Source organism: Papaver somniferum, unplaced genomic scaffold (assembly GCF_003573695.1).
Source record: "Papaver somniferum cultivar HN1 unplaced genomic scaffold, ASM357369v1 unplaced-scaffold_31, whole genome shotgun sequence".
Lineage (NCBI taxonomy): Eukaryota > Viridiplantae > Streptophyta > Magnoliopsida > Ranunculales > Papaveraceae > Papaver > Papaver somniferum.
In genome coordinates this window covers 325,164-469,342 of record NW_020642151.1, presented here as the reverse complement: position 1 = coordinate 469,342, position 144,179 = coordinate 325,164, and the positions used below count along the sequence as shown (strand labels likewise).

The 144,179-nt window shown below is 37.0% G+C and overlaps 7 protein-coding genes, 2 long non-coding RNA genes and 2 pseudogenes across 18 annotated transcripts in view; 5 read left to right on the top strand and 6 right to left on the bottom strand.

Annotated features, from left to right (window-relative positions):
• The window catches only part of LOC113341782, a 3,190-nt gene extending 1,807 nt beyond the window's left edge, over positions 1 to 1,383 (top strand). For 4 of the 7 annotated variants that reach the window (XR_003356133.1, XR_003356132.1, XR_003356137.1 and 1 more), the window contains 4 exons: positions 1 to 116; positions 236 to 803; positions 947 to 1,012; positions 1,134 to 1,383. The exon at positions 1 to 116 is cut by the window's left edge and continues 49 nt beyond it. This is a non-coding gene — a long non-coding RNA (uncharacterized LOC113341782). The remainder of the gene's footprint in view (positions 117 to 235; positions 804 to 946; positions 1,013 to 1,133) is intronic. The other 3 variants (XR_003356136.1, XR_003356134.1, XR_003356135.1) reach the window with 3 other exon arrangements.
• Positions 1,384 to 7,348: 5,965 nt separating this feature from the next.
• LOC113341720 (dormancy-associated protein homolog 4-like) lies at positions 7,349 to 8,516 on the top strand. The gene is made up of 2 exons (XM_026586475.1): positions 7,349 to 7,706; positions 7,807 to 8,516. The coding sequence occupies exons 1-2, from the start codon at positions 7,463 to 7,465 to the stop codon at positions 7,929 to 7,931; spliced, it is 369 nt and encodes a 122-aa protein (XP_026442260.1). The 5' UTR covers positions 7,349 to 7,462; the 3' UTR covers positions 7,932 to 8,516.
• Positions 8,517 to 30,265: 21,749 nt separating this feature from the next.
• On the top strand, positions 30,266 to 34,374 carry LOC113341801 (adrenodoxin-like protein 1, mitochondrial). 2 transcript variants are annotated; one of them, XM_026586550.1, is made up of 8 exons: positions 30,266 to 30,291; positions 30,431 to 30,497; positions 32,606 to 32,670; positions 33,096 to 33,163; positions 33,326 to 33,432; positions 33,663 to 33,712; positions 33,798 to 33,880; positions 33,995 to 34,374. In XM_026586550.1, exons 2-8 carry the CDS (start codon positions 30,440 to 30,442, stop codon positions 34,107 to 34,109), a joined length of 546 nt encoding a protein of 181 aa, XP_026442335.1. In that variant the 5' UTR covers positions 30,266 to 30,291; positions 30,431 to 30,439; the 3' UTR covers positions 34,110 to 34,374. The 2 variants fall into 2 exon arrangements, with proteins under 2 accessions (XP_026442335.1, XP_026442334.1); XM_026586549.1 differs by lacking the exon at positions 30,266 to 30,291 and having other exon boundaries at positions 30,321 to 30,497.
• A 9,967-nt stretch (positions 34,375 to 44,341) lies between these two features.
• Positions 44,342 to 45,857, bottom strand: LOC113341750 (putative nuclease HARBI1). The gene is made up of 5 exons (XM_026586508.1): positions 45,759 to 45,857; positions 45,374 to 45,619; positions 45,062 to 45,287; positions 44,499 to 44,963; positions 44,342 to 44,394 (listed from the first exon to the last, which is right to left on the bottom strand). The coding sequence occupies exons 1-5, from the start codon at positions 45,855 to 45,857 to the stop codon at positions 44,342 to 44,344; spliced, it is 1,089 nt and encodes a 362-aa protein (XP_026442293.1).
• A 276-nt stretch (positions 45,858 to 46,133) lies between these two features.
• Positions 46,134 to 47,131, bottom strand: LOC113341749 (uncharacterized protein At2g29880-like). Its single transcript, XM_026586507.1, has 2 exons — positions 46,802 to 47,131; positions 46,134 to 46,712 (listed from the first exon to the last, which is right to left on the bottom strand). The coding sequence occupies exons 1-2, from the start codon at positions 47,129 to 47,131 to the stop codon at positions 46,134 to 46,136; spliced, it is 909 nt and encodes a 302-aa protein (XP_026442292.1).
• Positions 47,132 to 63,441: 16,310 nt separating this feature from the next.
• On the bottom strand, positions 63,442 to 66,683 carry LOC113341804. 2 transcript variants are annotated; one of them, XR_003356144.1, is made up of 5 exons: positions 66,076 to 66,683; positions 65,865 to 65,977; positions 65,267 to 65,318; positions 64,986 to 65,115; positions 63,442 to 63,793 (listed from the first exon to the last, which is right to left on the bottom strand). It is a non-coding gene; the product is annotated as an uncharacterized LOC113341804 (long non-coding RNA). The 2 variants fall into 2 exon arrangements; XR_003356143.1 differs by lacking the exon at positions 65,267 to 65,318.
• Positions 66,684 to 75,107: 8,424 nt separating this feature from the next.
• Positions 75,108 to 77,946, bottom strand: LOC113341748. Its single transcript, XM_026586506.1, has 6 exons — positions 77,838 to 77,946; positions 77,069 to 77,697; positions 76,803 to 76,967; positions 76,434 to 76,644; positions 75,812 to 75,958; positions 75,108 to 75,751 (listed from the first exon to the last, which is right to left on the bottom strand). Exons 1-6 carry the CDS (start codon positions 77,944 to 77,946, stop codon positions 75,108 to 75,110), a joined length of 1,905 nt encoding a protein of 634 aa, XP_026442291.1.
• Positions 77,947 to 88,246: 10,300 nt separating this feature from the next.
• Positions 88,247 to 94,821, top strand: LOC113341776 (respiratory burst oxidase homolog protein E-like). Of its 2 annotated transcripts, none has more exons than XM_026586528.1 (14): positions 88,247 to 89,289; positions 89,406 to 89,565; positions 89,726 to 89,774; positions 89,895 to 90,008; positions 90,463 to 90,939; positions 91,898 to 92,281; positions 92,456 to 92,551; positions 92,696 to 92,811; positions 92,901 to 93,071; positions 93,244 to 93,379; positions 93,512 to 93,724; positions 93,795 to 93,923; positions 94,194 to 94,272; positions 94,398 to 94,821. In XM_026586528.1, exons 1-14 carry the CDS (start codon positions 88,665 to 88,667, stop codon positions 94,505 to 94,507), a joined length of 2,859 nt encoding a protein of 952 aa, XP_026442313.1. In that variant the 5' UTR covers positions 88,247 to 88,664; the 3' UTR covers positions 94,508 to 94,821. The 2 variants fall into 2 exon arrangements, with proteins under 2 accessions (XP_026442313.1, XP_026442312.1); XM_026586527.1 differs by having other exon boundaries at positions 88,248 to 89,289; positions 93,244 to 93,403.
• A 32,158-nt stretch (positions 94,822 to 126,979) lies between these two features.
• Positions 126,980 to 129,272, top strand: LOC113341747 (annotated as a pseudogene).
• Positions 129,273 to 129,559: 287 nt separating this feature from the next.
• On the bottom strand, positions 129,560 to 136,743 carry LOC113341746 (annotated as a pseudogene).
• Positions 136,744 to 142,789: 6,046 nt separating this feature from the next.
• LOC113341718 overlaps positions 142,790 to 144,179 on the bottom strand; it is a 2,202-nt gene continuing 812 nt past the window's right edge. The window contains exon 2 of the mRNA XM_026586474.1: positions 142,790 to 143,738. Within this exon, the coding sequence (XP_026442259.1) occupies positions 143,032 to 143,738 (707 nt within the window). The 3' untranslated portion in view covers positions 142,790 to 143,031. The remainder of the gene's footprint in view (positions 143,739 to 144,179) is intronic.

Genomic DNA, 144,179 nt, shown 5'->3' with positions numbered 1-144,179 from the left:
AAGTAGAAAAAGAGGTGGTTACATTCATCCCAATGATTTGTAGAGAGGTGCTAGAAAATAGCATGGGATCAACTAAGAACTGCGCTAACATCTCAAAGCATGCCATATAAATCCCGGTCACATACCTTTATTTGCCTTAAAAGTCATGCAGTCTAACTCATTAATTTTAGAGGGAGTTACCATTTTTCGGGCCACCGGATATGTAAAATTCTTCTTGATATTGCTTTATTTTCAGTGTGGCGCAACATCTCCCAGGTTTGGAGCTTATCGAAGGGGACAGTTGTAGTGAAATTTAATGCCTATGAGAATGTAAATTTGGTATGTGTGGTCTGATAAGCTGCTATCATGTCTACAACACTTGGCCAGAGTAGTACCCACTGAATTTCTTTGTTACTATTTGCGTTGTAGTACTAACCTAGATTTGGTTAGTATGTTGCAGAACAAACTATTAGTGTCAATGACGATAACAAAGTTGGAAATGTCAGAAAGCCATTAATCTGTCTTAATCAGCTCTTCTTATTGCTTGTTATGATTGCTGCATCTTCGTATGGTTTTTTGTTGGTTATTTGCTTAAGTTCTAAAGACTCGAACACTATTCAGTAGAGACACATTTATGAGAGCTAAAAATATTGTTTGCCTATTTTACTAATTGTTTTCTACTATGGATTACAGGCTATGAAGATTGCAGGTATCTTATTCATCGGGGTTCCTTGACATGTTCAAGTATGCCATTTCAACCAAGATGAAAGTGCTGAATTTGAGTCTAGGAGGCCCTAATTACTCAGCTCTTCTTTTTGTTAAAGGTAGACATTCCATGGATAGTTTTCTTGGATGCTTAAAAATGTAGAATTATCGTCTCAGAAAGATCTTTATTTTGTTTTCTTTGTATTCTTGTTGGTGTTGTTAAATTGTTATGTGAACTAATCTCTCCAACTGTTTTGTGTAGGATTCATAAAGAAAATAATATCTCAAGAACATGGAGCTTATAATCTTGTTGAGCTTTTATGTAAAGGTATACTTGTTCACTTCTCGCTTCAGACTAGTTTTCTGTCAGTGGTTTGTGTTTGAGGCTTAACTATGTCCTGCAATAGTTTTCTTGCTTCTGATTTATAGTTTTCTTTTTGCTGTTTCAGATGGACATGGGAGATATCCCTAACATTGAAGCTGCAGTGGTTCTTCCAAATGAAGTCAAATAATTCTTTCGTTTTTCTTTTTTGTTTTCACTGAATTGTATTGTAGATTGTATAATTATGTTTTAGGTATAAACTTAATTGTATTGCAGGCCTGTAAACTGAGTACAGATCCATGATGATGAACATGCCTGTAAACTGGGAGCCCAGGTCCATAATAATGACCTAGGCTACCCATTTTTTTTTAGTTGTATTTGAAGTATTGTAACGGATATAACTGTAACAACAAATGTAAGTAAAAGCAACACGTGTCGTCATCTCAAAGTTGTTGCAAATAAGAGTGACAATTTAACTGTTACAATAGTCGTGACTTAAGGACTGAACATGTCGTAATTTGAGGACTGCACGTGTCACCTGCTTATTTGTTGCAAATATTTAGTAACGATTATAATTATTATAGCAACTGTTGCAATATTGACACGTGTCTGAATCATAAAATTAGTTCGATTGTGACTGTTTTTTCTTGTAACGATTTATAGATGTGACTATAGCTGGACATTATTACAGATAAAACTGTTACAAAGGAGATCACAATTATTAATAACGGGCTATTTACCACAGGTTATACCCGTTACAAATATTATCAGTAACAGATAAAGCCTGTGACAAAGTCCTGGAAATGGTGTAGTGATGCCAAGGTAATAAGTGAGTTTTCCGAGGTCTGACATCTCAAACTTTGATGACATTTCTCTCTTGAACTCATTGATCACCTTAAGGGAGTTTCCATTCAAAAATAGATCATCCACATAGACTGCAATCACAAGAAGCGTTCCCTTTTCTTCTCTTCTGTATACTGATGTTTCTTTAGAGCACTTAACAAATCTGATTTCTCTTAAGATTTGATCTAACTTTGTATTCCAGGCTCGAGGAGATTGTCTTAGACCATATAGAGCTTTTGATAACTTATAAACCTTATGCTCTTGTCCTTTTACTTCAAAACCTTTTGGTTGTTCAACATACACATCTTCTCGCAATTCACCATGTAAGAATGTCCTCTTAACGTCTAAGTGGTGAATTTCCCATGAGTTTGATGCAGCTTCTGCTATTAAGAGACGAATTGTCTCTAGTCTAGCAACTGGTGCGAAAACTTCATCAAAGTCTATGCCTGATTCTTGAACGTATCCCTTAGCTACAAGTCTTACCTTATATTTGTTAATAGTTCCATCAGCATTTCTTTTAACCTTGAAGATCCACTGAAGACCAATCACTTTTACCCCACCTGGCTTATCAACTAGAAACCAAGTCTTGTTTCTGTTGATTGAAATAATTTCTTCTCTACATGCTTGTATCCATTTATGCGAAAGCTTTGCTTCCTTAAAGTTTCTTGGTTCGTCATTAATGGACAACAATAATGTCTCACATTCCTCTGCTGCTTGAAGAACATAATCCTCCAGATACTGTGGTTTTTGAGTCTGTCTTGTTGATTTTCGCAGTGGTGGGATAGCTTGAGCTTCTTGGTTTTCTTCTTCTTCTTCTACGTTATTCTCAGTGTTTTCAATATTCTCTTCTTCTTCTTGATTAACATCATTGTTTCCATTGGTATTGATGATTATGGGTCCTTCGCCTTCATCAATTACTTGACCCCATCTCATGTGAAACATTCCTGGATCCCTACTTAGTCCATCAGTAGTTTCTTTCCAGTTCCAATGTGCTGTCTCATCAAACACCACGTCGCGACTTACTACCACTCTGAATGTTGTTGCTTTTGGAAAACCTTGACGCGTTTGTTTCCCAACTAAACATGATTCACAGATCCTTGATTCATCGTTTATCTGTGGTAGCCCTCGAACCATCTTGTTCTGAGACATAGTTTTTAAGGTTATGAAACTTATGTGTCCTAACCTTGCGTGCCACTTCCATGTCTGATCTTCCAGTCTCATATTCATACACAATGGCCTTCCAATCATGAGACTTATCTTGTAGAGTCTATTCTGTGAGCGTGAGACTCTAACTAAAAGTCTTCCACTTGGGTCATGAACTGTTAGATAATCTTGTCGCATTCTAACATCACATACAACTTCTGTAGCTTGTCCTAAACTTAGAATGTTGCTTTGTAAGTTTGGGATGAAGTAGATTTTTGTGACAAGCTTCTGTTCTCCGGTCTTGCTCTGAAATAGAATTGATACTTTCCCTTCAATTTCTACAGAAGATCCATCCCCAAACTTCACTTGTCCTTTGATTTTCTCATTGAGTTCAGAAAAGTAGTGTCTCTTACCAGTCATGTGATTGCTGGCTCCATTATCTAAATACCAGATTCCTTCTTCTCCATCCTTTGATTCGTAGTTCTTTGGTATTAGTTTCCCTTCGTTTAAGAATACAACTTCGTGCATGAAAAGAGCTGTATCTGCTTCCCTTGTTTCATTCTTGTTTGCTTCTTCCATCTTTTGTATTCTTTCAGGGCATACAGAGGAGAAGTGTCCTGGTTTATCACATCTCTAACAAATAATGTTTGATCTATCCTTCTTTTCTTTCCCTTGGTTTTGATCATTCTGACTTGTTGTTCTATCTTGTGAGTTAAACCTTCCTCCCCTTCCTCGGCCTCTGTTTACTCTACCACCTCTTCCACGACCTCTTCCTCTTGTTGCAGAGTTTTGTTGGTAAGAGTTTGTGTACAAGAGTTTTCCTTGAGTTTCTCCATTGTTTTCTTCATCAAGGATTCTCTCTTCATGTGCTTTCAATCTTCCAATTATATCTTCATAGCTAGTCTTCTTTAAATCTAAGACTTGTTCGAGAGAAGCTATGATATGAATATACTTGGATCTTGGTAAACTATTGAGAAACTTCTTTACCAGTTTATCTTCATCAATGGATTGTCCAAGTGACGCAACTTTTGAGGCTATTTCTGATAGCTTTCCTGCAAAGCTATCAATAGTATCAGTGTCTTTCATCTTCATTCTTTCAGACATTAAGGTTTGCAGACGGGCTTCTTTAACTCGATCAGCTCCGAGATTACGTGCCTTTATTGCATCCCAAATTTTCTTTGAAGTTTCATGTTCACCAACTTGTAGAACAAGACATTCTGGTATTGCTTGAAAGAGTAATCCAATGGCAACATTGTTTTTGTCTGGGTCCAATGTACCAGGATCAATTGTTTCCCACACCTTTTAGATTTTCATCAGTACCTTCATTCTCATGGCCCATACTGTGTAGTTTGTGGCGTTGAGGATTGGAAGTTGTATTGATGGTGGCGTGCACTGTTTTGCACCCACAATGGTGGTTTCGTTTTTCATGGATCAGAAACACGCTCTGATACCAATTAATGGCAACTGCAAGATGAAACTTAGCTTATATAAAGATAACTCTCTTTATTGATGTTTAGAAAATCTCTCAAAACTAAACACAAGCTCTAATCTTGCTCATATGATCAAGCACAACTTTGGTGATCATATATATATAGAACTATGACTTCCTTTTCCTATTCCTATTACCTTATTACATGTCTTTCCTTTTCTTAGAACTAGATGACTTCTAATTCCCTTAGGATTACATCAATTTCCTAATCTTGTCCTAACCAGCTTGTTAGTGACTTCTATGTTGAAGTTTAACCAACAGCTTATTCATTTCATTTTATGTTAAACTCAGTGTACTCATCCAAAGACTGTGAAAGAATTACTTTCAACTACGGAAAGCACCCAGGTTCAAATTCGTTTCGTGTTCCTCACCTGAATTATGGTGGTAGCTGAATTAACTTTATCCGGGCCCTGTTTCATTGATGCATAAGGATTTTTCTTTTATGTTTAGATTCTATGTTGTGAGAAATGCTGCTTGTCCATCTAGAAGTTTGGTTCATTAAGCATACCATGCTGATTTTCTATTCAGATGTTTCGATCTGCCTTTCCATTTTAGTTATAACTTCTCCAGAAAAACATATTGGATTTCATAACTATTGAATGTTCCGTTTCCTAGATTAGATTTCAACAATACTCTAATAAAGACCGTAAACCATGATTTATCGTATTTGACTCTGCATTCTTCTAATGTCTATGAGTTTACTTTTGGTCTTAGGCTGCTTGTGATAAACAAGAGTTATGAATGGGTAGAGAGGTTCAACAAGGAAAACTGTGATCTTATTATTGTAGAAGTGGTTGCCACCAGCAAGAAGCTTCTCTATTTGAAGAAATATGTCAGCTGGCTGAATCAACGGTAATTTATGCTTGTTTTTATTGTCCTGTCTGGTTTTCATCGTCTAATAAAATGATAATTTGTAGCACTGTGTTAAATATTCCAAAAAAACAGATCTTGTTATCTTCAAAATAATTTGTAACTCTGTGTTAAATACTTAAATATTCCAAAAACCAGATCTTGTTATCTTCGTTATGGATAGTAGTATTGGTCAAGTTGCTTTCAGTTAAGCTCAAGCCTTGAGCCGAAGTGTTTCAGTTATCTCTGTTATTGTTAGAAAAACTGAGTGCAGCAAGGGAAGGTGGTGCAGTTTGTTTGCAAGTGCCACTATAAAACATGTTTTGCTCCATTTAGGATGATATTAGAACTACTTCAGGGAATTGATGCAATTCGCAATTATTTTTAGCTTGTGTCTGAAATGCTTTGGTAATGATTTAGCTTGAAAAACGTTGATAGAACGTAGGCTGCTGATACAATATATTGGAATTCTTTGACGAGCAGGTACGTGAAATGTGGAACAATTGAACTTGGTCAGACATTCTTTGATGAAATGCCTGAGTAGGATTTTTTTTTCTTGGACTGTTCTGATTATTGGGTACTCAAAATGTGGAAACGTTGAGATTGCTCATGAGGATTTTGATAATGTGCCGAATAGTGGGAGTATCTATGACATTTCTTGTCGAGTGAGTTATTTCGCTGATTTCTCTTTTTGCAAAGCATAGTTACAACTAGTAAGCTTAAGGTGATCTTTCATAGGAAGTTACTAGAGACCTGCTAAGATGCAATGTCGACTGGGAAGTATGTTGAGTGGACAATTAGCTAGTAATCAATCTACACTTACTGCGTCAGCTAGGAATTTTTATTGTTGATCGTATTTGTTTCAAAAATAATTTAATTACTGTTTGAAAATGTTGATGTGGAACAGTGTGGTAACATATTAATCCAAGCCTCTTGTGGCATACAGCAGTTTAGTTGTTTGAGTTTTTCTGATGCTATTATTGCAGTATGGCTTACTTGTTGCTAATTGGATCTGGATTTTGGTTCAGCTCTACATCACTCGGAGATTGGTCACTTTTCATGTCTTGGTATGTGTCTACTCTCTAACAAAGTTCCCTTTCTTATATAAAGAACATAGAAACTTGCGTTTGAAGTAACTACATCTTTGGAACATCCTGACATGAAATATTTTCACTGTGTCTCTTTAAATTTCAGTCTCAGCGTACCTTTACTTACGGTTGCTGCTACTTGAAAAGCTAGTTCAAAGTAAGCTTGTTTCGGAACCAGCAAGTAATAACAAGTTTATTTCATTTTGAATTTTATGCTCTTTAGATGCATGCACAGCTATCTATGACTGTCTGCTTTCACTGGATGTGTTTTTAAGCCCCCCTTGGCAAATTATAGTTCTTGTGCTGACATGTAGGTGAATACACTTCAATTTTGTCAGCATATAGGACTTTGGTTGTGAGTCTTTATTTTAGTTATGAATGCCTACACCGTAGTCAAAAGGACCCATTTTTGAAAAAGATCGAAAAACTGGGTAACTGTTAGGATCTCCCCTGAATTAGTCGCTCAATAAAATGCAAATATCAGCTCTTAAGGTCCGAAGACTCCGAACAAATAAAAAATAAGTTGAATGGATGGTTATTGTTGATTAGATAGATTCTTTCCTTAACTTCCTAATTAAAATCCCATAAGATATAGATGCGGAAGATGATACATATCTTGTTTTCCAGGGAGAGAATGAAGGGTTGTTTCTACTCTGGATATCTGATGCTCCCAAAATATCTTTACACATCAATTATTCATTTAATTAAAATATCTACTGACAAGTCTTGGACAACATATAAGTCGACCACCATATATCCACATGTTTGATAATTATCTCCAACAATTATCCACATATTTATGTTGGTTATGCATTTCCTTTGTAAACAATTGACATATTATCCAAATAAACCAAATCTTATCTTATCCACTCAAACTTTAAATTCTATCTTTTACTGTTTATGCTCTATAAAAACCCTTCCAAGTACCTGAACCTTTGAACACTCTTTCTCTACTGACTCAAATCTTCTATTATTATCGTTATCACAGCAATTTGTTTCCCAGAGTCCGGTACATCGTCTTTCGTATCATTTTGTCGTGGTATTATGGGTCTTCTCGAAAACTTTTGGGACGATACACTAGCTGGTCCTAGGCCTGAAAATGGTCTGAAAAAGTTGCGCCGGTACGATTCTGGTCCTATGCCATCATCTGAACATGTCCCAGTGGTCTCTCGTTCCATCACCATACTCAAAAGCAATTGCTCCAATATCCGCGTCTCTCTGGATGATTCGTCTTCCTCTGGTCCTTCTTCTCCGGCCGGGTCTAGCACCCCCGGATCCCCTCTCTCATGTACGTATATTTGGAGTGCATTTTGTTTTTGTTGTTGCTTTTTAATGTACACGTTTGCCTATTGTACGTGGTGTAACACTTTTTCTGCGTGTGTTTGTAGCATGGACGTCGAGGGACACGAAGCAATTGATGAGGATGAAATCAACCTCGGCGGTGTTAGAACGAGCAGAACCTAGAATCCCTACGGTTTATGATTGGATGGTGATAAGCGCTATCGATCGATAAACAACAACGAAACCGGAAGCTATGGCCTCTCATACCAGCAGCCATTGGCTGGACAATTTGGAAGTCCTGGAATGCAATAGTTCTCGAAAACATCAATTCCAATGTGAGTGAGGCGATAAAAGAAGGTGAAAATTCAAGTTTATTACCGGTGTCACTGTAGTACAGTGTTAAAGTCGTTGTGTGATGATTCTAGTAACCCGGGTTTGAAACTCGTTGACACCAAATTCTTTACCTCAAGCTTATTAATGGGCTTAATGATGAGGTTACTAAGATTCATGCTTAGTGTCGCGCTCTCAATGATGAGGTTATGAACAGTCTTTATCTTGATTCAATCATCACCAATTGGAGTATTTATTTTAGTTCGTAATGTAACTGTTGTGCTCGTCATTCTTTTTCTTTTTTGGGTGGGTGTGTGTTTGAGATCTATCGATAATTTGTTCCTCTTGCTTTTGTTTGGTTGTGAGTTTGTAGCCCTTGAGCTTGTTTTCCTACTCTTTATTGGTTTTATTCTATTCTTTAAGAATTGGAAATATATACTGTAAATAAAAATAATATGCAAATATTTTCTAATTTTCAATATGGTAATTAACCTGTCCGTGCCTCTATTTTTCTATCATTAGCTGAATTTTGTAGCTTCTGAACGATGCAGATGCTTATTATCTTTTGCTTATTATACATGGTATCGTTGCTTATTATCTTTGTACAAGTGAATTGTAGGTACTTTTGACGGTGTATCATCGTGTATATATTTGTTAATTTAATCTGCCTCGTTTAGTTGGCCCCCAAGAACTAATTAGGGCTCACAAGAGGACAAAAAAATTCATGAAAACCTAATTTAAGGCATCCTTATCCCAATATTTTTTTGTAAATGGCTAAACTATCCCTGTATGATTAGTGTTAATAATTAATTAAGTTTAGTTAATTATTAGATTAAAATCAGATTTTAGAATTGAAATTGGAAGAAAAGAAATGGGTTTTTGAAGAGATGAAGAGATGTCGTTATCTCAAAATGAGGAAGCTCAAATGTGGGTGCTAATGAAGATCCTATTGATCAAAACAGAAGAAACCAATCCTCAAAATGAAGAACACGAAATTCAAAATACTCAAGTAAACTTTTTATACTCTTCAAATTGTCTAGATGTGCTTTAAGTGGTGGATCCGTAGACACTATGCCACAACTCAAAGAAAAAATCGTCAATGTCGAGGGGTGTATACCCCAACGACTCTGGTAAATCGTCAATTAATTAACACCACCATTGACGACTCAAACCTATGACTTTTTTCATTTTATGAAAAATTGCCATTGTAATATGATAAACCCTGATGACTCTAACAAGGGTCGTCACCCAAAATTTTTACAAACAGACGACCGACCCTCAAATTCCAAATGACGACTCTATGATAATTGGTAACGACCCTCAAATTTCAAATGGCGACTCTATAAGACTTAAGTTGACGATACTTTCAATTTTTGGGACAGATAGAGGCTTTTTGTTTTTCACATAGAGTCGTTAACTTTTAAAAATGGGTCGTCATATATATGTTTCTATATTACGGTAACGATTCTAATCTAGAACAAAAAAACTGAAAAACCAAAATTAGGGTCGTTATCTCCCTCATCATACACCCTAACGACTTATCATAGTCTCTACATGCATGCTTCAAAAAAAAAAAGACAGTTGAATATGATGAGAGAGAAAGTAAATTTGAATATGATTTCTTCTCTCTTGATAATTGAATATATATGGGCCCAAAAGGGTATTTATGTCCCTGCAAAACGATAATTACATCATGCATGACGTCACCCTAGGACCAAACTATAATTTCTAGCACCAAATAGTAATATATGTTTTAAAAATGGACCAAACAGACAGTTGAGTCAGTCAACTGTACTAAATTCTCTCTAATATATTATTTATAGGACCATATGGTATTTCCTACTTTTTCTTTTATAGTCCAATTGCAACAGTGTTTCCTTTTTTCTACGGTCGGCCCTCCCCACCGTGGTAGTGGTGTTCTACTTTTGAAATCATGTAAGGTACGAAGATGAGTCTAATAATTTATACTCAATAATATATTTATTTCGTATTATTGATCCATGGAAGTTTTAAATTTACGCATTCTTAATATAGAGGCGAAAAGGATTTAGTTAGCATGTACGAATGTTTATCTAAGAATGATTTAGGATGTTATAAATAATTTAGACTATGTTTTTATTTATTATTGCTTTCATCTTACTTATAAAGAAATTTTAATACAAATACACGTATCCACTCGCATCCAACGCATCCACCCGCCTACCCACGGATGTCAAGACCGGGAGTAATGGACTAGAGACATATAAAATCTAACACCTCCATGTACATGGATCAGACATGGGTGTTATCGATCCAAATCCACAGATTTTACCCGTTGCTCACCCCTACTTAAAGTAACATTTACACGTTTTAACAAATCCGAACTTTAAGGTCATACTTTTTAGTCTTCCAAAGAGGCCCGTACATCTTGAATTACCTTCTTGTTTCTTTCAAATACTCAGAAGTTTCGCTCTTTCCGGATAAATTTGATCTAAATGTCTTGTACACATAGTGGGACTGCCAAACCAAGAAAATTGATTGGAAAACGCTTAAATGTGGGTGTTTACCCATCCCGTCTCAAGACTCTCAATAAGAGGTGAGCCGTTCAAACTGGGGCGGTCTTCCTGGTCTAGGCCGAGTCTCGGCTCAAGTTGAGATGTTGTTGTTCTCATACTAAGCCGACCGGTCCTTTTTCAACCGATAAATTAACGCAAGCTTTATCCAACGGTTATACTCTCATTCACTTTAAGCTCCAAAACCACACCTTCATCCGACGGATGGTTCAACCATATATTAGTCCTCCAGCGGTTATCGTAGATGAAGTTTTATCTTTACGCTAAAATTTTATAGTATGTTATTTGGCTTAAGGTGCGGAAGGACAACAAAATGGTTTAGTGAGTATGAGGCATTGGAGCATAATTTAAGAAAACTTATGTATTGACACCCGTAGTCCGACTAACCGTAATATCACTGGGTTGTTTTGTCGATATCAAACTAAAAAAAGACCAAGTGGCAGAATATATAGCTTTAGTTCAAATTATGAATTGATATCGAATTATAGGTGAAAATAATGCTGAAGTTGTATTGCAAACTCAAAATGACTGCTGTAAATGACAAAAAACAACAAGTTTAGCTAACGAAGCTCATTACATAATCCTTAAGGAGAGCAAGGTGTTGATGGAGTTTCTTTAAATTTTAATTAAATATACAATTAAATGTAGTATTTTACTTTATGAATAGATTATTACTAATTGACTGTAACAATTTACATAAATAGATTAGTTCTAATTTTAGTTAAAAGTTTTACATAAGCATAACTATTAATTTATATTCTATCTCTTGTCACACGTGCCCCCAGCATCATACTCCCAACTCTTTATATGATCTCGCACCTTAAAATCACTCTCATTGAGTTCCTATACATAAAGATCCTTCACCTTGAGGTCCAACAAATCTTAGATTTATTCCTTGAGTTGGAGAACCTTAGAAGTTTAATGATTTTCAATAATCTTCATACCCATTAGGATTTTGTTGAGGGGCTTGACGATATGGAGAATGCATGGCATCCTTCTCGCATATTGTTTACTAGTGAGTTTGCCAATAATGGAAATGCCACTGATAAGTTCAAACAACAAAAGGGGTTAAGTCAATGAGATGCTTTGTCTCCATTCTTATCCATCCTTGTAGTTAAAGTCCTAACGAAGTTAATGAAGAAAGTTGAAACTCTCTTTATGTTCTCTGGCCACAACATCAACTCTCAACTAAATGTGTCTCATTTGCAGTTTGCAGATGATTGGCTGATCTTTTTAGATGCCAAAGAAGAAACCGTGGAAAACATTTTGATGGTTTTACAAGTATATTATTCTATCACCGGTTTGAGATTCAATCTAGAAAAAAGTATAGCTATTAGTCTTTGTTAAATCACTGCTCGGTCGAAGTCGCAAGCGTTGCTAACACAAGCTTGTTGTCAAGTTTATTTGTCAAAACTATAAGTCTTGATTTCTAGTCTACTTATAGATAAGTCTCGGATTAGGATAGAAAGTGTAGTTGAGCTTTAGACTTCACGGCGTTCATCTATGAAAGACGAAGAACTACTAAGGGGAACCTGTGGAACTTCATCAACAAAAGGTATGTGGAGACTTGAACTCATCTATCACTTAGAAGTCTATCTACTCTATCCCCTATTTGAGATAAAAGTCGTATAGATATATAGACTTCAGTTATACACATTTGATATTTCGATATAAGTTTAACTCGCTTAGATATTTCTTGAAATATATGTTGGTAAGTTTTCGCTTTAACCAAGTTCATCTTAAATTCTTGACGAAAATCAAAAGATTATCATGTGAAAATTTCCTTGTAACATCTTACATTATTTGTGTGAGACAGTCATTTGATATAGACTTGGAATGTTTCGTATTGATCATTCGATCACTTAAAAATTCCTTTGAAGATAATAGTTTGTGTGAGACAGCTATTGTCGTCTTCTAAAAATGTTTCAATGATTGAAATGGGAGTTTAAAACACTTAACCGTAATTGGATTTAAGCACAGTATGCGTACTTGCATATGTGATTGATCAAAGACCGGAATGTAGTATGCATACCCGTACGCGTACTGGCGAGGTCAGGTAAAGTCTGGGAGCTAGAGTATGCATACCTGTACGCGTACTGGCGAAGTCAATTGAGTCCGGGTACTATAGTATGCGTACCTGTACGCGTACTGGACTTAACTAAAGTTTGGAAGTGTACGACAGTATGTGTACCCATTTGCATACTGGCGAACACAGTCCAAGTCCGGCTGCTTAGGTATGCATACCCGTTTGCATACTTGAGTGGATTATGTTCTGAAATCGGTTTATTCATTAACTAATACATTTATATAATAAGGAATATAGTACAAATAAACCTATTATTGAAAGATTTTATAAACCCTCTGAACATAGGGTAGATGGCCTTCCTAGGTTCTTTGAAAATTATGAATGGGGAATTATTCACCGTCCTGCGGGAACAACCTATTTTGAGTTGATAACCCAATTTTATGCGAACCTGCATGAGCCTGATACTGTCAACCGCACCTTCAAAACCATTGTTAAAGGAAGAATTTTTCTTGTGAATCGACAAGTTATTGCTGAACTTTTGAACTTGTCTCGTGATGGTGATTTTCTATTACCACCCCTGAGCATTTGAGACCTTCTCCAAATGTTCTCTCAAACTTCCTTCTTGCAAAGGATGTTTCCTGGTATGATGGTAAGATTGATTTTCATGATGCTGCATTGTTTCTCAAAGTTGGTGGAAAACTACTGGTGGAGAACTTGATGCCCAACACAATTGACTGACAACTATGGACCAGACCTCTTGCGGAACTGGTTTATTATATTGTTGAAGGGAGGAACATTGACTTCGGCGGCCTTATTATTCGTCAGATGATAAGTGTTAAGAAGATTTCGAAGAAGACTCCTGGCTTTCCTTGTCTCTTCTCAAGGATTTGTAGTTATTTTGGCATTGTTGCTGTTGGAACCAGTCTTGGAGGACCAAAAGTCTTGTCCATGAAAAGCATTGGAAAAATGTCCAGAACTCCAACTAGAACTCCTGCAACGTCTAATTCTCATCCGTCTTCAGCAAGAAGTTGAGTGTTTGACTGAGTATGTGGATTATGCCAAGACATCTTATCCTGAGCTGGGTGAGAAGTTTTATGAGATTGCTAGGGACTATTATGAGTTGAGTGATTAATCTCTGTATTTGCAATTTTTGTTTCTTGATTTGTCTGTTAAACTTGTAAGTTGAACCTTATTTGACTGTTATCTTTTAATAGTTGTAATAACTTTAATAGTACTTTATCCTTGAATGATTTTATCTTTCAATTAAATTGCTAAATGTGTTAAAGCCATAAGAAGTACAGATGAATATGTCAAAAGTTAAGCCTATCATGTCATTATGCAAATATTGATGAAGATATGTTGAACTTTTGATTGTAAAGATTAAGTCTATTATATGTCTTTATGAAAATATTGATGAAAAATAGAATTAATCTTTGTATATTCTGTAGGTCTTTCCCTGATTCACTTTTATGTGAAAGGAATGTGTGGCTACGTAAGTTCTCTTATATTGAGCATTTCCCATTAAATTAATCATGGGTTCTCTTGGGGTTAATTTAATTAAGTATTTTGGATACAAATTCATGTTTTATGTGAATTGTTTATGTACAAATAAATCCTTCTTTTCTTGTGAAAGTAAAGTCGCTCTTGTTGTTCTTTCGGGAATGACATTTAATGGGGGAGAGTTCTTAATTGAACTTGTGCTTAATTTCCAAATCTTTGTGGGGAGTGCGACTGTGGAATATTGTAGGAGTTTTCTTGTATCTTTATAAACTCCTTGATGAACATACTAAGTTTCGACTATGTGAAATCATCGAAACAAAATTGATATGTTCTTGTTTGTACCCAGAAATATTTCCAGGCACTAAACACGATGATTTTGGTGATGATGAGGAAAATAGGGTTAAAAACATGAAATAAGCATAAAGACGAGAAACACGAATTTTACGTGGTTCAGCATTGTTTGCCTACATCCACTGGTGAATCCCCTTGGGGAGTGATATTTTTATTGATATCAGAATTACAATGATTTTTATCTCCCCCTTCCTCTCAGGGTCACAATTTCCCTTATATATACAGTTATGAATTCTCTCCTCTCTTAATTGCTGAATAACATAAATTGAATAAAATTTCCATGCATGCCTGCTGGCCATGCCCTGCATGCCTGCTGGCCATAAACTGTCTTGCATCAATTCTGCATGAAACTGCATAAAATTGCCCTCATGTTTTAATTCTGCACTTGCTGGCATTTGCATGCCTCCTGGCATTAATCCGCATGAAACTGCCCTTGCATGCCTCCTGGCATTAATCCGCATGAAAATGTCCTTGCATGCCTCTTGGCATTAATTCGCTTTGCTGGCGGACTGGATTGACTGGATGACATGCATAGTGGATGGAAGTATGGATGGATGATCCCGCCTGTGGACATGCCCGGGGGACATGGACGGGGGAATGGACGGGGGACATGGACGGGGGACGTGCCCGGGAACTGGTTGGCAGCGTCGCTGGCAATATGGATGAAAACTGGCTAGAAGTGCGACTGGTAATTTGACTTCGATAGTTGATCGACGGTTGACTTTTACCATTGACTTTAACCGTAGTTAACTTTGACCATTGATCGGTCGCTGACTTTGACCATTGACCAGCCGTTGACTTTGACCATTGACCGGTCATTGAATTTATGTAATACTAGGAAGGCTGGTGGGCTGCGTCGGTTGACTGGTTATCATGCTTGGATGACAGCTGAACAGTGGACCAGGTAACATTCTGGCCCAATATGCGGAAATTTTACTCATGGTACAAACATCGCCCCCTCTTAACCTCCAACTTGTTGGGGGTTAAGAATATTTATTTTTTCTTAGTTAATGATGAAACTCGCCCCCAAGTGTGGATTATTGATGCTGAGGTGATTGGAAAACTTCCCTTGTTGCTTGCGGAAATCACAATCAAGACGCCCCCAAGTGAGGCTATTGTGACTGGGAGATCGGCGGGCAACAGTTGAGCATGAACAGTTGTTGTATGCAAAAACTGGACTGAAGACTGAACTAGTCTACAACGAAAGCGTGATACTGGAGCGGAGTGGTGTTGAAAGTGAGCTGTAACTGTTGATGTAAAACCGAACTGTGGCAGTTGCGTGCGAAAGAGTGTGATCCTTCAATAGTTGAGATGGTAACAGACTTTGTGTGTTGTTGGACCTCCAATGGTCTTGGTTGTGCTACTGGATAGGATATCAATCTTTATAGGTCGCCAATAGTAATATGAATCAGGATAGCAGCATCGATGTAGACTAGATCGTTGTAGTTGTTATGGAACTGGGATACAATGATTGCGATAAACTGGACTGCGACGGCCACAAAAAACTGTCCTCTGCAGTAATGAGAAAAACTGGACTGTAGCAGCTTCGATCAGCTGAAATGCAGCAGCGGCGAGAAAAGTTTCACTCCAGCAGTTGTGATCAGCTGGACTGCAGGAGTTGCGAACATAACTGGAATGTAGCATCTTCGATCAGCTGAAATGCAGCAGCGGCGAGCAAAGCTGCACTGCAGCAGCTGCGATCAGCTGGACTGCAGGAGCTATGAAAATAGCTGGACTACAGTAGCTTCGATCAGCTGAACTGCATCAGCAGCGAGCAAAGTTGCAATGCAGCAGCTGCGATCAGCTGGACTGCAGGAGCTGTGAACATAGCTGTACTGCAGTAGCTTTGATCAACTGAACTGCAGCAGCGATGAGAAAAGTTTCACTGCAGCATCTGCGATTAGCTGGACTGCAGGAGCTGCGAACATAGCTGGACTGCAGTAGATTCGATCAGCTGAACTGCAGCAGCGACGAGTAAAGTTGCACTGCAGCAGCTGCGATCAGCTGTACTGAAGGAGCTGCGAACATAGCTGGACTGCAGTAGATTCAATCATCTGAATTGCAGCAGCGGCGAGCAAAGTTGCACTGCAGCAGCTGCGATCAACTGGACTGCAGGAGCTGCGAACATAGCTGAACTGCAGCAGCTTCGATCAGCTGGAATGCAACATCAACGAGCAAAGCTGCACTTCAGAAGCTGTGATCAGCTGGACTACAGGAGTTGCAAACAGAGCTGGAATGCAGCAGCTTCGATCAGCTGGATTGCAAAAACTGTTGAGGGACTAGACTTAAACAGTTCGTTAAACCTGAGTGTAACAGTTATATAAAACCAGACTGCATCAGTTGCGTCGAACTGAGTGCAGAATTGATGAACAAAACTGGACTGCATCAGTTGCGTCCAACTGAGTGTCGCAGTTGCTTAGAAACTGGACGACAGTAGTTCGATCAACTTAACAGTAGTAGTTTAATTTCACTGATTGCAATGATTGCGTAGAAATATTAGGGTGTATGATCTCCCCCTCTTAATCCTGTAACTCGTTGGAGGATTAAGAAGTTTGGGTTACCTTTTGCTTATGGAGTGTTACGCAGCTCTCTCCAAAAGAGTTACTTTATACCATGGTATGTTACATATCTCGCCCCCAAATGAGGGTCATCAAAGTTGAAGTGATATGCAACTCGTCCCCAAAAGATAGTGATTATCATGTTGCCCAATGCTTGCACAAGGGTGCACTTCCTTGATACATCTTGCTCGCGCATGGAATAGGGTCGGTTTTTCTGCTATCTGGAATTCGCGCAGGGGGCCAATCCCACTATTCCAAATTCGCACAAAATTGAGATGTGTGCATCTCCTCATGCCTTGGCATGTGAAAATGCTCTCCACACTGTAGGTGTCCCAGTGAACAAAAGTATGCATGATCATATGAAATGATGCAAAAATATTTAATTGTATACATACCATATTAAAAATGTTATTGTGTGAGACTTTATGCCATGTTGTGAGTGAGAGGTGGCATCATTCTGTTGCTATTCTGGTGAATCAGGGTAGCTTCACGAAGACGTCACGATGAAGAAGATTGCTCGAACTCCCTTGCTATGTAGTAGCGGATATGTTTGGTGCAGTTGGCTTAGCATCTCGACTTGGATCGACTTAGCCACTTGATTTTATGTTTGACTGGATTACAGCTGTTACTGCAGAACTGGACTAGAGCAATTGTGACGCAAACTGGACTGCAGTAGTTACGATCAACTGGACTGCTGCATTGTTGAGGATAACTGGACTACAGTAGTTCGATCAACTGGACTGTAGCAGTTTTAACTAGCACCAAAAATGTGCGTGTTGAGGTTTATGAATCGAACCAGCACTCACGAACTTTGCACACGGGCATGTTGTGGGAAGAAACTCGATAGTGGTGGATGTGCCGCCCGGAACCTCAAAAATATTTTTTTTTTCAAACTCATGATTTTTCACCTCCACGTTGTATGGAATTGAAAAATGACTCCAACGAGCCAAAAATCACTCAATTTGGACATAAAACGAAGAAGTTATTGACGAAACAATATTCTACAAAACACGCGTATCGTGGCACTGATGACCGGGCATGTCAATCGCTGACCGACACACGGCGCTGTCGTGGCAATGCTGCTGACATGGCGCCGCCACGTTGCTAAAATGATGACGTGGCATCGTCCGAGATGATGACATGGAAGCCCACATGGGATAGGGGTGACGTGGCAGCCAACGTGTAAGCTGACATGGCAAGTGACGTGTTAATCCCAATGCTGACACAGTGGATGACGTGGCACAAGTGGTGATGACGTGGCAGCCAGTTGGATGACTACTGCTTATGTGGCAAACATCTGTGCTGACGTGTCAAACTTTTGCTGAGGTGGCACCCAAAAGTTGCTGACGTGGTACAATATCTGCTGACGTGCTGACTGGGACGTGGTATGCTGACATGGAAGTCGCTGACTGGACCCACTTGTCGACGTGGCAAGTGCTGACTAGATATGTGTGATGACGTGACGCTGCTGACGTGGCATCCTTGATGATGTGGCGTTGTTGACTAAGGCACCTTGCTGGCGCGGAACTGTTGATGTGACGCTGCTGATAAGCTACCGAGATGACGTGGCGCTGTTGACTGGACCGTCTTGTTGATGTGGCACCGGTATACTGACGTGACATCGAATCCGACAATTAACTGGTGACATGGCAGAAACGGATGGATGACGTGGTAGTCCATGTGGCAGCGGGTGTGCTGACGTGGTAGGTCCAACTCCTTGACATGGCTGCAAACTGGCTAACGTGGAAGATGACGCGGGTGAACTAGAGCTTGATCTGACGTGGGTGTCTAGCACCCTTTGACTTGGGTGAAAAGAACTGCTAATGTGGGTGATGAGCACACTTGACGTGGGTGTGCATAAGCATTAACGTGGGTGAACGAAACCTTCCTTGGGTGAACAAAGTACGACCGCCGGACTTGGCTTCCAAACATGGCCGCCGGACTTGGCTTCCAAACATGGCCGCCGGCTTTTTCCTGATTCTTTTTTTGTGTTTGAAACTTTTCGCGACGGTTGTCACGAATTGTGATCTTTCCTCTCGAACATTTTGTGATAGTTTTGGAGAACTGTTGTCTTTTCTATCAAGCCTTCTTGCAACAATTTCCTGCTTTATTTTTTAGTAATAATTTTCTTCAACTGTTACTGTCTCTCATGAATCTTCTTTGGTCTTTTAGCAACAGTTCTGGACACTGTTGCCGTTTCTCATGGACTCTTTCGCCATTGTTTTTGCTATACTTCTGTGACCTTTTCCGGAACTTTTTGAGGTGCTTTTCTGGGGATCTTTCTTAGGGTTTCCGCATCATGTCTTTGTCGTATGTGCAGCTGGTGCAGGTAGCTACGGACTTGGAACTCGGACATGGTGGTGGTGATTTCGACAAGCTACGAACTCGAATATGCTGTTGTTATGTTATCGAGGAACTGATTTTTTCGAACTTCTGACTGTAACATGCTGCATATCAAACATCTTACAATAATTTTGATGGTGTTTTCACTCAATCTTTTGTTGCGGACCGAACGTCCTGGCAACAGTTTCATAAGACTTTGTAGTGATGCAGTTTCAGTGGTTTCAGAAGGTAATGGCTTCAACAAATCTCGAACTGTGAATCTGGACAGTAGCAGTTGCGATCAACTGGACTGCAGTAACCGCGATTAACTGGACAGCAGCAGCTGCGATCAGCTGGACTGCAAGAATTGCGATCAAACTGGACTGCAGCAGTTATGATCAACTGGACTATAACAATGATTTTTGACGACGTTCAAACTGTTTTTTCACGGACATGATTTAGAAGCTTTCTATACTACTTTTCTCAACGGGATAACACGATTCCTTTTCTCGTAGTCCCCTTAGTCGGCGCCAATGTTTGTACCCAGAAATATTTCCAGGCACTAAACACGATGATTTTGGTGATGATGAGGAAAACAGGGTTAAAAACATGAAATAAGCGTAAAGACGAGAGACACGAATTTTACGTGGTTCAGCATGGTTTGCCTACATCCACGGGTGAATCTCCTTGGGGAGTGATATTTTTATTGATATCAGAATTACAATGATTTTTTCTTCCCCCCTTCCTCTCAAGGTTACAATTTCCCTTATATATACAGTTACAAATTCTCTCCTCTCTTAATTGTGGAATAACATAAATTGAATAAAATTTCCCTTCATGCCTGCTAGTCATGTCCTGCATGCCTCCTGGCCATAAACTGCTTGCATCAATTCTGCATGAAACTGCCCTCCTGTTTTAATTGTGCACTTGCTGGCATTTGCATGCCTGCTGGCATTAATCCGCATGGAACTTCCCTTTCATGCCTCCTGGCATTAATCCGCATGAAATTGTCCTTGCATGCCTCCTTGCATTAATTCGATCTGCTGGCAGACTGGATTGACTGGGCGACATGCATAGTGGGCTGACAGTATGGATGGAGGATTCAACCTGTGGACATGGCTGGGGGACGTGCCCGGGAACTAGTTGGCAGCGTCGCTGGAAATATGGATGAAAACTGGCTAGAAGTGCGACTGGTAATTTTACTTTGATAGTTGACCGACAGTTGACTTTTACCATTGATTTTTACCGTCGTTAACTTTGACCATTGATCGGCCGTTGACTTTGACCACTGACCGGTCATTGAATTTATGTAATAATGGGCAGGCTGGTGGGCTACGTCTGTTGACTGGTTAGCATGCTTGGATGACAGCTGAACAGTGACCCAGGTAACATTCTGGCCCAATATGCGGCAATTTTACTCATGGTACAAACAGTTCTCGTTTAGTCATGAAGTATCTCTATGAGAATTTCATTCTGATCCCATTAGTTTTCGTACCTTTGCCAATTTATATTGAAAAAAAGAGGGAGAATTAATGTGTACTTCACACTACAAATACATATGGTTTATGGATCATTATGTAAGGGGGAGTGGTTTTCATGTGAGATGAAGTATTGCCTAAGGGGGAGTGATACATATCACCATAGTATTGTTGTCAAAGTTGTGATACAATTGGACTTTGATGCTGTGTAATAATACTGTGATACTGTATAACAATGATTGAGAGATACTGTTTTCTCATTGTTATAGCTACGGATCTTCAAAAACTATGATGCTGATTTGAACACATTCAGAATCACTGGAGTACTTGGAAGTGACGAAGATTTCGAGTAATGTTGAAGAACCAAGGAAATCAAGCATTTGGATTGAGAGCTACAAAGTTTATTCATTTTGTATTCCATATGTGTTGATAGTTTTTCACTAAAATTGACAAAGGGGGAGATTGTTAGATCACTGCTCGGTCGAACTCGCAAGTGTTGCTATCTTAAGCTTGTAATACCCAGTATTTTTCTGTCCGGGTTTAGGGTTCTAGTTATGGCTCAGTTGGTATATGATGAATATAGAAGCCCAATATACACAAATTTATAATCAAATAGTTAGCCCATAAAATCTTTATTGTGACATTTAAAAATAATGTTAGTCTTTTTATGTTTTTTTAATAGAATAAAAATGTATTAAATAGTTAGAATATATTTATCATTGGAATAATAATATATTTGTGGGACATGAAAAGGTAGAAGTGAAAGAATTGTGGTGGAATTCTTAATAATTTGATTTGATATTTAAATAGGCACATGATGACTAATTATAGTATGGAATGAATTTAATGTGAAATTGATAAATGAAAGGATTTGGATTTGTGTTAGGAAATAAGAAGAAGGAAAATAGAACGTTTCGTTTGTAATATTAATTAAAAAACTTTAAGGAAGACATTTAAAATAGTTATTATTAGTGCATGCACTTGTAGTCTAGTGGAAGTAGATATTCGTCGTGAAAATGCATGGAGTCAAATTAATATAGATAATGCTTGGAAAATTAATGAATACTAATTATTATTGTTTAGTAATGTGTTGCTTAATTTACATGGACTGAAAATTTAAAAGTCTTTCGAACTTAGAAGCTTTATCTTATGAGTATTGAATTAAGCATATAATAAAGAGTATGAAATGTGAGATTTATAATAGTAGCATTTTGGAAGAGATTGAAACATTAATTTTGATATAATTAATCATGAAAAAATAAATAATATTAATGAAATGAAGATATTAAATTATAGATTAAATATTTTTGTGTGCATATATATATACTTGGCTAGAGAGAGGACAAGTAAAAACCCAACCTTCTTTCATCTGTTTTCTCTCCTTCTTTTCTTGGTTTACCTATATACCTTAGAGCAATAAACTCCCTCATATATAGTTTATATTATCTCTTCTTATATGTGAATAATTGGAGAATAATATTTGGAGTGTTTTATGGAATGGAAGAAACATATTGTTCTATGGATTGATTTATCGGTTTCATTGGAGTATGTTGAAATGAAAAATTACAATCAAGGTAGGTTTACTAACTCATCTTATAATCATATTTATTTGTGATTTTAAGGATTGGAAATAATGTCTTCCTCTTTTATCTTATTTGGAATTCTATATGAATAAGTATGAATGTTGTTTTGCTAATGTATGCATGACCATGAAATTATATAAATTAAATTATAAAAATAATTACTAAAAGGAAGAGTTCATGTTTTTCCGTTAGATGAAACTTCGTTTCATGTTAATGGCGGATAATGATCCCCGTGATTTAAATGGGTAATGATCCCCAGTAGGAAATTGTGTTTCCTGACCATCAATGGTGGTTGTTCGTGCCGGATAACGAAAATGAAACGGGTGATGATCCCCGAGAGCAATGGTATGATCCCCATAGGAACTTTTGTTCCTGACCATTGATGGCGGCTGTCCGTGCCGAGAAACGATAGGTGGATGTACGAACCAAGAACATTCGTACCGTGAACTCGTAAACTGAAACGAACTCAAAAGCTAAAATGAATAGAATAAACTAAAATGAATTGATTAAAAATTAACTCGGGTGTTGTGAAATTATAAAAAAGACGGTTGAATGCATTTTTTTTGTTTAATTCATTGTGATGTTTGTATAATTTTAGAGGATGGAAAAGTATGCCTATTGAGCCATCAATTCACCCCAATTGACATTTTTTTGCAGATATTATGGAATGTGGAAGTGGAATTTAAGAAGTTAGCTACCATGTTGATTGTGTTGTATTTCTTTTATTTGTTTGAAGTGTAATTTGATTTTAATATTTTTTTGAGAAGGTTGTTAGTGGATTTATATAATTAATTGAATTCATGTATAAAATAATTCTCCAAGCTTAGTGAAATAATTATAGAAAATAAAAACTTTTTGCCTCTTTCCGACCCGTAACGCTTCGAGTTCGAATCTCTATATGGGTTTGACCCTGGTCCAGAACTCGGGGTGTTACAAAGCTTGTTGTCAAGTTTAGTTGCCAAAACTATAAGTCTTGATTTTCTAGTCTACTTATAGCTAAGTCTAGGATTAGGATAGAAAGTATAGTTGAGCTTTAGACTTCATGACGTCCATCGATCAAAGACAAAGAACTACTAAGGGGAGCTTGTGGAACTTCATCAACAAAAGGTATGTGGAGACTTGAACTCATCTATCACTCAAAAGTCTATCTACTCTATGTCCTATTTGAGACAAAAGTCGTATAGCTATATAGACATCAATTATACACATTTGATATTTCGATCCGAGTTTAACTCGCTTAGATATTTCTCGAAATATGTGTGGGTAAGATTTCACTTTAACCAAGTTCATCTTATATTCTTGACGAAAGTCAAAAGATGATCATGTGAAAATTTCCTTGTAACATCTTACATGATTTGTGTGAGATAGTCATTTGATGTAGACTCGGAACGTTTCGTATTGATCATTCAATCACTTGAAAATTGCTTTGAAGCTAATAGTTTGTGTGAGACAGCTATTGTCGTCTTCTGTGTGAGACAACGTACCCATTTGCATACTGGTGAGAACAATCCAAGTCCGGCTACTTAGGTATGCGCACCCATTTGCATACTTGAGTGGGTTATGTTCTAAAATCGGTTTGTTCATGATCTAATACATTTATATAATAAGGAATGCAATCGTTTGTAAACCGTGGTTATAATGTTCATGAATTGATTCGAGTGAATCAAAATTGACTTTGCTTCAATTGTGTCATGTATACTTCTATGAGAATATAAACAATTGAACAACTCTAGAACTAGTTTCATTTGAGTCATTTGAACTAGTTATGGTTAAGATGAATAAGGTTGATATGAAAGTGTTCATATGGCTAACTTCGGTTATGTCTAAGTTCGGTTAACTATTGTTGAGCCAACAAAGGTGCACACGTTTATGTACGGTTACTCGTATCTAAATGAAGTCACTTTTTCATTTGTGTGTAACAAGATAAGTTCGATCTAACGGTTGAAAGATATTAGCTTGAGTCTGATCAGGTTTTCATATAACGGTGAATATTGAATGCTTTATTACCAAGGTAACATTGATTGCAAACCCTGATTTGAAGACTATATAAAGGAGAACTCTAGAAACTGGGAAACGTAATCCCCACACCTCCTGTGTGATAATAGTTGCGATTAGAGTCGATTATCGTTTAACCTTAGGTTTATTTAAAACCATGTAGGTTAACGACTTGAAGACTTCATTGAGATTGTGAAGCCAGACCAAGCTATTTTCTCTGTAGTTGCATGTTCTGATCTTGCTGTTTTCTATCGTGATTGAGTACTATCTTCTCTAAGATTTGCTCGAGATTTAATTTTCGATAGGCAAGATAAAAAGTAGGTACAAACATCTTCGTCTCATCGTTTGTGATTCCACAATATCTTGTTTTTCTACCATACAATTAAGATTATTATGAGGTGATTTATATCTCTAGGTTGTTCTTCGGGAATATAAGTCTGGTATGTCAATTGGTTCCTTTTCACCCTGATTTATCAAAAGAAGGAATAAAACTCATAGGTATATCTGTGGGAGACAGATTTATCTATTAAATAGACTTTTCTATGTGAGAAAAATTGGTTTATCAAGTCTTCGACTTTGGGTCGTAGAAACTCTTAGTTGTGGGTGAGATCAGCTAAGGGAATCAAGTGTGCAGAATCCGGCGTGGTTCTAGAGGCGTAAGGAACGCGACTGTACCTTGATCAGGGTGAGATTGGTTAAGGATCAACTACATTCCAGTCCAAAGTTAACTTGGAGTGGGCTAGTGTCTGTAGAGGCTTAATACAGTGTGGTGTTCAAATCTGGACTAGGTCCCGCGAGGTTTTTCTGCATTTGCGGTTTCCTCGTTAACAAAATTTCTGGTGTCTGTGTTATTTCTTTTCCGCATTATATTTTCTATATAATTGAAATATCACAGGTTGTGCGTAAGTTCAATCAATTGTGAATCCAACCTTTGGTTGTTGATTAAATTGATTGACACTTGGATATTGATTTTTGATACTGTCCAAGTTATTTCTTATATTCAATCGGGCTCGCAAATTCTTATTTGTTTGATTGCAGATTGAATTGAGAAATTGAGGTATAACTCTTTGATATACTTTTCTTGAGATTGAGTCTGACTATCTAGTTTATTCTCTTGAAAGTATATTGTTATTAGTCTATACAGATTGCTAAGCGAAATATTGGGTGCGGTTGTTAGACCCCCGTTTTTTCAGTCTTGGTGCAGATCATAAAATAAATGATATTGCCAAGATATTCAACTACAAGATTGAAAAATTACCATTTAAGTATCTTGATATGCCATTGGGTGCCAATAAGAGCAAACAAGCATATGGGATTGTATCATAGAAAAATTCCAGAAAAAGTTAGTAGTATGGAAGCGAAAATTTATCTCAAGAGCAAGAAAGATCATACTCATTAATAGTGCACTTGGGAGTCAGCTAGTGTACTTTATGTCCTTAATACAAATGCCGACAAGCATAGAAAAGAGAATAAACGAGATTATGATAGAATTTCTCTGGGGGGACAACAAGAGAAAAAATGAAATTCAGTTGGGTTGCTTGGGATAAATGCATTACACCAAAGGAATTGGGAGGTCTGTGAATTAGGAACTTAAGAGAAACCAACAAAGCATTGCTAGAAAAATGGGGCTGGAGATATACTCGAGAAAAATAGGCCTTATGGAGAAAAGTCGTACACCAGAAGACAAAATCTGACAAACAAGATATTTGGCCTCTAGTCTCTAAAGACACACATGGCAAGGAATTCTGGAAGGGTATACAAAATGAGGAATGCTTGTTGCAATGGAATATAACTTTCAAGATTGGCAATGGAAGAGATGTCGAATTTTGTGTAGATGCTTGGAAGATTAACGTCCCCTTGTGTGAGACACACATACATGCATTCAAAGTTGCAGTTAATAAGAAGGAAAAAATAGTTGATATGGTGCATGAGAGAGATAGAAAATTGATATCGAGGCCAATCCAAGTGCATTAACGATAACTAAATTAAATAACATACTCTTTATAATTGGGAATCCTCCAGTTTTCACAGATAGAGAAGACTCAATCAGTTGCAGGTTAGGTAAAGACTACACACCCAGAGAAGGCTATAGCTGGCAAATACAAAACATGCACAACAGTTTCTCTTCATGTCTAAAACATGTATGGAGAAAACATGTTCCCCCAAAATCCCAAGTGTTTGTCTGGTGTTCCATTCAGAATGAAATCCCTTCAATTGAAAACCTACTCAAAAGAGGAAGTCAGATCAATGATACTTTGTGCAACACTTGTAATGGAGAGAATGAAATAGTGAACCACCTACTGATTAACTGTCCTTTCACTAGAAAAGTGTGGCTCTACTTCATCTCCATAATGGATACCTCGTGGGTACACAGAGATAATAGCGGCACAAAGTTTGAGGATTGGAAAGCAAACTAGAACAAGATGATTGTGAAAAGAGTATGGCTTATACTATGATTTGCAGTGGTGTATATGGGTAATCTGGCAAGAACGATATCATAGAGTTATGGCCAATCAAAGAGGAAGGACTACTGAGATGATTATCATTGAAGTTAAGAGACTTATATTTCAATGGGTTTCTATACACAATTATTTCTGAGAATAATAGCGTAACTGGGCTACAATTCTGTGTAACTTTATTTCTTTTCTTTTTTTAAATAAAGTTTTTACCCCTTTTCTCTCTCTCTCTCTCAAAAAACGAAAAGAAAGAGTCTGCCACTCTTTCATAGGATGTTGGAGTTTCAGCGTTGGTTAAAAATTTTGGACTGAAGCTCAACGTGCAAACACGTAATTTACATATCTCTTAACTCCATTTGATTCGATTGTTCGTGACTGACCGATGTTCTTGTACACTCTAGCTCTCACCTCAATTCTGGCAAATCAAACCCATTTGGTGAAGATGAAGCTTCTTCTAATGGATACCCAGTGAAAGGTGGAATCACTGGCGTGGATGTGTTGTACGATCAATTTTCAATAATGCTTTATCCATTGCAACAAAATCCAACACATAGAAGTGTAAAACATCTAAAACAATTATATTCTCTACAACCATTTTGAACCACTCATCGTATTGGTTTTCGTCACAAGGAGTGAATAATGTCTCATACATTTTCAATCCTATACTCTTCAACCTATTATATTCCATAGGCGGTAGATATAAATCAAGATTTTTATTTTTGCACTCCAATTTGACCAACTAACTGTCCAGCGTATCTTTCTCCATAAAATTAAAAAGAAACATGAACAACAATAAAAGTAAAATAAAAAAAGAATGGAAAATAAAGCGGACTTCGACTTCGAAGCATTCAAAGATCGTTCAACCGATTGAACTTGGGATATCTATGGGATGATGGTCATCACACTGAGTACCCGCTTCCTATGTCGAGGAAAATGAGGTGTTGTTACATTAAAATATCGTCTACGACACTACAAGGGGAAAATCGCCTATAATGCGAATTACAACTATTTTAGGTCTTCGAAGTTTACAGTTTCAATCTTCTGTACAGACATAAAGCTTTGGAATAATTCAAAATTGACTCCCATAATTTAGTTGGTGAGTGCCCCCTCACCCCAAAAACTATCTGAGGGAGTCTACTAAATGTATCTATCGGTTTTAATAATGTCCAAAAGTCCGAGTTTACAAAGCATTTTGGTTGCAGTTTATTGGCATAGGTAACGCAAAGTACTAGTTAATAAAAGACCTAAATAACGAGCATGAACAGCAGGGGATGTAGCTCACATGGTATAGCGCTCGCTTTACATGTTAGAGGTACGGGGTTCGATACCCCGCATCCCCAATTTTTTGTCTCTCCAAAACTCAGCTTTTTAGGCACAAATAGTAAAACACTACTCCAAACTTTTCCTATAAACCCCTTCCTCCTTTTTTTTCTTATTCTTCAGGATATCATCATGTTGAGATCAAAACTCTCACAGTTCTCGTTTCTACTCAGACACAAACTTTCAATAGGTATGTACAGTAATCTAAAAAGATTTCACCTTTTTATTTTCATTTTTATGTAATTTCTTTCTCAACGCATAATATTGTGGAAAATTAGAATCTGCGTTGTTCAATTTCCTTGTTAGTAGTGTTGTTTGAATCCATTTTGAGATTGGGTTTTGATATTTTGATGGAATTTTCGAGGGTTGTTCACAATTAGGTCTTTAATTAAATGGGATTTACCTAACTATCAATGTTCTGTTTGTTTGGGATGAATTAGGTTAAATGTTTGATGAAATTTGTCTTTGTTTGTTTATTTTTAGCTGAAGAACCCCATTTTGATCATGGGTTTTAATTGTTACCTTGAATTATCATATAGGCACTATAAATTAGGTTGTTAGAAAACCCCCCATTTTGATCTGAATGGTAGTTTTGAACTCATATATGAACTTCTTTTTATTTGATTTTAAGTAGAAGGAAATCCACTAATAAATTCACTGGATCCCCAAGAACATTATAGAAATCACAAAGTTTCTTCGTCTCAGACTTTGTGATTCCACAAGTTTCGACTTGTGAGGTGAATAATAATTTAGGATGCTCTTCGAAGTCATAAAAATGGATTTTGAGGTTTTCTAGACTTTGTTTATTGCAATCGATTTCCAACCTCACCTTGATCTTTGATCAGAACAGAAATAACACATATATGCTTATATGTGGGAGGCATATTGGCTTAAAGTGTTCAATTGAGTTGAAGAAACTCTTAAGCTGTAAAGGACGTCAGCTAAGGGAATCATTTACGCAGAGTTCTGCTTGAATTCAAGAGGTGTAAGGAGCGCAACTGTAACGGAATTGCTGTGACGGTTTAATTTGGTCTCAACTACATTCCAGTCCAAAGTTTGGATAGTAGGCTAGTTTCTGTAGCGGTTTAATACAGTTTGGTGTTCAAGTCTGAACTAGGTCCCGGGATTTTCTGCAGTTGCGGTTTCCTCGTTAACAAAATTTCTGGTGTCTGTGTTATTTCTTTTTCCCCATTATATTGTTTATATCTTTATAATAGAAATATCACAGGTTGTACGTAAATCAATCAAAGTAGATATATCCATCCTTGTTTGTTGGATACGACTAGTTTGATTCTTGGATATTGATTTTTGAGTTCGTCCAAATACTCTCACACGTAATCAGGTTCACAGATTCGGTTCTGTAAACTTTCTGATTGTAAGAGAAAGAGATACAAGATCTTAGTATAGTTCTTTGATTGAGATTCATTAAGTGGAACTCTCGGAATTGTGTTCGAGTTTAGGCCATACAAGTTGCCTTTGAAAAAGTTGGTGGTGTATTTTGGTACCCCAGTGTTTTCAGATGTGTTGGACGATTAATTTCCGGTAATGCTACCCATTGCAAAAAAAAATCCAACACATACATGTGTAAAACATCTAAACCAATTATCCCCTCTATAACCATTTGAACCATTCATGGTATTGGTCTTCGTCACAGGAGTGAATAATGTCTCATATACATTTTCGACCCTCAACTCTTCAATCTAGTGTCTTCTATTCCAAAGACGGTGGATATAAATCGAGTTTTTTTCTTTTTTCCTTTTTTTGTTGCACTCCAATTTGACCAACTAAACTGTCCAGCACATCTTTCTCCATAAAAAAAACAACATAAACAACAAAACAAATAAAATAAAAAAACTTGGTTGTTTATGAGATGCTGGTCATCGCACTGAATACCGCTTCCTATGTCGAGGAACCGCCGGTGTTGCTATATTGAAATATCGTCTACAAGACTACTAGGAAAAAATCGCCAATAATGCCAATTACAGTTATTTTAGTTCTTCGAGGTTGACAGTTTCAATCCTTTTATACATACAGTATATAAAGTTTTGGACCAAGCCAGAATTGAATCCTCGAAACATAACTATAAAGTGTCCAAAATAACGAGCATGAACATCCGGGAATGTAACTATAAAGTGTCCATTTTTTTTTTAATTATTTACCAATTTAACTCGCTTAAAAAACTCAGCTTTTTAGGCACAAATAGTAAAACACTACTCCAAACTCTTCCTCTAAACCCTTCCTCCTATTTCTTCTTCTTCAGGAAATCATCATGTTGAGATCAAAACTCTCACAGTTGTCGTCTCTACTCAGACAAAGACTTTCAATAGGTATGTACAGTAATCTAAAAAGATTTCACTTTTTTCTTTTCTTTTTTATGTAATTTCTTTCTCAACGCATAATATTGTGGAAAATTAGAACCTGGGTTGTTAGTAGTGTTGTTTGAATCCATTTTGAGATTGGGTTTTGATATTTTGATGGAATTTTTGAGGGTTGTTCACAATTAGGTCTTTAAATGGGGTTTACCTAACTATCAATGTTCTGTTTGTTTGGAATGAATTAGGTTATTTTTGATGAAATTTGTGTTCGTGTGTTTATTTTTAGTTGAAGAACCCCATTTTGATCTTGGGTTTTGATTGTTACTTTGAATTATCATATGCGCACAATAAATTAGGTTGTTAGAAAACCCCCCAATTTGATCTGAATGGTAGTTTTGAACTCATATATGAACTTCTTTTTGTTTGATTTGAAGCCGAAGGAAATCCACTAATGAATTCACTGGATCCCCCAAAGCATTACCCCTATATGTTTGTTACTACCTCTTTACTTCTTTAAGATGTTATTTCTCTGGGTTTGAAAGCCTACTCATCCTTCCCAGACAGTCAAATGTGCCAGCTAACTGCAGATTTTAAGTGCTCTCTTGTTTTTCTTTCACCTAGCTTTTTTCTGTATGGCTGTATCTCCTTGAGATAATTGATATTTGAATGGTGGGAGTGGACCCAGATAACTTTAGAGGCATTGAGGAAATATATTCATCACCTTGCATATTCGCTGTGAAGCATAATATGGTCGGGTGTTTCACAAGGCCTGTTAAGGAGATGCCATCTGTTTATGATGACGAGGCTTCCTCGCCATAGCAAAAATGGAAATTGACACAAATATATGAATTCAGTGTTTCAAGATCCTGATTTGCTCTCGTATCTGCTCATCTAACACAAGTAGGCTGCAATTCTTTTAGGTGGCAGACTACACTCTAATGTTTTTTCACGTATATTCAACTTTATGTCACTCTTAAAGAAGAAGAAACGCCAATAAGATGGGAAATCTCGATTAGAAATGGTTGTTTCGTATATTTATTCGTAGGATTCCATGGTGGGAGTATATTGTCTGTAGCATCTCCTGAGCTCCACATGGGTCCGTATTTCATAAGCCTGTCCAGATATTATAAGTCGATGGATGGAAGCCACGGAAGACTAAAATCCTCTTCCTCCTAATCTCAATGGTTTTCCTCTGAGGCATGATTTTATTTTCAAAATAATTGGTTTTCTGGTTAGATCCGATTTTTCTCTCGCATGAAGCTAATAGAATCCCTTAATTTACTTCTATATTCATCTAAAAATAAAACTTTCAGTTCTTTTTTTCTTTCTGGATGTTGTGTCAGTGAGGTTAATGAGCATGTGGATGTTTGCTATCCATTGTATCTGCTTATCTTTGAAAAGCATTTTTAGGTCATAATTTGTACTCATCCATAGCCTTTGGCTACTGTATCTGTGTGATTTGATGGATGTTGTTCTCTGGGTTTGTTGAGAAGTTGAATTTTTCTATAGGTAGTCCAGGCTTCAAACAAGGAGGCGACCGTTTGCAGATATTGTTTAGATAGATTTTTGAGGATGCGGTAACAGTTACGATAGTTGAGGTTGAATATGTTTTGGGATTGTTCACTAGTATGGTGTGTTATTCAACCTGTGGCCAAACAGAGAAATTACTAGTTCACAACTGTTGAGGTTAGAAGAAGATCAATTTCGACCTACTTCATGTTTACACAGGATAAGGCCTTTTGTATTTACGATATAGAAATGTGTGTATGACTGTTTCAGCGGTAAAGCACAGTTACACTTTTTAAGTAGGGAGCTGCTGTCAAAATGAACGAAAGTTGCGTTATGGGGGCTTGCCAGTTGTAGAAAAATGATATGGAGCATACCCCTGCTATTACTATATGTGTGTGAATATCTAGCCTGGTTTTTGAATTCAAACGGCCACCTGTACAAGATTATTCTAGCTACTTATTTTAGATAATGGTGTGTGCAAAGGATATGCATGTCGATGTCATTTAGGGATTATAAGATTGGGATAATTAGTGAAGTTGCTTAAATGTTTTCCAGTTGATTTGAATGACATCAGAAACTAATTTTAACACAATTAATTTCTCTTTTGGCAGGTCGGGCTACTATAAGTAAAAGGGGTTACTTGCAAGGACCTGGCCGTGCCTATTTTAAAACCTTGGTCAGTATTACCTCTCTCTAATATTAAAGGTATCTGTTTCTTTTTGTCTAAACACTATGTTATTTCCAAATACATCTAATTAAGATCTTACTTCAGCATTACTGTGTCTCCAAGTTGGGAGTATTTCCCCATTATATGAAGGTTAACAATTTAGTTGATGAAACAAAGTAGTCTTAAGACAGGCCTGCCTTCTTTTTTATAAGGCAGATTCAGATAAAATCATCTTTTGGTGGATTAACATTATTATTATAAGTTGAGTGGGCTATCTCTGATCTGATGAACTAGCATCCCGACTGATTAGCTTCTTATTCAAGTTGTTAGTCTGGCCAAGTGTTGTTGACATCCTTGTTTTATTAGCTGGACTGGTGAATTATCAATCTGAGCCTCCGTAAGTAAATCTAGTATTGTGAATATATAATTTTCAGAAACCTCGTCCTCTTTCAACTTCAGCTGCGGATACTGCTCAAGGGGAAGGAGATAAACAAGTAAAAAAGTAAGTTCTTGCTAACTTTACCATAATTGTGTCAAAGTTAAATGAGAAAACTGAAACTAGGTTAGCCTACGAAAAGAAATTGTCAATTGGTCCTTAGTTCACTAGTTGGATTCAACTTCTTCCTTTCTCTGTTTCCTCATTTTGCTCTGTGTTATCATGCAGAATATCTGTAATATTCATCGACAAGGATGGGGAAGAGACGAAAATCATGGTTCCTATTGGCATGTCCATGTTAGAAGCTGCCCATGAAAATGATATAGAACTTGAAGGTAATTAGTAGCTATATTTTATCCGAACCTTCAATTAACCATATCTCAGCTATCTATTTCTCTACTGGGTATAATATTCTCGTACGAAACACAAAACAATGATCTCAGATTCTTTTTCCTTTCTTTTTTATTGGTTACTTAGAAGTTCTCCTTCGAATATTATAGCACTTAGTGAAACAAGGTTATTCATCGGAATAGGAACTGATAAGTGTTTTCTGATTTGATAATAGGAGCTTGTGAAGGATCACTCGCGTGTTCCACGTGTCATGTGATTGTGATGGTATGCACGTAATCGCACATAGATTTCTTTCATGGCGTTTTTGCTCTAAAGATGATTCCAAGCTAACAACCATCTCTCATTTCAGGATACGCACATGTACAATAAGTTAGACGATCCTACAGATGAGGAGAATGACATGTTGGATCTTGCCTTTGGGTTAACCGAAACGTGAGTCTTCCTATGATGCTTTGCTTACCAAAACAAAATAATCACCTCCCGGTTACAAAACCAGTTTTGCGCCCATTGATAAGGAGTTATTTATTGCTGGGTGTATTCTTGCAGGTCACGTCTTGGATGTCAAGTGATTGCACGGCCTGAACTTGACGGTACATGCTTAGCATTACCGTCTGCAACCCGGAATTTTGCCGTTGACGGGCATGTACCAAAACCACACTAAACATTTTCTAAAGGTGAGCTTCCAGATTTATCGACATTATAATGATCGTTGAAACCCTGGTGAATACAGAACTCAGAGTATTATCTTCATGAGTGTAAAGAAGTACGTATCTCATTTTTGTAGTATCTTTCTCGATCTTAGTAGATTAGAGAGCCAATGTCTTCCTCAAACCCGCATATGTATAAGTACAATTCTTTATTTATAATTTGTTGAATTTTATGTATCTGCATCTTCTCTCAATAAAACACTCATTCTGGGACAGAGCTCATATCTGCTTTTGAAAGTCCACCTGACACAAAAATTTTGGTTGCTGCTACCCTTATTTTCCTATTCTGCATTCAATTATTAATCTAGGCTTCAACTGTGAGCACCTCTGTGATATTCTTGGTATAGCTTTTGAACCATCATTTGGGGCATACAAGATAATTTTGGGGCATACACACTTATTATGCCATCCAATGCAAGATGCTAAGGGGTGTCCTAGTGATGCTTAGGTTAGTATAATACCCTTACATAGTTTAAATTACATTACTACTCTTCCATTTAATTAAATTTTAATCCTAAAACTCTCCCACTAATTAACCCATCCCCTAATTAACTACCCTCCCACTAATTAATCCTAAAACCGTTACTTAGGAATTTTTTTTTTTTTTTAAAGTTTTAAAAACCGAAAACCCTTCTCTCTCCCTCTTCTTCTCATTTTCTTCTCCAAAATTTCAAATTTTCTGAAAATTTCTTTGTTCGATTAAGTTCCGATTAAACACATACATGTCACCTCGTGTTAAGCGATGTGATTTAAGATTTTTTCGTGGTTGTAATAATGAGGTTCAAACTCTCGGACTTGTGAAGATTAAATTTAAAGATTTAATAAAATTATATACAAAATTATTAACAATGGGTGCGAGAGGTAACAAAGACACTAGATTCCACTATTATGCAAAATTGGATGATAAATATTTCAAAACTCTATTCAATTCTTAAGTCCTTTTTTATCTCTAATTCACTATCAATCATACAGATTCTCAAACATTATTTGCAAACCTTAAGCATAGATTATCAAGAGATTAAACCAAGCATAACCTATCAAACTGAATAACAAATAATTAAGACAATCATTCAAACAATTTAAAACTCTGCAAAAGCAGCGATTAGGTGAATTATATAATTAAATGAAATAGTTACCCATTTATGTTGCATGAATAGCTTCCTCCATAGCCTTGGTTACGAGGGAATCAGCTCATCATAGTATAAATGCTCTCAAAATAATTTATTATGGCTCAAAAATGGTTTACAAATGATGAGAAGAAGAGAAAAAGGTGTAAACTGTAATCTGCGACGCACAAAAAGCGTCACAGAATGAACGATAAATGACAAGTGCTGCTGCTGTTTAGAATGTGCTGCGACCCACGGTTGTGCGTCTTAGACGTTGTTCATAAACGACTGTCCTTGCGAGTTCGTTCTTCGTGTTCTTGGTGTTCTTCATCAGGAGCAGCAGCAGCAACAGAGTTTCATCAACTCTTGATTTCTTCTTCTCTGGCCCTCCTATCGACTCCCCAAACTCTCGACAACCTCTCTTTAGCACATTAGGAACATATTTATACGTAATTGAACCATTGAATCTCCTCCATTAACTCCAAATAATCTTCATTTACTCGGCCATTGAAGAAAAATATTTCGGAATATTTTCTTCCCTGAATTATCTCTATACACGTCTGGAGCTGTAAATGGTGAGTAGATTTTCTTTGTTTATCTCAAACACACTTCATAATATAGCCAAGCCCCATCCAAACACGAGCAGCACACTTCCAACTCATCAAAACCCCGTGAAATATTTTCCATGCACGCGTCTGCTCTGATTTCATCTGATGGATTTTCCAGCCAAATTTGATCGCATCCAACACCTATATCCTTCCTGTCTAGCCCAGCAGAAGATACCCAATGAGTTTCAGCCATTGAATCGGCCTGAAACTCCTTCAAAAATCGATTGGCAAATATGCCAGTAAATAACCAAATTTTCCCGCCAATTTTGGAATTTGAATTTGGGAAGAAAACTGGCCTCCCCCTAATCCAGTTCTGGTGTCCCTTTAGCAATTGGGGCTGAAATAGTAATTTTGGGTGGAAATAGTAATTTTTCTTGGTTCCTCCGGGACATTTCTGTGACGTTTCCAGTGCATTTCTGGGGTTCCTTTAATACTTTATCTTTGGGGTGTAAAACACCACTTTTTGAGCCCATTTCGCCGCAAGGGCTTATTTCTCTAAAATTTCCTACAAGAACACAAAATAACACAATAAGTACTTAATCGAGTCTAACAATACAGAATATTGAGAACAAAATAGACACATAAATGCGTCTATCAAATACCCCCAAACTTATTATTTGCTAGTCCTCGAGCAAAACTAAAAAATAAAACCGAGTTAATCTCGGGTGGGTTTAACAGAGGTGTACCCACAAAAACCATGACTTCTAATTGGTCACAAGTATCCAAAGAGCTATGAGGACATACATATTCTCAACCTATCTCCAAGTAACTAGAATGCCAGAGAAATTAAAGGTGTCAGCTCTAAAGCTGACTGAAGAAAAGGGGAGACACATCCGCACGACTGCTAGATAAAGAGATATCCGCTACACAGCTAGATAAACATTGTAAGATGCGTCCGCTGCTTTACAGCTGGATAAGATTAGGAGAGAGATAAAGATGAGAGGGACATCTGCTACACAGCTGGACTAATTACGTGTGATGAGTTAAACCAGTGCTAGAAAGATCTTGTGCCAGATTGAAAGCAGACTAACAAAGCAACCAAAATGCATCTTTCTTCGACTCTCTCACAGTGCTCAGTAGAAATAACGTCTTCTTCGGTCTTCAACTGTTGATGATAAACTCTCGAACCTCATAGAACCTTGACAATTAACTCTTCTCTTCGATTTCTTGCTTGACTTATAAATTTCTTCTTCCCTATGGCCTTATTGAACAAAAGAACGTAATGATTTTTTTTTTTTTTTTTCATTTTTTCATTTTTTTTTTTGTTTTTGTTTTTACAAGACAAAAATTTACATGGCCATGAGAGAAGGACTTTAGAACTTGGATCTTCACAACTTGTGATGTCTTGGTATCATGAACTTCAACAACTTATATCATTTCTCTTGTAACTTCTTGTAACTAAGTCTTCAACTTTGATTTTTGAATTATTCTTTTCTATTGTTGCTTCTAAACCTTAAACGTCTTCAACTTTTTCATAAATTTTGATGTCACTCCGCTTGTTGATGATGATGTTTCTACTGAGAGAGATCGTAATCCAGTAACTAAGACTACATTGTGAGGTTGCTCTGTCTTTCTGGCATTTCCTTCTGACCTACTTGCCTTTCCATCATGGATGTTAGGTCCATCACGGTTACCCTCTAAAAGGAACAAGTTCTCTCCTGAATTTCAAGGATCTCAATGTCTTTTTCTCTAATGTCTCAATAGGTTGTTATCTCTAGCATTCCAATTTCTATCTTTTCGGTGAGAAACAGTATGTAAACTTAGCTAACCGGGTACTATGTGACGCTAGAATTTTCAAAAATGCGACTAAAATGTTTCTCCCATACCCCCAAACTTAAATCTAACATTGTCCTCGATGTTCTAAAGATAAAATTAAAAGCATGAACAAGGAGAAACTGTTACCAATGAAGCAAAAGAGATAAGGAAAGATATTACCATGTCGCATGAATATGGGTTACCTCCCAAGAAGTGCTAAGTTTAAAGTCTTCAGCCAGATAAGCAAGGATTAGTCACCACGTAGAATCATATAGTAGTAGCCGGAATAACTGTGGGTCATCTGGATCAAAAAGTGTTACCCACAAGAAGAGGAAACTGCAACAGACCAAGAAGATACCGAACATACCCTTGCTTAAGACAACTACATCTAGTTGTGGTTCAGGTTCAGGCTCTATAAAAGGGTCTAAATAAAAGGTTTTCATCGGTTGGATTTCCTCAAAGCTAAGATCCGGTTCAGGTATTAGAGTCTGGAAAAACTCAACTAAGAACTTATAAGCACATAACAACAACCTGAATAACTGGGGATCCTCTAAGTCAATCAGATTTGACTCACACAGCTGACCACAATGAAAGAGGTGGTCTTCCTTAAGAAAATGTGTCGACCCTAATATCCTAAAGTGATTAGGTTTAGTCTCAAAACTTAATAACCGACACATCTTAAAATCAAAAGTTCCCACAATTGGTAGAAACGTTTTTGGTGGGAAAACAAAGTCAATCTTGGGATTATTGCCTGAGCTAACCTCATCAACCAGAGGATGCGTTTCTAACAGTTGAGACTCGTGTTGAATATTATTAAGTTCGGGAAAACGAGTACGAAGATAGTCTCGTAAGATGGGTGAGGCATTGATGTCAAGTCCCAAGTGAGGGATATTTTTAAGAGTTAAAGAACATGGAGAATGATAATCACCCCCAAACTTAGAGTTTTCGGCGTCTCTAGGTAGACTGGTCATAATCTCCCTAATTTCTAGGTTATCAGATTCCTGAAAGTGGGCGATTGATTTTTCTAAGTCAGGTTCATCCCCGCTAATCTCTACGAGTTCTTCTAAGACTATTGTTTCTAAATCGTTTGACTCGAAAACAGTACTATCAAGATAAACTGGTTCCTCTAAACCATCATCGGTTTCGTAATCATCGTCTAAAACGGGGGTATTTCTAGTCAAATCCTCGTCCTTTTGAATAGGTAAATAATTATTAAAATTATTTGGATTTGAACTAGAACTATCATTATAATCATCATCACCATCCTCCTCCTCATCATCATCACAATATAATTTTTGATATTCACGAATTCTCAAGCTTTGTTCCCAACTACATGGTATATGTTTATAATATTTCTCATAGATCGTTAGAGGTGATTCCTCAATAAAAGTTGGAGTATCCATATATCGCTGCCCACGCATATATTTACCAAGAGTCATTTCCGAAGACGTCTCTTGATAACGAGAATTTCTAGACATATATTCTCGCAACGTCATCGCAGGTGGCGTCTCCTCAAAAGGATTCATCACCTAAGAAATATAAACTACAGAGGGATTCTATACAATCACAAACAAGACCGACTCGACTCCACCAAAGCAAACCTAAATATTTCTAGCAAACAAAAAGCATGATGGCTCCACTTAGATTGTTTCTAGACCAGCTTCTATCTCTCGAAGGGGAATTCGTTACAGTTTGAGCAACACCTCTGGATCAATCCGAGCTAATGTGAGATGAAACTGAGGAGAGGGAAGCTCAATGGAGCTTTGATACCCAAGGCCTCACCGGCGTTACAAGGCGGCTTGTTTCAACTCCCAGAAGTCACCATGAACTTTGAAGTTGCTTAAAAGGTAACTAATATCCTTCGAAAAATTTTCCTAACAAGCTCGATACCCTATAGGTCTCTTTCTAATCAGATTTTAAAGCTTGGGTTCGCGTTAGGTTTTGTTTTCCTAAAACGGGCAAGAAGGGAACGGTGATGAAATCCGAACCCTTATCTTGTTTAGGCCAGGCTTTGCCCTTTACTAGGAAAATAAAGACAGTACGGTTCGTCCTCAAACAATTATCACCTTAAGGCATAAAGTAACTCGCTTGCAGGGGATTCGTGAGTGTTTCGATTGGACTTACCTCCCGTACCAGACGGGGGATGAACCGTTGTCGTCGACTCGGGCCATGACTCCTATGCCGTGTACGAACCCGAGGGGCCGAGACGATATAGTAATCGTCGTCCTTCCCTGCACACAGTTTATATAATTTTTTTTTTTAATAATACCCTTCCGTAGGGTTAAAAAAAGAATAAAGTCTGATTGTCCAGAATAAAGTCCAAAAATTACAAAAATTATGAAAAATAAAGCCTATTTACAAATCCTAAAAAAAAAATTATGTCTTTTTTTTCTTCTCTTTTAGCTTTTAGCTTTAAGATTTTTGTTCCCAAGTCCTTAGTATTCCACTTCGAACCTGTAAATCAAAGACAGAAAAAGAAACGTAAAAAGGAACAAATAATAGTAAAAAAATAAATAATAAAAACCTAAAAATTCTACCTAAGCACAAATCCGCGTCGGCGACGCCAAAATGATTTAATATTTTTTCGTGGTTGTAATAATGAGGTTCAAACTCTCGGACTTGTGAAGATTAAATTTAAAGATTTAATAAAATTATATACAACATTATTAACAATGGATGCGAGAGGTAACAAAGACACTAGATTCCACTATTATGCAAAATTGAATGATAAATATTTCAAAACTCTATTCAATTCTTAAGTCCTTTTTTATCTTTAATTCACTATCAATCATACAGATTCTCAAACATTATTTGCAAACCTTAAACATAGATTATCAAGAGATTAAACCAAGCATAACATATCAAACTGAATAACAAATAATTAAGACAATCATTCAAACAATTTAAAACTCTGCAAAAGCAGCGATTAGGTGAATTATATAATTAAATGAAATAGTTACCCATTTATGTTGCATGAATAGCTTCCTCCATAGCCTTGGTTACGAGGGAATTAGCTCATCATAGTATAAATGCTCTCAAAATAATTTATTATGGCTTAAAAATGGTTTACAAATGATGAGAAGAAGAGAAAAAGGTGTAAACTGTAATCTGCGACGCACAAAAAGTGTCACAGAATGAACGATAAATGACAAGTGCTGCTGCTGTTTAGAATGTGCTGCGACCCACGGTTGTGCGTCTTAGACGTTGTTCATAAACGACTGTCCTTGCGAGTCCGTTCTTCGTGTTCTTGGTGTTCTTCATCAGGAGCAGCAGCAGCAACAGAGTTTCATCAACTCTTGATTTCTTCTTCTCTGGCCCTCCTATCGACTCCCCAAACTCTCGACAACCTCTCTTTAGCACATTAGGAACATATTTATACGTAATTGAACCATTGAATCTCCTCCATTAACTCCAAATAATCTTCATTTACTCGGCCATTGAAGAAACATATTTCGGAATATTTTCTTCCCTGAATTATCTCTATACACGTCTGGAGATGTAAATGGTGAGTAGATTTTCTTTGTTTATCTCAAACACACTTCATAATATAGCCAAGCCCCATCCAAACACGATCAACACACTTCCAACTCATCAAAACTCCGTGAAATATTTTCCATGCACGCGTCTTCTCTGATTTCATCTGATGGATTTTCCAGCCAAATTTGATCGCATCCAACACCCATATCCTTCCTGTCTAGCCCAACATAAGATGCCCAATGAGTTTCAGCCATTGAATCGGCCTGAAACTCCTTCAAAAATCGATTGGCAAATATGCCAATAAATAACCAAATTTTCCCGCCAATTTTGGAATTTGAATTTGGGAAGAAAACTGGCCTCCCCCTAATCCAGTTCTGGTGTCCCTTTAGCAATTGGGGCTGAAATAGTAATTTTTCTTGGTTCCTCCGGGACATTTCTGTGACGTTTCCAGTGCATTTCTGGGGTTCCTTTAATACTTTATCTTGGGGGTATAAAACACCACTTTTTGAGCCCATTTTGCCGCAAGGGCTTATTTCTCAAAAATTTCCTATAAGAACAAAAAATAACACAATAAGTACTTAATCGAGTCTAACATTACAGAATATTGAGAACAAAATAGACAGATAAATGCGTCTATCACGATGCCCAAGAAATACGGTGCCGAATCCTGGTGTTGCTTCTATAGCATCTCAATCTAGGGTTATTGGAAAAGATGGAGATGAAGAGGATAGTGGATTGATTGGTGTTGGAGAGCGAGAAATAGACCTTGATTCTATAAAATTGCACATAGAAAGGTATTTCCCACAAACCCATTGCTTGGTTTTCGTATTTTGTTGATTTATGACATGTAATCGAAGATTCCTCTAGGTTTTGGTAGTTCCAGAGTAGTGTTCGGCTTAAATTCAGCGGCCGAACTTAATTTTTTTTCTACAGACGAAGAACAGTTCGGCTGAAAAACATGTTGTGTTTTGAATATCGAATCAGCCGAACCTATATGTTCGGCTTATAAATATTTTATGATAATCAGTCGAACTTGAATAATCTATCTTACAGTGTTTGCCTCATTTTGATAAATATCAAATGTGTCGAACTTGACTCTGTGTATGGCTAATATCTTCCTATAAACTTGTCCATTTATAGGTGACTTATCACATTGTTTAGTAGAATCATACTCCCTCCGTTCCACTTTAGATGATGTTTTTGGAGTTTTCACGTAGATTAAGAAATGGAGAGAGATATAAAAAAATTCTACTCATGCCCTTGAGAAAAGTCTTCAAACATTAATTGTTATTTGTGTGTTTAAAAATAAACTTATGGTTCCAAGAAAAAATGTGAGGATATTCATGGTAGTTTTGTGGGAGAAATATGCAAACTATCAAGTAATGTGGAACAAAAAAATAACCCTAAACACTCATCTAAAATGGAACGGAGGGAGTATTTGTTTATTTTGGAAAATTTATTAAGGTTTATCATTTGTTTTAGCACCCATCCGGGAAAATTCAAAGGCAAGCTTAAAAGGAGAACAATGGAAGTGACTCCTTCTAATTCAAAAACTCCCAAACCTCGAGGTGGTCGCACTAAGAACTTGCATGCAGGGAAAAGGGGAATTGACACGACTTTCTCTTTACGTGTACAACAAGAGGGTGACAGTGATGAAGATAAGGATGATGGTGATGAAGGGGAAGAACCACAAGAAGAACTACAACAAGAAACCCAACAAAAACAAGAGAAATGGAAGAAGAAAGCTGATACATAGCAATCACATTTCTAGTGATGATTATGTTATACGTGAACGAGAGGATGGTTTGCCCCATGGTCTTCCGGAAGATGGTGGAAGAGTGTTGATTGTCTACAAGGAGTCATGGGCGAAGAGAATTTATGAGACTCCGGATCACAGAGGTGCAGTATGCCGCATATTGGGATATTTTCAAATAGGCTCCTGGGGTGGTGGCTTTAGTACAGGGTTCTGGTTTATGGCCTGCTATTTTCTATGCATAAGAGGAATTTTATGCAGTCACAAACTCAGCATTTTGTGAGAGATTTTTTCCGTAGACTTACACATTTCATCTCCCCTTTGGTGAGATGTCAATTACTCTCGATGATGCACAGAAGATTAGTGGTTGTTAGAATGAAGGGGAAAAATGTGAACTCAGTGGTTTATGAAATGACTTGGGATGAGTTGTATTTACTTTCTGAGGAAACTCTAGGTTGGCCAAAAGACAAGACAGAACCGGAGTTTCCTGCACTGCTAAAGAGGTGAAGTTTGTGGATTCTAGCACAAAGAAGTGGAAGAAAATCAAGTTCATCGCTTTGAAAAAGTATTTTGAAGACAAAAAGGAGAAAATTTCAAAGGGAGAGATGGTTATGGACGAGGTCACAGCTAGGCGCACTGCTACCACGTATTTGTTGTATACTTTAGGAAGTGTTATATTTCCCGATAACAGTGAGAACAAGGTTAATGCTCAATACCTTCGATTGTTAAGGGATTTGAAAAGCTTCTACAAGTACGCTTGGGGAACCACGGCTCTTTCTTTCCTATTGGAGCAACTTGGAACTGCCTCTAGGTTAACAAGTACAAATATTGGAGGTTATTTCACCATGCTTCAGGTAAGTTTACACACTTTAGTTCTATTTTCATGACTAAACTCGGCTCAATATTAGGTTTTAGTTTTACGCCGAACTTAATTTTATTAGGATTCGGCTTTTACGAATTTAATTGTTTACACCGAATCTAAGCAACATAACGCTATATTTGATAAACTTAGCTGGTTCAGCATGTTATTGTGTTTTCCATATAAGCCGAACTTTCTTCTGTTTCCCAAAGTTGGCATCCTCAATGATCCGATTCTACTGATTCTAATAAAAGAATTTTGGTTTTTTTCCTTCATATTGTTGATGTAGGTATGGATATACTCGGAATTGAAATTTGCTAAGGAAGATTACAAGTGGGTGGATACATTCCCTACCTCGGGTAAATGGATTTTCAAGGAAAATAATAAGAGGAATAAAATGGAAATCTTGATAGCTTTGAGAGAAAAGTTAGACTTTTTGGGTCTGTTTGGTAGCTTGGAAATGGGATACCATATGCTGGATTAGGTTATCATAATTTAATTTATGATAATCTGGAAAATGATTAGTTTTAGCGATGTTTGTCTTAAATTTTATCCTATCCTGGGTTAACTTAAATAGTGTTTGTTTGACATGATGTATAGCAGTAGGTTAATATAAATAATGTTTGTTTCAAACACCCAAATCCATATAAATTAATGTTGGACATTTTAAAATAAAAATATCTAAATTATAAATATTAAAATAAGAACTCGATAAAAAAATAAAAATATCCAAAAAATAAAAAATAAAAATTGATAAAAATTAATAATAAAAAAATAAATAGTACAACGACGTCGTCGATAATTATTCCATATTGCATCAGCAATTGAATTACGAAGTTCTGACGCTAAATCTCGGTCTCTATTTCTCCCGAGTCTGGCACCTTCGTCATTGTCTTCTGGTATCCCAGGATCAGTTTCTGGTATAGTGGTAACATCTTCACCATCAAGAAACAAATCATTTATACACTCCCTGCGAATATGGTTATGGATGATGCAACAAGCTAGCACAATTTTCACTTGTGATTCATACGGATATTGAGGTTGTGCTTGCAAAATAATGAATCGCCTTTTAAGTATTCCAATAATACGTTCAACTGCATTTCGTAATGATGAGTGTCGAAGATTAAATAATTCTTTGGCATCTTTTGGGCGATTTCTCCCATACTCTTTCAAGTGATAACGAACTCCTCGATACGGAGTAATAAAACTTGGCGTAAGAGCAAAACCTGCATCTCCAAGGTAAAATTTTCCTACACAAGTAAAAATTTAAGATTATATTACCCCAATAGTAAAGGAAAGAAATATTTACCCCAATAGTAAAATAAAAAAATAATGATATATATCATACCTTCTGGTACTATTAATTTATCGGATCTTGTTAAGGCTGAATCTAGTACACGCGCGTCATAAGCTGAACCTTCCCAACCCGCAAGAACATAATGAAATTGCAAATCGAATGAGCATGCTACTAAAACGTTTTGAGAAATAAATCCTTTTCTGTTCCGATAAAGAGGTTTTTCTTCCTCACTAACCATTGCCGGTATGTGAGTTCCGTCTATTGCTCCAACACAGTTCTATGTCGAATACATACAGTTTTTAATTAATAAAAATAACACAAATATTAATTTTAATTAATGAAATAACGATAAAATTTGTGTACCTTAAAGTATGGATAAAACCTCGGATTGTCTCTTATCTCATCAGGAGTACAAGGCCCTGCTGGTTGCAAGAAATCATCTGCAAGTTGAACAATAGCATCCAAAACAGCATTAAAGTGTCGACTGATTGTCTCACCAGAATGTTGAAAGCGTTCTTGGAGTACTCTATTGCGTTCATTGTGACCAACGGCAAGCATAAATATCGCCACCTTCTCCTCAACTCTAACTCCCTTGCTATGGCGAAGCAACTGTTTTTCTTGTAACAATTCACATAATAGCAAAAAAAACATGTTTTTCCATTCAAAAATTGTTTTGACATCGCGCATCATGTCCATTTAGAACTTCATCTACGTGAGCTGAGCCACTAAGAATTGAATCATAACATACGGTCTTCTCCACAAAGTATTGATAATAACATGCTATCAATGACGTTGTCGCTGCTGTGACAACTACTATGGCATCCTCGTCATCTTCAGAATTAGCCATAAATAAATTATATTATGTACCTAATCATGAAAAAGAAATACAAACAATCAAAACCAAATAAATAATAAATTTGAATTTATTGTAAAATTTAAATAAGTAATCATAACAAAGTTTCATAATCCATAAATAATTAAAAATCCGATACCGTGTTGTCGACTTAAATTTGAACCTAAACATAACCAGACAAAAACTCAAAATATCCACCTAATTAATTGGAAACCAAACCATATAAACGCAAACTAAACTCAAATCATCAACCTAATCACTTATGCCACTTTAATAGTAATCGGAATAGTTAAGCTTTGACAATAACCAACGTCGTCTCCTATCCCCACTCAACACTATGAAAATCTTTGTTTTTTTCTCATCTTCCAATAACTCTAAACCTTGCATGAATAAAAAATCATCCAGTTCTGGTACTATTTCCTCAAGTGCAGCAACTACACTTTTCTCCAGATAAGAGTTTCTATTTTCCTCTTTTTTGGTCGCTATATTGTTAACAACACTTGCCATCAAACTAATTGCTTCCACCATACCTTCACCAATACTCTTTTTTGTCTTTTTAAATGAACGAGAACTAGATCCTATTGATGTTCTCAGCTTTTTTTGCGGTTCAGATGTATTATCATCGCTGACGCTACCGTTTCCATACGTATTCTCGTTATGGTCTTCAGGATTCTCATTCTGGTCTTCAGTATTATCATCACGATCCTCATCGACCTCATTATTATCCCGATTATTATCATCCCTAAACCTGCTATACTTTCCAGTGGCCCTACTGTCACCAAATATCATAGCTAGTTCATTATATTGTGGAAGAGACCTTGTCCTCCACTGTTTGCATTCCGGATGTTTCTACAAGTTCAAATTTATAATTTAGTTACTTAGAAATATGATGATTATATAATAAAGCTTGATAAAAGAAATTAAATAAAATCATAAACCTCGATATGATTACTCCATACAGCATCAGGTGCAGTCACAATTTCTTTTCCATCATTCCAACCAAAACCACTTTGACCTCTAAGACTACTTACAACATTAAAAATTTTCTTCAAAGTTTTCATGCGATTTTTCGGCACTTCCTTATTAAAACAAGGTCCAAAGCTTTCTTTGAATTTGGTGACAATGCTCACCCAGGCAATTTTGCTAAATTGACCATCAAGTAATTGTTTACCAACGACTTGTTCCACCATAAGTTCTATAAACAGTTGATCCATTGGAGGAGTCCAAGTGGTTCTCCCATTTGCAACACTCGATGATTCACTCTCCATAAGTTCTATAAAGAAAAGCTAACACGTGAAAAATAAAAACAAGAGTCTAATCATATTACCCCTCAATTTCTCCAACAATTCAACAACCATCATCGTAAGACAAAGAAAAGATTGCGGAAAATTAACGAAGAAATCAGTAACATGGGGAAAAACTTAGGAACCTACTGCATTATAAACATGGTTCAAAATGATGCTAAAGTGCCAGAGCCAAGAGGAACTTAAAATATATTAAAGTCGTGTCATAAAGTTACCACCAAACCTAATTGAGCACTAAGCAATCAACTGAAAATAGATACATTCGGATAGACTAACTTATGAAGTCTAATTGATTAAAATAGTATACTAGAACATGATAGACTAACTTATGAACTACTACCACAATGAAAACTAATTGATAAAAATAGACTAACATGATCTAAACACAATGAAGCCAAAAGTTATTGTCTCATAAGACAGACCATCAGCTGAACCTTATATATGCCTTAGACTAATATTTACCATTTTCATTATCTATATCGGCAGATGTTAATCTAAAAGATACAAACAATTATGTGCCATTTAACATTCTTCAGTTAAGTATACCTTATTGACATACGAATGAACTCATCTTCCCTATTAACAACCTTCATTTATGTTAGCATCGTTCATAACTCATCCGAACATTACTAAAAGAACACACAACAAAAATTTTCCTTTGAGGAATTTTATCGAACAATTACGGTTCTGAACATAATTTCTAATTTTAAACAATTTCTGGCGTCCTAACACGAACAACTATACCATTCTTAACATATAAATCAAATATAGCAACAAACACATAGCAATTTTCAGAAAATAATCAAAAAAATCAATAATTAAAATTGAATAGACAATGGTTCCGAACAGAGGGAGAGAGATAGAATACCTGTGAGATAGAGGAAGATGAAGAACCTCTGCAAACAGGAAAAAAAAAACTTAATCAATTCTGTGATGAAAAGCTTATAATCATAGCAAATCTTATTTTTGGTACCTGAGATTTCTCTATGAATGTGAAAAAAAATTGAAGCAGTATAGAAGAGAGGAACGTATTTATAAACCCTTCGTGGGTTTAGTGGGTTTAGGAGTGGAGTCTGTTGCATTATCCGTGGACGGGAAATGGGGAGAACGAGTTTATGGGAGAATACCAAAATCCTGCTTTTTTGGTGTTCGAAAATCACGGGAGGTTATGCTATCCGTATCCACGATTAGAATATGCCTGAAACAAACACAAAATAACCGTATTTATTGGGATAACCCAACCTAGGTTGGGATATCTGGGTTCCCAAACACGCTCTTTGACTGTTGAACAGGTCGTATTTCAACCATACAAAAAGGATGAAGAAGATGATGAAGTTTTGGAGGATGAAGATATGTCATTGGGGATGTACTACGGGCTGTTGTTTTATCCCGAAGGATTTATAGTGTTTGATCCCCATCGAGTCCCCGTGAATATGGATTTATCCAAACGATTCCGGTGCTAGAGGAATCAAAGTTCAAGTTTTTTCCCAAGGGTTCTAAGGGAACAATATGGAAAGTTCATGGAATGTCGAATATGATCCCGATCCTACCACTGATTATTGGGATAAATTGGAAGAGAAAAAATTAAGTTGGGATAACTTAGAAGAGTTGCGTGACGACCCGTGTGAAGTTGACACGACTTATATAGATTGGTATAACCAAATTTTACATCCCTTAATCATTAATTGGGAAAGTCAAGCTTTGGTAGATGCTATGAGGGGAAAGCAAAAACAAAAGAAAGTGGAGCCGAAGACGAGGAAGAAATCAAAGAGACTTGTTGAAGATGTGGCAAAGGCTTACCGACCTATGTTATATTGAGTGCATTATTTTAAAGTTGTTTTCAATATTTTTGTATATTGTTACTTATTTGTTGTAACTAAATTTGATTAGGTGTTCGGTGGTAAAGACGTGTTGAAGAGGATGAAGAAGAAAATTGATTACAATGCAGAGATGGCGGTGGAAGAGCAAGAATATCTTTACAACCGTTGGGATGGAGTAATCAACAAAGGTGAAGGTGCGAGTGGAAGTGGTGGTAAATGTTTTTCAAAATAAAAAAAACTAGTCGTTGGAGTTGGTACGTTTAGTCAGGTGCGGATTCTAATTTGAACGCCATATAAGCCGAACCTTATAGATTTAAAAAATATTTGAAAAAAATAGCCGTTACAAATAGTAAAATCCATCAAACATATATATACCCACATATGGTATCTCATTAACAAAGCACAAAATGACAATCTCTATGTCATAGTCCTTTGTTTTCCCATAGTACTACTTGGGTGCCCTTATAATTATTAGTGATAGGGTAGTTTCTTAACCGGTCAGATAGTGACGCGTGTCCATTATCTGTTCGTTGTTGTTAGGTCTGTTAGAGCATTGCTCGGTCGAACTCGCATGCGTTGCTATCTCAAGCATGTTTGTCAATGTTAGTGATCAAAAGTATAAGTCTTGATTTCTAGTCTATTATAGATAAGTATCGGACTAGGATAGAAAGTGCAGTTGAGCTCAAGGACTTCATGGCGATTCATCATACAAGTAGAAGAACTACTCAAGGAACCGGTGGAACTTCTCGACAAAACGATATGTGGAGACTTGAACTTATCTATCACTCAAAAGTCTATCTACTCTATCTCCTACTCTTTGAAATAAGAAGTCGTGTGCTATATATATATAGACTTTTATTATACACATTTGGTATTTCGAGTCGAGTATACCTCACCTATCTATATCTCGAAATATGAGTTGGTAAGCTTTTCGCTTTAACCAAGTTTATCTTTACTATGTGACGAAAGTCATGATATGTTTCAATCATCTTGAAAATTGCTTTGACGAGAAATGGTGTAACAACTATATAACGTCCTCTAAGAATGTCTCAATGATTGAAATGAGAGTTTAGATTACATAACCAATGATGGACATAAGCATTTTTTTGGAAACACATTTATGTATAAGTCATATTCCTTGAACCAAAGTTTGCGAACTTTGTTGATAAAGAGAACCGGAAGAATGGCGTGAGCCATGTCCGTGAACTGCCGAAGTTCTCAAACCCGAGAATTTCTGCTGGAGTTGACAAACTATTTGCATGAAACTAAGTCCGCGAACTCAGTCCGCAAACCCAGTCTGCGAACCCGCGAAGTTCTCATACACGAGAATTTCTGCTGGAGTTTGTAAACTCTGCCCGGTAACTTAAGTCCGCGAACTTAGTCTCGATGATTATATATCTGAAGATGATTTCTGAACTTAAACTTAAAAAGACTAAGGAATATAGTTTGCAAACCGTGGGATAAAAGTTCATGAAGGGATTCAAGTGAACCAAATCATCTTTGCTTCAACTGTGTCTTGTTTAGTACATGAGATTTCCTTGCAATTGAACAACTCTCTAACTAGTTCATTTGAAATCATTTGAACTAGTTATGGTGAAGAAGAACATGGTTGATATGTAATGCTCATATGGCTAACCATTTGGTTAACTATTGTTGAACCAACAAGTGCATACGTTTGGGTACGGTTAACAAACCTAGAAGCGTGCATTGTCAAGTGTGTGTAACAATATAAGTTTTCGATCTAACGGTTGAGAAATATAGCTTGAATCTAAATCAGGTTTTCATCTAACGGTGGATATTGATTGATTTGTTAGCAAAGTAACTTAATTTCAAACCCTGATTTGAAAGACTATATAAGGGGAACTCTAGTATCTGTGCAAAACGAATCCCAACACCTCACGTGTGATACTAGTTTGCATACTAGAGTCGTTTCTCTTTTAACCTTAGGTTTTCTTCTTCTAAAACAAGGTTAACGACTTAAAGACTTCATTGGGATTGTGAAGCCAGACCGATACTACTTTTATCGTAGTTGTATGATCTGATCTTGCATCTTCTATCGTACGAGTACAATCAGATTGATTGGCTTGAGATTGATATCTTCGATAGGCAAGATATAAAAAGCAATCACAAACATCTCCGTCTCATTGTTTGTGATTCCGCAACATCTTGTTTCGCTACCATACGATTAAGATTGTTGTGAGGTGATTGATAACTCTAGGTTGTTCTTCGGGAATATAAGACCGGATTATCAATTGGTTCCTGTGCACCTTGATTATTATCAAAAGATGGAACTAAACCTTTTAGGGTTTATCTGTGGGAGACAGATTGATCCTTTGATAGACTTGTCTATGTGAGACAGATTTGTTTATTGTCAAGTCTTCGACTTTGGGTCATACAAACTCTTAGTTTTGGTTGAGATCATCTAAGGGAACCAAGTGTGCAGTATCCTGCTGGGATCAGAGGCGTGGGGAGTACAACTGTACCTTGGATCAGTGGGAGACTGATTTGGGTTCAACTACAGTCCAGTCCGAAGTTAGCTTGGAGTAGGCTAGTGTCTGTAGCGACTTAATATAGTGTGTGTTCAATCTGGACTAGGTTTCGGGGTTTTTCTGCATTTACGGTTTCCTCGTTAACAAAATTTCTGGTGTATGTGTTATTTCTATTTCCGCATTATATTGTTTATCTTTATAATTGAATTAATACAGGTTGTGCGTTGTAGATCATCAATTAGAATATCCGACCTTTGGTTGTTGATTTAAATTGATTTATCCTTGTATATTGGTCTTTGGTACCATCCAATTTATTCCTTGTATTTGATTAAAGACTCGCTGATTCTATTAGCTCGAGTAAATCATATCAGGAGAGAGATATTAACTCCTTGAGATACTTTTATCTAGATTGAGTCTGACTGTCTAGTTGATTCTCTAGAAAGTATATCGAAGTTAGTCCATACAGATTTCTATGAGAAATATTGGGTGGTGTTGTTAGACCCCCGATTTTTCAAGGTCAATCATTTACTTTAAATGTGTAAGAACAACTTTCTTATCTCTTTAATGAAAAATGCCTGAAGTTTATAGTAGAGGCTGAGTTCATTAGGAACCAAGATTTACTTTTATCTATCTTGATCATCAATTTATGTACTGAGAACAGTACATTTGGCATCAGAGCCACTCAAAAAAAAATTCGATGGGAGCTTCCGATCCAAAAATCGTTAAATATGTTGTAGAACTGATTCAGTGACAGCAACAAAGCTCTGAGGATCGTTTTGCTTCTATTAAAGACAAGCTTATTATACAACAACAAAAAACTGATTCAAATCAAGCATCGATTAATCAACGATTTGATGAACTGCTCTCCCATTTTCCTTCTACATCTAAATCAAATCAACAAAATGATTCCGGTGGACAAATCCGTGGTACTCAACTCGAGAATCCTCCAATCTTTGGTTCCATTTCTCCAGGAGGGACTCGAAATCACTTCAATAGAGTACCAAAGATTGATTTTCCCCGATTTGACGACGACAATCCTCGTGGATGGATCCAAAAATGTGAACGGTACTTCTAGCTTCACAACATCGATGAGAGTCGTCGAGTGGATATTGAAGCTATTTATCTTGATGGCAAGGACGATAAATGGTTTCTCAATTTTCAGGTTGGTCGCAATCGTATAACTTGGTTTTAATTTGCTCATGGTATTTCTATCATATTTGAAAACCCTGTTGAAGAGAATTTTATTGGGAGATTTAATAAACTGGTACAGCTTAACTCTGTAGAAGAGTATTTTGAAGAATTTGAATATCTGAAAGCTCTTATGCTTGCTAACAATCCATCTTTAAGTGAGCATTATTTGTCATGAGTTTCATTAGTGGGTTAAAGGAGGAATTGTGCAATTCTGTAGCTATGTTTTACCCAAAATCACTAGCAACAACTTTCTCTTTAGCAAGAATGGAGGAACAAAAGTCTCACTCTGCATCTTCCAAATGTGTTATACCCAACTCTAGATTTTTCATTAACTCTAGAGCTTCCTCTACCACCACCTTTCCGCCTAAACCAATTTCCACCTCATACACTACTTCCAAGTCTACTCCTACAACTCCAAAATCTTATTCACCAACACCACTCAAACCTGCTTCATCCAATCCCATTATTAAACGATTAACAAAAGAGCAAATGTGTATTCGCAGAGATAAGGGTCTTTGTTATAATTGTGATGAAGTTTATTTACTGGGCTATAAGTGCAAGGGTAGACAACAATTGTTTATGGTACAAACTGAAAGTTCTGATACACAGGACACAGAGGTTGAGGAAGAGGTTTTTGAAGAAGCTGTGGAATCCCCAATGGAATCTGACATGGAGATTTATCTTCATGCTCTCACTGGTACTGTCACAGGTGATACTATAAGAATTCCTGGTTTTCTTAAGAAACAATCTATCTCCATTCTTATTGATACTGGTAGCACAACTAGTTTCTTAGATTGTTCTCTAGCTGCTAAGCTCAAATGCAAAGTAGACCACACTGCTCATATGCAAGTTACTGTTGTCAATGGGGAGAAAACAGTAAGTACTGGTATTTGTTCTAAACTTCCTTGGATTATGCAGGGTTATCAATTCACTGAGGACTTGAGATTACTTCCACTTGGAGGTTGTGACATGGTGCTAGGTGCTGATTATCTTAAGAAGCTAGGTGATGTTGTGTTTAATTTCTCTAAACTCAGTATTTATTTTCTTCATCATGGTCAACATATTACATTACAAGGAACAAAAACTTCACGTTCACTACTTATGATGAGTGGTTCAACTGTTAAGAAGATTATAGAAAAAACAACTTATGGCCTTATTGGTCATCTCTTTTCAGTTACAACTACTCATATACCCCCTCCAATCCCTGCACCTTTATTGCCTCTTATATCTGAATATAATGATATTTTTGCTGAGCCTACTTCATTACCTCCTCACAGAACCTTGGACCACTCAATTCCATTAAAACCAGACTCTCAACCTCCAAACCAAAGGCCATATAGGTGCCCATACATTCAAAAAGGAGTTGTGGAACAACTGGTGAAATAAATGCTCTCTTCTGGGATCATCCAACACAGCCACAACCCATTTGCTTCACCAATTATTCTTGTCAAAAAGAAAGATAATACATGGATATTTTGTGTAGATTATAGAAAGCTAAATAATATCACTATTAAAGAAAAGTTTCCCATTCCAATTGTGGATGAGTTGTTGGATGACCCTAAAGGATTTTTGTTTCTTTCCAAACTTGATTTAAGGGAAGGTTATCATCAAATCTTATTGAATCCTATGGATGTTCACAAGACTGCTTTTAGGAAACATCATGGGCATTATGAATTCAAAGTCATGCCATTTGGGCTGACAAATGCACCTGCCACTTTTCAAGCCCTTATGAATGAGGTTTTTGCTCCTTACTTGAGGAAGTTTGTTCTTGTATTTTTTGATGATATTTTAATTTACCGTTCATCCATGTCTGACATCTTGAGCATCTAAGGATAGTTTTTTCATTGCTCAGACAGCACCAGTTATATGCTAAATTGTCCAAGTGTTGTCTTGGTCAGCCACAATTAGAGTATTTATCCCACATTATCACTCCTGAAGGTGTTTGTGATGATCCCAACAAAATTGCATCCATGCATAGTTGGCCACTTCCTACTTCTCTCAAGGAGTTGAGAGGATTTCTTGGTCTTACAAGATACTATAGGAAGTTTGTCAAAAACTATGGTGCTATCTGCAAGCCTCTCACTGATCTATTACGAAAAAAATCCTTCAATTGGACTTCAGCTTCCACTTCTGCATTTGAGCAACTCAAGTTTGCCATGACCACCACTCCAGTTCTTTCCCTTTCTGACTTTTCAAAGCAATTCACTGTAGAGAGTGATGCCAGTGATTCATGTCTTGGAGCTGTCTTAACTCAAGAAGGAAAGCCAATTACATTATTCATCTCACTTTTGGGGCCTAGATCTAGAGTTTTGTCAACTTATGAAAAATAATTTTTGGAAATTGTCAAGTCTGTGTATAAATGGAAGCATTATTTACAATGGAGCAAATTTTTTATTCAAACTGATCATCACAGTCTTAAGTACTTCTTGGAACAAAGGCTCACCACAGTTTTAAAGCAAAGATGGCTAATGAAATTGCTTGGTTTTGAGTATGAAATTAAATACTAAAGAGGTAAAAAAAATGTAGATGCTGATGCTTTATCTAGAATACCAATTGCACAGGATGCTTGCTCTGCCTTATCTGTCTCTCAACCAAATTGGATGCATGAAATTCTTCAAAGCTATGTTGGGGACACTAAAGTTCAACAACTCATTACTAAGCTGCTGGTATCTGCTCATTCTATTCAGCATTATTCTTACATTGATGACATATTGAAGTACAAATATATGTGGGAGCTAGCAATGGGGTAAGAAATACCATCTTGAATACTGTTCATGCTTCTAATGTTGGTGTTCATTCAGGAATGCAGGACACTTATAATAGGGCAAAGTCCCATTTCTTATGGACTCAAATGAATAAAGACAAACTTCTATTTATAGTTGAATGTGATATCTTCCAGAGAAATAAGGGTGAGAGTACCTTTCCTTTTGGACTTTTTCAACCACTTCCAATTCTTGAACATGCATGGCAGCACATTACAATGGACTTCATTGTAGGCTTACCCTTAAGTGACAGAAAAAGTGTCATATTGGTGGTTGTAGATAGACTCACCAAGTACAACCACTTCATTGCTCTGCACCATCCTTATGCAGCTGCTTCAGTGGCAAAGGCGTTCTTGGACCAGGTATTCAAACTTCATGGCCTTCCTGCTTCTATTGTTTCTGATAGAAATAGAGTGTTTACTAGTCACTTTTAGAAAGATCTTTTTAAGGCATTGGGCACTAGTTTTAATCTCAGCACTGCTTAGCATCCTCAAACGATGGCCAATCAGAAAGAGTCAATTCATGTCTAGAAACTTACTTAAGATGTATTACTAGTCACAAATATAGTAAATGGTGTTAGTGGTTACCCCTTGCTGAGTGGTGGTATAACACTAGTTATCATACTAGTTTTAAAATGTCTCCATTTCAAGCTCTCTATGGCTATCTTCCGCCACATATGGCTTTCCCATCTACTAGCACCACTTCTGTAGCTGCTGTGGAGACATACTTGAAGGAAAGGGAAGCAATGATTGATATTCTTAAGGAAGCACTTCAGAAATCTCAAGAGAGAATGAAGTTTTTGCAGATAAAACAAGGAAGGGAAGAACTTTTGAAGTTGGAGACTTGATATACCTTAAACTCCAACCTTATACACAAGCTTCAGTTTCTCTTAGGAAGAACTTTCAACTATCTGCAAAGTTCGATGGGCCTTTTCCTATTCTACAAAAAATTGGTGCAGTAGCTTACAAGTTGCAGCTTCTAGATCAGGCTAGGATGCATCCTGTCTTTCACGTATCTCAACTCAAGCAACACATTGGTAAGAAGCCCATTCCCTCTACCACTCTGCCTATTGTTGATTATGCAGGGGAAGTTATCAAGGTACATTCTAAAGATCTCAAATCTAGAACCATTCTTATTGGCAAAAGACTCGTAAGACAAGTGCTCATCCAATGGAAGAATTCATTACCTGAGGATGTTAGAGCATTGCTCTGTCGAACTCGCATGCGATGCTATCTCAAGCATGTTTTTCAATGTTAGTGATCAAAACTATAAGTCTTGATTTCTAGCCTACTATAGCTAAGGTCTCGGACTTGGATAGAAAGTGTAGTTGAGCTCAAGAACTCCATGACAATCATCATACAAGACGAAGGACTACCCAAGGAACTGGTGGATCTTCATCGACTAAAAGGTATGTGGAGACTTGAACTTATCTATCACTCAAAAGTCTATTTATCTCCTATCTTGAGACAAAAGTCGTTTTTCTATATAGACTTAGATTATACACATTTGGTATTTCGAGCCGAGTTGACCTCTCCTATCTATTTCTCGAAATATATGTTGGTAAAGCATTCGCTTTAGCCAAGTTCATATTTACCTAGTGACGAAAGTCATGTTATGTTTCAATCACTTTGAAAATTGCTCTGACGAAAAATGGTTTGTGAATAAAAATTATATAATGTTCTCTGAGAATGTTTCAATGATTGAATGAGATTTTAGACTATATAACCATTTGTAGGATATAAGCATTGTTGTGGAAACTCATATATGTATAAGTCCTTAGAGTTTGAACCGAAGTTCGCGAACTTTGTTGATCAAGTGAACCGGAGTAGTGCATGAGCTAAGTCCGCGAACCCAGTCAGCGAACAGGCGAAGTTCTCAAACCCGAGAATTTCTGCTGGAGTTTGTGAACTCCATCCGGGAACTTAAGTCCGCGAACCCAGTCCACGAACTTGAGTAGGTTATGTCTAAAAACGATGTTTAGTGAACTTGTCTTTATAAACTAAGGAATGCAAGTGAAAACCGTGGCTATAGATTTCATGAACCGATTCATGTGAATCAAATCGTTTTTGCTTCAATTGTGTCTTGTGTAGTACATAAGATTTCCTTGCAATTGAACAACTCTCTAACTAGTTCATTTCAGTCATTTGAACTAGTTATGGTGAAGAAGAATATGGTATATATGAAAGTGATCATATGGCTAACCATTTAGTTAATTACTGTTAAACCAACTAATGGACAAGTTTGGGTACGGTTACACAAGCCCAGGAACGTGAATTTCATTTGTGTATAACAAGCTATGTTTTCGATCTAACGGTTGATAAATATTAGCTTGAATCTAATCAGGTTTTGATCTAACGGTAAATATTGAATGCTTTGTTACTAAGTTAATATTGATTGCAAACCCTGATTTGAAAGACTATATAAGGGAGAACTCTAGCAACTGGGAAACCTAATCCCCACACATTATGTGTGATACTAGTTGTGCTAAGCTAGAGTCGATTCTCTTTTAACCTCTGGGTTTTTTTTCTCAAACCGGGTTAACGACTTAAAACTTCATTGGGATCATGAAGCCATACCGATACTACTTTTACTGTAATTGTATGATCTGATCTTGTTGTTTATATCGCACGAGTACAATTGTAATAATTGGCTTGAGATTTCTATCTCAGATAGGCAAGATAAAAAGTAATCACAAAAATCTTCGTCCCATCGTTTGTGATTCCACAATATCTTTTTTAGCTGAGTCGATTAAGACTATTGTGAGGTTATTGATAATACTAGGTTGTTCTTCGGGAATATAAGTCCGGATTATCAATTGGTTTCTGTTCACCTTGATTTATCAAAAGACGGAACAAAACTCATAGGTATATTCGTGGGAGACGGATTTCTCTATTATCATAGACTTTTCTGTGTGATACAGAATTGTTTATTAAAGTCTTCGACTTTGGGTCGTAGCAACTCTTAGTTGTGGGTGAGATCAGCTAAGGGAATCAAGTACATAGCATCCTACTGGGATCAGAGACGTAGGAGCAAAACTGTACATTGGATCAGTGTGAGATTGGTTGGGGTTCAACTACAGTCCATACCGAAGTTAGTTTGGAGTAGGCTAGTGTCTGTAGCGGCTTAATACAGTGTGTGTTCAATCTGGACTAGGTCCCGGGGTTTTTCTGCATTTTCGGTTTCCTCGTTAACAAAATTTCTGGTGTCTGTGTTATTTCTTTTCCACATTATATTTTTTTATATAGTTGAAATAATACAGGTTGTGCGTTGTTCAATCAATTAGAATATCCGACATTTTGGTTGTTGATTTAAATTGATTGACACTTGGATATTGGTCTTTGGTACCATCCAAGTTTATATCTCTTGTATTTAAATTGAGACTCGTAGTTTGCTTGAGTAAGATTTAAATCGAGAGATAGAGATAAAAACTCTTTGATATACTTTTTGTCTAGATTGAGTCTGACTGTCTAGTTGATTCTCTAGAAAGTATATTGGAGTTTGTCCATACAGATTGCTAAGCGAAATATTGGGTGTGGTTGTTAGACCCCCGCTTTTTCAGAGGTTGCTACTCTGGAGGACTTGGCTATCATCAAATCACACTTTTGCAATTTTATCCTTGAGGACAAGGATCTTCTCCAGCAGTAGGCAATGTCATAGTCATGTGTCTGCCCATAGTACTACTTGGGTGACCTTATGATTATTAGTGATAGGGTAGTTGCTTAACCGGTCAGATAGTGACGCGTGTCCATTATTTGTTCGTTGTTGTTAGGTCAATCATTTATTTTAAATGTGTAAGAACAGCTTCCTTATCTCTTTAATGAAAAATACCTGAAGTTTATAGCAGAGGATGAGTTCATTAGGAACCCAGATTTACTTTTATCTATCTTGATCATAAATTTATGCACTGAGAACAGTACACTCTAGTCCTAATTATACTCTAGAAGAATATTTGTCTCTTTGCAAACATTACGTAACGTACTATCCAGAGAAGGGTGTCGAGCGACAGGTAAAGGGTCTAATGAGTATGTACTACTTGGTTAGAATTCATGAATCCTTCACCAAGGAAACATGTAATCCTAACAACCGGGATAGGGCATCATTGTTTTGTCGAATCGAAACAATTAAAAAAAAAAGTTAGGGACTTCATAGCTATGTTTCCAATTGTCAATCGATATCGGCTTAAAGGTGAAACAAATGATGAGATTGTTGTTCGAGCTCTACAGAAATGGCGAAAATGGAAAGGAAAAAATTTCAAATACCAAGCTCACTACAAAATCCTTAGGAAGTTTCTCATAACTCGTTTTGGTTATTAGAATCTTGTAATGGTTACTTTGTAATGGTTAGTGATTTTGTAATGGTTAATTTGTAATTGTGATTTTATGATTTCAAAAGAATTAGTCATATGAATCTCAATTTACGGTTCGGCTATTAACAGAAATACATTAAATAAGCCGAACCCGCATACTTCTGAAATCTACTCAGGATTAGGTTATTAGAGAATATTACTAATCATCTGAACATTACTCTGTATGTTGCGAAAATGTGCATCATGAAAGTTCGCCGCACAAAGATAATCATTTTTAAGCCGAACCAAAACACTTGGGAAACCAATCCAGGATCGGCTTATTAGTTATATTCTCTGATAAGCCGAACATTACTCTGTATGTTGCGAAAATGTGTATCATGCCAGTTCGGCACACAACTATCATCATCGTTAAGCCGAACCATGACACTTGGGAAATATTATGTCTATACTTGGAAGGATCGGCTGAAATATATTTTTACGGGTTAGACGAACCATACACTCGTAGTTCACTTTCTTTAAATCTTTGCACCAACAAAAAATTTAAAAAACCACAAAATATATTCAATTCATAAGATGCGCGTTATGAAACATTATATAACATTCATAATCTCATATCATCCTAGGCATCCAATGAAAAAAAATGCAAAACAAGAATATATATCCACCCAATGTATTAGATTAAGTATTAGGGTGATCCTAACCTTACAACATCTTCTTCATCATCTTCAAAAACATCTTCTTCATCATCTTCATCCTCATCATCCGTTAGACTTATTAGTCCGCATTGAAGCGGTGGATGCAAACTTCTCCAAATCTCCATCTCATTAGCGTAATTTTCACACCAATCCATCGAGTAATTTTATTGAAGAAGAGGACAAAAGTCTAAAGGACACAATGGAGGTATTGGGAAACCGGGTATAAGCTTGAGACCAATATAATGGCAGCCTTGAACAAATGCAATAACAAGTCTTTTATCTTTGACATCCTCATGGAAAGGTTTTGTGCAGCGCGTAGGTGAAACAACTTCCATCCCTCGCAAAAGAATGAACAACGCAATTGAAGGTCTCCACAATTAAAAACCCACATATCGGCATTTGCATCCAATGGTCATTTGTGATGAAGATATCCCCATGTAAACACCGTTCAAAACTAATGAACACTTGTGCGACCCCATGGTCTCTGCCACCTCTCATCATTGACTTGTAGAAGTCTTTGTTTCGGCGTAGTGTTTGTAACAATCTTTTCCTTATATAATTCACTTCGTCCCCTTGCTCAACCGGATGGTTTCCATCTTTAAAAGGTCCATAGATATGATATAATTCACATGGAAACCAAAATTTCCATCCCCTTCGAGATTGTCCATAGATATGATATACTCGTGAATGGCTTCGGGTAGGTTGAGCAAGTAGTTTTTGTAAATCATATTAGTAGGTCGCAAATACTTTCCCAAACTATCTCTTTTAGGACCTTTCATTTTACCATCCGCATATATGGTTTTCTTCTCCTTTTGCTTGGGCACCGGAGCTCTCTTTGTTGTTTTCATTTGTTGAGATGGAAACATCTTACCCTTAAGCTTGACGTCTCCTTGCAATGGGGAGGACATAAAGGACCACTATCCTTAACTTCTCTATTTCCTTCTTTTCTTCTTCGTACTCTGCATCATGGTACTCTACCCCGGATGGATCCCTTGTGGTAGGACCCCTTGTTTTGGAAAGAGCATACGCTTTTTCTCTTTGCACTTTTCGGGTTTCTTTCGAGGGTGGCCTACCTTTTTTTGGCCCCTTTTCCGGTTCTTTTATACCTTGTTGGGTGTGAGGACAGAGGATTGGCATCATGTTGTTCCATAAGATTTGTTTCTGAGCTCGGAACATACCACGATACATTTCGGCCAACCTTTTCCCATAAGGTGTGTCCCAAATATCTACATTATCGTCCTCGTCGGGGATGCGATCACAACTCAATTGTTTCCAATGAGAATCAATATCCTCAAAAGGTACCATACAATCCTTGTACCGAAGTAGATCATGCCGACATGGAAGTCTCATGCTTTCCCTCATTTTACAAACACACTCTTCTTGGGAGTTAGCATCCATTTTTTCCATCAAATCCACTTCCTTCATTATAAGTTCAAGGCACAAATGAGAGACCGTATGGGTTAGTCCCCGGAGCCACTTATCATCCGGGTAATCATCATGCTTCATCATTAGACTTTTTTCGAATAACGTTTTAATTCTTATAACATCACTCATAAAATAGTCTTCCATTGCGTCAAACACCGTGACGAACGTGTCCACGCACCCAAATAGATTCCTCTTCAAACGATAGTGAGCCGACTCTACCATACTTGTATCTTGGTTGTCGAAGTGCTTGTGGTGGTTTTTAAATGCACTAACAAATCTATGTTTTTTGGTATCCAAGAATTGCTTGTGTAAATATATAATGATTTCCTGGTATTTGACGCCCCAATTCGCAATGATTTTTTCAACATTTTCTTCGTACACTTCTTCGGCGATTGACCATCGCAAAGCATCCCAATCGTTCGAGAAACATGCCCACATCCTTTCATTAGCTTCATATGCTTTCTTGAATTTTTTATTCTTCACTTCTCGTTCTTCATCCGGTAATTTAACAATCACCTCTAGCTCTTTCAACTTGAGCGGTTGAATTATCGGTTGGCATTTTCTCCTAACATTATTCCATACATGAAAGGTACAAAGAAAGTTTTGCGCATTCGGGAATACCTTCCTTATAGCAAACATCAATTCCGCCTCTTGGTCGGTTACCATGACCTTTGGAAGAGCATCCTTCCGGAAGATTAACTTCACTTGTTCCAATGCCCAAACATAGCTTTCTTTCAACTCATCATGCAATAAAAAAAAAAGCAACGGTGAAAGGTGACTTGGTTGACGTATGACCAACCACATTCATCAACGGAATCTCATACTTATTGGTCTTGTAAGTGCAATCCAATATGAAAACTTCTGGGAAGCAAAACGCCAACTTTACGCATTCCGGATGTGCAATAAAAAGGTGCGTCACATGGCCGAATTCATCCAATTTGTTTTTGCAAGCATAGTTCTTCATTTGCGCCAACCACAATAATTGTTGCATCACCAACCTACCTTGCAAATCCTTTCTTCTCAAAGTACTTCTCGCGTTATAGATTTGTTGCAACATAGTCTTGTTGTTCTTATCATCCGCCCTTCAACTTGCTAAGAATTTTTCTAGGTGGCATACGTGCTCGTGTAATTTTATCTACCTCCGCACACTACAAAACAGAGGACCTTTAGTCACGGTCTCTAAATCGTCATAAATAGAAGAAAACCGTCACAACTACCAGAAAGACTGTCAGAAAAACACATTTGTGACGGGCGAAATTCCGTCGTTACTACTGGGGCCATAAATGTTTTTTGTGACGATTTTCCTCTTTTGTGGCTGTTTGGTCAACCGTCACCAATAAATTTTTTAATTGTGGTGCTTCTTGGCCGTCACCAATTGTACTACCATCGTCGGCTAAATTTTGCTCCAACTGCCTATCGGATTTTTGTATTTGTGACGATTTCATAAACCCTCACTAATATTTTTCTTCCAATATTGGTCACCGGTAAACGGTAACCGGCGCCAGATTTTAGATTCTAAGAATCCTCAAAAACCTTAGGTTTTTCAGAACATAAACTTACACCATTTCATATATAAAAAAAGAAACTAAACTTAATAATAGAAACTTGCATTCATAACAAAGTTTTACATTGAAACTTGCATATATGCAAGTAAGATTACTGTTTTTGAATCAGAAATCTGGGAAATAGAACAACAGTCAGAGAGTTCAAAAAGGTAATAACTAAGCCTAAAAACATCTAAAGTGTCTGTGTAAAGTTTGGGACAAACTTTAAACACACCTGATGGCATGAAAACGAAAAAATGCATCATCCCATTCCCTTGTATTAAAAAAAACAAGCACATGTATATCAGTCACCCATTCATACATACCAACATCTTCCATTCATGGACTGTTCCTGATCTCCGTGTCAGTCGATGAAGTAACAGTCTTGTATATCCTGTAACATATAAACCATTTCAAGCATTATCAGCTGCTATGAGTCTTCAGTTCAGAAGAGAAAGGAACTAAAAAACGTAATATGTCCATCTATTGAATTCAGCTGGGCTAGCAAGTCTACCACCATATTTTCATATTTGTGCATATCAAACCGCATATGAATTGAACTAGCCATGGCATTACAAAAACTACCAGCGATGTAAAATCGTGGATCTAAATGTATGCCTTACAACAATATACTTAATTTCAAATCTACCCAAACACCATAATAAGGAGCAGTATAGCACATGCCAAAAATCAAAGTAAGGTATGAGGACTAGAGTAAAAAAAATATTTGATACCAAAACACACAGGCCAAAATGACCAAATTGCATAACAAAGGGTTTGGTTATGTGCCAAGTAATTAGACATAACCATGTTTTCTTGAATAGAGACCATTTGTAACACCAAAAGCAAAACACATAACAAATTTATAAATTGAGATCACTCGAATGCAACTTTAATACACAATTATACACAAATATATAAATCCTGGTCAGCTGTTTTATCTTGTTCTATGTAATGGTTGCAGATCAAATGTACACCTTGGTCCTTGAATAACATGAAAGCTCTATTATACGTGGCTAAAAAACAAAATGGTTTATGTACATATGAACGAAAAGATCACCACTAGAGAAAAAAAACTACAAGCAAGTGATGGGAACTCTGTTGCAGTGGTGATGGCATGAGTTCTGTTGTTTCAGCAGGTAAACAACATGAAACGTTGCGATTACAGTTTCAATAATGATTAAGGGTCGGACCACATAAAAATTAAATAGATGGACTGAGTAATAGACACCATATTAGGATTAAGCATAAATTTGATGGGAATCATAATTTTGACCCCTGATGTCAGACTACTACTAACATAATAGCGCGAAATGAGACCCTTAATGTGCAGCACTTATTTAACTAAATCTTTCCTCTCCAAAATATTTGCTAGTAGGAGATATCCTCCGCGACTAAGTTTTCAATCACCTTACTGTAAGACCAATTAAAGTGACATGGAAGTAGTCCCAACAGGTACAAAACTACACAATATTAAGATAAGTTGTCATTGCTTATCATTAACATCAGACAATGAACAATGTTAACTGCTACAGCACGCATGGCGAACACTTCAAATAAAGAAAATGGTGAATTAAGTAAGTTACCTGGACTAGGATGCCCATTTGACAGGCTTGCGGATGGGGGACGCCGTACTGGTAATGGTATCTGAAGCGTCTTGAGAGCAAACATTTGGAGATCTGTTACCAACCCATTCATCCTATTAACATCTGCAACCTAATAAAGTCACAACCAACGGATTTTAACGCAAGTCTGAAGCAACACAGTCACCACAAAATACAATTTGGATTTGCAAGACATGTCCATGAGGGACCAAGAATTCTGCTTATGCCAAGTTGCACAACCATATGAAGTTAAAGAGGCTTACATTCTATATGCGTGTACGTGAAGTTATCCAGCATTACAGCCTTTTTCCCATTCTTTCATTGCCCATGATCAATAAATAATTATATGTAAGCATTAAGAGTTTGCACAGTACCAAAGTTTATTTAGATTCCCTCCTATTAACACTGTCAGCCAAATAAAAAATAGAATATATTGTCCTGTAAACAGACTATGTTTTCCTAAGGCAAATTAATCATTTTCTCAACCTATAACAAAAAAGCTAATTTTGTAGCTGTGTAGAGTGACTTGACTCTAGTTACTACCATTATCTTTCCTAACTGTATATTATGACATCGACTCCATGTTGGGAGAGGGCTCACCAGTTTATTCACTACCTTTCCTGAACAAATGCGTTGACTGGTATGTCTGTATAACAGACTCAATACGTGCACCAACTAATGGTGTGTCAGGTCATCCAACGTAGATGTTCTCACAGCCTAATTTTGCTAGATCAAACAAGGTCCCAGTAACCTCAAACATGCAATTCAAATAAACATCTTGTATGAGCCAATTCAAATAACCACAGAGTGCTCTAACAGCAGTACGGTAATGGTTAAAATACATGAACATAAACTGTTTACCTCTTTACTTTTTCAGCGTCAACCAGAGGTTCTGAACTGATTAGAAATAAACATTCTCTTCCTCTTCAGAACTTTTTGTTGGCTTGACTGAGGAGACTGCACCTTGGTCTTTACTGCAACATTAGGAAATACGATATGAAGTTTACATTACATGTTTTCTTAATTTTGTAGCGTAGTGTTGCAACAAAAATGGTCAGGGTCATACTGATACCTGCAAAAACTTAGGGTCTGCAGCATTTCAATTTGTATCTTCACCACTCTATGCTATTCCAAAAAAATTAAATTCGACTCCATTAAAATTATTAACCTGAACCGGAGATGATAGAAACATTCATCATTAACCCCATCATTCAAATTTTTCTTCCTAAATCAATTCTAACTTCGAATTGAGCTTTATCCATCTTCAATTTCATCTTTTCCCCCATTATTTCGCTGCACAAATCCTATTTCTATGTCACTCAGAAAACCTAATTTCTAGTTCTTCTCCCTATTTCGCGACATGGTTGTTGAGAAGATCCTCCGTCTTCTACAACCCTTTAATTCTTTTCGTGAACTCAACAACAGTTCAATCTTCTCCATGTTCTTAACCAAAATCGAAAATCGAAAGAAGGAATTTTCTGGTTTTATGAACCAAAATCGAAAGAAGAATTGAAAAAAAAAACTTTTGTTCAGAGAACAGATCCATCAATGGAACAACAGATCGAGAAGACACGGACAAGATGGTAGCACAGAAGAGAAGACAAGAGAGCAAACCTAGCTATCAGTTCTTCACTTCTTCTTTTGAGAAGATAAAGCAAAAAAATAACGGAATGACGACTGAGAAACCGCAGCCATTACTCTTCCGGGAAATTATTTCTTATGTCGGAAGCACTAAACCGATCACATAAAACTCTTCCATTGACTGATCCTACCGTTTCCTACGGTTGGTCAAAATACCCTCACAAATATTTACCATTTTTTTAATTTTTTTTTTTTTGCTGAATCACATTTTTTATTGATTGAAATGCAAAAGCAAAAACAGGACTAAGAACCGACCCAACAACAAAGAGCAAAAATAAAAGACAAAACCAGGCCCAAACAAACTGAGCCCAGAAACTAAAACAAACCTAAAAGCAAGAAATTAGAAAAACACTTCAGTCAACCCTTACATTCTGAAGAAGGACTTCACCTGAGAATCATATTGATGATTCCAGCTAACTTCATTGATTTTATGTCTACCATCATGAACCAGCTGCAGAATTCAACCTTTGAGACCAGCCAAGTTTGGCCTTTTCTCCTCAAACAACTTAGTATTCTTCTGAAACCACAATTCCATCATTGTAGCACAAGCTGCAATCATCCAGACCTGCTTTACAAATGAACTCTTTTGTTTAGCTGCCAAGCAAACATCTTCAAAATACTTTGGTTTAGTAAAACCAAAGACACTGTTCAATGATTATGAATTTTTTCGTGGTTGTAGTAATGAGGTTTAAACTCTCGGACCCGTGAAGATTAAATTTAAAGGTTTAATAAAATTATATACAAAATTAGTAACAATGGGTGCGAGAGGTAACCAAGACACTAGATTCCACTATTATGCAAAATTGAATGATAAATATTTCAAAACTCTATTCAATTCTTAAGTCCTCTTTTATCTTTAATTCACTATCAATCATACAGATTCTCAAACATTATTTGTAAACCTTAAGCATAGATTATCAAGAGATTAAACCAAGCATAACCTATCAAACTGAATAACAAATAATTAAGGCAATCATTCAAATAATTTAAAACTCTGCAAAAGCAGCGATTAGGTGAATTATATAATTAAATGAAATAGTTACCCATTTATGTTGCGTGAATAGCTTCCTCCATTGCATTGGTTACGAGGGAATTAGCTCATCATAGTAAAAATGCTCTCAAAATAATTTATTATGGCTCAAAAATGGTTTACAAATGATGAGAAGAAGAGAAAATGGTGTAAACAGCTAATGTGCGACCACAGGAAGCGTCACATAAGAACGATACATATGAATTGCTGTAATAAATTACGACCCACACTCCGCTGTCGCTGTCACTGTTGAAGAACGACTGCTCTGGCAGGTCCGTTCTTCGTGTTCTTCATCATCATCAGCAGCAGCAGCAGAGTTTTGTTAAACTCTGATTTCGTCTTCTCTAGCTCTCTCTAGCTCCCAAAACTCTCGACACCCTTTTCCAAACTGTTTTGCCTTGTATTTATAATGAATTGGATCCAAAAATCCGACCATTGATTGCATATATTCTCCATTTAATCCAAATATTCTCGGCTGCCAATAATAACGAAAATTTCCAAAATTAACTCTGTCACACGTTAGAATTGGTTCTGCACACTCCAATTCAGCTCTCCCACGCCTAGTAAGTCGTCGAACGTCCCTTAATCACTTCCATGCATAGCCAAAACACACACAACAGCGTGTACAGGGTGTGTTCAGTCCGTCTAGCTCTGTTTTGAGCTCGAGAATCAAATTGATATTTCCAGCCAATTCCGATCAAATTCGACACCCAAACTATCTTCCTTAGGATAAATCATAACTTCCTACCAAGTTTGAGCGATTTGAATCGCACTCTAACCCATTCATTTTGACGATCACAATTCTGCCAGTTGAAAACTTCATTTCCCGCCAAAACACAAATTCAAATTGTTGAAGAAGGTGCCCCTTATCCAGAGTGCTGGGGTGCGAATAGTAATTGGGGTGGAAATAGTAATTTTTCTGGATTCCTCTGGGACGCTTCCGGTGCATTTCTGGGGTGCCTACGGTACATTTCTTCGGGGTGTAAAACACTGCTTTTTGAGCCCATTTCGCCGCAAGGGGTTATTTCTCTAAAAATTCCTACAAAGACATAAAAGAACACAATAAATACAAAATTCAGCACTAAAAATACATACAATAGAGACATATTAGACACATAAATGCGTCTATCAACACCCCCAAACTTATTATTTGCTAGTCCTCGAGCAAATTTATTCTAGAAAGGAAAAACATTTGAACCCATAGGTGGCCCTAGTGGCGGAGTGTTGTCTCCGGAGGGTTTACCAGAGGTGTACCCACAAAACCTTGATTCCATACCCTAGTTATCTACGCAAAACCTTGGAAAGCACTAAAGAACCTCCTTGGTTGGCATACAATTATTGACTCTAAGAGGAAGAACCCTGATGCGAAATTCCAATTGTTGTACACGAGTTTGCACTCAAGCATACTAAAATTCATATAAGTGACAGAGCTCTACTAAGATAGTTTCACGATGGACATCATACTCGGAGTCAGACTAATCACATGAAAAGATTAAGAAGATGGAAAAAGAAAAATGTAGATGGTTGAAAAGCGAACGGTGTTTCCCATATCTGTCTGAAGGCCTCTGCCAAGATGAACCTAACCTAAATGACTGAGATACCGGTCTGACTAATATTAACACACTGGCATATACAAGGGAACCAGTGGTTAATAATCCTAACTCTAGGTCAACACAACTGGCATATACAAGGGTACCAGTGGTCGACTTTATTAAACACACATTTATTTAAGAACTAACAACATGATTGGACCTTGTGGACCGAAGCACATGTTTCTTGTCAGCAGATTACATGGTGATTCCCGTGGATCCTGCATTCCACGCTTGTTTAGGCGACAGAGACAGGGAGAACACACACATATTGCTATCCAAGTGTTAGTATTTATTCCGATTGGTCTACTGGTCTGGTCTAAATATATATATATATATATATATATATATATATATATATATATATATATTTTTTATTATTTTTTTTTTGAAAAGGTAACTCAGACACTCTATTTCACCCTAGCAAAGGTAACAACTTTAATCGTGTGCCCCACCAAATCACTTGAAATAAAAGAAAACTAAAAATAGAAAGTGAAAAGGACTCGACGAGATATGGCGAAACTATCATGTTAATTATAACACCTGAGCTCTGTGCTTTTATGAATAGACTCTATAGATGTTTCCATCTAGTCAGATTGGTTCCTCAACTCCTAAAACAAAAATGTTTCCATCCACTTAGATTGGTTAGTGCTATCCTGAATAGGCGTAAATTTCTAGGCTCTGGAGTTTATTTATTGCAACTAAAAAGTTTCTCCCATACCCCCAAACTTAAAATTAACATTGTCCTGTTCTAAAGATGAAATTAAAAGCATGAACAAGGAGAGACAGTTACTATTTGAAGCAAAAGAGTGAAGTAAGGATATTACCGGGTTGCATAAGATTGGGTTACCTCCCAAGAAGTGCTAAGTTTATAGTCTTCAGCCATACTAAGAAAGGTTTAATCACCTCGAATCATATAGCAATAGACGAAATAATTGTGGGTTATCGAAACCAAATAGAGCTATCACAAGTAAAAGGAATCTACAACAATCCAAGAAAATGAACATGTACTGCATACCCTTATCTAGTTTCCTGATTAAGATACCTATGTCCCATTGTGGTTCAGGTTCAGGTTCTATGAAAGGATCTTGATAGAATATTTTCATTGGATGCACTTCCTCATAGCTAAGATCCAACAGTTTAGGTTTAAAAGTCTGGAAAAACTCAATTAAAAATAATAACAACCTGAATAACTGGGGATCCTTAAAGTCAATCAGATTTGACTTACACAGCTGACCACAAAGAGAGTGGTGGTCTTCCTTAAACAGATGTGTCGACCCTAATCTCCTAAAGTAATTAGGTTTAGTCTCAAAACTTAATAATTGACACATCTGAAATTTATATGAAAAGTTTTTGGTGGGAAAACAAAGTCAATCTTGGTCTCATAGCCTGGGTTAACCACATCAACCATAGGATGGGTTTCTAACAACTGAGCTTCTTTCTGGACATCATTAGGTTTGGGAAAACGTGTATGAAGATAATCTTGTAAGATGGTTGAGGCACAAATGTCAAGTCCTATAGGAGGGTACTTTCTAAGAGTTAAAGCACACGGAGAATGATAATCACCCCCAAACTTAGAGTTTTATGTGTCTCTAGAAAGAGTAGTCACGACTTCCCTAATTTCTAGGTCATCAGATTCCTGGAAATGGTCAATAGATTCTTCTAAGTTGGGTTCATCCTCACTCATTTCTACGAGTTTATCATCTTCTAAGACTAGTGTTTGTAAATCGCTAGATTCTAAAACAATATTCTCAGGGTAAACTCTTTCATATAAACCATCATCACAATCATATAAAGGATTATCAGAGAAAGGCTCATAAACTAAGGTTTTAATCATAGTTACCTCCTCCGATTCACTGATAGGCACATCAAATAATGGATTATCCAACATACTGCAGGCTAAAGGATCATGAACTACATCGTCTAAAACGGTGGTATATCTAGTCAAATCCACATCCTTTTGAATAGGTGAATAATTATTAAAATTATTTGGATTTGTATTAGAAACAACACCATCATTATAAAGCTCAATCGGAGTAACAAATTCCTGATCACTATGCCTACATATTTCATGTTCTTCATCAATACTATCCTCATCATAATCATCACTATAATAACATGAAAATGATCGAACCTTATCAAAACAAGTAGTGTTACCAATTCTAACCTCGTCCTCTAAATTAAGCAAATATTCACTTTTGATATCAAGGGTAGAATTAGAAACCCTATTTTGGAAATTTAGATTATTTCGAGCAGCATTAGCTAACTGTTCATTTTCTGCCTCTAAACGTGCTTGAATTTCACTGAGCGTAACACTTATACGTTCACAAGTCTCATTGAATATCTTAGACCGTTGTGTACTCTCTTCTCTTGAACTAACTGCACGTTCATACTCCCTTCGAATTTGTTGGTAGGTTTCTTCTAGAGATTGAACAGGTTTAGAAAAGTCATAATCAGGACTAGTTTTTAAGTAATTATCCAAAAACGCATGACTAGTACTATAATATTCCTGATTTTCTTGCTCGTAAGACCAATTCGTGTGTGGATAGTAATTGGGCTCACTATGGTATGAACCATAACCTTGAAAAGGTTGGCGTTCCCAACTACTATTCCCACCATGGTCATAAAACTGATGATGTCCATATTCAAATTCAGGTCGATACTCATTGTATCGGCTTCTATCATACCAGTTCGACATTCTTAATTGCAAGGGAATTCTACACAACCACAAACAAGGCCGACTCGACTCCACCAAAACAAACCTAAAGATTTCTAGCAAACAAAAAGCATGATGGCTCCACTTAGATTGTTTTCTAGACCAGCTTCTATTCCTTCGAAAAGGAATTCGTTACAATTTGAGCACACCCTTCTGGAATCAATCCGAGCTAATGTAAGTTGAATCGAGGAGAGGGAAGCTTAGTAGAGCTTTGATACCCAAGGCCTCACCGCATTAGAAGGCGGCGCAGTCACGCATTCAACTCACAGAAACCATCCTGAACTTTGAAGTGTGCTTAAAGAGAAACCAATATTTTTCGAACGAGTTTCCTATTAAGCTCGTTACCCTATCGGTCTCGTTCTATTCCAAATTTTAAAGCTTGGGTTCGCGTTAGGTTTCGTTTTCCTAAGGCGGGAAAGAAGGGAGCGGTGATGAAATCCGAACCCTTATCTTGTATTGGCCAGGCCTTGCCCTTTACTAGGAATTTAAAAACAGTCCAAATTCGTCCTCAATCAATGAATCAACTTAAGGAATACAGTAAACCCGCTGACAGGAGATTCGCGAGTGTTTCGATGGACTTACCTCCCGTACCAGACGGGGGATGAACCGTTGAAGTCGACTCGGGCCACGACTCCTATGTCATGTACGAACCCGAGGGGCGGAGGCGATATAGTAATCGTCGTCCTTCCCTGCACATAGTTTATATAAATTTTTTTTTTTTTAATAATACCCTTCAGTAGGGTTAAAAAAAAGAATAAAGTCCAATTGTCCAGAATAAAGTCCAAATAAAAAGTCCAAAAATTACAAAAATTATGAAAAATAAAGCCTATTTACAAATCCTAAAAAAAAATTGTCTTTTTTTTCTTCTCTTTTAGCTTTTAGCTTTAAGCTTTTTGTTCCCAAGTCCTTAGTATTCCACTTCGAACCTGTAAATCAAAGACACAAAAAGAAACGTAAAAAAAATAATAGTAAAAAAATAATAAAAACCTAAAAATTCTACCTAAGCACAAATCCGCGTCGGCGGCAAAATGAATATGAATTTTTTCGTGGTTGTAGTAATGAGGTTCAAACTCTCGGACTTGTGAAGATTAAATTTAAAGGTTTAATAAAATTATATACAAAATTATTAACAATGGGTGCGAGAGGTAACCAAGACACTAGATTCCACTATTATGCAAAATTGAATGATAAATATTTCAAAACTCTATTCAATTCTTAAGTCCTCTTTTATCTTTAATTCACTATCAATCATACAGATTCTCAAACATTATTTGTAAACCTTAAGCATAGATTATCAAGAGATTAAACCAAGCATAACCTATCAAACTGAATAACAAATAATTAAGACAATCATTCAAATAATTTAAAACTCTGCAAAAGCAGCGATTTGGTGAATTATATAATTAAATGAAATAGTTACCCATTTATGTTGCGTGAATAACTTCCTCCATTTTTTTGGTTACGAGGGAATTAGCTCATCATAGTAAAAATGCTCTCAAAATAATTTATTATGGCTCAAAAATGGTTTACAAATGATGTGAAGAAGAGAAAATGGTGTAAACAGCTAATGTGCGACCCACATGAAGCGTCACATAAGAACGATACATATGAATTGCTTTAATAAATTACGACCCACACTCCGCTGTCGCTGTCACCGTTGAAGAACGACTTCTCTGGCAGGTCCGTTCTTCGTGTTCTTCATCATCATCATCAGCAGCAGCAGAGTTTTGTTAAACTCTGATTTCTTCTTCTCTAGCTCTCCCTAGCTCCCAAAACTCTCGACACCCTTTTCCAAACTGTTTTGACTCTTATTTATAGTGAATTGGATCCAAAAATCCGACCATTGATTGCATATATTCTCCATTTAATCCAAATATTCTCGGCTGCCAATAATAACGAAAATTTCCAAAATTAACTTTGTCACACGTTAGAATTGGTTCTGCACACTCCAATTCAGCTCTCCCACGCCTAGTAAGTCGTCGAACGTCCCTTAATCACTTCCATGCATAGACAAAACACACACAACAGCGTGTACAGGGTGTGTTCAGTCCGTGTAGCTCTGTTTTGAGCTCGAGAATCAAATCGATATTTCCAGCCAATTCCGATCAAATTCGACACCCATACTATCTTCCTTAGGATAAATCATAACTTCCTACCAAGTTTGAGCGATTGAATCGCACTCTAACCCATTCATTTTGACGATCACAATTCTTCCAGTTGAAAACTTCATTTCCCGCCAAAACACAAATTCAAATTGTTGAAGAAGGTGCCCCTTATCCAGAGTGCTGGGGTGCGAATAGTAATTGGGGTGGAAATAGTAATTTTTCTGGGTTCCTCTGGGACATTTCTGGGACGCTTCCGGTGCATTTATGGGGTGCCTACGGTACATTTCTTGGGGGTGTAAAAAACACTGCTTTTTGAGCCCATTTCGCCGCAAGGGCTTATTTCTCTAAAAATTCCTACAAAAACATAAAAGAACACAATAAATACAAAATTCAGCACTAACAGTACATACAATAGTGACATATTAGACACATAAATGCGTCTATCATTCAACCAATCCCAAATAGCAATACTGAAATCACAATCCCACATTGTGTACATCATGTTATCCTGAGCTGACATACAAATGCAACACATAGAAGCTAATTCAAAACCACTGTCTCTCATTACCTCATCATCAACATAAACTTCTTGTTGTATTTTCCAGATGTTGCTAGCAATGCTGGGATGCAAAAAGTTCTGCCAAATGTATTTAGGCCAAGGACGAACATCTTCTTTATGTCTGATTTTGTCCACAGCCATATGTGTGTAGAATTCTCTATCCTTGCTCACAGACCATATTCTTTGATCAACCCCACCACTTATGACCGGCAAGGTCACCCCATGAAGGATTTGATGAATTTCAGTTGGAATACACCAATTATTTTCCTGAATCAAATCTTGAACTTTCATTCCAATATGATTTGTTATATACTCAGTGTAACCAATTGTATCAATTATGGACTTCCCGTCAATCCAAGTATCAAACCAAACAGAAATTTGTGAGCCATCACCAACTTTCCATCTAATATCTTCTCTTAACACATTTCATGCCCATTTTAGGCCATTCCAAGCTGTAGATTGTTTCAATTACAAGTCCATTGTCCCTTCCTATCCTTGAATTTTGCAGAGAAAAATAAAGCCCATTCCTCTTTGGAATTTAAGATTTTCCACATCATCTTCATTAATAATGATTTGTTAATAATCTTTAATCTTTTAATTCCAAGACCACCTTCTTCATAAGGAGTGCAAACTCTTTTCCAGGAAATTGTCTTAAACTTCCTAACATCACCATCACCAGTCCACAAGAAGTTTCTAATTAGATTTTCACACACTTTAATCACAGAACCAGGCCATTTGTAGATTGACATACTATAAATGGGAAAACTGCATAGAACAAATTTCACCAAGACTAGCCTATCCCGAAAAGATAGCAATCTTCCTTTCCATGCTGCCAACTTCCTCTGAATCAATTCTACTATAGACCAAACCATTGCAGAAGTAACTTTGCATGGAGCCAAGTATACACCTAAATACTTATCAGGAAAATTAGCAATCTCCATATTCACAATCTCACTAATTAGATTTTTCATTTGTTGAGTAGTGTCATCCACAAATAGTTTACTCTTACTTTTGTTAATTACTTGACCAGAGCAAGCTTGATAAGTATCCAAAAGATGAAGTATATTTAATAAACTTTTCCTACCACCATTAAAAATGAACACATCATCTGAAAAAAAAAAGATGTGTTGGATGAATACCTTTTTTGTAACCATTGGTTGCATTTTACCTTTTTCCACCAGGGCAGTGATATTTCTACTGAGCACCTCTTCCATTATTACAAAAAGAATTGGAGATAAGGGATCTCCCTGTCTCAGCCCTCTTTCCACTTGAAATAAACCACAAGGTCCTCCATTTAATAAAACTGATACTCTTGCTGATTTGAACAAGGTTATGATCCACTAACACCAACTATCTGAAAAACCATATTTTTTTTAAAACCTTGACCAAGAAATCCCAATTCACAGTGTCATAAGCTTGTGAAATATCAAGTTTCATACTTACATTTTCACCCCTTCTTTTAAATTTCATTTCATTTACCAGCTCTGAAGCTAGAAGAATCTTCTCATGAATACTTCTGCCTTTTACATAAGCAACCTGTTGAGGAGATATCAATTTCTTCATCAATTCACGCATTCTTCTTGTAATTATTTTTGTGAAAATTTTAAATATCACATTACTCAATCCAATTGGTCTGAAATGATTGGCAGTTTTTGCAGCTTAAGTTTTAGGAAGTAAGAATAAGAAGTTGGAATTCATTCCTTTAGGTATAAATCTTCTTCTCCAACAAAATTGAATAGCAGCAACCAAATCTTTTTTAATAATTTCCCAACAGCTTCTATAGAAAATACCAGAAAAGCCATCTGGACCAGGAGCACTATCTTGATCCATTTCAAAAATAGTTTTCTTCATCTCCTCTTCTTCAGGCATTATATCTAACACTCTTTGATCCTCTTCAGTAATAACTTTTGGAATCACCTCCAACAATTCATCATCAACATTCATAGGAACAAACTCAAATTTCTTCTGAAAATGATTAACCAAATGTTGAGCAATTTGATCCTGATATGCAAGCACATTTATATCATTATCTTCTATTTCAGTAATCATGTTTCTTGCATTCCTAATATTCATATTTGTGTGGAAAAACTTGTATTAGATGCTCCTTCTTTAATCCATTTAACTCTGGATTTTTGCCTTAACAGAGTATTTTCTTGGACCTCTCTACTAGCATGTCCATTCTTAGCTTTTACAAGGTCATTGAGAGCCTCTTCATCAAAAGGATTCCTGTCAGAAAATTCAGTTGCAACCTTTACTCTCTCTTCAGCTTCTTTTATTTTCACTTTAACATTTCCAAAACCCTTCCAATTCCAATCATTTAGAACCTTTTTTAGTTCAACTTTTGTAAAAATTGAAAAGCAGGATCACCAACTATTATGTTTTCCCAACTTTCAGCAACTACTTGAAGAAAATTAGGAGGACTAACCCACATTTTTTGAAATTTTCTAGGAGTATTTCTTGGTTTAGGAATGCTTGCACATCCACCAAGTAGAGGAGCATGATCAGAAACAATCTTCATTCCAACCTTAAATCCCCAATCCCCATACTTTTGTAACCATTGTTGATTAAAAAGAACTCTGTCTAAGTTACATAAAATCCTCTTGTTACCTTGTTGACAGTTGGACCAAGAGAACTGAAGACCAGTTTTTGGAGCATTTAGAAGTTCGTATTGATTAATACATTCATTAAATTCCAACATTGCATTTCTATTTAGAAGTCTACCACCAACTTTCTCTTCATCTGACATTACTGCATTGAAATCCCCAAGGATAATCCATGGCCTCTTAAGATCACTTATAATTTGCATTTCAGACCACAAGAACCTCCTTTGAACAACCTTAACATGAGCATGAACACCAGAAACTAGAACATCACCAACACTTACTGTTATCATTTGACTAGAAAAAGATACTACTTGTGGCTGTGCAATACATTTGTTCCGGAACAACCAAATATTCCCTTTCCTACCTTGACAAGAATTATGAATAACCATCTTTTCCATTCCAGGAAGATTTAACTTTTGACAGAAGGAAGCACTACAAATGTTTTTTGGTTCTGCAACCCAAACTAAATACGGACTAAATTGATTAACTAAAGACCAAAGTTTGTCCCGAGACTTTAATCTTCTTAGGCCCCTGACATTCCAAAATATTATCTTCATTGTTTAGGTGGAGAGTTTTTGGTACCCCCTTTACCTTGATTCTTTCTAAAATTGTATTTATTATTCAGAGCAGCTTGTTTGGGTACATTTATTTGATCAGATGGACTTGGAATATGAGATGTAGTAGCCTGTGAAGTAACCATTTCCTTCTCCACCACTTTGGACTAAGAAGTAACTTGTACTGGTGTATTAATTACTGTACCATTTGTTCCATTAACAAATGAAACAATGTTGCTATTCACTTCCACTTCATTAACTTCTTTTGGTGATGAAACCATTCTTGGTGTTGAGACCACCATTGGAGTTAATACCACTTTTGGAGTTGATAACACATTTGATGTAGAAACCACTTTTGAGGATGAAACTTCTTTTATTATTTCACCAGGATCTTCTGCACTTTCAACACTCTCCATAGGACTAAATTTACTTTGTTGTAATAGGACTTCTGCACTTGAGGTACTTGGTAACACACAGTATTGAATAGAGTCTACAACTGAATCTTTTTTAGAAGAAAAATCACATATATCAAAAGGAATTAGATTAGGCTTACCTTTTGGATTACTCTTATCCTCCATGTTTTTAGTTTGAGTCCTCAATTGTTCCTGCTGATCATTTTCTTTCTTGTATTTCTCTATTCTACATTTAGCATTTAGATGACCAACAATTTTTCAAGATGAGCAGTATTTCGGACAATCAAGAATCAACATATCTTGAAAGAAACCTCCAAACTTTATTCCAATCCAAATTTTACTAGGAATATGCTGTGAAAAATCAACTTCAACTAAAACATTTGCATAATAATCCACTTCACATCTTGCAGTAGCATTATCTATTTTAATTGGAGTACTAATTTCTTAACAGATTTTGAACAAAATATGCTCATTCCAGAACTCCAATCCTAAACCAGGAAATCTTACCTACACCATTGCTTTTGATGTTCTTTGACTAGCAGGACGAAAGTTAGAAACCCAATTTCTGAATTGTAAGACTTGATTCAGAACTTCCCATCTCTGTGATTTAATCATCTGTTTATCTTTCTCATTATCTAGTTTGATTGTGAAAAATCCTCTTCCTAATGGAATAAGCTTACATTCACTCGATAATTTCCATTGACTTCTTAAAATAACTGCAACATCTACAAATTTAATCTTCTGTAAATCTAGTCTACCAATAAGCGAAAACTTCCATGGATCTAGACTCTTAATATGCAAATCATCTGGTAATTCAATCGAAGGAATTTTCCTAAAAAAAATTCATTACTTAAATTCTCCATCTCCAATAATATTTGATTAATCAAAGTGGTTTTGGACAAGAATCCATTAACCAATACTTCAATTAATACTCACCAATCATCATAAACAAGGAATAGAAAATATCAATTATGATTTTCACCTGAGACTTCACTGAATTCGAGATTTGAGAAATAAAATTTTCTCCGAGTCAATCGCCGATTTTTCCGATTCGCATAGCTCCCTCTATTCTTAAGCTTGTGGTAAGTACTCTCTCAATAGTTATTATTTGTGACGCCCCTAAAAAAGAACGCTCACTAATAGGACCTGTTTTCGTAGTGGCATATTCATGAGCTTTGAGACTTCCTGCTCTATAATGTCCATGAAGATCCTTTGGACGTGGGTGGTTATGACGGCAATCCATATCTTTATTCAATGTGAAAACTCTTTCATTTATGTTCCAACTGAATACGATCTTGAACGAACAATTTATCTTCCTTGTTTTAGTCTTATATTTTTTCCCGGTTTTCCCAATATACACCTCACCTTTTTTCTTCTTGCTTATTTTCTTCCCGCCTCTCTCAAAAACCATATCAACTCGCTCCTTTCATCTTTGTCTACCTTTAACTAGGACGCAATTGATTTTCCAACCATGTTCCTCAGCTAATTTAACAACTTCATCTTTAGTTTTCCACGTCTACATATCCATAAGTACAAAAGTTAAGTTTTCTTAATGATTTTGAATACAACATACTTGAAATTTAATAAAAACATAAATTACGTTACCTACCAAGTCACTTTGGAAGTGATTTTTAGTATCTTCATGAATGATATCAAAAGGCGCTAGTTGATCCCCATAGTTTCCATTTCAGGAACAATCTACAATAATATCACACATGTTATGGGCTAGGTTCGGCTCACCCGCAGTACTATTTGCAAGCCGATCTCAAGAGTTCGGCTCATTCGTGTTTGACTTATAAATCCGAACTACTTGTCATACATGGAATCGGCTTATTGGGCACTAATATTATAAGCCGAAACATAAGACTTGAAATTTGTGAAAACAAAAAATATATGTTTGGCCGTATCACGTGTGAACCGAACATTAAACTATAACTCATAAAAAAAAATTGTATAAGGTTCGGCTGATATTAGCACCTCCTATTCAAGCCGAACCATGAAAATTATTTGGCGCGAAAATAATTGAATGACAGTTCGACGTATAAATATTTCAATTGCACAAACCGAACTGTTCTTATTTATCAAGGTTCGGCATATATTATATCTGCCGAACCTAACCTTGTTGCGCCGAATTACATACAAAAATCCAACCTTTTGGTGAATTCAAGCTACAAACGGACATTAAACAACGTCTACAACCATACCTGTGTATTATTAGCATTGGGTTCCTCATCCATGTACTCATCTTCGGGATTTTGCACCACAAAATTATCATCTTGAGTTTGAGAAAAAAGTTGAGTTTGAGATTGAGTTTGGGTAAAATCGTTTTCATAATCCAACAAATAAGCCATCTCTGGATCTCCATCGTAATTGATATGTATTTTCTTAGCTTTACGTGACGAAGATTCACCTTCCTCACTCAAATTTGGATCACACATCTCTCAATAATCACAAAGATCTCAAAGAAAAGAAAAAAAAGTTTTTTTCCTCCTCTTCTTCGTCTTTTCTTCTTCTTCTTTTTCTAAAATAACTCACTAACTATCTTTAAGAAAATTATTATCCTAAATTAATACTAAACTAACTACAATCATTAACAACTAATTAATCAAATTAACACTAATTTAACACTAATCAGTAAAGGGTATTTTCATATTTATGAAAATAGATTGGATAAGGGATACCCTAGAAACACTATTTCCAACCCTGTTTTTGTCTTATTCTATATGTCCCAAAATTATCTTTTATGCCTTGTGTTTTTTTTGTACTTGAATCTGAGGCCCAATGACAGCTCTCAACTATGCCTTAAGCCGCTGAGCCCGCAATCAGAACCAATTTCACTTTGAGCCTGCCAGATGCAACATCCATTTTAGATGAAATTTCAACATTTTAGGTTAAGCAATTAGACTCACTGCTACTTTTATCCATTACTTTTGAAGTGTGCTTAGTGGTTAAGTACTTATATTTGTATTAAAATTTCTAACCCCAACTGGGTATCTAAATTTGTTGAGTAGAACACCTTATACTTGCCAGCATGTTGCATGTCAACATGGATGATCTTACCTACCCAAGGCACTGATTTCATTTGTTATTTAAGTAGAAAATTTCAACTTGGACTCTTAATTATCAGTAAGATTTGTTGAATATTATTTCGCTCTCAAGGAACCTAGTTGTCATTGCTTACGCTTCATGATGGTCTCTGAGAACTGGGGAGTAAGTTTTGAATATGTGAAGTGGCTTAGCAAGGAAAACTCTGACAATATTGTTCTCACTCTTCATGACTTGGTCCACCCTAAAATGGTTAAAATATGATCAAGTTCAGAGTTAGTCAAAAGACATGATGACAGGTTCATTTTAGGGTGATTCTCTAATAAGATTATCTCTATGTATGAAGTAAAATTTCTTCTAAACAGCAACAACCAAACTTGAGTCTGAAACCTTCAAAGGAAAATTTTTTACTTAGTAAACTGAACAGAGAATTAGATGTGTTGATGCTCTAAAGTGACCCAGACATTTTGTCTCTTTTTAGAGACCCAGATTAAGAAATATCAAGACCAAGAATGTGTGTTGCTCATGAAGACAATTTGAAGCCACAAATATATGATCAGATCACAGCCATCACCTAAAAAACACTTGGTCAAAATTGTTGGAAGTTGGTGAATACCCCATTTACATGCATTCCACAAATCTTAGGTACATTTGTTCAAGAAAACAACGTTTCCAAAATGGAAATAAAGAAATGTGTTCAAGTACAATGTTTGTAAGAAAATTCTCTTGGTCCTCAACAACAACTACACCCACTTTGATAGCATATAATCTTCGTAGAATCCATCTGGGTTTTACGTGGATGACATAAATTCTGTAATTTTTATTATCAAACACAATTATTGTGATCTGTGTTACGACAGTTGCACACAATGTGCCCGAATGCCATGATTTGAAGGTCTTGGACAGTTCATGCTGAAAAAGGAACAAGTCATGTACAAAAATTGAAGTTTCAGCACGGTGTTACTGGAAAAAATGTTCTGCTTAGTCACAAAAAATTTTACACTTGCAAACCAAGATAACTCTTGCGAAACCTTCTAGCTCTTTGTTTCACACTATCTATGGGTGGATTTGTTTTTTTTCGTAATTAGTGGATTGTAGTTAGAATTAGTTTGCTTAATTCTTGAGCAAACTAAAAGTAAATAGGTGGTGTAAAACTTACTATCTTTAAATATTGTTATAAGCTGATTTTTGTTCATGATGGTTTGCCAAGTAAAAAGTTAGATAGAAGTAGAAATGGAAAAAAATCTTGATCATATAATCTTCTATTTTGTCAAATTATTGCTTTACCACTAAGTATCGCATCATCAACATCAACTAGATTTTTCCATTTTCTCATATTTGGTATATGTGGAATATAATCATGTCACAATTGCCAAAGAATTTGATTTAATAAGCAATCTAGTAAGTATGAATAAGAGTGTCACAATCTTGCAACGACCTCGACTCGTATTTACCGTTAGTTTAAACATAATCATGTCGGTAATTGCAACGTTAAACGCAATATTAACTGATCATTTTGGTCATAGTTAATCATCACCAAGTAGAGTCCTAGTCTTGAATCATAAGTTAGAAAATAAAAAGAGATGAACATAATGATAGATAGCGAAGTGATTTTTAATGATGTCTTCCTTACTATGTTTTGTGTTGGCAAATATTACAACCACCAAAAAATTTATGTTTTACTTTATATTTACGTGTAAATATTTCTTTCTTTTATTCTTTTACCAACAAAGATTAGAACCGAATCTACGACATTTCGAGCAATGTGACACATTTTTTAGTATTTCTCAGTTTAGTAAGTCGTCTTGAGAGTTAAGTGAGTGCTTATGGTGACGACACTGACAACGGACGACCAAGTTCAGTGGCTCAGGATATATAGGAAGTAGAAAGAGACGAGAAAAACCATATTTTGTAGAAACAAACCATGCAAAAAGTACAACCTTAAAAGCATTTTCTGAAAATACATATACGAAGTTAAACATTTATTCTTGCTTTGATCTGCCCCTAGCAAAGTAGCCTAAGAGCTCAAGGGTGAGTCCGATGAGTTAAAACAAAAGTTTGTGTTTTCATACTGGCTATTCTCTTGTTTGTTAATCACCCTTTGTTTCCGGCCGTTTGGGACTAAGTGCCGTTGACGGAGATGGTCAGCATTCCAAGTACTTAAAAACATATTCAACATCTTCTCGAACAAGCCAGGCAAAAACATACAATATATGGCAAATTCTTCAAGAAAATGTACAGTATAAACAAATATGTAGTAGGTGGTTAAGGTGAGTTAATCAAACAGAATACGATGTATCAACAAAACAAGTTTGAAAAATTGCACAAACTTATAGTCAAGTGATGATCATGACTCATGGCGCATCACTTGTATCTTACATGAGAACATTCTTTATATCCATGCTGCTGCTTAGTTTTCAACCATTCTTTATACGTTAGAAAATTCTACAAGGATACTACTAGTTGGTTAGCTTTTTCTCTATTGTTGTTGTTGCCAAAAGGAATCGTATGCAAGTTCGTTTTGCTAACCGTAAGAAAATGGCAGTACAGAAGTACTCGCATGCAGTCCATGTCTACATCTACCGGTTAACTTGCTTGCTGCCTAGACCAAGTTAACGAAGAATAATGTTAATATAGTTATTAATGCGTGCATGAATAAAGAAAATATTGCTTGATTAATCTCCTTCTTCATCTTTACTCTCTATATGCTTGGAGTACGTAATTTGTACTTTTTGGTATTCAGGTTTTGTGCAAATCCGACTTTCCTCTCCAACTGTTTGGTGATTATGGATCGGTATCTTGACTTCCGGTCGACTGTCAACGATCACGTTTGATCTGATAGTCATCTGATTATGTAACGAAAGTAGCAAAATTACCATATTTCTCCTTTTTTCTTAACGATGGAATCTTTTTCAGTATGTTTACGTACGTGTTACTTATTTAAATACTAAGAGTAAGGTGATTAACAATGATATTTAACTTAACCACCATATCGTGATCCATCTATCAATATATATATATATATATATCCGTACATAGACCATGCATGGTTTTTAGATCATCCCAAAATGCGTCTAAACCATGCTTGCCATGTACATCTCAACTGCATAAAGAATATTCACATGATGTCTTTCATGATCAACATCTTGTTTCTAGTAAGACAAACCATATTGAGATTGGAATATATACACGATTATTTGCAACCCCATTTCGATTAAAAAAAGAAGATATTGCAACCCCATGATGTTTATACATAAATGAGTAAAGACCATGTAATTTTGAATAAGACATGTTTGTACGTAGTTATAGAAACCCAACGGTGAAAACCAAAAGTTTCACCAAATGACTAATAATTTTTTGAGATGGACAACAGCAATCAGTCGGTATCTGCAGCCTAACTAATGACTAATGCACTCTATATTTTGAAGGATCGCCATCGTCGACATCATCAACATCTTCTAGAGAAACTCTCACCATCACAAATCGGTAACTTCGAATCTGAAAAATTCATAATTACGACGTTTATTGGTTAGACATGCTGGTTATTGTCAATATAATTTAACTAAACGTCACCAAGAAATCTTTCTACTAGCTCGGATCAATTTGCTAACCAACTAGCTAGGGATCGTTTGAAAATTAACCTCGTATCCGACATATATACGTACACTGCTCTTCTCGAAAAGTGACTATTTTACTTTAGATGCAACATGCAAATATTCCACTGACAAGTGATTATTTTAGGTCACCATGCAAGTTTTAGTTTACTGAGCAATTTTTTTTTGTCCGTGACTTCAATGTTTTAGTAATTATTCAAGGTAGATTTAGGGTCGTAGCGACAGAATTGGATTAATAGATTAAATCTGAAGTTAGATGACATATTTTGGGTCAGCAAGCAAATTTAAAGTCACACTGTTGATCATTAGTCATGGTTTATTTATTTTTTATTTTAAGTCACACTGCTGATTATGAATCATGGTTCATTTATTTTTATTTTTGTTTTCTGAGTCATAAGCAGCTTAGAAATGTAGAGGCATGTTTAAGTTACGCCGCAGATTAGCAGGTTATAAGATAACTTTTGCAATATATTGGAGTATTGACTTATTGTAAATTTTAGATCACGAGATAGATTTTTGGTCATAACGCAAGATTTCATCACAAAGCAGATTTTAGATCACGAAATTATATTTGAATCATGGTGCTCATTCCAGGGTCACGGTGGATGTTAGGGTGATGGTGAAGATTTTCTTTCGGAGGGTGCATTTTGAATCATAATGGCAAACGTGGTCACTGTTTTTATCATTTTGTTGGGTATATGCAGTTTAGGCCAGTTCCTATGGGGTTTAGTTAATTTTCCAGTCTCCACCGAATAGTTGAGACTACACTGTAAAACTGACCGTGCCACTATGGAGAAAAGATAAACCATCGAGTCTCCACCGAACAGTTGAGACTACACTGTTAGCGGTCGAGACTAGACTACTAGCGGTGTAGTCACAACTGTTCGGTGGATTTGAAACCTCCGATGGCTCTTTCTCCACCGCTATAAAAAGGGAAAAAAATCAAATCTCCAACTATACCAAATTTTTTACACAAAAAATTTCTATCTTTATCTATCTTATCTTTCAAAATGGCAAAGTTTGAATCCCAACTTGATTTTTCTGGAGTGGTGCTTGAATCCGTCCTTAGTAAGATATGTGAAGGTTATAAAGAAATAGGTAAAAACAAAAGAAGTCTACAAGTTTTGGATATTAACCAAATCAAACCTCCAACTAAGAAAAGAAAAAGAAAAGTCCAAGGGAAGGAAAATTTGAAGGCAAAGAAGAAGATAAACAAAGGAAACTCCGTTCATGAGCGCATTGATTGGAAGTTTGGTGAAATGAAGAACATTGTCCCAAATTTTTACTTTTAAAGTCTTTATTGTAAGTTATGTCATTATCTAGATGAATGAAAGAGGCACTAATGTAAATTAAAATTCTAAACTTTTAATGAAAGATGCACTAGTTTTATATTAATAATATCTTAAAATTTTGCATCATACAAATGAAAGATGCATCATATTTGGGCAGTTACTCTAAACTGATCATATCTGGGCAACACCCTCAAGATAAGATAACAACCATCAAATTGAAAAAAATTTCCAACTCTGTTGCGCCATTCGAGCCAACACTTTTGCTCCACATCAAATGCGTTTTGGCCATTTTGTCGGTTTCGATAGCCTTCAGCAAGTGTAGCATCCCACAGCTTCACATCCTTGTTGATTATTCCGAAGCGATAACACAATCCATCTGCATTTCGATTATTGAGGTTTAATGTTTCTTCTTGAAATGTCTGAAATATGCGACTCCATAGAACCTCTTGATGTGGATATTGTCCACCAATGGCCATATCTTGCATAACAAAAACATAATGCCTGCAAATGGATTCATTTTCAGATATGCTAAATTTTCGAGCTCGAACTCGAACTGACATATTGGATTTGTGGAGGGAAAGAATGGAGATTGAAGAAATGGTGTGAGTTGAAATGAAATTTGATATTGTATTTATAGGCTGATGAAATGTTGACCGCTGGATGAGATGATACGAACGGTCTAGTCTAGACCGCTGGCGGTGGACACTATACCTACCGGTGTAGACTTGACTGACCGCTCGGTAGAAACTTGACGTGGCCTGGCTAAGTGGCAAATTTTCCACTTAGCCAGGTCGGTTTGCCAGTTTTCCAGCTCCATAATGGATGCATAAACGACAAATATTCATGTTTGCCACAACCATAAGAAGGGGCCTTACTATCTTAGGAAACCCCTAACAACTGTTTTAGATAATATTTTCTTAGAGATTCAAAATTAGTTTGTCAACCTACTTTCCTGTTAATTTGTCACTTAGCCAGGACGGTTTGCCAGTTTACCAACTCCATAGTGGGTACATAAATGGCAAACATTCATGTTTGTCACACCCATAGGAAAGGGCCTTGCTATCTTAGGAAACCCCTAACAACCGTTTTAAATAATATTTTCTTAGAGATTCAAAATTAGTTTGTTAACCTACTTTCTTGTTAATACCAAAAAGAATATATGAGTGAACACAAAAAAAAATCACTATAAACATCCGTCAATCACCTTATTCTCTCATTAAAAATGAAAATCCAGCTTCATTCACGATTCGTGAAATCTGACAATTTCAAGAACAACAGTATTTTGAATTCCCACCAACTTTTTCAAGACCAGTTCTAACAAGGGTATAATATTTTTCACATATACAATCATTTCGATAATGACAAAGAGGGAGTTTCCGTTTGCCATATGTAGTTCCAGCTTCACCACATTGCAGATGACATGATACCATAATCCTCCTCATTGGTAACTATTATGATGTTTGAATATAATTTTAGAAGTTACATTTCGACTTAACTAAATTAAAAACATGGCATGTTATTATAATCTTCCTCATTGGTGACTAATATGATGTCTAGGCATCGTTTTAGAAGTTACATTTGGACTTAATTAAGTCGAAAAACTAGAACTTAGCTTAGGAATACAATTTCAGAAAGAATTTTAGAAATAAATTCATCGATCTACCTGTTACAATATAAATTGTTTTTACTTCTGATTTTTGGACTCTTGGCATCTAAATATCCTTCAAAACTTTGATGCTCAACCAAGATTTTTTTTTTTTATCTTTCTTTTTTTCTTTGATGAATTCACAATTAACAAATGCCATCACCTCCTAAACAAAGGGAGAAGTACAAAACAAATCAAAGATAAGTCGTTATGAGTTACCAAGAAGAGAGGTGGGTGGAAATATCTTCTAGTATGGAGTAGTACACCACCACACCGTTGTCTATAACCTCAAAGTACAAACCAGTAATCCAACCACCAAACCAACATTTGGTACTTTAGGATTGACCACTATTTAACAATCTAGCTATATCTATAAATATATACACACCCACCCCATAAGACCAACACAAGAAAATCCCAACAACATTTTCCCAAGTAAAACATTCCCTAAAACCTTCCCAAATCCCCCTTCAAACATTCAAATAAGCAAAAGCAAAAAACACTATTTTACTCTCAAAGTACACGTGTCAGAAACCCAATCACTCTCCCCGACAAGAAAATTAAAACAAAAAATGTTTTTTAATTAATTTTAAACTCATTGGATAGATAATTTTTATTGCTCAACTACTCTCTTTTTTGTTTCTTCCTCTTCATGATCATCTAAATAAGAGCAGCACGACTTGGCATTGTAATCGTGAGGTGATGTAAAAAGAAAGAAGAATCAAGCAGCAGTTGAGAGGTGTTTGTTTTGAGACCTAACTAGTGCCATCTGGTGGTGCTTCTTCTGTGTGTGTTTTCTCTCTCTACAAACTAGAGAGAGAAACTATCAAACAACAACCAAAAAAAATAGAGGAGATGGTGGTGCCATCAACTGCAAGTAGTTCAAGAAGATCAAGATATGATTTCTCAGGAGAATTATTTTCAGATTCAGTAAGTGATTATTATGGAGGTGCAATGTTGCCAATGTTTTTACAAGACTTGGCAAGAAATGATCTAACAAATGGTGAACAAGATTTTGTGGAAATCACATTAGAACTCGAAGATCATCCCGATGATAGGCGACATTCGGTTGTTATTAATGTTAATACACCAAGGTCAAGATCACAAAGGTCTGTTCAGCAAAATGAGTCATCATCGGCTTCGTTTTTTTCAAGAAGTTTATCAACTACATCGAGAATAAAGAAGAAATTTGCATGGTTGAAATCACCTTCGAGTAGAACATCCGTTGATGTTGAAGCGGCACCGGTACCGTCGACGGGATTGAGTAGTCGAGATGCTCGGAGAATAAAAGCTAAACTTGATAGAAGTTTATCAAGTGCACAACAAGCTTTGAAAGGGTTGAGATTCATTAACAAGAATACTACTACAAGAAGACGAAAGACTTATGATCCTAATGAACATTGGTTAAAAGTTGAATCAAGATTTTTTAAACTTGCTAAAGATGGTTTACTTTCTAAGGATGATTTTGGTGAATGTATAGGTAAGTACTACTTCTTGATTCTTGTTCTTGAAATGTGCTTCACTTACCTCTCTTTTTCGCGATCTTTTCGCGCTTTTTCGAAAGTTTGGTCACCGGAATTGGGTTTCGTTGTCTAGGAATGGTTGATTCGAAAGAGTTTGCAGTAGGAATTTTCGACGCGTTAGCCCGAAGGAGGCGTCAAAATCTGGAGAAGATTAATAAAGATGAACTTCATGAGTTTTGGTTGCAAATTTCAGATCAAAGCTTTGATGCTCGGCTTCAAATATTCTTTGACATGTATGTAGTACTAAGAGTTTCAATTAGTTAATTATTATGAGTAATTTTTGATTAGTTTGATGGGGGCACAATGACCAATTTCAAGAAAAGTACCATATTTTTTAGCAAAGTTAATTATATTAGAGGATTAATGAAGTTTTTTGTTTTGGGGTTCATGAAGGGCTGATAGTAATGAAGATGGGAGAATTACAAGAGAGGAAGTAAGAGAGGTAAGGGGTCATTAAAAAATTTCTATCAGCGACTAATTTTTTTGGTTTAGTGAAGAAGAATTACTTGTTTTGGGGGCATATTGACTAATTTACTTCTTTTGGGGTCATTTGACCAAGTAGTTGATAATGTTGAGTGCTTCTGCAAACAAATTATCAAAGTTGAAAGAGCAAGCTGAAGAATATGCATCGATGATCATGGAAGAATTGGATCCAGAAGGTCTTGGATACATTGAGGTAAGAATTTGGAACCAAGAATTTTCATTTTGCATTTCCTTGGTTTGATGCTATTGAGACACCTGATTTTGTTAAGGGCTAGCTCAATTCCAATGTGAAGTTATCTAGTTGCTTTCTCCGGCATCGCCATCACCCCCACCACCTCATCAACACCATCAGCATCTTAAAAGGTCCCAATCATCATCTTAGCTACCACTGCGTCGCCATCGCTGTTTCATATTAGAGTACTAGTTTACGTAGTCAGACGAGGTAGTGACTAGAACGGTGAGGTGGCTGGGGGTTGTACCCGTGGAAGTGCTGACATCAGCACCACTTCGCGAGTTGCCCCTTATCTGAATTTGGTCTTCTAGTCAACATAGTTATCTCTTTCAGGATTAAGCCATATTTGGTTAGATTAAAACAACCAAAAGAATAATGTCTTGATTGTGCTTTTGTGATTTTTTTGTTTTTTCAGTTATGGCAGCTGGAAACATTACTCTTACAAAGAGACAACTACATGAATTACAGCAGACCATTAGGCGTATCCAGTGTAAATAACTGGAACAACCACAACAACAGGGGTACCGGAGGGGGAACCGGGACACCGTCGGAGACAGCAACATTAGTACCGAGACCACTACATAAGTTTGTCAGAAAAGTAACCCATAAAATAAAGTATTTGGTTCTTGAGAATTGGCAAAGAGCATGGATAATGAGTGTTTGGATACTCATAATGGCTGGTCTATTCGGATGGAAATTCTATCAGTACAGACATAGAGCTGCATTTCAAGTCATGGGGTATTGTTTTGCTACTGCTAAAGGTGCTGCGGAGACATTGAAGTTCAATATGGCTTTGATTCTATTGCCGGTTTGCCGGAATATGCTTACGTGGCTTCGTTCTACTCGTGCAAGATTGTTTGTTCCCTTTGATGACAACATCAATTTCCACAAGGTATTATCTATATATATTATCACATGCAAAAAAAAAAAAATGATAATACTTTTCACAGAAAAAATAAAAATAAAAAATAATTTGAAGGAAAAAATAAATCAATCTTTTGAAAATTACTAACCCTTACTGATTAAGAAACGATTAAGAAAGACAGTAAGAATAATACTCACCAACTACTATAATGACTATAACAGCATTAAGCATGTCTTGTTTGTTTAGATACATCATTTCATTTTCCTGGTTGTTGAATTTCCAAAAAAATTTCTACTTCTTGATATTTTTTTTTAAATTTATAATAGTTTAATAATATTCTAAAAAAAAATTATTAGAAAATAGATGTTTGAGTTTGTAGATAAGAAATGAAAGTTTATGGCTAACACGATTGATAAAATTGTAGGTGAGAAAGTGTATTATGAATCATTCTACCAAAAAAAATAAAATTAGAGAACACTTTTGAGCTTAGACAATATTTTGTTTTACCTTTTTGGAAAAAGTCTACTATTTTTCGTTGGGAAATTTTTTCCTTAGGAAAATATTTTCCAACTGGACTGTTGAGTAATTCTTTACGCGTGGTAGTAGTAGGTGAGAGTTTTAATTATGCATTTATTAGTTTTGTTCACTCACTGATACACTCACTGATAATGTGAGTGGACAATACCCACCTTGAATATTTCTATTCCAAATTTAGAGTTTGTTATGCAGAGCCAAGTTGGGAGGGGCATAGCTTGTAGCTTCCTGTGAGCTTGTGATGCTCTTTTTAAGTACATGCAGTATGTAGATCGTCTTCACAAAAAATCAGAATTCATAAAAATAACTTGTTAACTAAAAAAGTGTATCACATTCAATCCTAGGCTACCACTGACTGCATAATGCTTTCAATCCCAAAGTTTACTGTTTGTGACAATGAAAATGATACTGATATGGGTTTTTTTTTCTTTTTCTTTGATTGTGTATTCAGGTGGTTGCATCAGCAATAGCAGTAGGAATAGTCGTACACACAGGGAACCATTTAGTCTGTGACTTTCCACGTTTAGTGCACTCATCGCAAACAAAGTTCGACCTAATTGCAGCGGAATTCAAACACGTAAAACCGACATTCAAGTTCCTATTCACTGGTATAGAATGTGTAACAGGTTTCACAATGTTGGCTTTGATGACCATTGCTTTCGTACTTGCAACTAGCAAATTCAGAAAGAATCTAGTGAAATTACCACCGCCACTGAACAGAATGACTGGTTTCAACGCCTTTTGGTATTCACATCATCTTTTCGCTATTGTCTACATCATGCTTATCATTCACGGAGAAAGCACTTTCTTCGTTCATGACTGGTACCAGAAAACGGTAAGAATCTTGTGAATCACTTCTGTTGTTCTAGATAAGTAGTTAGGTCATCAAAAGAGAATTTAACTTCGGTTTGACTATAACTTGTCAGACTAAGCAATCAGACTAAGCATGCAAAAAGCTACAGTTTCATTTGTTACCTGCTAAACCAGCCACTGAAATGTATGCTTGCAGACATGGATGTACATATGCGTTCCATTGTTACTCTACGCTGGAGAAAGAAGCTTAAGAACCAGAAGATCAAGACAGTTCTCTGTGAAGATTTTCAAGGTATAACCTCACTATCTTTATCGAACAAGGGTTCGAGATATTCTACTAAACCTTGATCGTGGATAACGACAGGATCCACCAACTGTGGAGTGCAGAAAAACAGAATGACTTTATCTAACTTTTCATTGTGATATTTATAACCAGGTTTCAGTATTACCAGGAAATGTATTCAGCTTAACTATGTCTAAACCCCAAGGATTTAAATACAGAAGTGGCCAATACATATTTCTGCAATGCCCAACAATCTCCTCGTTTGAATGGTAAATTTCACACCCTGGCCATTTCAGTTCAGATCTCGGGGAGTTTCTTGACTAACTGGATTTCATTTCCTAATTTTGGTTACTCTCAGGCACCCATATTCAATAACATCAGCACCTGGAGATGACTACTTGAGTGTACACATAAGAACAGTAGGAGATTGGACACAAGAGCTAATGAGAGTATTCACAGAAACTTGCAGTTCCCCGAATCATATTGGGTTAGCAAAATTTGGACAACCAGGAAGAATTGATCAAAGAGGGTAATACATAACATCACTGAGGTTACATTTCCAATTTACTAAAACCTAGCTAGCTTATTTTCATTCGAGTTAAACTAATTCTTGGTGTTTGGGTCTTATCCAATATGTTCAAAATGCTACCCTACTCTTTGTTATTTGCTAATACAAAAGAGGGGGGTTGACTTTATTGCAGTTTACCACGGTTGTCAGTCGATGGACCCTATGGAGCTCCAGCACAAGACTACCGAAACTATGATGTTTTACTACTTGTTGGGCTCGGGATTGGAGCAACTCCTTTCATAAGTATCCTAAGAGATCTTCTCAACAGCGTAAGATTAGCGGAGGATCAAACAGTAAGATAATTCAGAAAAAATAAGAACACATTTCAATTTCAAATTTTCATATAGATTGGTTCTTTTATGAACTTTATGAGCCAACTAGGAATTGTATATTAATTTCAGGATTCGTCGGTAACGGATATGAGTAGGTCAGAAGATAATAGTCTGAATAGTATAAATTCTCAAAGAACAATGTCAGCAGCAACAACAACATCAAGCATGAAGAAGAAACCGCAAAGAACTACTAGTGCTCACTTCTATTGGGTGACTAGAGAACCTGGCTCTTTTGAATGGTTTAAAGGTGTTATGAATGAAGTTGCTGAAATGGATCAAAAAGTAAGTAAACTAAGAATTTATCTCAAGTTGCTGTTTTTAAGTTCTAAATTCTGATTCAAACTGAAAACAGGGAGTTATAGAGATGCACAATTACTTAACAAGTGTCTATGAAGAAGGTGATGCAAGGTCTACTTTACTCACCATGGTTCAGGCCCTAAACCATGCTAAAAATGGTGTTGACATCTTATCTGGAACCCGGGTACGGACATCTCTTATATACATATTCTCTTTTACAAAATATATGTAGCACCCACCTAGTGGAATTACTCGTATACCCTGTGAATTGAGAAAATTACCCTTACCCTGAACCAACATAAGCAACTCGAGTGCAAAGATATGTTGGTGGTGGGAAATGTCTAAATTGCCTCATAAAACTAGAATTATCTTAATAAGCCATATAACAATCACTTTCCGTATCAACTAGATTATATGCAATCTTTGTAACAAATTTGAGTGTTACTTGAGGCAGGTAAGGACTCACTTTGCAAGACCAAACTGGAGAGAAGTTTTCACCAAGATAGCTAAAAAGCATCCACACTCTACAGTAGGTAAGAAAAGAAATCTAAAACAATCAAGGAGTTACAATGAGTTCAGAAGAACACACATTGGGATTTTTTAGATGCATAAACGTGTAAAAACTAATTCATAATCTGTATGATCCAAATGATTGTAGGTGTATTCTACTGTGGAATGCCAGTACTTGCAAAGGAATTGAGGAAGTTATCACTTGAGAAAAGCCAAACTACTACTACACGATTTGAATTCCACAAGGAGTATTTTTGAAGCCCTGAATTTCTACAGGTTCATGGTTATTACTATTTTTTTGTAATTATTAAAGGGAAACAATTGAAAAGAAAAAAAAGAAATATAAATATAAATATAAATTTACATATTTTCCGTTATAATTTTTTAATTTAGATAACTTATGTATAATGTAAATAAGTTTTAGCAACAACCAAAAAAGAAATGTCATCTGATGTTAGTGATTAGATAGAGGAACCTTAACTACTATTGATAATGAAAGGTTGGCGCAAGTTGACAAAATTGTTTAAACATATTCTATTGTAATTAATGTAATGCTAAAGGATTCTGATTCTTAAAAGTATAGATAATTCGAACTTTTAATTACAATAGAAATAAATGCTCATTCCAAAAGAGACAGGTTCTAGCGGCATTTCAGACGTGATCAGGTCAACATAGTTACAGCAATTACGTAATCAAAGGACTTACTTGATAACTTAGTCACATCAATCATCTCACAATCGCTTGAGAAGTCTGCTAGCCCATCTTCGAACACGGTTCCTCAATGTGAAGCCCACGAAAACACCGACAACGAAGGCAACTCCACAAAGTTTTGTGCATGTCCAACCCGAAACCATGTGGCTGCAAAGCAAGTACATCCCATAAACAAAAGGAAAGAAAGAAACAAAAAACAATGGGTGCAGGAAATTACAAAATAATATACATAAGCAAAACATTACTCATCAACAGAACTAAAACAATCAAGTAAGTTTAACATCTATGAGGACAGAACACAGACCAGACAATATGCCATCATTTGTTAGACGGACTAAAGAAAGCTAATTATCCATTATTACTGAAAACAAGTGAGAAACCATAATGAACCGCACAAAAAACCTAAAAACATATATATGATGTTCTACTTGTTGGTTTTGTAATAGCATCTTAGTGAAACTACATGGACATGCTAACAACAGCACATTGTAGATATAGAAGGAAGCTCAGCATTTAGTTGCTAACTTGTTACCTATTTTATAAACCACACCACTAAAGCTTGAGCCTTGAAAATAATAACCTTGACAGGAAATGATCAATTTTCAGACCCAATATGATAGATATAAAATAGCCACACGAGTAGAATTAAAGTACTAGTAATTTGCAATAGAACACGTTAATTATATTGTTGTAGAGTAAGAACTTTACAACGTTACCTTTTATGTTTTTTCTGCCCTAGGTGTTGTTTCTTCCTCTAGATTTATTTCTGCTAGTATTCCTCTAGTCTTCTGCGTGTGTCCTCTACAAGCACTCAAGGTGCCTATTAATAGGTTAGGACTATGCTAAAACTAGTCATACACAGATTAGGAAACCCCCTTATTTTTTGTAACCTTCTAGGAATAGAACTCCTACTTTTCCTTCTATAAATCTACTTCTAGAATTACTTGGGGAGTAACTCAGTTATATTTTAAACCTAGGTATAGAATGGGCCTGTACCTAAAAATGGATCAGGAAACTAAAAAGAATCAACAAATTGCATCTTCCAATTATAGAAGCACGACAATTAGATCTTGGACAACTGAATCCTATGGACATCTCGTAGAACACTTCTCTTTTATGCCAATCTCAGTACCGGGTCTTTTGACAATGTACACCACCAAAACATCACTCGTCAATAGAACTAAAACAATCAAGTAATCTTAACATCTAGGAGGACAGTTCTACTTGTTGGTTTTTGTACTACCATCCTTACAGAACTAGATGGACTTGGTAACAACAGCGCACTGGCACACATAAGAGGAAGCTCATCAATTAGTTGCTACCAATATTATGACCATGCCACTAGAGCTTGAAGTAATAACATTGACAGGAAACTAAAAAGAATGAACGAATTGCATCTTCCAAATTGAGGGTCATAAATCATAAAACCACAATAGTTAGGTCCTGAATAACACAAATTGAATCCTATCGACATCTCATAGCGGCCTAGCGCAACTCTCTCGTATGCAAATCTCAGTACTGGGTCTTTTGATAAGGACCCATACCTACATCAATTTCACACTCTAGACAATTTCCATATATCATCTACAACAATGTAGTAAATAGATAGTACTGACACCGAATCACATCAAAATAAAAGAATGAACTAAAAAGAAAAATTGAACAAAACCCATGAATTATTATACATCAAATTACAGAAAAGAGATAATTTGGAATTGAAGAATAAAGTACCTTGAAGTTTTACGAACCACAATATGAGGTTGATCAGAAGAGAAATCACTAGAAATATATAAACCAGGAGAGGATTTAGAAGCAGATGAATAATCTTTTGCAATTGACTTAAGTCCTTGTGTAACACCTTCCATCGGAGAAAACCCGGACCAAATTTCCAGGGATTTATACTTCTAGAGCGAATTCTTCTCTAGGGTTTTAGTCTTTTATAAAAGGAAACAAAACTTCTTCTGGGATCCGGAGTTTAACAGAGGTTATATAGCAGATTCGGGTTTTGAAGTATGGGTATCGACTAGGCCTTATTAAGTGGGTTGGCTGCACCATTATCAAGACCCACTTCCATTTACTATGCCAGGTGGTCTGGCAAACTAGCCGCGACCCTATGGGTTCAACGATATACTTTCTACCGAACGATCGCCTGGATAGCGTCGGCAATAAAAAGTCGATCCATGAACGGAGGCACGACTTATATGTTAAGGGGTCGAGTAAATATTTTTCCAACATTCACCATTGTGTTCCCTATCAATACGAAATTTAATTCACATGGAATACATATTTGTCACTTTTGCGATAGTACCATAAATCATATTTTGCATACATATATCTGGGGGAAATAATTGTGCACATTGATACCAATAGCTGGCAACAATAACATTGCATGCCAGAGTAGCCTGAATATTTCATGTTTCATCCCAACGATGTTGATTGAGACACTTGAACTCTGAAACCGTTGTTTTCTAGTCCATTATTAATTATTTTATTTAGTTTTCCTTAGAAAAAGTTCGTCGGGTAGAAAAGAATAAACAAAATTTAAGTGATTATATATTTTAAGTGATCATTTAATATTTTAAACCCATTACTATCAAGTTTCAATTTTACTATTATTTTTTGCACTCACAATATATGAAATTACAAAAACCCCAAGCCTTATTTTATTGAAAGTCAAAATTTGATGGGTACAAGTGACCCTACTTGGACCCCTTCCCCCTGTCCCTGAGTCGATCACTGGCGCTGGAGATTCCATTCCTTAATGGTTATTCTATGGTTAACTGTTATTTCCCCCTCATTCATTCATATATATATATACGTGTTAGAGCACTGCTCGGTCGAACTCGCAAGCATTTCTATCCCAAGCATGTTTATCAATGTTAGTGATCAAAACTATAAGACTTGATTTCTAGTCTACTATAGCTAAGTCTCGAACTATGATAGAAAGTGTAATTGAGCTCAAGAACTCCATGGAGATCATCATACAAGACGAAGAACTACTCAAGGAACTGGTGGAACTTCATCGACTAAAAGGTATGTGGAGACTTGAAATTATCTATTACTCAAAAGTCTATCTACTCTATCTCATATCTTGAGAAAAAGTCGTTTTGCTATATAGACTTTGATTATACACATTTTCTATTTCGAGCCGAGTTTATCTCGCTTATTTATTTCTTGAAATATGTGTTGGTAAGCTTTCGCTTTGGCCAAGTTCATTTTTACCTAGTGACGAAAGTCATGTTATGTTTCAATCACTTTGAAAATGGCTTTGACGAAAAATGGTTTGTGAATAACAACTATATAACGTCCTCTAAGAATGTTTCAATGATTGAAATGAGAATTTAGATTATACAACCGATGTTGGATATAATCATTGTGTCGTAACACATATATGTATAAGTCCTTATTCCTTCAACCAAAGAATGCGTACTTTGTTGATCAGGAAAACCGGAATAAGAGTTGTGAGCTCAGTCCGCGAACTCAGTCCGCGAACTGGCGGAGGTTCTCATCCCGAGAATATCTGCTGGAGTTTGTGAACTACTTCTAGGAACTTAAGCCCGCGAACTAAGTCTGCGAACTTGAGTTGGTTATATCTAAAGACGATTATTTGTGAACTTATATTTTTATAAACTAAAGAATGCAAATTGTAAACCGTGGCTATAAATTTCATGAATCGATTCGAGTGAATCAAATCGTTTTTGCTTCGACTGTGTCTTGTATAGTTATATAAAATTTATACAATTGAACAACTCTCTAACTAGTTCATTTGAGTCATTTGAACTAGTTATGATGAAGAAGAATATGGTTGATATGAAAGTGTTCATATGGCTAACCATTTGGTTAACTACTGTTGAACCAACAAATGTACATGTTTGGGTACGGTTACACAAACTTAAAAATGTACATTTCATTTGTGTGTAACAAGCTATGTTTTTGATCCAACGGTTGAAAGATATTAGCTTGAATCTAATCAAGTTTTCATCTAACGATGAATATTGAATGCTTTGTTACCAAGCTAACATTTATTGCAGACTCTGATTTGAAAGACTATATAAGGGATAACTCTAGCAACTGAGAAACCTAATACCCACATCTGACATGTGATACCAGTTGTATTAGCTAGAGTTGATTCTCCTTTAACCTTAGGTTTCTTCTTGTAAACCAGGTTAACGACTGTTTGAGGGTGAAAACAGTTTTTGTTGATTTTGATAATTTCGAGTGTGTGAGTGAGAAACGAGTCTAAAGCCTAAACAATGTACTGCAATTGAGTACTTTGATTCGAAAGATCAATCTGTACAAATCCGACCTAAACCGAGAAATGGCCGTTCCAGACTTGCTTCGGTCAAAAAGTGAAGGAGAAGGGTTGGTCTAGGGAGGGAAGCAAAGAGAGTGTTGAGACCAGAATAGTTGATTCGGGATGAGTAGTTGTTTGACGACTTGTATTAGAAAGTGGAAAGCTAACAGATGGGGAAGCTAACAAGTGATTTCTGAGTGTTGTATTCTCCTGACCAAAACTTTTTTTTTGGTGGAAATAAGTGAGACCTATTTATACAAGTCGCAACGAAACGTACCCTGGTCTCGTAAGAAGTGGAAACGGTTGAGTAAATGGAAGAAAGCGGTAACGGGTGATGCCTGGAATTGATGTTTCCATAATGAAGGAAACGTTTCACCATTACTTATTGTATTTACTAACCGCCTCACTCTTATGACACTTTCTTGTAACGGGCGTAGTGTACGCCGCATGCTGTAAACCGCCAAACCAATACCCTGATGAGCATCCTCCAGTTTATGACATGTTCTGATGTCTCGAGTGTTTTGTGTAGCATGTTGCTATTGTTTGGCAAGTTGAGTTTAGGAGGCTTGCCGGCTCGGTGGTGACCTTCGACGGTCGAGATTTTGCATCTTGAGAGGAAGGTTAGCCGTTGATTGTGGTTACCTTCCGTTGGTAGCCAGTGGCGTGGCCACGGTGCTGGATATGGCTTGCGCATGCTCTTGGCGTGGCTAATTAAGGTTTGGTGCCGTGACCATAGAATTGGCATAGCTAAATGCGCGACGTGGACAAAGAGTTGGCAGCGTAGCTAAAGGTTTCCACAAGTCGTTTGGTTTAGTGGCGAGCTTGTACGGTTTGGATTTGCATTTCAGAAGGAAGGATAGTCGTTGATTGTTGCAACCTTCCGTTTGGCAGCCAACGACATGGAGGCGTGGCCGGCATGGCCAAATTAGGGCTTTGGAACCATGGCCAAATTAGGGTTTTGGCACCATGGCCAAGAGTTGGCACCGTATCCAAGAGATTTCCATACGTCGTTTGGTGGCAAGTTTGTACGGCTGAGATTTGCATCTCAGAGGGAAGGGTAGCCGTTTATTGTTGCAACCCTCCATTTGGCATCCAGCGGCATGGATGCATGGACGACATGGCTTTGGCGTGGCCAAATTAGGGTTTTGGCACCGTGGCCAAGAGTTGGCACCGTATCCAAGAGATTGCGACAAGTCGTTTGGTGGAAATTTTGTACGACTGAGATTTGCATCTCAGAGGGAAGGGTAGTCGTTGATTGTTGCAACCCTCCGTTTGGAAGCCAGCGGCATTGAGGCATGGCCGACGTGGCTTTGGCATGGTTTAGGCGCGACCAAGCTAGGATTTTTACATAGTTGTAGGCGCGGCCAAAATTAGGGTTTTGGCATAGTTTGGGCGCGGCCAAAATTAGGGCTTGGCATTGGGCCAAAATTTGCCACGCGTTTGTTGGCGAATTTCGACGGCTGAGATTTGCATCTCAGAAGGAAAGGTGGTCGTTGATTCGTTTGGCATCCAGCGGCATGGAGGCATGGTCGGCATGGCTTTGGTGCGGAGGTGTGGCTGGCATGGTATGCCATTGGCACTATGGTGCGGCTGGCATGGTTGGTATTCCTTTGGCGCGGAGATGTGGATGGCATGGTGGTGCGGCTGGCATGGTTGGCATGCCTTTGGCGCGGAGATGTGGCTGGCATGGCATACCTTTGGCACGGTGGTTCGGCTGGCATGGTTGGCATGCCTTTAACGCGGAGATGTGTCTGGCATGGCATGCCATTGGCGCGATGGTGAGGCTGGAATGGTTGGCATGCCTTTGGCGCTGAGATATAGCTGGCATGGCATGCCAATGACACGGTGGTGCGGTTCGCATGGTTGGCATGCTTTTGGCGCGGAGATGTGGTTGGCATGGCATGTCATTTGCATGATGGTGCGGCTGGCATGCCTTTGGCGCGGAGATGTGGCTGGCATGGCATGTCATTGTCACGGTGGTGCGGCTGGAATGATTGGCATGCCTTTGGCGCGGAGATATGACTATTAGGGTTTAGCGTGTCGAAACCCTAAATTAAAATATGTGGCACACGTGATTGGCACGTTTGGCTAGCATGCACGGCTGGCATGTGCAGAGATGATGCCAGTCAGTACCGAGGGCTCTGACCTGGAGCATGGCATATAAAAAAGGCACCCCGGTAATTTTACGCAGACATGTTGAATGGTTTAATAAATGTGTTAATGGCGACATTATTACTCAAATGTGACGTCACTGTATGACTAAGGTTTTAAGATTTTAACCCAAGCTAAAAACCACCATCAACATTAAGTCCCCTTCTTAGCTCGGAACAGGGGCATTGTTGCAAGGTAAGCATAAGATGGTGACAAACAAGGAAAAAATCGGAATGTCAAGTCATGAAGAGACTGTTAGGAAGATTCGGCTAACTTTTTTCGGGAGGCAAAGAGGATCTGCTGAAGTTGTAGACGGTTGGCATCAGTTTGGCTTGGTCGTGCGCCATCTTGGCTTGACTTGGGAACGCAATTTTTTTGGTTAAGCTTGGCACGGAACAGAGCCTTAGGAATAGGATTGACGTGATATGGAGCCGCTGGCGTAGGATTTTCATGGGCTTTTGTTGGCTCCCGCTCGGTATGCGGACTGTTGGTGCAATCGGCTATGGCTGGAGAAGTTGCGCTGGAAGGACGTAAGCTGCTAGCGCTGGAAAGGATGCAAGCTGCTGCGCTGGAAAGGATGCAAGTTGCTGGCACTGGAAGGACGCAAGATGCTGGCGCTGGAAGGACGCATGCTGCTGGCGTTGGAAAGGATGCAAGCTACTAGCACTGGAAGGACGCAAGTTGCTGGCGCTGGAAAGGATGCAAGCTGCTGGCGCTGGAAGGACGTAAGCTGCTGGCGCTGGAAGGGATGCAAGCTGCTGGCGCAGGAAGGATGTGGGCTTCTGGCACTGGAAGGATGCAAGATGCTGGCGCTGGAAAGAATGCAAGATGCTGGAACTTCGGCTATCAAACGGTGGTGATGGAGCCTGGTAACTTTTTCTAAATTAGGGTTTGGCATGCTGAAACCCTACTTAGCGCCCTTTACTAAAATCGTTGTAGAATTCTCATACAAACTCGTATTTTGATGTTCCGCCCCTCCATTATGATCGGAAAAGAATATCATATCTCCCCGCGCGAGAATATTTAGGTTTTGAGCTCGTTTAGGAGGTGAAAACAGTCCAACAATAAAACTCATGAAGAATTCATGAGGGATGTTACGGGCCCGAGGTAGCATAGTCGCGCCCAATCATCTATTCCCGTTCATGGAGAAAGAAGGAATCTTTATTTTGTTCAAACTCTAGAAACTTCGTCCGTGTGAAAAGAGGTATCGACCCTCTTCTGTTTTCTGTTGCCTGTCCGGATCCGTGGTTTGGTCTGCAGTGTCTCTCCAGTTGATTCCAAAATTTACCAGACTCCATTGCATTCTTGGGAAGGATGGCTGAAACATATGCTCGGCAACGATCATGTCAGGGCTAATCTTGGAGATTGTGGTTGCATCGTCGGTCCATCCTTGACTTTAAGATGTTCAGTGCCTGAACCTTCTGATTGTGATGACAATATGTTGTGGATGCTTGTATGGTCGAAATCTTTCGGAGCCACTGGATGAAATAGATGAGTTGGGAGACGTTTTGTTGTTGATGTGCTGCTATCAAGTCTTCAAGGACTTTGTTCCAAGCGACATCCTTCGAACCATCTTCTAAATCTTGGACTATCGTATGGAATGGAATTCGATGAGCTGTCCCCAGTTATACTTCTGTTAGATCCGATGGCACAGCCAAATATGTGAATGTATCTTTGTGGCGTGCTTTTGGAGTCTTCAATGCACATGTCCGACTTTATGTTGAGAAATCCATGCGGCTTGTAAAACTTCGACATTGATGATGTTGAAATCAGAAATAACCTGGTTGAGGGGAGTGAAATCGTCTCATGTTGGTAGTCCCCATGTGTAGCCTACTTTTATTGCATCGCCTTGAATCCACGTCCACGGGATTTGATACAAGCTTATTGTATGCTTCTGGATGTGACGCTGGGATGCCCAGAATATCACATGGACGAAATATTCTGGATAGCGAAGAGGTAGAAATGAGAGAGTTATGTTGTTTATCGTGGCTCTCTCTGTTTCTTCAAGAAAATATTTCAGTCGCGTCTCTGGTGTTATCTCATGAGTCTTTGACGGTTGTCGGGATGGACTGCGATGAGCAGTCCCCAGTCGCACTTTTTTTTTTAGTTTATGAAATTATTTCCTCTGAGCAGGCTTGGGATCCATCACGGCCTCGTAAAGTGTTGCAGGCGTCTTCTAGACAGAGAGGTGATGATATCTTACGCTACACCCTTGAAGGGTAGATGTCCTTGTCGTGGCTATGACTTTTTGGTTGACCGTGTCTTCTGAGCTTTGACAGTGAAGGAATTCTGTGTAAATCCTCAGTCCCCAAGTGTGGTTTACATGTTTCCACCTTTGTAGTGATTGTTGTTATGGTGAAGCTCTGGCTGGTATTTACAAACGAGCGACAACAGTTCTTGGCAGCAGATGTGATCAGAAGAGACTACATTTTCGTGGAAACAAAGTAGGTTGGCTGGAATTATATGGGCGTCCATGGAAGTAAAGGGATTGGATGGATGCGTAAGTGATCAAACTGTCCATGACCACTAGATTTGGAGGGATGGATCAAAAGGTGGCCACGACTACGAAAATTGGCTGGTTGCGATCATGATCCTTTACAGGGGGGGCGGCAGCCACGAGCACGAACCTGGACAGGAAGGAGGCATTGAAGCGGCTACGGCTCTTAGAGAGGACGTTGAAACTTATGGAGAAAAACGATGAAGCTTCGGCTCCGGATCCTGGAGCGAACGTTGAAGCGGAGCCGCTGCTGGAGGACTTTGAAGTGGAACGACTTTTGGAGAGAATGTTGAAGCGTAGCCGTTGCTGGATGACGTTGAAGCGGAGACACTTCTGTAGGACGTTAAGCGGAGCCGCTGCTTGAGGACGTTGAAGCGGAGCGACTTCTGGAGAGAACGTTGAAGCGGCTCCTTATCTTCGATTGTCGACATGTGCAATATGACTGGCCACACCGTCTCCGAGGATGTAATCTAAAGCTGGAAGCTCCATCGTGACATGTGCGTAGACTACAAGTTCAACGCTCCCTGGTTTGTTGAGGGTTTTACCGAGATCCAAAATTTACAGGCCAAGGCGATCGAAGACCCTCCCGCGGATGTGATCAAACAACAGGAAGCGGAAATCGAAAGGTTGTCCAAAAAGTTGAAGCTGAAACGGGCGGCTATCCAAAGCATGAAGGAGGCTTTCTCTAAGAAGAGCAAGCCATTGCTGAATGTCTTCCCTTGAATGTACTTCTGTCTTTTGAACTTCTTCTGCTTAGGTTTTTTTTTTTAAAAGGCAAACGAAACGCCTAGTTTATGGTTTGGTTTTCTGGATTTTTGGGTTGATAGATAATTGTTTCCTATGAGGGTTTTGGATTATTCTTTGGGATGAATTATTTTAGAATAATGTTGTTTTGATTATGACTGTAAGTAGAACAGAAATTCCAGGAGAGTCATGGAACCGTGAATGTTGTATGACAGTGGAAAGTATAGGATGAAATTTGGGAATAACATGGTGTTTGGTTTCAATGAGGAGACCTAAAGTAACCGGTTATGTGTTTTGCCTGACAAGACTTACTTGCTTTTAGGGTCCCTCCCCAACAAAATGGATTACAGGGCGTAAGTCAGCGTTTTATTGGCGACGTCGTTTTTCTCGCGGGAAGTCCCTAATCATTCCCCGTCGTGTGATAATTGATAACTGAGCCGTTTGGTGACTGAGCCGTTTGGTGACTGAGCCATTGATCCGCGAACGGATCGTTTGCTTCTACAATCTAAGAAGTCCCTAGTCACTCCTTGTCGTGTGATAACTGGCAACTGGGCCGCTTGGTAACTGAGTCGTTGATCCCTGAGCGGATCGTTTGATTCTACCACCTTGATATCTGGGTTGAAGAATGAAATCGATAATTAGAAATTGATATTGTAACCGAGATATTAATCTCCCACTGTGGTCGCCAATTGTTTGAGGGTGAAAACAGTTTCTGCTGATTTTGGTAATTTCGAGTGTGTGGGTGAGAAACGAGTCTAAACCCTAAACAATGTACTGCAATGGAGTACTTTGATTCGAGAGATCAATCTGTACAAATCCGTCCTAAACCAAGAAATGGACGTTCCAGATTTGCTTCGGTGACAAATTGAAGTAGAAGGGTTGGTCTAGGGAGTGAAGCGAAGAGAGTGTTGAGACCAGAATAGTTGATTCGGGAAGAGTAGTTGTTTGACGACTTGTATCAGAAAGTGGAAAGCTAACATATGGGAAAGCTAACAAGTGATTTCTGAGTGTTATATTCTCCAGATCAAAACTTGTTCTTTGGTGGAAATAGGTGAGACCTATTTATACAAGTCGCGACGAAACGTACCCTGGTCTTGTAAGAAGTGGAAACGGTTGAGTAAATGGAAGAAAGCGGTAACGGGTAACGTTTGGAATTGATGTTTCTATAATGAAGGAAACATTTCACCATTACTTCTTGTATTTACTAACCGCCTCACTCTTATGACACTTTCTTGTAACGGGCGTAGTGTACGACGCACGTTGTAAACCGCCAGACCAATACCCTGATGAGCATCCCCCAGTTTGTGACATGTTTTGATGTCTCGAGTGTTTTGTGTAGCATGTTGATAATGGTTGGCAAGTTGAGCTTGGGAGGCTTGCCGGCTCGGTGGTGACCTTCGACGGTCGAGATTTTTCATTTTAAGAGGAAGGTTATCCGTTGATTGTGGTTACATTCCGTTGGTAGCCAGTGACGTAGCCACGGTGCTGGCATGGCCTGCGCATGCTCTTGGCGTGGCTAATTGGGGTTTGGTGCCGTGACCATAAAATTGGCATAGCTAAGTGTGCGTCGCGGTCAAAGAGTTGGCAGCGTAGCCAAAGGTTGCCACAAGTAGTTTGGTTTAATGGCGAGCTTGTACGGCTGAGATTTGCATTTCAGAGGGAAGGATAATCGTTGATTGTTGCAACCTTCCGTTTGGCAGCCAACGGCATGGAGGCATGGACGGCATGGCTTTGGCGTGGCCAAATTAGGGTTTTGGAACCGTGGCCAAGAGTTGGCACCGTAGCCAAGAGATTTCCACAAGTCGTTTGGTGGCAAGTTTGTACGGCTGAGATTTGCATCTCAGAGGGAAGGGTAGACGTTGATTGTTGCAACCCTCCGTTTAGCAGCCAGCGACATGGAGGCACGGCCGACATGGCTTTTGCGTGGCCAAATAAGGGTTTGGCACCGTAGCCAAATTAGGGTTTTGGCACCGTAGACAAGATATTTCCACAAGCCATTTGGTGGCAACTTTGACGGCTGAGATTTGCATCTCAGAGGTAAGGGTAGCCGTTGATTGTTGCAACCCTCCGCTTGGAAGCCATCGGCATGGAGGCATGGCCGGCGTGTCTTTGGCATGGTTTAGGCACGGCCAAGCTAGGTTTTTGGCATAGTTTTAGGCGCGGCCAAAATTAGGGTTTTGGCATAGTTTAGGCGCGACCAAAATTAGGGCTTGGCATTGGGCCAAAAGTTGCCACGCGTTTGGTGGCAATTTGGATGGCTGAGATTTGCATCTCATAAGGAAGGGTGGTCGTTGATTGTTGCAACCCTTCGTTTGGAAGCCAGCGGCATGGAGGCATGGACGGCATGGCTTTGGTGCGGAGGTGTGGATGGCATGGCATGCCATTGGCACAATGGTGCGGCTGGCATTCCTTTGGCGCGGTGATATGGCTATTAGGGTTTAGCGTGTCGAAACCCTAGTTTAAAATATGTCGCACGCGTGATTGGAACGTTTGGCTAGCATGCACGGCTGGCATGTGCAGAGATGATGCCAGTCAGTACCGAGGGCTCTGCCGTGGAGAATGGCATATAAAAAAAGTACCTCGGTAATTTTACGCAGACATGTTGAATGGTTCAACAAATGTGCTAGTAGCGACATTATTACTCAAGTGTGATGTCACTGTCTGACTAAGGTTTTACAATTTTAACCCTAACCTAAAAACCACCATCAACAACGACTTAAAGACATCATTAGGATTGTGAAGCCAGACCGATACTAGTTTCTCGTAGTTCTGTGATCTGATCTTGCATATTCTATCGTCTTGTGTACAATCGTAACGATTGGATTGAGATTAATATCTCCGATAGGCAAGATATAAAAGTAGTCACAAACATCTTCGTTTCATCGTTTGTGATTCCACAATATCTTCTTTCACCGCGCCGATTAAGATTATTGTGAGGTGATTGATAATACTAAGTTGTTCATCGGGAATATAAGTCCGGGTTATTAATTGGTTCCTATTCACCTTGATTTATCAAAAGGCGAAACAAAACTTGTAGGTATTTCTGTGGGATATAGATTTATATATTACCGTACACTTTTCTGTGTGATACAAATTTGTTTATTAAAGTCTTCGACTTTGGGTCGTAGAAACTCTTAGTTATGGGTGAGATCAGCTAAGGTAATCAAGTGAGTACTATCCTGTTGGGATTAGAGACGTAAGGAGCACAATTGTACTTTGGATCAGTGTGAGAGTGATTAGGGTTCAACTGCAGTCCAGACCGAAGTTAGTTCTAGTGTCTGTAGCGGCTTAATACAGTGTATGTTCAATCTGGACTAGGTCCCGGGGTTTTTCTGCATTTGCAGTTTCCTCGTTAATAAAATTCTGGTGTCTGTGTTATTTCTTTTCCATATTATAGTTTGTTATATAATTGAAATATCATAGGTTGTGCGTTAGAATCAATCAATTGGAAATATGACCTTTGGTTGTTTATTGATATTGATTGATACTTGAACATTGGTCTTTGTTACCGTTCAAGTGATTTCTCTTGTATTTAATTAGACTTGCAGATTTGTATTTGCTTGAGTAAATAATTGAATCGAGAAAAAGAGATATAACTCTTTGATATACTTTATTAAGATTGAGTCTAGTTGATTCTCTTGAAAGTATATTGGAGTTAGTTCATACAAATTGCTAATCAAAATATTGGGTGTGGTTGTTGTACCCTCGCTTTTTCAATTGGTATCAGAGCGGGCAAACATGTAAAGACCTTACAAGTCTGTGTTTGTAGCGATCTGACTCTATGGACAGTAAAGTCTCTAGAAACGCTTCACCAGGTTTAAAAACCAATCGCAGAAGAAGTTCTAATAAACTGGTTATTCTCCAAAAAAGGTTGGATGAACAAATCCGGATCAACTCTGATCTTGTTGCAGAAATTGAAATACTTAAGGATTTGAAATCTATCAAATTACCTTTGATGGATCTGAATAACTCCAGTTATTCCTCTCTGAAGAATTGTCGTAAGTCAGATGATAAACAACGTTCAGATGTTGTGAAAACTGATATGACTTGGAACTTCTTAGACGAACTTAAAGGTGTTAGCCCATGTTTGTTTTGTGATTCCTCCAATCACTTTCAACATACTTGTCCTTCCAAAAGAGCCTGAAATTTGCAAGTAATCTTCATAAGAAAACTAAGCAACTTTTTGCTTCTCTAAAAGGATGTACAAAACTATCAGGAAACCCTAAGCAGGAAAGTACTAATAGTATGAGAGTTTTTTCCTTAAAATCAACATCACCCTTTCAATGGTTTCTTGACAGTGGATGTAGTAGACATATGACAGTCAATCTCACGTGGTTTGTTTCTTCAAACGACTATGAAGGAGGACCAGTAACATTTGGAGATGGGAGTTGTTGCTACATAAGCAAGAAGGGGACGATACTACCCGAAAAGATTGAAGGTGTATATGGCGCCTGTCAAAAGGGTAAACAAACGAAAGTTCACCATAAATTTGAGCCCAAGATATTCTCACTAAAGATCCACTTGATTTAATTCATATGGATCTCTTCGGACCAATTCAATAACATATTGTTGCTGGTAAGAAGTATGCTTTGGTTATGGTAGTTGATTACACCAGGTTCACTTGGGTTGCGTTTCTATCTCAGAAGAATGAAACCTTTGATGAATTCAAGATTATTGTTAAGAGAATCCAGAACGAACAAGGTCGCAAACTAAAGAAAATTAGAAGCGACCGTGGAACTGAATTCAAGGACATTAAGGTGTTTGAATTTTGTGAAGAACTGGGAAATCCTCAAGCTAATGGAGTTGCAGAAAGAAAAAACAGAAACATTCAGGAAATGGCCAAGGTAATGCTCCATAACAAAAACTTACCTTTAAGGTTTTGGGGAGAAGTTGTCTTCATAGCATTCTATTTGATCAACCGTGTCTACCTACGGTCTAAAACCCTAAACACTCCTTATGAGTTGTGGTATGGTAGAAAACCCAACTTGAACTATCTCAGAGTGTTCGATAGTAAGTGCTACATTCTAAAGGATCGAGAACAGAGAGGGAAAGTTGATACCAAAAGTGATGAAATCTTCCTTGGCTATGCTTCTGATAATCGTGGTTTTCGAGTGTTTAATCTCAGAACCCAGGTCATGATGGAATCTTCCAATGTTATCATCGATGATATTAGTAATTTTCATCACGATAATCCTCCTGCTGAATTTCCTCCAACTGAGACAATTGAGAAACTCAAAGAAACACCAGAATCAGCTGAATTCATCCCAACTGTTACTGATCCTGATATTTCTAGTGACGAGGAGAAGAACACTGATCAGGCTACTCCTGACGAACAAGAACGTGTCCCTCCACGACACCTCTGGGTTCAAAGGTATCATGATCCCAAAAGTATTATTGGAGGAAGAGATTCTACAGCTAAGACTAGAGGACAACTTCAAAATATTTGCAATTTTGGTTGTTATATGTCACAAGTAGAACCAAGAAATATTGATGAGGCTCTTAGCGATCCCTTTTGGGTGAATGCAATGCATAAAGAGCTAAATTAATTTCAGAGACAAGACGTGTGGGAATTTGTACCTTGCCCCTCCAATATTAATATTGTTGGTACGAAATGGATATTCAAGAATAAGTCTGATGAATTTGGCACAATTGTCAGAAACAATGGAAGACTTGTCGCTCAAGGATATTCACAGATAGAAGGTATAGACTTTGACGAAACCTTTGCTCCTGTGGCACGCCTTGAGTCCATTAGACTTTTATTAGCTCATGCTTGTTTTCTTAAGGTTAAGCTGTTCCAAATAGATATAAAATCCGCATTCCTAAACGGAATTTTAAAGGAGGAAGTCTATGTCGCTCAACCTAAAGGATTTGAAAACCTTTATTTCCCAGATCATGTTCTTAAGCTTAAAAAGGCATTATATGGGTTAAAACAAGCACCTAAAGCCTGGTTTGAAAAACTTACCACTTTTCTTATTAGGAAAGGTTTTTCAAGAGGCGGAGCTGATAAAACTTTGTTTACCAAGTGGAGTGGGAAATATGTTGTCATTGCTCAAGTCTATGTGGATGATATCATCTATGGTTCAACTTCTGAGAAGCTTGCAAAGGATTTCCGAGTTTCACTTGCTAAAGAATTTGAAATGAGCAATGTTGGTGAATTGAAGTTCTTCTTAGGATTACAAATTTAACAACATAAGGATGGAATTTACTTATCCCAAGAAAAATATGCAAAGGACCTTGTCTCACGATTCGGTCTGGACAAGTCAACTCCAAAACTGACACCTATGCCCACTACTGGTAAACTGCACAGAGATGAGAAAGGAGTAAAAGTGGATCAAAAATTATATCGATCAATTATTGGTAGCCTTTTATATCTTACAACCACTAAACCTGATATTTCTTTTAGTGTTGGTTGTTATCCTAGATTTCAGGCTAATCCAAAGGAATCTCATCTTGAATATACAAAAAGGATCATACGATATGTCAATCACGCTGTCGGGTATGGTCTATCTTACACTTTTGATACTAACACTGACCTTTCTGCTTATTCAGATGTTGATTGGGCAGGATGTGTAGAAGACAGAAAAAGTACATCAGGGGATTCTACTATGTAGGACTGAATCTTGTGGCTTGGCATAGCAAGAAACAGAATTCACAATCCCTATCTACATGCGGAGCAGAGTATATTGCTGCTGGGTCATGTTGCACTCAACTTCTATGGATGAAACAAATGTTGGCTGATTATGAAATTGATACTGGAATAATGAAGATCTTTTGTGATAACTCTAGTGCGATTCGAATCACAGAGAATCCCGTTGAGAACTCAAGAACAAATCACATTGATATAAGGTACCATTTTATTCGATATCTCTATGAAAATGGTACCATAATTATGGAATTTGTGCCTTCCGAACAACAGTTGGCTGACATTCTCACCAAACCTTTAAACACTGCTATATTTCAACACTTACGGAAGTCTATTGGTGTTTTTTTGGTTCATTAGTTGTTTCCATGACTCTTGCCCCTGTGTTTATCTCGATCTTTTGGGTAATTGAGTTTGGAACTCCAGTAAGTGTTTACTTCAATTCTGCATTTGTTTCCGTAGGTTGATTTTATGTCAGGTTCTTTTTAGTATGTTGTGTCCAAACAAATCCTTCTTTTCTTTTGAAATTAAGGTCGCTCTTGTTGTTCTTTCGGGAACGACATTTTATGGGGGAGAGTTCTTAATTGAACTTGTGCTTATTTTCCAAATCTTTGTGGGGAGTGCGGCTTTGGAATAATATAGGGGTCATCTTGTATCTTTATAAACTCCTTGATGAACGTATTTAGCTTCGGCTTTATGATTACATCTAAACAAGTTGATATATGCTTTCTTTTGGTCATGAAATGTCTCTTTTGGAAATTTCATTAGGATCCCGTTTTCGTACCTTTGCCAATTTTATTGACAAAAAGGGAGAGAATTAATATGTAGTTCACACTACAAATACATATGGTTTTCGGATCATTATGTAAGAGGGAGTGGTTTCCATGTGAGATGGAGTATTGACTAAGGGGGAGTGATACATATCACCATAGTATTGTTGTCGAAGTTGTGATACAATTGAACTTTGATGTTGTGTAATAATACTATGACACTGTATAACAATGATACGGATATTCAACAACGATGATGCTGAACTTACAAGCTTTGGGATCATCGGAGTACTTGGAAGTAACGAAGATTTCAAGTAACGTTGAAAATTAGGCATGTGGAATAGGAGCTACAAAAGTTTATTATTTATTTTTGTATTCCATATGTATTGATAGTTTTGTCACTAAAATTGACAAAGGGGGATATTGTTAGAGTACTGCTCGCTCGAACTCGCATGCGTTGCTATATCAAGCATGTTTGTCAATGTTAGTGACCAAAACTATATATCTTGATTTCTAATCTACTATAGCTAAGTCTGGGACTAGGATATAAAGTGTAGTTGAGCTCAAGAACTCCATGGCGATCATCATATAAGACAAAGGACCACTCAAGGAACTGGTGGAACTTCATCTACTAAAAGGTATGTGGAGACTTGAACTTATCTATCACTCAAAAGTCTATCTACTTTATCTCTTATCTTGAGACAAAAGTCGTTTTTCTATATAGACTTTGATTATACACATTTGCTATTTCGAGCCGAGTTTATCTCGCTTATCTATTTCTCGAAATATGTGTTGGTAAGCTTTCACTTTGGCCAAGTTCATCTTTACCTAGTGACGAAAGTCATGTTATGTTTCAATCACTTTGAAAATGACTTTGACGAAAAATGGTTTATGAATAAAAACTATATAACGTCCTCTAAGAATGTTTCAATGATTGAAATGAGAGTTTAGATTATATAACCAATGTTGGATATAAGCACTGTGTGGTAACACATATATGTATAAGTCCTAATTCCTTGAACCAAAGTATGAGTACTTTGTTGATCAGAAAAACCGGAATAAGAGTTGTGAGATCAGTCCGCGAACAGGCAGAGGTTCTCATCCCGAGAATATCTGTTGGAGTTTGTGAACTCCTTCCGGGAACTTAAGTCCGCGAACTAAGTCTGCGAACTTGAGTTGGTTATATCTAAAGATGATTATTTGTGAACTTATATTTATATAAACTAAGGAATGCAAATTGCAAACTGTGGCTAAAAAGTTCATGAATCGATTAGAGTGAATCAAATCATTTTTGCTTCGACTGTGTCTTGTATAGTTATACAAGATTTATACAATTGAACAACTCTCTAGCTAGTCCATTTGAATCATTTGAACTAGTTATGGTGAAGAATAATATGGTTGATATGAAAGTTCTCATATGGATAACCATTTGGTTAACTACTGTTGAACCAAGAAATGTACATGTTTGGGTACGGTTACACAAACCTAAAGACGTGCATTTAATTTGTGTGTGACAAGCTAAGTTTTCGATCCAACGGTTGAAAGATATTAGATTGAATCTAATCAGGTTTTCATCTAATGGTGAATATTGAATGCTTTGTTACTAAGCTAACATTGATTGCAAACCCTGATTTGAAATACTATATAATTAATGGAGAACTCTAGCAACTGGGAAACATAATCCCCACACCTTACGTGTGATACTACTTGTATTAGCTAGAGTCAATTCTCCTTTAACCTTAGGTTTCTTCTTGTAAACCAGGTTAACGACTTAAAGACTTTATTGGGATTGTGAAGCCAGACCCAAACTACTTTCTCGTAGTTGTGTGATCTGATCTTGCATTTTCTATCGTGTTGAGTACAATCGTAACGATTGGATTGAGATTAATATCTCCGATAGGCAATATATAAAAGTAGTCACAAACATCTTCGTCTCATCGTTTATGATTCCACAATATCTTCTTTCACCGCGTCGATTAAGATTATTGTGAGGTGATTGATAATACTAGGATTTTCTTCGGGAATATAAGTCCGGGTTATCAATTGGTTCCTGTTCACCTTGGTTTATCAAAAGACGAAACAAAACTTGTAGGTATTTCTGTGAGAGATAGATTTATCTATTACCGTAGACTTTTCTGTGTGATACAAATTTGTTTATTAAAGTCTTCGACTTTGGGTCGTAGCAACTCTTAGTTGTGGGTGAGATCATCTAAGGGAATCAAGTGCGTAGTATCCTGCTGGGATCAGAGACGTAAGGAGCGAAACTGTTCCTTGGATCAGTGTGAGATTGATTGGGGTTCAACTACAGTCCATACCGAAGTTAGTTTGTAGTAGGCTAGTGTCTGTCGCGGCTTAATACAGTGTGTGGTCAATCTGGACCAGGTCCCGGGGTTTTTCTGCATTTGCGGTTTCCTCGTTAATAAAATTCTGGTGTCTGTGTTATTTCTTTTCCGCATAATATTTTGTTATATAATTGAAATATCACAGGTTGTGCGTTACTTGAACAATAAATTGGAAAATCCGACCTTTGGTTGTTGATTGAAATTGATTGATACTTGAACATTAGTCTTTGGTACCGTTCAAGTGATTTCTCTTGTATTCAATTAGACTCGCATATTTCTATTTGCTTGAGTAAATAATTGAATAGAGAAAGAGAGATATAACTCTTTGATATACTTTATTAAGATTGAGTCTTGTTGATTCTCTTGAAAGTATATTGGAGTTAGTTCATACAGATTGATGTTCGAAATATTGGGTGTGGTTGTTGTACCCCAGCCTTTTCAATACGTACCACACTTCATCAATTTACTTACACCTAATTTTGTTTGAATTTTACACTATTTGCCTATTTCTTTTGCGTGTATGCTCAAATTTCTTACTTTTAGTTTCATATATCTTCGTATATTGCGACAGCTTGATGAGGAGGCAGATGAAGATAGATAACTAAAAAGTACTATGTTGATACTTTTAGACAAATGCCTAGAGCTTCAGAGACAAGAGAAGTATTCACAAGAATATATCAAGGAGGGACTGGTTTCACCAGAAGCTGATGCATATTTTCTTCCCGATTGTTTGTACTCTATCAAGATTTCTCAGCTCGATTCTGCATACCCCGACACTTGGTGATAAAAACTATAAATGAGTTTTATCAGATAAAACCACATTTTGATTATCAATTTGATGCACTGTATTTAAAGGTAATAGTCTTGAACAAAAGGTTATTTCGTCTCTTAGGATTATAGGTTATAGAAAACCGCGGATTCAAACGATGAGTTCCTTCGTATGGTAAAACCAACTTCATACAAGTATCTTTCATTGAAAAACGAGGTAATAATTCATCAATTTGGTCAAAGGTATTTATGAAAACCAACCGAGGAAGATGTTATATAAATATTAAAGAAAAACGTGGATAGGCTGGGATTGCCTACTTACTGGGTCGGTCATTCTAAGGGTCATTATCCAAAGACAACGATCCTTGAAGCTTCTCTTTCTTATGATAGTTGGTTATGGCATGCTTTCTTTGGCCTTCTGGGTTCACGAAATGACATCAATGTTTTGCACAATTCGTCTCTGTTTGAATATCTAAAGTGTGGAATTTTTTCACGTTAGTGCACTGCTTGGCTGAACCCAAAAGTTTTGTTATCTCAAGATCGTTGTCAATGTTAGATGAACAAAATGTTATCTTGATTTATAGTCTACTAAGTCAAATCTCAGAGTAGGTATAGAAGTTGGTATTTGAGTATCAGACATCACTCTCGAAGACTGAAGATCGATGAAGACATTTGGAGAACTTCATCAAGAAGGTATCTGAAGACTAGACCATTCTATTTACTGACAACCTTTGCCATTTTATCTATTTGAGACCATGTGGTATGAGTTCTAATAGATTTATTACAAATAAGAAAAATTCGAGTTAAGCTTGTCTTGTTAAACATCTCGAAATATAATTCAAGCACTAGATGTTCGTAACAATATTAGCTCGAAATAATTTATTGTTCAAGAATTAATATTTGGATCATTTGAAAATTGCCCAAGCAATGGTTTTATCATTTGGGAAAATTTCAAAGATCAAAGATAGAAATTCATAACTTCTGTTATTTCGGCTTAGGGTAGGTTGGCCATGGAATGAGGGAAACCAAATGTTACAGTACTGATAAATTCAAGGGTAGCAGTTTAGTTTCCGAAAAAAACATACTGTTAAAGCGGACTATACATGCAAAAAAAAGTTGTCGCTAAGTATGTTGCAAAAGATTCTCAACCATCAGGACATGCTGGTAATCGGAAAAAATGGTTAAGACGTCCATAAATCAACAACATATGATGGTAGCTACTACGATTGTTAGTAAAGATTCACTTGTTGCTACATGACAATGCAGTTGATCCAATAGCTACAAATGATATAAAAGAAAGTGGCGAATCAAGTAAAAATAATACTAATGACAGCTAGTAAATATTATTCCTAATAATGTAGTCAGCACACGGATCCTTGCTTCTCCGAAAAGTGAAACTGGGTATGCTCAATGTCAGCAGTGCTCTAACGCTTAAAACAGCTAACCGAGCTATAAAAGAATCAACAACATAGGTTGTCAACAAAAGATCTCAAATAACTACTAGTCCTGGTAGTAATGATGTTAACACTCTCTAGTAAAGTTTACCTAACGAGAAAGGGGAGATTTAATCACAAAGAGCAAGAAACAAGTCATGAGGTTAAACATGATTGTTAATGCTAACATAAATAGATTTAGTATACTGGTTGTCTACACAAATGACTATGAATACGATGACTATCCAACATTTTCATTGTCGCTTGTACCGGTGAACTTGATGATAGAAGACACTCATTTTCCCCTGGCATGGTTTTTAACCATATTTTGCATTTCTATAACAAAAAAATTGGTAAATTAAAACATGCAATCTACTTGAAAGCTCTTGTGAAAGAGTTTTCATATGAAACTACTTGGATGAGCTCGCTTATTGTAACCGCAGTATTTAGATTTTCTCGTGTGTTTTTTATACGTCTTTCTTCAAAAGGTTTCAGCTTTATGTCCCCTTTCATTTATGTTTTTTCTTTTTCTTCTGTTAATAATTTTCTTACTAAAAAAAACATACAACGGTAATACCCATTCCTTTTTTTTCTTTCTATATTGCAGGAGAGAGACAACAGTGATCGATTCCCACAAAGAAAGGTTAAATCCATACTCCATCTGTTATTAAAAAATAGACTTATTTCCTTATTTGGAAAGTTAAATGTTATTAGTTTACTAATTTATCCATGAAGGTACCACTTTTATTTTTTCTTTCCAGAAATGATTATCCCATCGTGAAAAAGAACCGTGAAATGCACAGTGTGAGAGGGGTGGTGGGACCCACTTCAATCCACACCTATCCCAATGCAGAGAAGGTTAATCTGGGACCGTCCATCCTCCTCTCGGTACATTCCACGGTTCTTTGTCACGGTGTGTGTAACAAATTTGTTTTCTTTTTCTCTCTTAATTTGAAAAGGGGACTACTTCTAGCTCTTTAGTTTCCCTCTATTATCAAATCAATTGGCCATAGATAAAGTAGGAAAAACTATAAAAAAAACGGCTCCAATGATTAGTCCTTTTAATCCTTGTGGAAACCATACAAGCCAATTTTTTTGAAACAGAGTGAATATTTCCCAATGAATCTCCTATGCAAATAGAGCTGTGGTTGAACTTTGTGGTTGGGATGACCCAACTGGATGGATGTGCTTAGGGGAGTTAGGCCCAGCAAAATATTAAATTTTTATTTTTGAAAACTAAATATTATGTTGGTGGAGATTTTGATCAGCAAGCTGATCATGCTGCTTACTATGCTAGGAGGAAAAATCTTGCAGGAGAATGAGATGTAACTTCTCCTCACTTCATCCACCAAACTATTTATCTTCTTTATACACTAATGAATTCCTTTTTCCGGCAAAAAAGAAAAAAAAAGAAAAAAAAGAGTATTCAATTGGTTAAAGGAAGTGTAACCTTGATTAATAATAAAGATAAGATGTTAAATGCAGTAAGCATCAATGGTCTTTTTGCTGCTTCTTGTTTTTGCTTTTTGAGTTTCTTCTTTGTCAATTCTGATGTCCGTAACTGTAGGGTATTCTTTTAAAGCAACAAGTTATAATTTATAAAATCTTTCTCAGGCATTATGGAATCCGTGAAATGGGTCGTATGTCCAAAATTCATAAAATGTGGGAGCAATGGACTTGTAAAATATAGGTTTGGATGAAAAAGACAATAAAAATTTAGACCCACATACCCTTTAATTTAAACCTTATTCTTTATCATATCCCCTTCTCTCTCCTATTTATTTTTTTTTTCCAATTTGAAATTAATCGCGAGAAAGGTCTTAACTTCCAAAATATAAGTCGGATTTTAATAAAACTTATATTTTTGGAAAGGGCTCGAAAATCTCTACGAAACAAGATCCATTGTTGATTTGAAATTCGGAAAAAAAAAATTATGTTACGCCATGCCGAGGATACATTATGCACCCAGGTGCAACCTCACCAAAGTTTATTTCCTATAAAAATATGCATTATGCACCCAGGTGCAATATGTCCAAAATTTATTTTCTATAAGAATATGTATTATGCACCCAGGTTCAGCCTGATCAAAACAAATTTCTATAAGAACACACATATACATTATGCACTCAGGTGCAACCAGATCGAAATCCGTGTCATGCCAGAATATAAATTATGCACACAGGTGCATCTTGTGTATTTAAAGGATAAATTTAGGTTTATCCTGTTAGACTTAATGTTGGTCTAGCAACAAATCATGTCTGGCTTAAGGTAATTGCTGATTAGTTTATGGTAATCCAGTTTAGTGTAATGTAGATTATGGTATGATTATTGCTTTAATCATTTATGTAATCTTGTTTATGGTTAAACTAATCTAGTTTGAGATGTCCTATGAGTTGTCTAATGAAGCCATGAGGTGTCCTCCAACTCACAATGGAAAGGTTGGAGTGACATGTGTCTAGCATGACAAGGACTCACTTCTAACCTCATTTGTTTTAAAAAGAAAATTTTGTTTTCATCCATCATTAAGGAGGTGAGGAAATAGAAGTTGATAATATGTCATGAACATTTCCTTTATGATGTGACTGTTTTTCTATTTATTCTTCTAATAATTTGATTAGCATGAACTAGTTGTTCTTGTGGTGGTGTATAAGCAGCTTATGAACTGAAATACGCTTGTATACATGATGTTTTGTTGCAGAATATGTTAAGACTAGAGTTATTCTTAATTTCAGCTAATGGGTACTTTATAATCATGTTTATGCATAAAGTTTCTTCATTAAGGAGCTGAAATTCCAACATATCCTACTAATCACCTACATATATTATGCACAATCAAAATCACTAATTCATGATCTCGAAAAATAAATCTAACACCATTACCATTATATTCACCATTAAGACATTAACCAAAAAAAAGAATAAGAGGAACAACAAAAAGTTCAAAGAAAAAAATATTCGTTGTGCACTCAGGACCTATTTTTGTGTCAGGATATGCATCATCCACTCGGGTGTATTTTATATATTTCATGGATACATATAGGTTTATCATACTAATCAGCTGCAATATATATACTCATCATAGAATAATCTCATTAAACATTTCCAACTATAATCTCATTGGGGTTTTTATTACCTGACATTGGGTTTCTCACAAACCTTGTTAATCTCATTGTTGTTAACTAGTAGCAACTATTGTGAGTCCTCCATGTTCACCGTCATTCATAGGTTTTAAAATCCCCAAATCCCCTTTTCTTGTTGTGTCGAGAACATCCCCAAATCAGTTTCTAAATCAAGTCCTAGCTGCCAGCATAGCTCATACGCAAAACTCTATCCATTTCTCAATCTCCTTGTGATATCTCCTTCGCTGACTCTTTGTGCAAACTCACCAGCATCCATGGCAAACAACTACAAAACTTCATGCAAGACTGGTCTCTTAGGACTTTTCCCAAAACTGTAGTGTACATTTTAATGGTATTACCAATGTGAACTACTGCTGATTTTAAAACCATTCCACCTCCTTCCCTGTAAAGCAATAGTTCAATCACACAACAACCCATGACTCTAACCCATTCAGACTTCTAAAATCACCTTGAATCTCATCATTTCAATGGCATCGAGCTTGCGTTTCTTCCCTGTACCGTAGATGTTCATGGGATCATTAGCTTAACTGTGTTTCTGCCGAACTGTGTCTCTACCAAACAAATCACATATGTTTTTTCATTCTCTACCAGCATTAATTTCCATACAACTAAAGTTAGCCCAACTGTATCTAATAGTGGTGATGTTCTCAGAGTCTTAATTAAACAAGTTGTAGAGATCAGCAAACTAACCCAACATTCAACTGATAACCCTTATAATATGCAAGTGGAAACAATATTAATTGTAGATACACCATAAAATTAATCAGAACAAAATCATTGTTGCATCATCAAATTTTTTATTTAAAAGATTAATGAACACAATCATAATTACACATAGTTCAACAATTAGTAACTAAAATTGAACAAAAAAAAATCAAATTGATTAACCTGATTGCCCCCTCTTCAGATGTCCACTATACTGGTTGACTCTTGTCCTCTTCAGATGTTGTTCTGCAAATTAACCAAGTTGTTAGATTTTGTAAAACACATATATCAAAATAGTTTCGTGTCTCATTGATTCATTCAATCTGCCTCTTATACAAGATATACAACCCTAGAGTTCGACCTTACAATGGACTGTCCATAACAGTTGAATCATTGGACTGTCCATCACAGTGGAATCATTGGACTGTCCATAACAGTGGTGATAACTGTGAACTGAGACTGTGAAGATGGGTCTTGGGTCTCAAACTGAGACTGTGAAGATGGGTCTCAATCCAAGAGTCTCGAGCCCATAAATATAACTCTCCTAATACCCTCCCTCAAGACGGAGCATGGAGGTCACACATGCCCATCTTGGACATAAGAAACTGAAACTGAGCTTTCCCTAAAGATTTAGTAAAAATGTCCGCCAATTGCACTGTTGTAGGAGTGTAAGAAGGCGTAATAAGCTTCTGCACGATAGCATCTCTAACCAGATGACAATCAACTTCAATATGCTTTGTTCGTTCATGAAAAACTGGATTCTGAGCAATATACAAAGCCGATTGACTATCACAGAGAAGACGCATTCCATGTGGATGATGAACTCCCAAATCACCCAATAATTTTTTCAACCATTTTAATTCACACGTCGCCGCTGCCATAGATCTATATTCCGCTTCAGCTGACGAACGAGAAACAATATGTTGCTTCTTAGTTTTCCAGGATATTGGAGAATACCCAAGAAGAACAAACCAACCCGTCAACGAGCGTCTAGTTAAGGGACAACCAGCCCAATCAGAGTCACACCATCCTTTCTAATTAAGACCACTATCAGAGCGCAACAGAATTCCTTTCCCAGGATTCTTCTTCAAATATCGAACCACACGAAGAGCCGCTTCCCAATGTGCTATTCTCGGCAGTTGCATGAATTGAGACAAAATATGAACAGAATATGCTAGGTCTGGCCGAGTCACGGACAAATAGATTAAACGCCCAATCAATCTTCGATATTTTTCCACATCCGTGAACAAATCTCCTTTGTCCAAAGAAAGACGGTGATTAGTTTCCATTGGAAATTCTGCAGGTTTTGCACCTAATAAACCTGCTTCCATGATGATATCCAACGCATATTTGCGTTGACACATATAAAAACCTTGTGCACTCCGTGCCACCTCCAAACCCAGAAAATACTTCAACTTTCCCAAATCTTTCATCTTGAAGCATTGTCCCAAGTAACGTTTGAATTGATCAAGCGCAACCAAATCATTACCCGCAACAATCAAATCATCCACATAGACCAAAACATTAAGTTGGGTTTTTCCCTTAGTCATGATAAAAAGAGAATAATCAGAATATGATTGCCGAAACCCATAATTCTTCAAAGCTGCAGACAATTTTGCAAACCAACACCGAGGAGCCTGCTTTAAACCATATAAAGATTTTTTCATCATACACACCATATAAGACTTACCTTGAGAAAATCCAGGTGGTATTTTCATATACACTTCTTCTTCCAAGTCTCCATGAAGAAATGCATTATGTACATCCATCTGATGTACTTCCCAATTCTTAATTGCTGCCACAGCTAGGAAAGTCCGCACTGTCGTCATTTTCGCCACTGGTGCAAATGTCTCATTGTAATCCAACCCTTCTACTTGATGATTCCCAAAGATCACCAGTCTAGATTTGAGCCGCACCAACTGTCCATTCTCATCATACTTCTCTGTGTAAATCCATTTACTACCAAGAGCTTTCTTTCCCGGCGGTAATTCTTCTAATTCCCATGTTCCTTGTTCTTCCAAAGCTCGTATTTCTTCTGCCATTGCCTTACGCCATCCTGGATACTTCATGGCTTCTTTGAAATTTTTAGGCGCAGACCCAGCAGTAATTGCTGCAAGAAACTTTTTATGAACTGTAGAGAATTTATCACAACTAACATAATATGTCAAAGGATACGGCGTACCTGAGGATGACGATTGTGGAGAGTGAGCATGAGATGGACTATTTTGTCGTACAGTGTGCGTTACAAAACCTTTGAGCCTACTAGACGGAATCTTCTGTCTCCTTCCTTTACCATACTAGCGTCCGTCACTTCCTTCGAGACCATAGGGTTCTCAGTAATATATTCTGGGTTCTCAGTATTATCTTCAGGGTTCTCAGTAATGTCTTCCGGGTTCTCAGTAATGTTTTCTGGGTTCGCAGTAATACCTTCCTGGTTCCCAGTAATATATTCTGGGTTCGCAGTATTGTCTTCTGGGTTCTCAGTAATGTATATTGGGTTCTCAGTAATATCTTCTGGGTTCTCTTGCTGCACTATTTCTTCATCATCACTCCAACACACGTCATTATTAGCCTGAACTGTCTCAGTTGGCTGATCAGGTACCCTAGATATGTAAGGAAACTGATGTTCATGAAACTCTACATCCCTTGAAACTAAAAATTGTCTCTTGTCTAAGTCATATAATTGCCATGCCTTCTTCCCAAAAGGATAACCCAGAAAGACGCACCTTCTTCCGACTTGCAAACTTATCCCCTTTACTACTTTGATCATGTGCATAACACAAGCAACCAAATACTTTCAACTGACTATATGGTGCCGGTTTCCCAAATAGAACTTCATATGGAGTTTTGTTATTTAGAACCGGTGTAGGCGTACGATTAATCAAATACGCTGCTGTCAAAGCACATTCTCCCCAAAATCTGATCGGTAAATTTGCTTGAAACCTCAAAGCTCTTGCCACATTCATTATGTGCTGATGTTTTCTCTCAACTCTTCCATTTTGTTGAGGTGTTCCTACACAGGATGTCTCAAAAACTATTCCATTAGTCTTAAAGTAGCCACGCAATGCATTAAATTCGGTTCCATTATCACTTCTAACAATTTTGATTTCTTTACCAAATTGACGTTTCACAAGCGCAATAAAGTTAAGAAATATTGTTGCAACCTCAGTTTTGCTTTGAATTAAATAAATCCACACACCTCTTGAAAAATCATCTACTATTGTCAAAAAATATTGTGCTCCAGAAGACGAGCACGTCTTATAAGGACCCCATAAATCTATATGAACCAAATCAAAACTACAACTGGATTTGCTCAAACTACTAGCAAAACTACTTCTACGATGTTTTGCACGTGGACAAATATCACACGCATCATTATTTTTCTTCAATAATCTACCCAGACCTGGTAACCGTTGTAACACTTTCTCTGATGGATGTCCCAATCGCTGATGCCACAGCTCATACGTATCTTCACTCACCGTAAGCACTTTAACTGGAGGCACACCACAGAACATATATAGTCCACCTCGTCGCTCACCCACTCCAATCACCTTCCTCGTCAACCGGTCCTGTATAAGACATAAAGTGTTAGTACATTGAACATTACATACTACCTCTCATCAATGAGTTGTGTAACCGAAATCAAGTTACAAGTTATCTGTGGCACATAAAGCACATTGTCCAATCTCAAACCACCAGGAAGAATAACTGTTCCTATTTTCTCAGAGTGAGCATATTTTCCGTCCGGCAGTCCCACTGAACATGCTCTAATATCTTTCACATTTATCATATCATCTCTTTTACACGTGACATGATTTGTAGCTCCTGTGTCTATAATCCAGGATGTTTGATTTGTCTTACCTTGGAGTTGGGAACTGATTTTTCTTGAATTTAAATATTCAAGAACCTGCTGAACTTGACTTGCAGTCACGCCTGTCAGTCCTGATGCATCTCCTGAAGATCCAGTGGCAGGATGAGATGATGATGTTGCTCCCGAGATGTTCAAATTATGCGCACGTATATTGTCTTGTCCTCTACCTCCTCTGTGTTCACAAAACCGGCACCAGCACGTCCTCTACCACCAGCTCTACCACCAGTTCGGCCTCCTCGACCATATCCTCTTCCACCTCTTTGTCTGTCACCCCACCATTCCGGGTATCCAATCAGCTGAAAACACCCTTCCTGTGAGTGCCCTTCTCGGCTACAATGCTTGCAAAATTTGTTAGGATCATACATATTATTGTATGGACGCTGATCTGACTGAACCTTGAACGCCATAATATTTTCCTGTGTCTGAGACGACACAACTCCTTCCCCCAATTTTAGACGTTCCGAATTAACCACAGCTTGATAAGACACATCTATAGATGGCAGTGGTTCTCTTGCCAGTAATTGTTCACGCAGAGAGCTATACATGGTATCCAAACCAATCAAAAAATAGTGTAAGAAATCTTCTTCTCTCAACGTACTAACCTGTGTTGCAATGTTACACGTGCACTGGCCACAGCTACACTTTGGTATCTTCATGTACGTCACCATCTCATCCCATATCTTGTTCAATCTCCCATAGTACACTGCAACCTCCTCAGTTTTCTTTTGTTTGCATTCACTTAAGGCAGCTTTCAACTGGCAGATCCGAGTTCCACTTACAACACAAAATCTCCTCTTCAAGTGCATCCATAACATGCTAGCATCATCATAATCCCCCAACGTTGATCTAATATTTTTCTCCAATGTATTGCTGATCCAAGAGACCAGCATCGAATGCACTGCAATCCACTCCTCTAACTCCTCAGGTTCTGTTGGTTCTTTGATGGTTCCATCAACAAAACCAAATTTTCGTTTGGCTATCAATGATCTTCTCACTGCTCTAGCCCATTCATCATAGTTTGCTCCCTTTAATACAATAGGTGTGATGATAATCCCTGGTCCATCACTTGATCCCAGATGATATTCTGGTTTCTTCTTTTGCATGTTGTTTTCTACCTCTTTTCCTCTTTTAGATGATTCTGTATCATCCGCCATGTTTACTGTTCTAGGGTTTATTCGTGTTAATCAACTCTGGCTCTTGATGCCATGTTAGATTTTGTAAAACACATATATCAAAATAGTTTCGTGTTTCATTGATTCATTCAATCTGCCTCTTATACAAGATATACAACCCTAGAGTTCGACCTTACAATGGACTGTCCATAACAGTTGAATCATTGGACTGTCCATCACAGTGGAATCATTGGACTGTCCATAACAGTGGTGATAACTGTGAACTGAGACTGTGAAGATGGGTCTTGGGTCTCAAACTGAGACTGTGAAGATGGGTCTCAATCCAAGAGTCTCGAGCCCATAAATATAACTCTCCTAATACAAGTGTATTATGGGTTATTGATTAAAACTGTAGAAACCAAAATTCACAAGATTTTTTTTTTACTTAAATATACATACCTAATTCATCATCTAAAAAATTATTACAGTTGATGTATTTGAGTTAAAATCTGTTTGTGCAGGGATAGATCGTCCCATTTCTGAGTTGAATTCATTAAAGAAAGATTATACGGTGGTGATCGGAAAAACTTTATGTTTCTCGGAGAAGAAGATAGAATGAGAAGAAAATACTTCAAAGGGCATATTAGTAACACCGGGTAGTAGATATAAGTTTGGGTTTGGGCGGAATAGCCAAATTTGGCTATTAGAACGGTATTTTTAGAGTCTAGGATATTAAAACATTGTCAATAGTTTGTTTGCCTTCTATACTTAGGAATTTAAATCCAAGGCCTATTCAACCAAAAAGTTGTTACCGAATTTCGTCACTATGACATAATCATCATGGAATTGTTCTATAATGGAATGCTATATTAAATAACTAAGGCAAGGAATAATAGGGTGGCAATGTGTCATAAATATTCGGGGCATAACTTTTGTCACGTACATCCATCCCTTTTATCCTTAGGAAATGATATAAATTCCATTTCCGACTTTGTTATCCCAGAGGGATGGGATAGATGTTCGTTTTCATAATTGTTTAGAAAATTATTATGCTCGCACGAGTATTTTTTATCTTGCGGCATCACCCGTTTATATATAGTTTGTTATGACAATACTTGCACAAACACTTGATATATGAAAATTTAATTTATCAAAATATACTGAATTGATCTAGGATCTAGCTAATGACTGTTCTTGAGTTTTCCAAATGTTGAAGAGTAACAAAGATGAGATGTATATCCGTTTTTGCTGAAAATTTTCTGTTGTTTATGGCGCCATTAATTAGCTAGCTAGTAGTAAGACTGATGAGTCAAGAATGAGCTGTTGCATGGACTTAAAAATATGCCGTGAAAACTGCTGTTGTCATTAACTCAAAAGATTTTTATGGATAAAACTTCTTACCATAATCGGTTAATTACTACCAAAATTAGAATTAATTTTTGGATAAAACTGCTTACCGTAATATATATATATAGTAATTAACTTTCGGATAAAACTTCACAAAATGAGAATTTATTCATATGGATAAAAAAGATATACACTATCTCCATATATGGAAACAAATCAAGTATGTTTACTAATTCGAACATTTTTTTTTATGGAAAAAAAGAGGAAGAAGATTCTCTATTTTCATGTATATATAGATATGGATATAATCCTCTGCTGAGTAGCTAACATTCTCTCTAATCTTCACCTTAAGCTTAAATCTAATCTTCTCGCTAACCTTCACCTGAAGCTTATATCTAATCAATTCTCTACAAGATTATTATTCAGTTTTGTATAGATAAACACTTGATCTGTATAGCAAATTGGAGATTTTTCGAAACATGTCTAGCACTAAGAAATTTTAGTCAAAGCCTTTTGTGGTTTTGTGTTGGTTGATTGCTGCAGTAGGAGGTCTTATGTTTGGTTATGACATTGGTATTTCAGGTATATAATCAATCTTCCTCTCTTCTTCTTTCTTTTACGTTTTCGTTTCTGGTTTTGTTAATGCATGTATATAGTTCATGACTTCATCACATGCAAAGTGATTCGTTAATCAGATCTCAGTTTTATTACCAAGTTAGTACATCAAGGCAACCAATTAGTATATGCATGCCCTGATATTTTATCATAGTTCTTTGTCAGAGTTTCATCATGGGTATCTCGATTTCTTCGAGTTTTCGTAGTCCCCTGATATTTTAGTTACAATAGTATCAGGCTATCAGTCTTTTGTTTTGATCGTGAATGCGCATGGTATGTGTATATTGTAGGAGTGACATCGATGGATGACTTCTTGTTGAAGTTCTTTCCCCATGTACACGCGAAGAACTACGTGCAAAAGAAAACAATTACTGCAAATTTGATGATCAGTTTGTACAGTTGTTCACTTCATCATTGTACCTCGCTGCTCTCTTTGCGAGCTTTGTTGGATCCAAAGTGTGCAGTAAATATGGTCGCAAGATGACTATGTTAGCCGCTTCAGTATTCTATTTGGTTGGAGTTGGCATGAATGCTGCAGCGAATGGTCTTATCTTGCTCATCTTAGGAAGGATTTTGCTTGGTGTTGGTGTTGGATTCGGTAACGAGGTATATTCACATCTGCTAGTTTGCTCAAATTTATGATCACACTTGTTTTCACAGTGATTAATTAGATAAATGATTCGAATGATTTGTAGGCTGTTCCTTTGTTCTTATCTGAAATTGCGCCCATCAATATCCGAGGAGCAGTGAACATTCTTTTCCAGCTGTTTGTGACTATCGGCATATTGTGTGCAAACTTGGTTAACTACTTCGCGTCTGAGCATCATCCATGGGGCTGGAGACTAGATTTGGGTTTAGCCGGAGTTCCTGCTTTCATGCTCTTCATGCTCTTGGTTGGTTCTTTCATTATCCCTGAAACACCTACAAGTTTGATCGAGCGAGGTCACCAACAAAAAGGAAGAACAATTCTTGAGAAAGTATGACGAACAGAAAACGTAGATGAGGAGTATCATCAAATAGTAATGGCTAGTGAATTAGCTCATCAATCTCAGAGTTCACTCTCGAAACTGATGCGACCTTCAAGTAGACCTCCTCTAGTCATTGGTATGATGATGCAAGTACTCCAGCAATTTACAGGAATCAACGCCATTATGTTCTATGCGCCCGTCTTGTTTCAAACAGTCGGCTTCGGGGCCAACGGGGCCTTGATATCATCTGTGATCATAGGGCTTGTAAATGTCTTTAGTACTTTAGTTTCAATCAAAACTGTCGATATATTTGGAAGAAGAGCATTGCTTCTTCAAGCTTGTTGCCAGATGTTCGCGACTCAGGTAAAACCTTAAATCCCTCACCCCCTTTCTCTATATTCCTGTTGAGAATAAAAAAAACAACTGATACTCTGTGAAATTGTACGTAATGTGCAGCTTATAATCGGGATAATTCTAGCAGTAAGGTTGAAGGTGACCGGAACGTTAGGAAGAGAAGAAGCGATAGGCGTGGTTGTTCTGGTTTGTCTGTACGTCATGAGTTTTGCGTGGTCATGGGGGCCATTAGCTTGGTTGATTCCAAGTGAAACATTTCCACTTGAGACGAGAACAACAGGTTTCGCATTTGCTGTTAGCTCAAACATGATGTGCACTTTCATCATAGCTCCAGCATTCTTGTCAATGATGTGCCATATGCAAGCCGGTATCTTTTTCTTCTTTGTTGTCTGGATTCTTGCCATGGGCTTGTTTGTAATGTTTTTAGTACCGGAGACTAAAGGTGTTCCGATCGATGATATGGTTGATAGAGTTTGGAAGCAACATTGGTTCTGGAAGAACTATATGGATCGTGATGTTGACGAAAATGGTCAGAGAGTTAAGAAGGAAATTCAGCTTTAGACGATCTAAACATAACACGTCTATTTCTTGAGTTGTTCACCATGGACTCCTTTAGCTTCCTAAGTTTCTTAGATTTTTCTCATTTCCACTTCAGAATTTGAGAGATTGTATCGGATTTTGTTTCGCTTAAAACAAAGATTTTTGTTTTTTTTTCTTGCAATTTAATTCCAAATATGATTACATATGAAAAGAGTCACATAAATGAAACGGAACAAATCAAGGGAGAACACTTGTACAATAAACACTTATTTGTCACCGGAAGAACATTATTTTTGCGAGAAAGATGTTCAAAGATCTGCTCTTCCTGGATATCTAGGGAAGGGAATCACGTCTTGAATATTATGAAGGCCTGTAGCAAACAGTACCATCCGCTCAAATCCTAAACCAAAGCCTGAGTGCTTCACAGTCCCATAGCGTCGTAGATCAAGGTACCATTCGTATGGATCAAGTGGCATGCCTGACTCGAGAAGCCTGTAATCCATAATACCAAAAATACTGCTGATACAACTGTTATTCCTTTGATATTTGATATACGTTGTAGACAGGTCTTACCTTTTCTCCATAACATCATAACGCTCTTCCCTTTGGCCTCCTCCTATTAACTCTCCAATCTAAAGAAAACAAAATAAACTTCAACGGTAACAGACTTAATTTGTACGAAAACATAGAAGCAGTTACCATTCTTTAGCATTGCGGTAAATATATATATAAAAAAAGGACAAGCTTGAAGCAATTTGTACATCATATGAGCGTGTTTCGTGTCTTTGAAGAACGTAAAGATGTACCTTGGGCACTAGCACATCCATTGCAGCGACTGTTTTCTTGTCATCATTGATCCTCATGTGAAATTCTTTGATTCCCTTAGGATAGTTATATACGATAACAGGCTTTTTGAATATTACGTCTGTCAAATATCTGCATGATAGATCAAAACTTTCAGTTAGTTTCTGTACAAACAATTCACTTTGAAGAAGCAGGTATGGATTGCAAAAGCAAAATGTACAAACCTTTCATGCTCAGCGTCAAAATTGATTCCCCATTCCACCGTGTTCTCGAACTTCTTTTCCGTAACATTCTCAAGAATTTTTACAGCTCGAGTGTAAGTAATACGCTCAAAGGGGGTTGACGTTACCAGCTTCAAACGATGTATAGTAGTTTTGTCGAAATTATTAACCATCAATTGCATATCATCAACGCAGTTGTCTAGTAACCACTGACACATAAATTTAACATACATCTCTGCGCAATTCATATTATCCTACAAAAATTATGCACAGAAAATTTTACGGTTATATGGAAGTATGACAAGCCTCACAGACAAATCACAGGATCTCTGCTTGAGTAAATGATTATGTCTTTATTACCTCCAAATCAGCAAATGCTATCTCGGGCTCCACCATCCAAAACTCTGCGAGATGCCTAAATGATTGAGAGTGTTCTGCTCGTAAAGTTGGTCCGAATATATAAACATTACCAAGGGCACAAGCAAACGTCTCAAGCTGGACTTGCCCTGACCCAACTAAAAATGCTGGACGCGTAAAAAAATCGCTGGAGTAATCAATATTCCCATCCTTTTGAGGTAGACCAGGCTTAAGAATAGATCTCTTCTCTAGCTTCGTGAGCTTATCCATAGATATTGCTAGTTTGGAAACAGCAATATTAATCTCACCTTTGCTAGCGTTGGCCATTATTAGTTGCGTAGCAGCCTCTCTTTTCACCTTGACTAGAAGTTTAGCAGCTTTAACATCATCTTCAGATGGTAAAGGGTTCTCTTTCAGCTCCTTGTCCAATTTGTCAGCCTCGCGAAACAATGTTGTGACTTGAAACACTTCTCCAGAACCCTCCCAATCACTAGTTTGTGGTGATAATAGGTGTGTGCACGTGAAGAAACCCATGCTTTTGGAAAAATGTATGTGTTGCATAAGCCAATGCGTTCCTGATTCGAGCAATCACAGATATCTGAGAAATGCCCACATAATCACAAGTTAATAAGAATGTAATTTTAAGTTTTCAATATAAACATAATAAAGCGAGAGAGATGGGCAATAGAAAGTCGATAGCTGTATCTGAAACTTTCAATGTCCATCTGACGAATCGGCTGAAACTGACTCGGATGACTAACTTGATCTGACTCATGTGCGGCTAATTTTTTAGAATCTGACTCTGATCGACTCATTCAAATGTGACTCGTCTGACTCACTCGTCCACGAAAGGATCATATCTTGCATACTTGCATTCTATTGTAGGGATATTTAATAAAGTACCCCTGGTTGAAAATGTAAACATCTAAAGTACCCCGTTTTTTACAAATTTTATAAAGTATCTTTTTTTCACTGTTTCTTTTTCATGTAACAGTTTCCATCCAGTTAAATGTTAGGTGGCAGTTAACTCACCTATTGAAAGTCCTATTTACCGCTGAACACATCTCCTTGGTAGGAGGTTATGATTCGACGATCCTGAAGGCGGGTGTAACGATCCTGAACCAGGCTCGACGTACCTGAAAGTGGTGTAACGACCCTAAACCGGACTCGAATAACCTGAAAAATGTTGTAGAAAATTGATTCTCCACCAACCAAAAACCCCAAGACACTTGGGAATGATGAACCCTTTTGGGGAATCATGAAACGAACCTGAAAATGATGACACGATTCTCAACCGAGCTCAACAAATTGAAAACATGATGTAGAAGATCAACGTACTAACAAGTAAAGGGTAAATAAGTAAACTTCAAAAAAGTAAACAAGTGTTGACTAACTAGGATGAAAAACTAAATAGTCGGGGTATTTTAGAAAATTTGTAAAAAATGGGGTATTAAAAAACGAGGTCAAAAAAACGGGGTACTTTATGACGGGTCAGGGTATCGAGGCCTCTTAGAACACCTAACTAATCCCCATGGGGAACCTGACTTTTCCGGCCCAAAAAAAAAAAGAAAAAAAAACACTTACTGCATCGATCCTAGGACGAAGTGTACATAATCCCTTAGAGATTCAAGAGTGAGCGGCTTATTTCCGAATAAGGGATATTTAGCAGGATCAACAAGACAAATATTCAGAACTGTTGGTTAAACTTCAACATAGAAGTCACTAACAAACAGGTTAGGACAAGATTAGGAAATTGATGTAATCCTAAGGGAAAGACATGTAATAAGGTAATAGGATTAGGAAAAGGAATTCATAGTTCTATATATATATGATCACCAAAGTTGTGGTTGATCATATGAGCAAGATTAGAGCTTGTGTTTAGTTTTGAGAGATTTTCTAAACATCAATAAAGAGAGTTGTCTTTATATAAGCTAAGTTTCATCTTGCAGTTGCCATTAATTGGTATCAGAGCTTGTTTCTGAGCCACAGAAAACGAAACCACCATTGTGGGTGCAAAACAGTTCACGCCACCATCAATACAAGTTTCAATCCTCAACGCCACAAACTACACATTATGGGCCATGAGAATGAAGGTACTGATGAAAATCTACAAAGTTTGGGAAACAATTGATGTTGGTACATTGGACACAGACAAAAACAATGTTGTCATTGGATTACTCTTTCAAGCAATACCAGAATGTCTTGTTCCCTTAGTGAGGCTTTTTTTTTTGACTATATAAAAACTTAAAAGTGGGGGCATTCTTCCAAGCTGGGGAGGACAAGCATGCAGTTCTACAAGTTGGTGAACAGGAAACTTCAAAGAAAATTTGGGATGCAATAAAGGCACGTAATCTCGGAGCTGATCGAGTTAAAGAAGCCCGTTTGCAAACCTTAATATCTGAATTTGAAAGAGTGAAGATGAAAGACACTGATACTATTGATAGCTTTGCAGGAAAGCTATCAGAGATAGCCTCAAAAGCTGCGTCACTTGGACAATCCATTGATGAAGTTAAACTGGTAAAGAATTTTCTCAATAGTTTACCAAGATCCAGGTATATTAATATCATAGCCTCTCTCGAACAAGTCTTAGATTTAAAGAAGACTAGATATGAAGATATAATTGGAAGATTGAAAGCATATGAAGAGAGAATCCTTGATGAAGAAAACAATGGAGAAACTCAAGGAAAACTCTTGTACACAAACTCTTACCAACAAAACTCTGCGACAAGAGGAAGAGGTCGTGGAAGAGGTGGTAGAGTAAACAGAGGCCGAGGAAGGGGAGGAAGGTTTAACTCACAAGATAGAACAACAAGTCAGAATGATCAAAACCAAGGGAAAGAAAAGAAGGATAGATCAAACATTATTTGTTACAGATGTGATAAACCATGACACTTCTACTCTGTATGCCCTGAAAGAATACAAAAGATGGAAGAAGCAAACAAGAATGAAACAAGGGAAGCAGATACAGCTCTTTTCATGCACGAAGTTGTGTTCTTAAACGAAGGGAAACTAATACCAAAGAAATACGAATCAAAGGATGGAGAAGAAGGAATCTGGTATTTATATAATGGAGCCAGCAATCACATGACTGGTAAGAGACACTACTTTTCTGAACTCAATGAGAAAATCAAAGGACAAGTGAAGTTTGGGGATGGATCTTTTGTAGAAATTGAAGGGAAAGGATCAATTCTATTTCAGAGCAAGACCGGTGAACAGAAGCTTGTCACAAACATCTACTTCATCCCAAACTTTCAAAGCAACATTCTAAGTTTAGGACAAGATACACAAGTTGGATGTGATGTTAGAATGCGACAAGATTATCTAACAGTTCATGACCCAAGTGGAAAACTTTTAGTTAGAGTATCACGCTCACAGAATAGACTCTACAAGATAAGTCTCATGATTGGAAGGCCATTGTGTCTGAATATGAGACTGGAAGATCAAACATGGAACTGGCACGAAAGGTTAGGACGCATAAGTTTCAGAACCTTGAAAACTATGTCTCAGAACAAGATGGTTCGAGGGCTACCACAGATAAACGATGAATCAAGGATCTGTGAATCATGTTTAATTGGGAAACAAACGCGTCAAGGTTTTCCAAAGGCAACAACATTCAGAGCCTCAAAGCCATTAGAGCTTCTTCATGCTGATTTATGTGGTCCTATTACACCACAAACCCTTGCAAATAACAAATACATATTTGTTATTATAGATGAATTCTCAAGATATATGTAGTCTATTCTTATGAAAGAAAAGAGTGAAGCATTTGACATATTCAATGTTTTCAGAAATCTGATAGAAGAAGAAGAAGAATAGATCGATGAAATAACTCAACCCATTCCACTGCGAAAATCGACAAGACAAATACAAAAGCCACAGTATCTGGAGGATTATGTTCTTCAAGCTGCAGAAGAATGTGAGATTATGCTACTTTCTGTTAATGATGAACCAAGGAATTTTCAGGAAGCAAAGGTCTCGACTAAATGGACACAAGCATGTAGAGAAGAAATTATTTCAATCAACAGAAACAAGACTTGGTTTCTAGTTGATAATCCAGGTGGGGTAAAAGTGATTGGCCTCAAGTGGATCTTCAAGGTCAAAAGAAATGCTGATGGAACTATTAACAAATATAAGGCAAGACTTGTAGCTAAGGGATACGTTCAAGAATCAGGCATAGACTTTGATGAAGTTTTCGCACCAATTGCTAGACTAGAGACAATTCGTCTCTTAATAGAAGAAGCTGCATCAAACTCATGGTAAATTCACCACTTAGACGTTAAGACATCATTCTTACATGGTGAATTGCGAGAAGATGTGTATGTTGAACAACTAGAAGTTTTTTAAGTAAAAGTACAAGAGCATAAGGTTTATAAGTTATCAAAAGCTCTATATGGTCTAAGACAATCTCCTAGATCCTGGAATACAAAGTTAGATCAAATCTTAAGAGAAATCAGATTTTTTAAGTGCTCTAAAGAAACATCAGTATACAGAAGAGAAGAAAAGGGAACGCTTCTTGTGATTGTAGTCTATGTAGATGATCTATTTTTGACTGGCAACTCCCTTAAGGTGATCAATGAGTTCAAGAGAGAAATGTCATCAAAGTTTGAGATGTCAGACCTCGGAAAACTCACTTATTACCTTGGCATAGAAGTCCATCAAGGAGTAGATGAGATTCAGATTAAACAAGAAGCTTATGCAAGGAGAATTCTGAAAGAAGCAGGACTTGAAACTTGTAATCCAACGAAGATATCAATGGAGTTTGGACTTAAAGTTTCAAAGGCACAAGAAGAAGCAGATACTTATTACACACAAGACCAGATTTGGCTTTCTCTGTGCGAGTAGCAAGCCGTTATATGCAGAGTCCACGAAAGTCTCATGGTGATGTAATAAAGCAGATATTAAGATATCTAAGAGGAACAATCAGCTGTGGATTGAAGTATGGTCGAGGAGGATCAAAAGGAATTGTTGGGTATAGTGACAGCGGTCATAATATTGACCAAGATGATGGAAAAGGTACAACTGGTCATATATTTTATCTAGGTGAAGAACTTATTACATGGTGTTCTCAGAAGCAAGACACTGTATCCCTCTCATCCCGTGAAGCTGAGTTTATGGCTGCAACAGAAGCAGCTAAACAATCAATATGGCTTCAAGAACTGTTGGTGAAATCAATGGAAGAGAACCTGAAAAAGTTCTCATCAAGATTGATAATAAGTCTGCAATTGCACTCACTAAAAATCCAGTGTTTCATGGGAAGACTAAACACATTCACAAAAGGTATCATTTTATACGAGAATGCATCGAGAAGGAGGTCATTAACGTAGAACACATACCTGGAACTGAGCAGAAAGCAGATATATTGACAAAGGTATTAGCTCGGATCAAGTTTGAAGAAATGAGACAACTGATTGGAGTACAAGATATTTCACAGGTAAGGGTGAAGCTTAACGGGGAGAATGTTGGTTAAACTTCAACATAGAAGTCACTAACAAGCTGGTTAGGACAAGATTAGGAAATTGATGTAATCCTAAGGGAAATAGAAGTCAGCTAGTTCTAAGAAAAGGAAAGACATGTAATTAGGTAATAGGACTAGGAAAAGGAATTCATAGTTCTATATATATATGATCACCAAAGTTGTGGTTGATCATATGAACAAGATTAGAGCTTGTGTTTAGTTTTGAGAGATTTTCTAAACATCAATAAAGAGAGTTGTCTTTATATAAGCTAAGTTTCATCTTGCAGTTGCCATTAAGAACACTCTCAACGTGCAATTCAACCTTTTGTTTTGTTCCTTGAAGTGTTTTCCTAAGTTCACCTTTAACAAAAATACAAGTACCAGTATGAACAATTTCTCCGAGATTAGCAGCAATAGAAGAATCAACAATGACTTGAAGATCTGATGGACAGGAACCGTCTTTTAATTCAAGAGATGCAAATGAACCTTGTTCTTTACCATTTTTTGCCCAACCACCTACTGAAACTTTTTCTCTGGCTAAACCAACACCACCATCGGAGCGATAGATGATGTTCTTGATCAGAACTCTGCGAGAAAATTGTGCCCATTTCGGCGATGGAATAAATGAAGTAGCAAGTAAGGTTGGTATAGCCATTTCAGCGATGGAATGAATGAATTCGTACTTCAAAACCATTTAAATATATATATATACATTTTATATATTAATTGAATAATCTGTCAACCAGTTTTTTGGTTAAATAACCGCTAGATTTAAATTTCTTGGTATAGAAGACAAGCAAACATTTGGTACATGTCTAATATCCAAGAATTCAAATTTTATGGTCCTAATATCCTTTTTAGATATTCTTCCCAAACACAACCTAATATCTCGTAACTTAAGTTACAAATATGCCCCGAAAACCATCTTCTTAGACGTTTAAATAATACAGAGAGAGAGAGAGAGAGTTCGGCTGAAAAAAGATCAGAGAGAGAGTGAGAAGACGTAGATAGATTGAGAGAGGTGTAGAGTTTTACTGAAGATATGAAGCCTGTGCTAGGTTGGAGAAGAAGGAGGAAAAAGTGGATTCCTGGTTTCAATAAATGGAAGACTTTCCTCCCTGTTCTTCATTTTGGATTCATATAGCCGAAGACCTGGGGAATGAAGCTAAAACTTCAGTTCTTCTTTGGGATGTTTCTGGAAGACATGTACACTTGAATTTTGTTAGCTCTATATTCAGGGACCGGGATAATATGTTTTTATAACATTTTGTTTTTCTCTTTTCTTTCTTGCTACCTTTGGTAGCCCTGTACATTATTTCCATCTATAATATCATCTCTTTTCTGCTAAAAAAAGAGAGTTAAAGTTATGATTTTCAATATTGAAGCAGGAAGATAAATGAGATATCCAAGGTATGTGTCAATTAGTTCTAATTTCAATCGAATTCCGGCTGTGTCAAATTGGGGCAAAAATTTTGATTTGGAGAAAACTTAAAACCTTTGATCGCGTGACTGTTTGTGTATGAATGATCAGCAATGATGGAACCACCGAGTTGGTTCTTTTGATTATTCACAATGAATATCAAGTGAATGTGAGGTTTGCTTCATTGGGATGTTTTTCTTTTTTGTTTTATTAGTATCTGTTTGGATCCTTTGGAAACTTTTTGAACGCATAAAGTTGTTTCTCTTGATCAAAATGTTCTATGTTGAAAACAATACCATAGTAACTCCTATTGAAAATGTTAATTTTTTTTGTTGAGGTCAGAAGATGTACGGAAGTTATGAGTTTTGTTGTGTATGAGTTATGCTTAAAGTATATGAAATTTGTTGTGTATGAGTTATGCTTGAAGTATGAGAAAATGTTCACCATTGCCATCATCTCATAGTAAGTTAATGTTGGTGAATATTAACATCAACTTATGAGTTTTGTTGTTCATGGGTCCTGCTTAAAAAGGATGTAAAGGTTTCGAGACATTCAAATTAGGAAGGTTTGGTGAAGATTAAGACCAAGAAAGTAGATGAAATAATGGAATTGCTACCATCAGTTATTGGAGATAATTATTGGGATAAACCTTGATTTATCTACGAAATACACTAGATGCACCTGAGTGCATAATGTATATTCTGGTAGAAAATATATTTTTGCCAGGTTGGACCTGAGTGCATAATGTATAATTTTTTAATTTTCTTGTTGTTCCTCTTATTTTCTTATTTCATGCTTATTTTCGGTTGATGTTTTGATGATGAATGTGGTGGTACTGGTGGTGGATTTTGGTTGTGTCCAATATATTGCAGGTGATTACTAGGATAAATCTTGATTTGTCCGCCAAGTACACAATATTCACCTGAGTGTATAACGTATATGCTGACAAAATAATATATTTTGGTCTGGTTGCACCGGAGTGCATAATGTATATTTTTTTATTCTTATATGAAAAATGTTTTGACCAGGTTGCACCTGGATGCATAATGCATATTTTTGTGCGACTTAAATTTTGACCAGGTTGCACCCGGGTGCATAATGTATCCTCGGGCTAGTTTTTTTTTTTTTTTTTTAATTTCATATCAACAATGGATCTTGTTTTGTAGAGATTTTTAATCTCTTTCCAAAAATATAAATTTTTATTAAAACCTGACTTATATTTCGGAAGTTAAAACCTTTCTCGCGATTAATTTTAAGTTAGAGAAAGAAAATAAATAGGAGAGAGAAAATGATATGATAAAAAATATAGTTTAAAATAAAAGATATACATTTTATTTTTGATGCTTAAAAGGTATACATGACCAAATTTTTTTATGTCTTATTCACCCAGACTCATAATTTGCTTGTCCACTACTCCCATACTTTTGTCTTATGATCCATTTTCCATCAACCAACGTGCCGGGTATCATGACGTGCATAAACATTATAGTATATAAAAGGCAGAACAAGTTTTTGAAAATGTAACATCTTTTCAATAAGTGTACCAAATGAGCTATTTTAAAATCCATATAAAAACTTGCAACACCATTGGGGAACTTGAGAGAGACCATTGTTGGGGTGGGTGGGAAGGGGAAATGAGAAAGGTCTCGTTGATAAAAGTAAGAAAAGACTGTATTTTAAAAACGGTATCTCAATTTGTAAACCACTAGATAAAGGTGGTTTGGGAATTTAGAATATGAGAAATCTTAATTTAGCAATGATAGCTATGATATGATGGAGATCATAGAAACCTGACTCTCTATGCGCTTCCATCCTAAAGGAAAATCATTATCCTGACTATGACATTCTCCGCATCAACATTCTCCCTAAGAGCATGGGCTATAGATAGTCTCTAAATACGAGACCAACTCCTTCATTTTGAAATGGCACTTGATCAATCGAAGGAGTGATCCCACTACGGGGGAAGGAGGAAAACAAGACTAGAGGGCAAACAGTCCCCCATCTAGAAAAAAGTTCAAAAAGAAAAAAACAACCAAAAAGCCCTACACGGAGAACTGTCCGTCATCCAAGGATTATTTTTTTTCTCCACGACAGATAGTCTCCCGAATAGGGTAATTTTTTTTACTGCACGGCAGACTGTTATTCATGTAACCTTATTTTTTCACACAAGGAATAGTTTCCCGTGTAGTATCCACTATCAACCACTTCTTCACCTGAAGCAGTGTATAAAAGAGTTGGGGAAGAAGGAGTGTTCGAAGACCCCATACCAGGAACAATTATCTCTAATTGGTAGTCTCTCCTTCATTTGAAGGAGCGACACTATTTGTAGGATTTGCTCTAAAAGGAATGAATAGTTGGAAAGGTATATTAACTTGATCAAATGAAGAAAAAAACCATTTTTGTTTAAAGTAGTGACATTACTCATGGGATTTGCTCGAAAAGAAATGATTATTTGGAAAGGTATGTTAACTCCATCGAATAAAAAAGTAACAGTTTCTGGGGAATAGGAAACGGTAACATTGATACACAGGATAATTTCTAAATGTCAAATGTGGTTATACCAATACACAGACACATACTAATGGCCCTAGACTCGAGGGACTAACAAAGGTTAGTCATCTCTTTACTAACCATAACACCTGGGATATATGCAAGCTATCAAAATGTTTCGAATGGCAAACAATAAAGAGAATAAAGATTCCTACAATAGGTAATAATTATGTAACACACTGGCCTATAAGTGAAAAAGATAACTTTTATGTAAACTTTCTACTCCCTCCGTACTACTTATATAGGAGGAATATTGCATTTTCCTTGTACCATTAGATAGGCGAAGTGCAAATTTCAAGATGGCTTTTAACCATTATACCTTTATTTATGTTGCTTGGTTATCCTTACAATTAAGTTTATCTCTCTAACATAGGGAATATAATAAAGGGAAAGTCAGGAAAAAACATGGAAAATTATAAAATCAAAAAACAATTCTTAATCTAAGATATTTTAACCATCCACCTATATATGTGGTAGGTAGGGAGTATATAATAATAACATCGACTCTAATGGGGACATAAGTAAGGGATGAAGTCAAATATGGAAAATGTGTATCACATCTTCTACTAAAATCTCCATCCTTAAAGCATCACACTCACACTTACACTCCATGCTCCCCAACACAGTTTTTCTTTACTTACGATTCGATTCAAATATTATCAACTCGATTTGAATCGAGTCCCTGAATCGTATTTTGACTTCTTGATTTAGGATTTGGACTGTTTTGACCTAATTAAACTATGAAAAAGCTAAGAGTATAGTCAGATAATCTTACATTCCATGCTCCCAACACATTTTTTCTTTACTTACGATTCGATTCAAATATTTTCAACTCGATTTGAATCGAGTCCCTAAATCGTATTTTGACTTCTTGATTTACGATTTGGACAGTTTTGACCAAATTAAACTACGAAAAAGCTAAGAGTATAGTCAGATCAGATTCGAACCTGAGACATCAGGGTTACGGGACTACACCTTCTACCAATATGCCAACTTGGCTGTTGATGACAATATCTAACAATATATACTACTTATAAAATCGTAAGTTATGATTATTGTAAAATGTTTCCCATAAATCAATATTATTTGTAAGAAAAATACGATTCAAAAATAACCCATGAATTTTGGTTCAGGATTGAACATACGATTCGATTCTTAAAAATGAAAAACAATTCACGTCTCGATTCACAATAAAATAACCTTTCTTTGTAGTGAAACTTTGTCACCTAGGTTTGGATGCGTTTTAACTTTGATATAGTCAATATTATCGATGGAACTAACAATTTTCATGGATGGTTTAAAGATTTATTTGATAATACAGATAGAGGTAGCTTTCCCATGGACTCGCAGGTCTTCCATAGGATAACACACTGACATTTTTGGAAGGATAGGTGCCACATGTTCTTTAGAAAAGTAAACCAAAATATATTGCACTTAATGCCGTCACTATTACAGTACAACATAATGTCGTCACTATATCATGAATCCTATTATTGGTGCTGCACCCACTTGAGTTTTGGAACTGACTACTTGATAAAAGGTGGTTATGAAATAGTAAATGGCATAACCCCTTATCCTACTATTTTTACCAATGACTAAGAACCTTATAATTAACACCTAATAATAATTTTGTTGGTTCAAATCCATTAAAAGGCGGGGGAAATTTTGGATTTTTTTTCCAGTTTCGGATGGGATATAATGTCGACCCAGATGTAATACATATGAACGGTCGGGAAAAATCTCCCTTCCAAGTCGTGAAGGGAATTTATGGTTGGCAATATAAGAACTCAAAGCCATAACTTATGAATACGACTGGGTGAGGATGATAAGCTCCTGGACGAATCATTATCAAGAGTTTCTTGTGTCACGACATGATGAAGATTTTGACATTGACATATATCAAACATCCATGTATTTTTGAAACCGTATATTCATAGTTTTTGTGGTGTTAGACAGAAACCGCAACTCGATATTCTTGGCACTCGTGGAGGAAAGATTCGAGAAAATCTTCAAAGAATGTGAAGTATTCAAACATGAAATTAAAGCCGTAAAAGAATCCCAACCCACTACGCCGTATTCTATAAGAGTAAGTTTTGAATACATTGCATTAGAAATAATTTTCAACGATACTATTTAACTTTCAATTTACTTGTTTGTTTTTCCAGTACTATATGGCACGAGCAGATATGAGGCAGTCCTTGGTGAAAAATTTGAATTTGATGATTGTTACCGTATTTTGGAAAACACTACCTATAATTTTATCCTATATTAAATGATTTGACTTGTAAACTGCCTGCCTAGACGACCTTTGGGTTAGCTGCTGATAGAGAGAAGTGTGTAGAAGCAGTTCCTTCAGATGAATCTAGTCGGTTAGATGGATCCGTAGATGTGGGATTAAAGCGTCTATTACAATGTTATGATCTATTCTATTTTAATTTCCTTCAATGTAACGCCATTTTATTTCCTTCAATGAATAAAAACCATTTTGGTCTATTGTGTTTTATGTTTGTTCAATTTCTTAAAAAGAATTGTTGCCTCTCCTTACACCCCTTCCAATTGCCTCTTAAAAACTTCCATTTCGAGGTAGATCTCTTCGAATCTTTCATGTATATATGTGGTTGATTAATCTTCCATTTTGACGAACCATCTATATACACAAGTATAATAAATACAAGGTCTCATCGAGAGTCATTACCTTTTTTTTTTTTTGAGGAAAAAGGTTAAAGCTTCATTAATCAAGAACATCATGAACAAGAAAAGAGGAAAAAAAAAAAAAAAAAAAAGGGCATACAAAAAATAAAGACATAGACCAAAAATGGCTTACAAGATCCCAAGAAGGAAAGGATCAACACAACCAACTCCAAAAGACGAAATACCTACGGCAAAACATCACCGTTTCTTTTTTGCAGACTTTCTAAGACCTCTACCAAGAGCTTCATTGTTACAATCTTTTTTAACTCCAAGCTTTTTCATTTATTTTTCTATCTTAGGCGCTTTTCTGCTCTTTTCAACCACAGGATTCCTATTTTGGTACTCAAGAGCTAGTTCTGTGAACATATCTTTTCTTTGTTTCTCCGACCCACCGCGAGGTGCTCCTAGCAAAGCCGAGAACTTGATTAGAGCATTCACATTTTGAGTGCTAGACTCAAGGGCCCTGATAGGGTTATCTTTCAAAACACTTTCCACCCCATGTGTCTTCACTGATTCATTATCATCTTTTAAAGCATCCACTTCCATCCCGTTTTCATCCCCACTAAAGATTGGAAAAGGTAATTCCGAATTAAGGATGTTGTTGGGGTTTACCTGAATTACAATCTCACCTTCTACCGGGACTTCTTCTGAAGAATTTCCATCTTCATTTGTAAATTCTTCTTCTTCTATACCCACCTCTCTATTTTCTGTATCAATATGTCTGTCTTCCACCCTTACACGTTCTTGTTCTTCAGACAAAGCTTCAAAAGAATTTGAGCTGCAAGTAGGAGCTTGCATTAAATATTCCTTTCTTCCAACATTCTTTTTCCTTTTGAAGAAGGTTTTCCACTGCTTCGAAGCATCAACTACATCCAACTGACTCACCACCAATGTTGCTTCGCCGGTTGCCAAAGGAATAGATGTTTTCCCTCCAACTTCAGTTCCCTCTTCTACTTCTTTGGATGTACCATTAATCATGGGAATTGGATCTGCTACAGATGAAGGTACGTTAGGCAAAGCTTTTGGGAGCTTAGGATTTTTGTTGGAGCTGCAGTTATGACCCAAATGACCAAAGGTTTTGCAATGAAAACATGAGGAAGGTTTCCAGGCATATTCTGCTCTCACTTCATATTTCTTATCATCTAATCGAAAAGGTAACTTTGTTGGATATTTGCAATCGGCATCAACCTCTACGTAAATTCTTGCAAAAGCCAACCTTGTCTTCAAAGCAGTAGGGGCATCTGTCAAAATAGGTTTCCCCACAAGACTAGCAATCTTTGAAAAACCAGAAGCATTCCAGAGATGTAGAGGAACACCTCTTAAGATCATCCATATAGGAACCGTTTTAATTGATTCAATTTGTTGTTCTATAAAAGGAGTCCAAGGACGAATCAGGAATAGCTTACTAACAATATGCACAGACCCAATTT

Coding starts and splice junctions, on each gene's coding strand:
- LOC113341720 (XM_026586475.1), top strand. CDS start 7,463: ATGGGTCTTCTCGAAAACTTTTGGGACGATACACTAGCTGGTCCTAGG. Junction 7,707..7,806: donor CCCCGGATCCCCTCTCTCAT/GTACGTATATTT, acceptor GTGTGTTTGTAG/CATGGACGTCGAGGGACACG.
- LOC113341801 (XM_026586550.1), top strand. CDS start 30,440: ATGTTGAGATCAAAACTCTCACAGTTGTCGTCTCTACTCAGACAAAGA. Junction 33,164..33,325: donor GGAGATAAACAAGTAAAAAA/GTAAGTTCTTGC, acceptor GTTATCATGCAG/AATATCTGTAATATTCATCG. Junction 33,713..33,797: donor CGTGTCATGTGATTGTGATG/GTATGCACGTAA, acceptor CTCTCATTTCAG/GATACGCACATGTACAATAA.
- LOC113341750 (XM_026586508.1), bottom strand. CDS start 45,857: ATGGCTAATTCTGAAGATGACGAGGATGCCATAGTAGTTGTCACAGCA. Junction 45,620..45,758: donor AATACTTTGTGGAGAAGACC/GTATGTTATGAT, acceptor CAAGAAAAACAG/TTGCTTCGCCATAGCAAGGG. Junction 44,395..44,498: donor TAATTATCGACGACGTCGTT/GTACTATTTATT, acceptor TTTATAATTTAG/ATATTTTTATTTTAAAATGT.
- LOC113341749 (XM_026586507.1), bottom strand. CDS start 47,131: ATGGAGAGTGAATCATCGAGTGTTGCAAATGGGAGAACCACTTGGACT. Junction 46,713..46,801: donor TATGGAGTAATCATATCGAG/GTTTATGATTTT, acceptor TTGAACTTGTAG/AAACATCCGGAATGCAAACA.
- LOC113341748 (XM_026586506.1), bottom strand. CDS start 77,946: ATGGTTACTTCACAGGCTACTACATCTCATATTCCAAGTCCATCTGAT. Junction 77,698..77,837: donor CAATTTTAGAAAGAATCAAG/GTAAAGGGGGTA, acceptor TTTGGGTTGCAG/AACCAAAAAACATTTGTAGT. Junction 76,645..76,802: donor ATGGACATGCTAGTAGAGAG/GTCCAAGAAAAT, acceptor CTTGCATATCAG/GATCAAATTGCTCAACATTT.
- LOC113341776 (XM_026586527.1), top strand. CDS start 88,665: ATGGTGGTGCCATCAACTGCAAGTAGTTCAAGAAGATCAAGATATGAT. Junction 89,566..89,725: donor CTTCAAATATTCTTTGACAT/GTATGTAGTACT, acceptor GGGTTCATGAAG/GGCTGATAGTAATGAAGATG. Junction 90,009..90,462: donor AAGGTCTTGGATACATTGAG/GTAAGAATTTGG, acceptor TTGTTTTTTCAG/TTATGGCAGCTGGAAACATT.